This window comes from Falco rusticolus, chromosome 9 (genome assembly GCF_015220075.1).
Source record: "Falco rusticolus isolate bFalRus1 chromosome 9, bFalRus1.pri, whole genome shotgun sequence".
Lineage (NCBI taxonomy): Eukaryota > Metazoa > Chordata > Aves > Falconiformes > Falconidae > Falco > Falco rusticolus.
Window position 1 is genome coordinate 1,227,494 of NC_051195.1, and position 144,179 is coordinate 1,371,672.

At 44.4% G+C, this 144,179-nt stretch overlaps 1 protein-coding gene and 1 long non-coding RNA gene across 2 annotated transcripts; both read left to right on the forward strand.

The window, feature by feature from the left end:
• The first annotated feature begins 1,166 nt into the window (after positions 1-1,166).
• Positions 1,167-10,245, forward strand: LOC119153592. The gene is made up of 3 exons (XR_005106169.1): positions 1,167-2,956; positions 8,716-9,082; positions 9,587-10,245. It is a non-coding gene; the product is annotated as an uncharacterized LOC119153592 (long non-coding RNA).
• Positions 10,246-15,938: 5,693 nt separating this feature from the next.
• TCERG1L (transcription elongation regulator 1 like) lies at positions 15,939-119,055 on the forward strand. The gene is made up of 13 exons (XM_037401048.1): positions 15,939-16,297; positions 17,700-17,843; positions 18,627-18,807; positions 33,700-33,888; positions 77,324-77,449; positions 86,668-86,762; positions 88,857-88,945; positions 92,783-92,937; positions 98,903-98,972; positions 106,589-106,724; positions 111,320-111,409; positions 114,614-114,732; positions 117,080-119,055. The coding sequence occupies exons 1-13, from the start codon at positions 15,989-15,991 to the stop codon at positions 117,234-117,236; spliced, it is 1,860 nt and encodes a 619-aa protein (XP_037256945.1). The 5' UTR covers positions 15,939-15,988; the 3' UTR covers positions 117,237-119,055.
• The last annotated feature ends 25,124 nt before the right edge of the window (positions 119,056-144,179 follow it).

Consider the following 144,179-nt stretch of genomic DNA (forward strand, 5'->3'; position numbering starts at 1 on the left):
TAACATTGATAATATACAGCTGTGGGCTGGCTTGGGGGTGTGGGGGGGTTGGTTGATGTGGATAAGGTGCAGCTGTGGCTAGTTCCTGGTAAGTAGTTAAATAGCTCTAAGGAGCACCAGATAAAGAGAGAGCACTGGATGAAGAGAGATCTGGAAGAAGCAGAGGGAGGAGAGAGCGAGCATGTCCTGAATGTAGGAGAGGCTCTGGGAGAAGCAGAAGGCTCGGAAGAGGAGAGGCTGGCTGGCAGAGGAGCCAGGAGAAGGAAGAATCTGGATACAGCAGAGGCAAGAAGCAGGGTGGGCTGGCCTGGAGAGGATGAAGAAACAGCACGGATAGTAGATGAACTGTTGAAGCCTTGTGGGGGGTTGGTGTCTGTGCTGGAGCAAGGTGTGATAACTACTTACTGAAGTTAACCTGGTGTGGGAAGGTAAAAGCATTGTTGCAGCCAGCTAGTTTGGATAATGTTGCGAAAGTCTAAAGGCCATTAGTATATTGAGATTTCTCTGGAAGACCTCACGAAGAACTGGGGAAGGACTTAAAACTCTGCAAACACATAAAACACTGTGGTGAGTTCAGGGACCTCCCCTCTCCCCCACTTTTATGAGGGGTCATGACAAGAGACACACAGAACTCAATTACCAAGAAGAAATGCTGAGGAAGACGTAATTGCCACCTACCAGCAGGGCCCTCTTGAATTGATTACTTTTTCCCTTTAGGAGCTTGCTTGTCAGTTGAGCTTTGCTTTCATTAAAGTACTACTTCTCTCAATTTTCATCTGCTCAATAAAATCCTAGAAAGAAACTTAAGGGTGCCCCCCGCTCCCTAGTACAGTAGCCCTACCAGCAATTGCTTAGGCTATTTCTAGATCAAACAGGGCGGAGGAATTTTCTAATAAGAAGAGAGGATCTCGGTCATTATTATTCTCCCTTAAAGCCCAAGCCTGAAGCAGACAGTTCTCCCTACCTCTAGCTGGCCTTTTGGAGAAGAGAGGAACAAGCCTGCTGGTGTGCCAGGCGCTGGGTTCTTTTTCTGGGTTGCTTTTTTTTTTTTTTTTTAATGTAAGACTTCTCACTCTTGCCTTAAATTTGCAGTCCTCCAGGTGTCTGGAGAATTGAACTGCTTTACAAGGTCAATCACAAGTCTTTACTGAATAATAATAGCGAATTTATTTTTTTTAATGATCAATACCAAGATGGCTATATGCGTATTCCTTGCAAAAACGTGAGTTAATTGATCTGGTTTTAAAGTTACATAGAAATTTTGCTTTCTGTCCCTCCATCTTCCTGTCTTCTTACAAAAATTTAAGATCATACCCATTTGTACATTAAAAACATCCATTCCTTTTCATACAGGAGAAGAAAGTAATAATTTGGGATTCTGTCTCAATGACTTTTTAAAATGCATTTCTTTAAATCATACTTCACTGTTTTCTAAGAGCTAATCCTATAAAGTTAGGTGTGTCATGGATGGATAAAATAACAAGAACGTTATTACCTGAATGAAAGGAACTGATCTGAATGCAGTAAAGATGATCTTAATGATAAATATTAGCTAGAAATACTTTGGGCCAACAAATTATTTTTCTTAGGCAAGCTGGATGCATTTTTATAATTTACAAGGTATATCTGGCACAACAGAAGTAAACGTTTGGAAGCAAAGTAATAGGCTTCTGTGATGTTGCTATCAAGACTTCAGAGGAAAAAGAAGATGGGCTTCAAGCGAAGGAAGAAGGTTGTTAAAAGACTGTATTGGGTTTTTTTTTCTTTAAGAATGCTGATCAGGTCTGTCAAACCAAGGGGAAAAACATGTATATGATTATATGAAACAGTCAAATACCTTGTCTAATTGTATTAAGAAACAAAGAAAAAATATCCACTTGTAACCATATCTAGTGCAAAACCATTGCTGGTGTATGGCTTTGGGATGAGGACCTATGGTACTATTTTTAGAGCTCTGTAATGGGTCCATTTTTTCCTTGACATGTTAAGACAGATAAGGAGAAACTAATAGAAAGTGTGAGAAATAGAGCAGGTGGCTATCGCAGGAGGTACCGTTAAATAGTGCACTAAGTACCGTGGGTATGTACGGGATGCCAAGGGCGTATGAGAAGGATTCCAGTTGTTCTGGTGATGGTCACCAGCTTGAAGCACCGTGTGACTTGATCCTGTTCAGTTTTGCAACGTCAGATTAAATGGTACCTGAGCTTTGTGCTTTCCCATGGCTGAATTTCAACCACTGTGAGCTGCGTAAAAATGTAATATTGTGAGGTCTTCAAAACGGGTTGTCGATTAGGAGGATTTCTCTGTGGATGATCGCAGAAATACGCTCACATTCAGTTCATCTTGCAATGCTGCATCTCTGGAGTGGTTTTGCTTCTGCACCTGACAGCTGGCTTTGGCATCTGCAATGAATCCTTCTGTAAAAGAAGCCAAGTGAAGAAGGTTCTTGATGTCAGCTCATAGCCCGTAGGAAAACTCATTAAGAGATGAGCCGCTTCACGGATCGTTTTGAAAATAGAAGTTCTCACACAAGGAAGAATATTATTCAACAAAATGACTTCTTCAAGCAGCAAACAAAATACAAATCAGGCTTGTGACATGAATGACATATTGTGAAGGAGCATCACTGGGGAATATTGCCTTAAAACAGTGAGTGCATCCGTCCCAGCTGCGGTAGCATGTGCTTTTTGTGGAGTCGTCCTTCCTCAGAGCACTGCACAGAGAGAAGAAAGCGATCCAAGGGAGTCTCTGGCTGTAATGAAGGGAAGAAGGCGAAAGAGAATGCTTGCCTCTGCCCTCTGATATTTCCCTTTAACACTGGAGGTGTTGTCCTCCTCAGCTGAGCAAAATATAAATAAGTTATGATGCTGGTAATGCTCAACCCAAAGACAGAAATACACAGCTTAAAGAAATCTCTAGAGGGAAGAGAGCATGTGTTTACCTACTGCGGACAAAGGTAATGTATCAGTCCTTGAAGGGTTTTTTTGTTTTGGTTTCTGTGGGGGTTTTTAATTAACCAAAGTGACAGGGAAATAAAGAGGGAAGATTAACTCCAAAAGCTTGCTGAAAAGCAACAGCAACCAACCAACCCGAAAATGTATTTTATGGTTTTGAAATCAGTGGAATCGGCCTTAACCATCTGATGAGGAGGAAAACCAGACCTGAAACCCAAAGGTAAAACCAGCCTGAGCAAACCTCTGAGGCAGGGAAGGGAGAGGGGGGGGATGCCTGGCAGGTGCCCAGAGAGATACGGCAGTACTGACATACGGGGTGATATTCAATGGGCTGATCTTCAGTGATGGGAAATATTTTTTTGTATTTGCTACTCAAAGTCAATGTCATACAATGGGATAATGCACCACTAGAAACTGCAAGCAAAAGTGTACACAAAATGAATTGGTTTTTAATTTACCTATGAAAAATGTTAAAAAAACCCCCAACAACAATAAAACTATTCCACCACTCCTGTAACTTTTCTCCACCTTTCCCTTTGGATTGCATTGAGCAACCACTCTCCCAAACCTGGGGGTTGAAAATTGTGTCCAGCTGCCTGCAGCGCTCTGCAAGCTGGCAGGAGCATCAATGGCACCTTTGAGCTGGAAATTAATGTTTTGCTGTTTTACAAGATTATTTAATAATTTGTGCAGGTTTTAGTATAAGTTCCTTTTAAGCAACAAGTTTCTTATGAAATAAGAAAAATCACAGAATGGTTTGTGTTGGAAGGGACCTTGAAGCCCACCCAGTCCCATCCCCTGCCCTGGGCAGGGCCCCCTCCCCCCAGCCCAGGCTGCTCCCAGCCCCATCCAGCCTGGCCTTGAGCACTGCCAGGGATGGGGCACCCACAGCTGCTCTGGGCAGCCTGGGCCAGCGCCTCGCCACCCTCACGGGGAACAATTTCTGCCTCACAGCTCATCTGCATCTCCCCTCTCTCAGCTTAAAGCCATTCCCCTTGTCCTATCACTGCCTGCTCTTGTGAAAAGTCCCTCTCCAGTTTTCATGGCCTTTGACAGTGCTTTCTGTGCTAACTTTACAGGCTGAAAGCCACAGCTCAATGTTATTCACAAGCTGTGTGGAATGGGGTGATCATTAATTCTCTTATTTCCTTGGAAATGTAAGAAGCTGCTGGTGAATCCTAACGAGTAGCTCCTTGGCATCCTTCATTAGCCTGACCAATTGCTCAGCTTGATCAGCTCTCACTTGCTTTGTGCTGGGCCATATCCTGATGCTGTGGCTGCATCCTGGGCAGGCAGATGGAGTCTTGGGCTCCCTGTAGAGAGGAGGAAGGCACTGCAGCCCCCAGCCCCTATGGCCAGTGGACCGAGCCCTGTTTCTGTGGATGGGTGGGTGAACACCCTGCAGGGATGGATGAGGGTCACCCAGGATGAGGGCTGGTGTGAGGACCTGGCAGCACCGGCCCCTGTGGGGTGGAGGGATGGAGCTAGAAGCAGTTGTCCTTTGCTCTTGGTGCACTGGTGTCCAGCGGCATGCACCACCGCCTGCCTCCCCCCTCCCCCATTCCTGCACCAGGGCTGGGAATAGAATCAGAGAGGCGAGTTGGACCCTCTCCAGCATCTCCTCCTCCTGCTCTCCTGGGGGTCCTCACAGGAGGTGGGGGAAGCTGCAGGCTGTTGCTGCTGTATGTATACTGCATTATCTCTCCAAGCTGCACACCCCAGGTGTTGGGGGGATGCTCTGATCCCTTGAGGTGATGGAGCACAATTCTCTGAGGTGGTGGCTACCCAAGGCAGCAGCACCGAGTTCTACCCCCAAAACCATGCTGGGAGATACAGCTGGTATCTGCTTACCTTGTAACAACTGGGAGCTTAGCGTTTACTGGAGAAGCTTGGACCAGGTTTTGTTCTTGGCCAGAGGACATCCAGGCACCGGAGGTTTCTGGCAGACCACAGACCCTTCTCTTGGCTCGAGTGCCTCCTGTGCACAGCAGCTCTGCCTGCTCAGGAGGGCAACCACATGCACCCAGTTCTAGATGCAGGGATTTTTATGAAGCATTTGGTTTTAGAACGGTTTTGTGTTCTACCTAATTCCTAAGTGAATGGCTGAGCACTTTAATAGGTCTGAAAAACAGGCGTCTCTTCATCCAGCCCTAAGCTGCTTACAGAGGGTGGTGGCTCTGCTGCTGCCAGCCGACCCCTGCCTTGCTCGCCCGCCCGTTTGCGAAGGCAAGGAAAGCTCGGGCACGGGGGGAGGCGAAATGCAGCATGCAGCCCTATTCATAGGCTTGCCAGTCACCGTCCTGAATTGCAGGAGAAGGGACTGGGGGTGGAATAAACATCCTAAGCTAAGAGCTAACTTCAAGGTAAAATCACCCCTGAAATGGGTAATTAGGTGGCAAGCAAAAGTAGCTGCAATAAGGAGAGACCGGGAGAGCTCTGTCCTGAATGTGCTGCAAAATGCTCTTCTGGGAGCGGAGCAGAACCCATTACGGCTGAGTGACTGAAGAATGATACCGGGGGATTTAATGTTGGAGAAATTAAATCTGAAGGTTTCCAGATGGAATAATTAGTCTTGGTACATCTTTTTGTAACTTGACATTGATATTTCCACATTTGGTTCCCCAAACAGTTTTGGAGACAAGTATGTGATCTGGTATGCTGCCTCCACTACTGAATCCAGAATAATAATGTTACTTAAGAGCAATAATCTAGGAAGAGAGATAATTAGGTAACAAAAGTGTATTAGAAGTTACTACAAAGAGGATAAAGCTCATAAAAGTGTAATTTTTTTGGCTGATAAAGTGAAGTTTTAAACTTGCAATGATCTTTGACATAACCGTGTTAACATGGGGAGGTAACCACCTAATTAAGAAGCCAACCCCATGTATTTTTACCTTGGAGTAACACAGAAAAAGTAGAGGTAGTAATGATTTTCCACCTTACGCAGAGACCAAAGTGCCCACGACTCGCCCCCCTTGTGTATTTTAAATAACCTGAGTTCAGTGTAACCAACTGTCTCATAACGCTGCCTTTGCAATAAGCCCTTCTAAGCAATTTGTGAAAATAGCATGTGGGCTGATGATAATTAGGTGCCTCAGGAAAAGTCTGTCCTTGGCATGAAACATTACTGTCTCTTCACCAACTGATTTGGTGCATGTTGTGTACAACAGTATTGTGGTGGGTGGGCGCAGCACCTTTCCAACACTCCCACTTGGCACCCAGACCCTTGCTGTGGGGCATCATGTCCGTACCAGAAGCCTTCTCCTTGTCTGGTGGATGATAGGACCATCCTTCGAGGACCAGGAGTCACTGTGCATGCTGGAAACAGCAACTCCGAGACAGAAAATTGTGTCCTGTGGGCAATTTTGAAGACTTTCTGCAAGGCATGGTGTGATGAATGAGTTTCTAGCCCACCACAAAGCTGACCACACCTTGTGCTGCTCTCGGTGTCAGCTGCATTTCAGAGCTGCTCCTTTGTTCCTGTTATTTCTAAAGTTTGCTGCTGAGTTTGAATAAAGCAGGTTTCGGGAAGGGCCTTGCGACTATGAGATAAGCTGTGGGGCTGTTTTGCTGTCTGATGTCTTATCAGTTAATGCAGTGTTGCTCCCATGTCTTTCCTGGAAAACTGATCTTTTCTAAACTGGAGATTAAGCAATAACAAATGTTTGTTTAGGACTGCAAGAACTGATACAGGGTCTTCTTCCAACTTCCATGCAGACCACAGTGTTATAATGCCGAGTGGTCTACAGCAGCCAGAAGAGGACAGGTTTTTTATCCCTCCAGGATGAAATGGAACTTGTTTTTGAGCGTAAATAACCAAGTTGCTGAGAACGTGACAGACTGTTTTGCTGGACTGTATCTTTTGCCTGCCCTGCAAGTGCTATGGAGCGTGCAGATTTGATTACTGCTCTTCACCTTTTCTTGATAAACTAGCTACTAGTGGGCACCAGAAAAAAAATTGGATCTTTATATTATAAACCCTACTGTTAGTCTTTCTACAAGGGAGTTCATTTGACTATCCATCAAGTATCTCTTTAGAGTAGTAGGTAGATGTGAGATGGCACCATCTGTTGTTTGTTGTTTTGGAATCCACAGCTTTTTGAGCTTGAATCCACAGCTAGATGTTTTGAGCTTATCACATACACATTTTGCTGAAATTCACAAAAATTATGTCTAAGCAAGTTATTGTGAGCGAATTCATTGATCTGACTTTACTGGGAACCTGGAATGCTGAAAATTTCTTCCTTAGCTACCTGAGGTGAAATGCTTATGACGCATGTGCTGATGCTGAGGACCAGATCTCTAGGATTTCAGTGATGGCTGAAGAATGTAAATCAGGAAAGCATTTCTCTTCTGAGAGGTTAAAAGTAAAACACCCCTACTGATTCTCTTCTGTGGTGTACCAGCTGCAAACCAACATCTTCTCTTCAAACCCTCGATACTAAGCGTGTGCCTCAGTATTTTGGAGGACTAAGAAGGTGTAAATCTGATTCTGAGCATGCTATGTTTCTGCAGTGTCTCCTCTGAGACACACAGATTCCTTCCAGACAAGATGTAGGCTCTGAAAAGACAGGAGGGAATAAGGAAATTTGTCTCTTTCTGCCAGTGGTCAGCAATGCCTGCCAGGAAAACCTCCTACAGAAAGCCCCCAGGGCCCTTTGGGACTGTGTGGACCAGCACTGGGTCAACAGAGGAGCATCAGCAGGGTTTGTACTTAAGGGGAGGTGACTTCTGTTCCTTGACATTCCTGAGAAGCTCCCTTACCTTCATATAATGCTTTGCCAAACAAGCAGCTACTACACTTCTAAATGTCACAAACTGATAGGTGGTGCGTGAGGGCAGCACCACTGCCCTGACTGTATTTCATAAATTCCAGGTACATGGGGAGGATTCGTTTTAGCCATCCCCATCCAGCCTGTCTGGGTGTAGAGGGGAAACAGGTTGGTGCATCTATACATTACTCAGTCCCAAATCGAGCGTGGAAACTTTTTTGGAGTCTTTCAAAGGAAGGCCCAGATCAAAGTGAGTTGTGTGTGTTCTCAGCAGTGCTCTGGGACAACAGGCAGGTGGAGGTAGGTGTCTTAATCCTAGAGGTTATTTTATCCTTCTGCTAGTGGGGGGTGGAACTGGGAATGGCTACCGAGGAGGGTTAAAATCAGAGCAGACATGTATTCCAGCTGACTAGTTAGAAAGCAGTTCTTACCTCAAATCACTGTGCTCTTTATTCTTCAATTCAAAAAGAAAATGTTTCCAGCAACTTTAGTCTCTAGCGTGCATATACAAAATATGCCATTTTTTATATTTCTCTTGGTTTGAAGGCCTTTCTGTTTCTTTTCTTAGCTGAATTGATCTTCCTATATGCAAAACTCCGCAGAGCTTTACTCTGGACTATGCATTAGTTGTTCTGTTTTTAAAGAAAAAAAGACTTGTTTGTCTCCTGTATCCAACAGGATTATAATAAATTTAGGATTTTAGTGAACAGGCTTAGCTGTCCCAGCAGTCCTGGCAGAAGATGTTTGGCTCTCCCCCTCTATGCTCCTGCTTTCAGATGACCATACAACTGAAGGGCAGAGGTCTCTCGTTTGTTTTCCTTCCCTAAATAACCAGAGTTTGAGATTTCAGCATCAGTAATTCCACCTTTGTATAAAAATAGTTTGAGAATATTGTATAAGAACTTGGAAAACAAACTGAAGGAAATTCATATTTTATAGCTTATCTTGCCAATTAATCATCTTTGTGCAATCATGTCCTTCTCTGACAGCTGCTCAAACTGCCATGGGGTTAATCCAGCACCCGGGAAGGTGAAGATTAGCCATAATCTCCTGTTGGGGCTCCCGAGAATCCTGAAGGTTGGCAAGTGTGAAGACAGAGTGAAAAAGGAACAAATGACTATCTGGGAGATGTAAATGGTGCTGATGGCAAAGCCGCTCCAGAGATCACCGGCAGCATTACGAGGACACAGTTCATTGATGCCAGCAGAAGGTGTCAGTCCCTGCTGGGGCAGGCTGGGGATTGAGGAACGTTGCTCCATCCATTTCCCCACCCAGAGATGGTTTTTGACACTCTTCATTTGCAAACTGTAAATCAACCGTGCTCCCAGGCTGGCCGGGGGCTGTGCTGACCTACAGGTATGTCCCTGGGGTGGCAGAACCATCTGCAAAGCTTCAGATGCTCTGTCAGGTCTCCAGGCCATGGCCAAATCCTGCTGCTTGCTCCTTTACCTCTTACCTGTTGCTAAACAGGGTGATCCCTTCAGCCTGAAGCCATTTAGGTGATCTGTTGGTAGTTTGCTGAAGTGTCTCCACTTGCTTAAACACTATTCTCTGCTGTTTGGGTTTTTCATTCTCCTTGCCTGTCTCCTGCTGCAGTTTCGAGTGTCTATGTCCTCTAGGTACTCAACAGTGCTGGTCTGACTGTCTGATCCAGTTTTCCGTGGATCACCTCCTGCCAGAGAGATGGGGGGACCTCCTGGGGAGCCAGGTGTCTCAAGGCAATTTTCACCATCCCCAGGGACTGAAAAAGGGGTCCTAGGAAGGCTGAAGTTAGGTATCACAGGTGTTTTCCTGCAGTGATTTTTAGTGCACTGAAGCTACTGTTCATTTGACTGCTATTTCTTTGATTTCTCTTAATAGGTTGAAACTGGGCTCATGGAAATCAATGGAATTTAGCAAAAATCGGATCAGAGATCAGGTATTTCACATTAGGAGAATAGAAACAAAAGGTCATTTTATGGCAGGATTTTTCATTTGATGTGTTTGCCTCAGGGACCCTGTTCGGCAGAGGACTGACTCATGTTTTGAGGAGCAGTGGAATCTGTCCCACCATCCACCATGCACATGTACTGCATAGCTCCTCCTGGGCACAGGCAGTGGCAGCTAAATCCCGTGAGAACCTGACTGGTTTAGGCATCAGGTTTAATCCCTCTATCCAGGTATAGAAGGACTGCTGCTCGGTAGCCACCACTTCCAAAAAGAAGGATTTGTCAAAGCCTCCGATGAGCTACACAGGAGAATAAAAACAGCATCTGTGATTCTGCTAGCTGGAATGAAAGATGGGGGGACAATCAGTTCTTGTGCTACAGACTATAAGCTGATCACTGGACTCAGAAGCTCATTTCCCTTCGTAGCATGGTATTGCACAATTAGGTGCACAGTGGGTTTATTTGATACATTGCTGAAATATCTGCTGTTTACCACTGTTGGAAACAAATGACTAATGCAGCAGATAAGGATTAACCCAAAGGACGGACTATTAGTCTATGTTGCTATGAGGCAACTCAACAGAATAATCACCTTGCCAGGCCATTTGTTTGCCCAGGTATTTTGACAGCTCTGCTTGGGAAGAAATAAGAGCTCCTCAGATGGGGTTCCTGATTGCTGCACTGCTGTGAAGGAGTGCATCAGGTGGGTTAGCGCCACAAAAAAAAAAAAATAATTTAAAAAAAAAATCTGCTTGTGTTCAGCCTTACTTTCTCACACAGCACAAGATACCCAACGATGGCAGAGGAGATTCCCTCTCCTCGCTCCAGCCCCTCTGCACAGTATGAAATGAGCAGTTTAACCTGAGAGGCAGACGCTGGTAAAGATAGCTGCAAACCTCATTCCCTGGGACTCTGAGCTTAGATAGCACACGGAAGCAAGGATGAATTTATTTATTGGGAATTTTCTGAAGCATGGAATTCTGCTGAGATTCTGGTCAGTGCTATCATCTGCAGGCAACTTCAGCATGTTCAAATATACATGGCTACAGATATACCTGTATACAGGGCGATCTACGTAATGCCTTCTGGAACAGGGTGCAGGATACTGTTCTGTTCATATTTACCATGTCAAATTATATTTATCCCTACGGATGGCTACTGTGCTAGAATGGAGAATTACACCACCCATTCTGTAAAATAGCTCGGTGCATTAACAACAGAAAGTTTGGTCATTACCTGATACTGTCTCACACGACAACCTCAGCATGAAGAAAAGTGGTTGATAATGTCCTCAGTAAGAAAAGTCTATCATTTAGATATTAATGAAAGGGATGCCTTTTTTTGAGTCTTTAGACTCATTCTTCAGACTTTAAAATTAGAGATGATGGGTCTAAACCTGTTGTTTCAGCACTAAATTGGCTCTTTGGCTATCTGGAATACTCTTTGCAGTATTCAAGGGCTAACGTGTGCACCAGATGTGAGTCTCAGGTGCCTCCCACCCCTTCCCCCCCCCAAAGCACTTCCAAGTTGAAGTTGCAATAGTCGAAAAAATTTATGCCCCAGCCACCTCTCTTCTTCCACCATGGCCTTCCTATTAACTCTCTCTTTTGTCATGAAAAGTGACAAGAAGTGCTGCTTCTTGTTCTGTCCACCAGGAGCATGAAAAACAGATCAATCCCTTCTTGTCAGCAGTTCTTGCACATATTTACAGGTTATTACCATGTCTCTGCTCCATCCTTTCCTGTCCATTCTTTAGCCCACCCCAGCAGACCTCCAGCATCTCCCCTTCATCAGCATCACTGTCACGAATTTCATCCTGTGCTGAGACTCCTCCAGAGGCAGGTAATACTGCAGCTGGGGTGGCTGCACAGGACCAATGCTGGAATGACAAGTGGGTTGCTGTCCCGTTCTGTCAGCAATACACGCCATTTCAAGCACATGTGGCTGTAAATACCTATTTGGTTCACAGGAATGTATAACAAGCTTGTCAGCAGATGAGGAATACCATTGCCACGGGCACTGGGAGTAAGCTCCATGAGGAGCTGGGAACTACCCAGACCTGTGTTACTCGAATGCGAGGACATCCCTCCAGCCTTTCCTTTACGGAAAACGCAAGGGCTGGGCAGGAGGAAGATGCGTGTTCAGGGCAGCCCCTAACCAGAACAAAGAAACCTACTGCATGTGTGTTGGAGGGGGAATATCAGAATCATAAAATCATTTAGATTGGGAAAGATCATTGAATCTAACCGTCAACCTAACGCTGCCAAGTCCACCAGAAGAAGCAGTTGGTGGTAAGCAGCATTAAAGATGACGCTTCATTCTTTAGGGGCAGCCACCCCATGCTCTGAAGAAGAAGAGGTACAGAGCCTGCGCATACAAGCATGGGGAGCGAGTCCAGAATGTGAAAACTTTATCTGAACCTTTTCACTTTGTACCTTCAGAGCCGGCGAGCACCCAGCCACCACCCAGCGCGGCAGGGTGAGGGGACGCCGTCCAGCCCCCAGCTCCCGAGCTGGGGATCGTCCCGATGATGCCAATCGCTGCGCACTGCGCTGGGCTCCATCTCCGCGCCGGCGCTGGACTCGGCATCACTGCCACTCTCTGGGCTGGCTGGGAAAAGCAGAGCCTTGGCAGTATACATTGCCTGTCTCTGGTGGATGATGCAGCCCCCCGCTCCTGCCGGTACCCCTCGCTCCTGCATCACCCCTTGCTCCTGCTGTCACCCCTCATTCCTGCCCATCACCCCTCACCCCTGCCATCACCCTTTCCCTGCCTGGCCGCAGCCTGGGAGTGCTGAGCTTGGACCACGGTGAGCATCCTGTGTATGGACTTGTCTTAAACTTGCCACACAAATAGCCTGGGAAACACCCAAATACTTCCCCAGCTCTAGGGAGGAAGGCAACAATAACTATGTTGTTATTTTTTGAAGTATAGGTAAAGAAAGCCTAAGCAAAAAAGCAGCTGATGCTTGTGTGTGACCCCCTTCCGCCAGGTGATAACATGTCCTTCAGATGAGAAACTCTCCTCTGACCCCCGCTGACCTGAGCGAGCTGGGACTTTCCGAAGCCACATTACACGTACAGACTTTCCCATCTAACTTAGGAAAGTTTTTAGTAAGCCTACCCACTGCTAAGAAATTATAATTATTTTCATCTTTTAATCAGTGTTTTTGATGGTCTAAATAACAACACTGATTTGTGCTTTAAATAGTTACGCAGATGCTGGATTTAGGCTGGCCTTTGCTGATTTTAATGGGCTGATGTTAGTCATGGTTTCAGCACAGGGAATAAAGTCCTTCAAGAAACAACCTTTCTTCTGGACCTTAAATAGAAGAAGTAGCCTTGTCAGTGTTGTGTACCTTGGGAAAAAGTAGCTGTAAGTATCCCCCGCTACCTGGCAAGGGTGCACAGGCACGGGAGGGGTACGCTGCGGAATGTGGAGGTGGATGGACACAAACAGTTCATAGATTCATAGCATATTTCAGGTTGGAAGGGACCCATATGGATCACTGAGTCCAACTCCCTGCTGCTCGCAGGACTACCTAAAACTAGACTGTATGACCAAGAGTGTTGTCCAGACACTAAAGAAGTTGGTGAACTTCTTCAAAATCTATCCCAACCTTTTTCCTCCCCACAAAAAATCTTCAGCCATAATAAAAAAGAAACTTTGCGGGTATTTTCAGCATTTTACAGGTGAACTATTGCATTTAAACCAGACTACTCAAGGACCACTGCATTTCATAGCAAACAACCATTTTTCTTTTTCTTTTTTTTTTTTGTTGTTGTTGTTGTTGTCATTGTGTGTGTGTTTCTCTGTTCCGTTACAGTTACCAGGAAGTGACTTTGGAGTTTTACAAATAGCTTAGCACTAAAATAGTTAGCAGTGATCTTCTCTTTATCTGATTTCTGTCACTTTCTAGATTACTCAAATCTGTATTTCCCAGTATCAATCTGAGGATAATTATAAGCAATATATTTCCCTGATCTCATGTTTATCCACAGATCCTAATAATTTGATTTCAAACTTCTTGGGAATTGCCTTTACTAAGGTTATTCACTGCCACAGGAGATCCAATTCCTCTGCACACCAAATAAAAGAGAGAGAAGATTAATTTCTGAGACCTTTGACTTTCTTCTGGACAGTTTTGAGAAGCCCCTTGTCTGCCTATGTACAGCTGCATCACCTGCAGTACGTTTTCCTTTGTGCTCTGGCTCTCTGGGACTGTGGGGATTTGCAGACTCAGGACCGGTGCAGCTCGATATTTGCCTTTTCTCACTGCGCAGCACTTGTTGTGCTGCTATGATGGAGAGCTGGAACAGTGCTGTTTGGCAGAGAAACATAAGCAATGATTTTAAGCCATAAAGTTGAAGCATTCGTATGTTCTGTGAACTCAGGCTCAGCCCATTTTAATGTTGTTCATGCCTTTAATTTTTTGCTGGAGATGCTGGAAGCTATGATGCTGTCAGCAGCTAGAAGAGGCTTGCTCAGCTCTCTCCTTTCAGCCGTGGAATGTATTAAGGAGAAGGCAGGAGAAACAAGCCCACAGGTTGCAAGCAAATGAGTTCCTTGCCCTGCCAGCGTGGCTTACCCTACGACTGCCTGAGCTGGGCTGGAGAAGGGACCTGCTCTCGAGCCCAGAGGAGACTACAAAGATTATCAAGGGGCCACAAAGATGATCAGGGAGCTGGAGCACCTCTCCTGTGAAGATGGGCTGAGACAGTTTGGGTTGTTCAGCCTAGGAAGAAGGCTCTGGGGAGACCTTAGAGCAGCTCCCAGCACCTGAAGGGGCCGGCGAGAAGCTGGAGAGGGGCTTTGTACGTGGGCACGTGGTGACAGGCCAAGGGGGAATGGCCTTAAGCTGAGAGAGGGGAGATGCAGATGAGCTATGAGGCAGAAATTGTTCCCCGTGAGGGCGGCGAGGCGCTGGCCCAGGCTGCCCAGAGCAGCTGTGGGTGCCCCATCCCTGGCAGTGCTCAAGGCCAGGCTGGATGGGGCTGGGAGCAGCCTGGGCTGGGGGGAGGGGGCCCTGCCCAGGGCAGGGGGTGGGACTGGGTGGGCTTCAAGGTCCCTTCCAGCCCAAACTATTCTATCATTCTATGCTTTGCAGAAGAGGTCAGTGCTTGTTTTCCCTCGACTCATTACACCAAGTATGATGGCTCACCCCTAACTGCTAGAGGTCACCTGTGACCAAGAGTTAAAGCTTAATTTTTAATGAGGAGCGACCAATGGCTTCTTCCCCCGCCTGGCAGAAGCAGCGGGCAGCAGGACAGCATGTGGCAGAGTTGGTGGCTGTGCCAGGGGCAGCTGGGCTCTTCCCCACTTTCCCAGCAGCAGCAGCAGGAGGTGTGGAGCTCAGTGATGTGCTGGGCTCCCCAAAACACCTTTTTGCGGGCAGCAGTGATGGCAACGGTATTGTTTCCTGCTGGATGCACACAAAGTCGTGTTATTCCTATCGACGACAGGGGAAGGGCCCCATCTGAGGGGCAGCCGTGGGGTGCTTGAGCCCACTGCCGATTCCCCTAGAGAACCTGCCCGCGCTCCCTGCGCAGGGTGGGGGAGGGGGGCAGAGCCCCGTGCCCGTGCCTGCTCCATCGCACCGCGCATCTCCTCAGCGCCTGGTCCCCCGCCACCTCCCCAAAGCTCCCAGACCCCAGGGGGGAGCCGTGACTCACCCACCGGCAGAAGAGCCCTTTCTTCCAGGCGCTGCTGAAAAACCTCGACGCGGTATGACGCCTGAAAGAGCGCCCCCCGCCCCCCCCCTCCCCCCCCCCCCCCCCCCCCCGCCCCCCCCCTCCCCCCCCCCCCCCCCCCCCCGCCCCCCCCCTCCCCCCCTCCCTCCCCCCCTCCCTCCCCCCCCGCCCCCCCTCCCTCCCCCCCCCCCTCCCCCCCCGCCCTTAAGCAGCTCTGCCTCCGGAGGGGGGTGTGCCTGTGGGGCGGGCTGGCCCCGGAGGCCGGCCGGGCCGGTTAACGGGTGCACCCCCCCAAAAGCATCCTTATCTCATTCTTGGAGCCGGCGGGCCCGTTAACGGGTGCACGCCCCCATAAGCATCCTTACCTCATTCGGGGAGCCGGCGGGCCGGTTACCGGGTGCACCCCCACACCAAAGCATCACTACCTCCGGCGGGGGGGGGGCGGCCGGGCCGGTTACGGGGTGCCTCCCCCCCCCCCCCGGGGCGGCCCCAGCGCGGCCCCCGCCCCGCTCCCCGCCCGCTGCCCCCCCCCGGGCGGGCGGAGCTTGCCGGCGGCGCCCCGCCGCGAACTGGAGTTTCACTCGGCGGCGGCGCCGGTGCGGAGCTGGGGCGGCCGGGCTCCGCCGCGCCCCGTGCCATGTAGGATGCTGCCGGCTCCCGCAGCCAAGCGGCCGCCGCCCCTGCTCTGGGCCCCCGCCGAGCCCCCGGCTCCCCCCTGGGCCTGGGTGGTCCCGGCCGCCGCGGGGCTCGTCAGGGTCGGTGCCGCCGCCGCTGCCACCGGGGCTCCCCCCGCTCCGCCGCCGCCGCCTCCGCTGCTGCTGCCGGCGCCACCGCCCGCGCCACCCCCTGCCGCGCTGCTGCGGGCCGCCCCGGGCTGGCGCGTCCCCTGCGAACCGCTCCTGCCGCTGCTCGCCGCCGCCGACCAGCACGGGGCCGCGCTGCTCCACGGGCAGGTACGGGCGGCGCGGGCTGGGCCGGGGGTCTCGGCAGGGCGCGGTGGCGGGCGGGGAGTTCCCCGGTTCCGCGATCCGGAGCCCACCGCCAGCCCCGGGCAGGGAGCCTCCGCGCGGCCCGGCGCTGGTGGGGCTGCGCCCGGGGGAGTGGGTCCGGTGGGACGGGACCCCGCGGGGCCGCGGTTGCACCCCGGTCCGTGCTCCCCCCCGCCCCGGTCCGTGCTCCACGCCCCCTCTCCGGGCCGCCCCCCCTCCCCGGGCTGTGCCCCACCGAGCGCTGCGGGCACGGTGCGCGGCTCCGCTCCCCGCCGGGCAGCCGCCGCAGCGGTACGGCGTGCGGGGGGGGCGCAGCGCTTCCCCCGGCTTCTAACACCGGCCGTGAGGCTTCCCCCGGGGCGGGCAGGGCTGGGAGAGGGTCCCGGGTCCCTCCGGCGAGGCTCTCCCGGCACCCGGCACACGCCGGCGGCAGGATGCGTCTTCTGCAGGGGGAGCCCCGAAACACTCCAGCAGAGCCCGTACAGTCGGGTGGTTTGTTTTTTTTTTCTTTTTTTTTCTTCAATATTCCTAAAGGCTAAAGTTTTAAGTCACGTCAGTTGAACCGATCTGTCTCATCAGAGCTTTTCCTGATGAATATTTCAATTATTAATTGCTGTCGCAAGGCTGCTTGAAACAGTAAAGCGGCTTGCTGGAGTGTTTGTCCAGTCAGAGCGGAGCGATCGGAAGCTGTACTCGTAGTTTTGCCTTGTGTCTGTATTTTTTACTAGACAGAAGTGAAAATAAAACAGAGAGGTGAGCGCTGTAGTATCTGCTCGATTTCATGTGATGATTTCCAGCTTTTTCGAACACGAGCGTCTCTTGTGGTTTGGGAGCAGAGTGAGTGGGAGGGAGAAAATAGGTAGTGCTGGGTCTAATGAAACAGTAACATCAATTATTCTCCAGTGTGAGACCACTTAAATAAACTGCAGAGGTGGTTTTACTGTGGGAACCCATTTGCCAAACGGATTTAAGTTAAGATAAAATAACGTTTCCGACATTTCCTTTGGTTCTCATTTGCCTCGAGACGGATTTTAAAAACACTTTCTAGTGATGTTTTTGTTTTGTATGTGAGATGCTGTCTGAGCAGAGAAAAACCCAAGCTTCCCTGGCGACTAGCAGCCATTAGCCAAGTACTGCTTCACTGCCAGGCTACTGATTCCTGGCTCTCTAAAGCAGTTTATAATGTCAGTGCCACGTGTCGCTCGCTGTATAATGCCTAAAGAAACACAAATGGTCGCTGGACTGAGGATACACATTTGAAATTATCTGTACTTATCTTTTATGTAATTAGGAAATCATGAAGAGCATCAGTTTACTCAGGGTGAAATCCTTCTGTTAACTTTTCTTCCCACTTTCTTCCCCTAAGTGGATATTTGGAGCTCATTCTCCAGTCATAGGATTTTCACCTTCGAACGTGGAATTCGTTCCTGTTTTTCCACCTGTGTACACATCTACAATTCCTCCTCATGCTGGGAAAAACTGGATCGATAAAAGGCTACCGAACTGCAAAGTAAGTCTGGTCTTGGCATGTTTAAGTATTTTTAAGGCTAAAGTATATAAGCTGAAAAATTTTAGGGGTTTGTGAATTGCGAAGGCATGTGAAAGGTCAGTAGCTGGGATGTAAGGGATGGCTGATGGAGGAGGCTACTTCAGCGGTTATGCATCCTCACTTTTCTGAAGTTTTAAAAAGACAAAAATATCTTAATATTAAATCTTTATTACGCTGAGTAGAATGTTTTAATCTTGCTATGGGATGTGATGATAAGATTTTTTCATTTTCCCTTTCTTCTTGGTACTTTCACTGTCCCCCTGCGCGCTGCCATGTCCCTGGTGCCCGGGTGTCACTAGTGGTCCTGTGCCCTCATCCCGCCCACAGTTCCCTACATCTGTATATTCACCTGGCTGCATAATTAAAATGTGGCTTTGTGACTTTATCCCATTTCCCTCCCTCACCCCCATGTCTCCTGTTCAGAAGGTGACCCAGGTCTCTAAATTGCAGATGCTCCAGAGTAGCTGTGTCTGGGACACGATTGTCTTCAGCTGATTCTTTTGGTTTTTTGTGATGCTGCATCAGCTGGTTCGTCATGTTAAAAGCCAGTTCATTTTTAGATGCTCAGCTAAACTCCGTCTATAAGACTGATGGAGCAGAAATCAATCTATTTTTGCATGTTCGTCCCCAACTTGAGACACTGTGTGTGCTATAATATTGAGTTAAAAATACTTTATTTTCACTTTTATTTCTGAATTTTATATCTAAAAACTTAACATTCTTTTATTTATTTGTGTTGGACAGATATACTTGAATAATGCATTTGCTCTGGATTCAGCATGGATACATCCTGAGGAATCAAGGCTTTTCCAGGGAAATGAGAAACCTCTGCTAATGACAAATCAAGTAGCTATGGCTATAGCCAGGCCAGCTGCTGCCTCCAGGCCTCTTCCCACAGTGGTGTTGGCACCTCAGCTGATACCAGGTCAGTAGGACATAAATAATAAGCATTTACCTGATTTTTGTTTTTTGTTGTTGTTGTTTGTTTTTTTTTTTAAATGCATCTCTCAGACATGCGTGAGCCATCCTCTCCTCTAAAGTAAGGGTTTCATTCCATTCAGCTGAAAATCTCTCACTTGATCTGAACCTTGATGGCAAAGTGCATTTCATCCTCTAAATTACTTTTAAAGAAAGAAAAGACCATGTGTAGTTATAGAAGATTGTAACTGATTATTCCATAACTGGTTGTCAACTTCTGGAATGATGGGGCCAGCCACTCCCAGCGTACTTGGTTTGTTTTCAAACAAGAAATTGCTGACACAGTTCATGTATGACTCTCCCAGTGGCTGCTGCTTCCAAGTGTTTGGTGTGGTCTGTGTAGACAGCTGTCAGTAGAGAAGAGCAATTGATCCATCATCTCATTAAGCCTCAGTTATGCGCAGCAGTATTTGTGAAATAAATTCCATTAATCTGCATAACTCAGGTATGTCACAGCTGTTAACAAAAGAGCTAAGCTTTATATTTGGGAAAGAACAGAAAATACATTGCAGTAAAGTGGAATATCTCTATTTTGGTGCTACGATGGTATTTTAAAATAGCAGTTGTTTCATAGAAAAGGTTAAGAAGTAGAATGCTACTGATGTTTAAAACCCTAACATACATTCTTGAGTTCAGAGTTAGGATATCGTTAATGGCTTGCTGTCAGTTGTTTCTTTCTTAGATGGCAATAACGTCCCTTCGATTGACAGCAGAGCCCCTCTTACCTTGCCTTTGCCCTGTAAAGTAGTTCTTATTTTGCAACTGTGTAGCGCACTGGAAGTTTTCTTTCATTTTGCCAGTAATGCGGAGATTCAGTTAGAGTGTGCTGGAAGAGATCTTTACTTTTTGGGTTCATTTGCCAGACTGATTAATTAGCAGTGAATGTTGTTCTGTATTGAAACATGTTGAACCACTCAAATCGGTTCCATATTTTGATGTTTTAGCAAGCCGTTGCAGTAAGCTGCCTTCTCCTCCTGCCAGATTCACCCGATGCTCAACTGAAGTGCTACTCAGCAGCTCTCAGAAACGAGAGTGCCATGGGCAAAACCCCATTACATCGATGCATTCCTCCTGGGGTGCCACGGGGAATAGCCGAGCTGTGCTCCCAGACAGGAGGCACTGTTCCAAGCATATTTTCAAGGACAGGCATAATGATGAAGGAGGTGTTCTGTGCAAGGGAGCAACAGCCCATTGTTTATTTATGTATTTGTGCGAAACGCTGAAATATTTAAAATATTTTTTCAATATTGCAATCTTTAAAAAAATATTTTATAGCACAGATGTAAAGCAAGAGTGTACCTGGCAGTGGGTTAGGGAAGCATGCCTGGCAGAACAAGGGCATTCCCAGCCTGGTGTCACATCTGTGGTCTGTAAGCAGCGCAGAGAAAAGATATTTTCTGCCTCCAGGACAATATATGCCCACACAAGCATGTTGTCTCAGGAGACCTTCAGGTGGATCCAACCCTTCCCCCAGCAGCATTGGCTGCCACCTCTTCAGAACCCCCCTGAGCTCCCCTTTGGGTGGGAGAGGTGCAGGGGAGAGCATGAAGGCCCCCAACCGTCTTTCCAAATCTTCCCATCCCTCTTGAAATCTTATTTCTGACTGATGTGCCCGATGCTGTGATCCAGTAACATCCCAGGCCGTGTGTGAGCTCTAGAGCTGGTGCAGAGAAGGGTGCATGGTGATGGCGTTACTGCAGGGTGGCGACACCGGTGCCCTACAGCCGTAATCGGAAGCGTTACGGTAGTGCTTGAAGTATGTCCTATATAATCTTTACACTTAATATGAAGAGTAATAAAAATACTAAGAGCAAATTGCTTAGTTAAGTGGTTTGAAACTGAGAAGTTAATAAGCTTTTTGCAGGCCACGTGGCTGCATTCATTTTGAAAGCCTGTCTTAATGGCAGGTTTGCCTTCCACAGTTATCAGTAATGATATAATTGTTTTCTCAATGTATCAGCAATGTTACAAAGATAAAGGAATGAGGCACTGGAGTTTGGTGAATGGCAATGCACATAGTTTAACAGCTGTGAGCTCCAGCTACTAGAAGGTGTTATTTTCTGTAAGAAAAGGAACCAGCTATTATTCTCTCGCATATTGTGAAACATGAATTTATGTACTTACCATTTTGTGTACCTAAAGCAAGTAGTGACATTTTATTTTCGCACCTCAGAATGATAGCTTGTTTTATGTCTACTGGATACTGCATTTTTTGTGAGGAAGGCAGCGTCTAGATATTTTTACAGAGAAAGGATTAATATTTTTGTCTCCTGTATTGTACACTCTACTGTGTGGGTGAAGTCAGGGCTGGCTTTGTCCCGGGTCAGGTGTGCCCATATGGCATCTGTGTATTCTACACATCCCTGTGTGGTTGGTGGCTGCTGAGCATGGGGTGAGGGGGCAATGGCAAGACCCCTTGGTGGCACCCATTTGATGAAAGCTGTAGCTGTCTGGTACATGATGTTCTGTGCTTTGACTTTTATTGATGCTGTTTTAAATGTCTGAAGGCATGTTTTTGTGCTTCGGCATTCCTGGCTCTCAAGAGAATTGCTGACAGTGGTTCCTTGCAAAGGGTGTGTTTTTATTGGTATTTTTGAGAAGGTTTTTATAGAATCACAGAATGGTTTGGGTGGGAAGGGACCTTGAAGCCCACCCAGACCCACCCCGTGCCCTGGGCAGGGCCCCCTCCCCCCAGCCCAGGCTGCTCCCAGCCCCATCCAGCCTGGCCTTGAGCACTGCCAGGGATGGGGCACCCACAGCTGCTCTGGGCAGCCTGGGCCAGCGCCTCGCCGCCCTCACGGGGAACAATTTCTGCCTCACAGCTCATCTGCATCTCCCCTCTCTCAGCTTAAGGCCATTCCCCCTTGGCCTGTCACCACGTGCCCACGTACAAAGCCCTTCTCCAGCTTCTTGCTGGCCCTGTAGGTGCTGGGAGATGCTCTAAGGTCTCCCCGGAGCCTTCTCCTCCCCAGGCTGAGCAGCCCCAGCTCTCCCAGCCTGGCTCCATAGCAGAGGGGCTCCACCCCCCGACCATCTTCATGGTCTCCTCTGGAGACATTGCTGGGTCATGTTGAGCTTCTTGTCAACCAACACGCCCAAGTCCTTTCCCCTCAGGGCTGATCTCAATCCATTCTCTTCCCAGCCTGCATTTGTGGTTGGGGTTGCCCTGACTCACATGCAGGACCTTGCACTTGGCCGTGTGGAACTTCATGAGGTTCACACGAGCCCACCTCTCACACCTGTCCAGGTCCCTCTGGATGGCATCCCTTCCCTCCAGCGTGTTGACCCACCACACAGCTTGGTGTCATCGGCAAACTTGCTGAGGGTGCGCTCGATCCCACTATCTCTGTCACCATCAAAGATATTAAACAGTGCCAATCCCAGTACGGAGCCCTGAGGAATGCCACTCATCACCGGTCTGCACTTGGACATTGAGCCGTTGAGACCAACTCTGTGAGTGCCACCATCCAGGCAATTCCTTTTCCACCCAGCGGTCCATCCATCAACCCATGTCTCTCCAGTTTAGAGACGAGGATGTCATGTGGGACAATGTCAAATGCTTTGCACAAGTCCAGGCAGATGACATCAGTCGCTCTTCCTTCACCCACCAGTGCTGATCGTAGAAGGCCACCAGATTTGTCAGGCACGATTTTCTGTTTAGTGAAGCGCTGTTGGCTATCACTAATGACCCCCTTATTTTCCATGTGCCCTAGCACAGTTTCCAGGGGGATCTGCCTCCCTTTCTTGCTGGGCACAGAGGTGAGGCTGACTGGCCTGTAGTTCCCTGGGTCTTTCTTTTATCCCTTTTTAAAAATGGGAGTTGTGTTTCCCCTCTTCCCATCAGTGGGAACTTCACTGGACTGCCATGACTTCTCAGGTGTGATAGTGGCTGAGCCGCTTCATCCATCAGTTCTCAGGAAAAGCTGGAGAACAAGCCTTTCATCCAGCCCTGTGTGAGGGAGGGGGCAGGGGTTACAGACAGAAGTGTTGTCATCTCTTCACGAAGTGAAGCTCTTCAGAAGTGCTTCACAAGCTGCTGAGCAGAGCCCGCAGCAGGCTGCTGCTCCGGCAGTGGCTGGGTGATGAGGGGAGTGAAGGAAGCATCCCCATCAAGGTTAAATATTCATTGGTTCTGTGAAGTTGAGTGAGATGTTGGCTTGCAGGTTATAGCCCCTGAGATCCATGTTTGCCTTCTGCTTGCTGGAGGGTGACTGTGAAATGCAAGGTTAGCGAGTCAATGTCTCCTGAAGTTGTGTGCACAGTCCTGTATCACACAGGCTCCTGCATTGGCAGGGACTGAAAGCTTGCTGGCTCTCCAGGAAACTCCAGTGTGATGCTAAACCGAACAGTCTGTGGGCACTCCGGTAGAACCAGTAATATACTGGTCATCGGTGTGCTTCTTACAGAAGACCGTAATAGTCTGCAGCTCGTTTCAGGGCATCATACTCTGAGCAGATCATCGGCACACAGAGCCAGGCATTCTGCAGGGAGACCCTCAGCCTGCGGTAAGGACTGAACCACACACCTGAGCCAGCTCCCAGCTGCAACCAGTGCTGCGAGTGCCTGGAAGCGAAGGTTGCCTCTGTAAATCTTGCTGATGGCTTACTGAATAAATAACCTCAGGAGCTTCCAGGGGTGAAAGTGGTGGGCAGTTGCTCAGCAGCAGTTTGGAGGCTTGCATAACCTTGACAGTGGAGTGTTTGTAATACAGGATCTTCAGCCGGGTCCTTGCATGAGTCCTTGCATCCTGGATGCTCCCCTCTGCACTTCTACATCCATTTCCATTTCAAAATGTTTGGCAGTCCTCAAATGGGTTATATTTTTTTTAACACCCATTTCAACATAAATTGCATTTTCTTACTGATCTTGAGTGTTGTGTTGGCCCTGGCACTATGGATGTCTTCAGTAACAGCCGCAAAGGTGTATGCAGCAGAATGCGTTACGGCAAACGCATGGCGTTTCCAGAGGGCTCCTTCAGGGAGCCTTGTTGGAGCCGTGAGTGCTGGGAGGAGATGCTGAAGAGGTGAAAGCCTTTTAATGGCTTTCATCTTTAACAGAACACTCAGGGTGTCTTTTCCATTTGTAACCAAGGCAGACTAACTTGGAATGGAGACTTTCAGTGGTTTATGGCGTTCGTTTCCTTGAAGAGAAATAGTCTTCTCTAAATCAGACTTCTTTTTTTTTTTTTCTTTCTTTTTTCTTTCTTTTTCTTTCTTTCTTTTTTTTTTTGAAAGATTTTTCAATAGAAAATACTTTCTGTTAAGTCAAAGCTTTATTGCTGCCTCTACATTTCCACAGTGTCTCTTTGCTCAATAGCAATCCCTTTGCTCTGTCATCCATTGGTGTCGGAATCAGAAATGCCAGAATAAAGAGTTCTTGTATATTCTTTCACCAAATTGCTTTAGAATTAGCAATCTTATGTAGATTAAAATTTTCATCCTTCCTGTTAGTGTCCTTTTCTTTCTTTTAATCCCACTAATCTTTACAGAAGCGAGACAATATTTTTCATAGCAAGTATCAGTATTAGAATGTATATGCATGTACACATATATGTACAGATACAGTTTTGTAGGTAACGCCAGTTTAAACTTCAGGCACTGCAAATCTATCAAGAAATGTGGTTTCTTTGTATTAATTTTGGGTTCCATTTTCTTAGGTTTAAGAGTTTTAAAATACATGACACAGGACCTCCGACTCTGTATTTCCTACACACAGGCTTTTTATTTGAAGCACATGTGTATGTAGAAGTAGTCAGGTTTTGGTCCTCTCAAATTGGATTCTTTAATATTTGATGTGCATGTGCTAGGGCTCCCTTTTTGTAAGACAAGAATAGCACTGCAGGAACCTGAATATCCCTGAAATGCCATGAAAACCATCTATTTGTGGGGAATTCAGGCACTGCAGAGATGAACAGGTTATTAAGTCTGTGGGAATGCTTGACTTTAATTGCAGCCTTTGCTAAGTTTCTGTTTTGCTTATTAATTTTGTGGGTTTTTTGGTGCTTTTTCTGTTACCTGCCCAAATCAAGTGCAAGGTTTAGCCTAGTTAAGATTTCTTTTTTTTCACTGAAGTTTTAGAAATAAAACTACGTGCAGTGTGTTTATGGGAAAGGCTTTTAGTTCTGACCCTGTCATAATATTGTCCTACCTGGCCCCAAGACCTCATTATAAAGAAATCTACCTCTCTCAGTGATTTGCAGAGGCTGTTTGTATTTGTGAAAAGCCAGGTATATTTATTTATTGCATATGAGCAAAAAAGTTAGCTGCTAGTGGTGCTGTTACTGGCAGACCCCTGCAATAGCTGGAGTTTACAAAATGGAAGAGGCAATAAGCTTTTTTTCCTCCCTTTGGGCTACGGAAGATAGGGATATCGATATGTTTTCCTTTGCATTGGGATAAATATGCTATTTAAGTCAATCCATTGCTTCATTTTATTGATTGAGAAATGCTTCGGTTGCTCAGCTGCTGACATTTCAGACCATGTGCAATTTAGGTAGCAGGGCCAGCAGGTTCTTGGTCATCTGCCTTCTGCAAGTATCGGTACTGCTGCTATAAATTAACGTGCTATAGGTCTTCCAAGTATTTGGGCTTGATGAAAAGACAAAGTTCCTTGCAAGAGGCATCAGAAGCTCCTGTTAAAATCATGCTTGATGGCAAGCCCTAAGACATGCATGGGCATTGCACGGGGCAGGGGGCATTGCATGGGAGGGCATTGCATGCAGGCAGGAATAGGAGTTAAATTCCAGGCAGCTGTTGGGCACCGGAGGGAGAGCACCGACACCTTGGTGCAGCTGCTCCACGCAGGAGTGGGCTCGCCCTGGCAGGCTGGGGCACTTAGGAATTGCTGTGCAGTGGGGTTTGGATAGTGTAAGAAGTGTCAGGAGAGGCTTAACCAAGAAGCAACCATCTTCAAAGCTCGAGCCCATCATTTCAAGGATGTGCTTTGCTGAGGGTGAAAGTAGTATTTTTTTCCTGACCTGGAGTGGTGTCCTGAGCCTGGCTAGTGCTGGCCAAGCGAGTCTCCCCCAGTGCCTGGCATTAGCGATATCCTGCATTAGATGCTCAGACAGCATGGTGTTATGTAGGGGCAGGCTCAGTTTAAGTAACGCTTTCAATTTCCTCCTCCTTTTGTAAGCATCTCCGTGAGTTTTTCTGCTGGAGCCAAGTCTCTGGTCATTTATCACTGGTGGAGGCTTGCCAGCTTCCCACCGCAGCACTGCCTAGCCTGGCAAACTGACTGGCCCTCTGGCTTTCGGGTGGGAGGCACCACCAAGCCCACTGAAACAGATGCTGAAAAAAAAAAGAAAAAAAGGTTTCATTGTTTCTGAAAAGGAAACTTATTTTTATTGGTAGTTTGTGTGGGTTTTTTCAGAGATACATTTATTCTATGGAAAGCACCCAACTGAAATGGCATCTCAGCCTGCCAAAGAGGATCGGCCCTATTGACTTGGTGGCGCCAGAAAATAGCTTTTAAATGGCAAAGGGCTGCGTGGAGCAAGCAAGGAGAGTAGCTACTGCTTGATCCCAAGGGCTTGTAGTAAACAGCCTTCTAATCCTGTTGATGAATAAAACAATAATAAAAGTAACTTATCTTCCTAGCTGCTATCCATTTCTGGGTAATTATCTAATAACAGAAAAAAATCAAATCCTAATATTCACCGAATGTCTATAGATATGAAGTTTGCCCCTGACCTTGCCCTTTTTTTAATACCTCTTTCCACTTGGCACCTTGCATCTGATCATCTACCGCTGTGACGGGAGATTTATTCAGAAAGTTGAGAATTCAGCCTTTAAGGTTGAATTAAGCCCCTGCTTGGCTGCTCAGAGGGAGCTGGCAGCAGCCCCCTTGAGATAGGAAAATCCAAATCCAACCAGCATCTCCTTGGATGTACTGCAGCCAGTAAATTTACATGTATCTATATGTAGTATAAATAACTACATTATTAAAATACTCGTGTCTTCAAGTGTAACATTTTTAAAATCTGTAGCCTTTTAACCCTAGCTATCATTTTTTTATGTATGTGATGATTTTTATCAGCTCTAGAAATGATCCAGTGTGTAGGCTTTTCAAAAATGCTAGATCTGTAACTGACAGCTGAAATAAGTTTCAGAAAATGATTTTTCTCTTGGTGTCCTGCCATACCTGGGCCTGGGGTCGCTGTCCCGGGGGGGTTCCCGTGCTGGTTGTGGGCACAGCTCTGCCCAGGCCCCTGCCACTCCAAAGGGGAGGAACAGTTCCTGCAGAAAAGGCTTGTTTTCTTCTGTAAGTTGTCAGGGTTTGCCACATTGTGGGTTTTTTGGTTTTTTTTTTTTTTTTTTGATGTTATTGTTTTGGTTTGGTTTTGGTTGGGTTTTTTGTTTGTTTGTTTGGGGGGTTTTTTTGTTTATTTTTTGTGGGTTTTTTTTAACCTTATGTTTTAATAGATTAGCTGGCCAAGACTGCTTCTCTGAAAAAAAAATAAATTAAATGGGAATTATTGTCTATTATCCCTTATTCCCTTTCCCTTCACCTGCAGAGTCTTTAAGCTAAAGTCTTTTAGATGACAGGTCTTTATTAGGCTGTTATCAGGATTAAAACTGACAGCTGCCTTCTGATGGAGAGGGAAAAAATGAAAGGAGGTAGTTGAAATAGGCTAAAATGACTGTTGCTGCGTAGAATCATGGAACTGTTTGTGTTGGAAAAGGCCTTTGGGATCACCACCGCTGTTGGTCAAGAGAAGGTGGTGAGAGCAGAACCTCCCTCCGTGGAGGCTGGTGGCCACGGAGCCTCCCTGCAGCAGTGGGGCTGGGAGGGCAAGGGAGGTTTAGGCAGAAACCACTGGTCTCTGTCCAGCTCTTGGTATGGTTGTGGTTATGGTATTCCTGCTTGTAATGTTCCTCTTCGAGGAGGAGCAGGCTATCCAGAGGAGCGGTGGAGCCACCATGCCTAGGGGTATATAAAAGACATGCAGATGTGGCGCTCGGGGACGTGGCTTGGTGGTGGGCCTGGCAGTGCTGGGTTAACAGTTGGACTCTGATCTTAAAGGTCTTTTCCAACCTAAACAATTCTATGATTCTAAGCAACAACGGTCATTTTAGCCTACTTCAACTACCTTTTTTTCCCCCCTCTCCATCAGAAGGCAGCTGTCAGTTTTAATCCTGATAACAGCCTAATAAAGACCTGTCATCTAAAAGACTTTAGTTTACAGACTCTACAGGTGAAGGGAAAGGGAATAAGGGATAATAAACAATAATTCCCATTTCAATTTTTTTTCTTTTGGAGCTTTTTCAGATATCATGGAGTTTTTTTCGTAAGTCTTTGGAAACGGCGTTAAGTACTTCCTGACAGCTGTTGCCTTAGAGCTAAGCTGGCTGTGGTGGCTGGGTTGTGATCTCTGTCTCCCCAGGCTGGGGGTGCATACGGGGGTGCAGGTGTGATGGGGCTGCCACAGCAGCTCTTCATTATTGCTCCCTCCTCTCGACCCATCTGGCGGCGATAGCTAATGAGGGAATTTGCTCTGTGAGACGTGTACCCCTTGTCAAGACTTTGGGCTGGTGGGCGGTGCTGCAACCCTGCACCACGCACAGGTCCCACACCAGCCGGGGCATCGGCTGGCTCTGGCTGCATTATCCCGCCAGCCCTCTGTTCCAGGCTGCAGCTGATTTGGGCGGTGTCAGCTGACATTCAGTGAACGTTTCTGAAATGGCTTTGTAATCACAAATGATGGACTTTTAAATTTTTTTTTCATTTTTATTATTTTTTTGGCTAGCAGCTGGGACTGTGCAGTGCTTGGGTGCAGCAAGCTCCGTAACTGTTCCAGTCTGGGAAGACCCAAGCCAGGGAGATTCTTTGTTGTACCCATAGTGAGATTAAGACACAAATGAGGTCAAATGCCACTAACCAAGAAAATTTATTGTGGGCTTGTATAAACAAAACATTCATGTGTTGTGGTAAGAAAACAGTAATAAGAAAGAGAGGGAAAGACAGTTGCGATAGAGTTGCAAGAGGTGGTCACCACCATGGATCCAGTGACGTCCCGTTGGTCCATAGCCTCTGTTTACGTTGTTGTTGGGGGTCTCTGGATTGGCACTTCATGTTTGATGGCACAGTCTTTTATAGGGCGTTCAGGGGGGTGTTTCCCAGACAATGGCATGTACCCCATTCCTCCGTGGCGCACATGCAATTACAGTGGAGGTAGGGGTGATTGCCCATGTCTAGGCACACCCCTCAGAGCGCTGTGATCTTTCCTTGCCCTGGCCAAGAACTGGTGTCAGGCAGATGTTGGCTCTTTATCTGTTCACCAATGTTAAGTCCTGCAGGAGCTCAGCTGATGAGCTTTCAGGCAGTGTGAGATAGGGTCTCTCAAAGTGACCAAGGGGCTGGGCAGCAGCCTGGCTGGCGGAAGAGCAGTGCCTGAGGCCAGGGAGGGCAGCGGGGAAAACCCAGAAGGGCCAGGGATACAGACAGTCAGGGTGTTAGCGATCCCTTGTTTATGGCTAAAAATAAGGAGCTTGCATACCGCTTTAAAAAGAAGCAAGAATGGTATACATCGTTCTGTGGGTGAGGTTTAGGACCTCAGCATTACAGACTTTTATTAACTCTGAGGTCAAAACATTTAACTTCTATTTACTTTAGTTAGTGTTTAATTTTATGTGACTCCCCCAGCACATACATTTAAATTGAAACCCTTCAAAATATTTTTTACTTTAAATATAAATGGAAAAAATTTCTGATCACTTAGAAAGCTGCTCCAAGTTACTTGGTGTGATTTTTTTGCTAGTAGCGTTGGTTTCTGGTGTCCCTTTCCCATGCTAAACTACCCTACGTTAGCATGGGCAACGACGCTGAAACGGGAGGTTTGGTGGCTGGAAAGCTTTGATAGGAATCAAGTGCTGCGCAGTTCCACGTGCTTGGTGCGCGTTCACCTGGATAGAGACAGATCAGCACATTGCAGTGAAAATCCAGTTGTGTTATAACTGTGTCTTTCGGCTACTCCAGGCAAAAAAGAAGAGGCAGCCAGGTCGGTGTCTGTGTTGGGGTCCTTTGGTCCTCACCCGAAGGAGCACCCCCTAATGCAGAAGAGCTCTTACAGGGCCTTTGGGCACTTGCAGTAGCTTGTGGGCTGAAAGGCTAAGCAAAACCCAGTGATTCATTAAAAAAAGTTACAAGGAATATTATACTTCTGTGTATTAATACTTTTTTCTCTGAGAAAGATTAAAGGTTCAAAAGGTCTTTAACCTGCTTGAAATTTTTTCCTCTCTCTCTTTTTTTTTTTTTTTTAATTTTTTTTTAACATGGGTCTTTTGGGAACGATATTTATAACCTTTTGGTAAAAATGTTTTCCTGTAGGCAAAACGGAATACAAAGAGTGAAAGACTATAATAATCAAGTGCAATTTAAAATTCATTACACTGTCTGTACAGTAAGTTTTCACAATACAGATAATTTTTTTTATCTGAAAGGGAAGGTCTGGAATTACTTTTTTTGGGTGAGAGTGGATCTTCCTATCTCATAAGTGTTAGTAGCCTTTACTTTCGTCTTGTTAAAGTAATTTCTGTTCGTTTGGGTGTTTTTTCTTCAAGGAGGAAAATCTTGTGGTTTCAATTTTTAATGTGTTACAGAATGTCAGTCACCAAAAGACAGGTTGTGGTGTGCTGTGTCTGGTGGCAGAGGCCATATGTGAGTGTAGAGAGAGCACTGGCACAGGCTGGGGGGGCAGAGGACTTTGGTGGATTTTAGAAAGGACACTGAGCACGCTCTGTGTGGGACGTGACACGTCTGGTGGGTCTCAGCAGGGTCCAGTTCCCAAAATTTTTGTACATGATGCTGTGCTAGACGAGAAGAGAAGGCACAACAGAAACAGCTCCTCTTCTGCACCTGTTAGACCCTTTTCCACACGGATGTTACCAGGTAGATATTTGGCCATCGCACATCATCCTTTGTGATGGCTTTGCTGCCTTGTCCCAGTGCTTTCACCGCTTTCCCCACCATCAGTGAATTCTCTCGGAATAGTCTCTTCATTGCTTCTTCAGCTGCTCTCTGCTCTTTTAATTGCTTCACATCAAACCATGCTGCCCATCTCGGATGTTTCCCGCTAATCTGTTTGCTTGAGAAGAGCAGAGCTGGAAGGCTGAGGAAGGACACTGAGATGGGGTTTGTTATTTCGGCAGCCAACTATTACCTTTCTCCTCAGGGTGTAGCATGACTTGGCAAAAGCAGATTTGGGGAAACCACCACTGCTAGGAAAAAAATTCAGGATTTTTTTCCCCTGAAGGCTATATTGATGATAGTATTTTACTACTACTTTTAACTCTTGAAATTCATGTAAATGTGGGGTGATTAATGACAATTCTAAGAAACCCTTTAAGAAATTTTTGGAAGTACTTACAGCAAAATCTGATTTGTTTCTGAGAAGAACGCCTCTCCAGCTACACTGAGCGTGGGTGAAAGTCCCCAGCTCTCAAGTCACATCCCAGGCCAGCTTCCAGCTGGGAAATCATATGCTGTGTTAGAGGCTGATAAACTGCTGAGATGATTGTTCAGTTGACTCAAATCAAGAGAATGGGCTTGATGACCCCCAGACACCCTGTCCGTGCTCTCCTCTCAAGTATTAACAGTTATAGGGGTAGTCCTTTCTTCATGGAATTATTTAGTAGGAGAGAGGGAGAAAGAACTTCATCAAAGGTGGGGAAATCACCAAAACTTCTCTTTCGACTGACTGATGAAACTTTAATAAGGGAATTGATGAAACTTTAATAAGGAAGCCCTGCTTCAGGAGCATTACTCATCTGTGCTGGTGGAAGACTTCAGCTATCCAAGCAACTAAGGCTTACATTATTTCGCTGCTTTCCTGGGGTCTTTGGGGAAATTGCATCTTCTCCAAAATAAAAGAATCAAATGAGAAGTAAACAACCTTTCTGCTCATGTACCCTGTAGGAAGCCAGTAGAAAAGTCATTTTTCTAGACAACATTAGTTTTCATAAGTTGCAGAAGATGTGTGGTTTTTTTCCCAACTGCAGACAGCTCAAATCAGGAATGAGTGCAGGCTCTTGGGGACCTGGTGTTTAACCTAACCTAATGGTCTTTCTAGCCCTCGGGTGCATAAACAATAAATTTGTATTAGACAGTTGGATTAGTTGGACACTGATTATTTATTTTTGAATTTTTTTTACTTTCCACCGTGACTCTGGCAGAATGATCTGATTTTCATCTATCCATGGATAAATGATCAACACTTTAATATTTGTGATTTTTTTTTCCCTGTGTGCCTGTTAATTAGTTTATATGCAGGTGTTTTAAGTGAATTCTTCTTGGCATTGATGAATACAGTAGAAATAATAGAAGGGATTTTTTTGTGATGCTTACTGAAAATATTTGACTTATGTTTTGCTAATGCAGAGCTTATTTTGTTGGCAAATAATTGTTTATAAAGAGTCAGGAGCAAAACTGCTGAAAGTTGGTATAGTGTATGCCAAAAGTTGGTATAATGTATAGCCTCAGGAGACCCAATTAGCTGCAACCAATGCAGGGTCCTTTCCAAAAACCAGTGACCCGCTCTTTCCCCAACACTAACCGAGACCAAAACAGCACTTGGCATCTGGAGTCAAAACTTCTCAGGTGTCTGAAGCCAGAGCAGGATAGATAAACCTGAATGAGATGTCTGGGCAATGAAGCTGTGTGGTGGACTAGGATCTTGACTGAGCTTGCTCAGCTGTGGTTGTCTTGTCACCCACCCCATGCCCTCATGGTCATGCTTCCCAAGCGCCGGTCATGGGCTGATTCCCTGTTTTCTTCAGAGATGCACGTATAAAAAGAAATCCTACAAACTCACAGAATGCCTGAAGTGAGGAGTCTGATCAAATAGTGATTTTTTGTATTTTTTTTCTGCAGAGCTACAGTTGGCTTTTAGTGCCTGAAGGATTTCCACATGCACTGAAAACATTTGCTGAACAACATAATAAGCTAATGATTGCTTAATTTTTGAATACATAGCTCAGTGTAGAGGGAGTAACAGCTGGTGTTTGTCAAATTAGGTTTTCTCCTTAAGATTTTTACTACTCATTTTCTTGTTTATTTAACATATTTAGCCAAGATTGAGCTCTGAAGGTCTTCCCCACAAGCTTCTTAGACTTAAAAGGTAAATATTACATAGTATGAAGTGTGTTTGAGCCTTGATTTGGGGAACCTCTGTGTTCCCATGTGAAACCATTGGAAGTTTCCTGCGTGGTGTTTTTTCAAGATGAAGGATACTAGTATGTAAAACTTGTAAAACTCGGGTGTTTGTGTGCATAATACAGGAGAACAGCTGGGCAGGTAACAGTAACATTGGACAGTTAATATAGCAAGTGACAAAAACATTCAGATTTTAAATCAGCCAACTTATATTCAGGAAAATTCAGAATAAGGGCGGTCATGCATCATAACGAAGCTGTGGGAGCTGAAGAAAATGCCAACCAATGTCTTCAAATATTTGACTTTTTTATTGAGTTTTTTTTCATTTAAATTTAATAACTCTGCACAGTTTATATATGACTCACAACTGTCTTGTCCCTCTAGGTTATAATGCTATGTTCACATATATGAGGTTTTAATATCTGAAAATGCACCAACCACAAGCTAGGGCTTTAAGAATAATGATGAGGCAAGGGGCTTTGAGAGTCCTAAGAAAATATATTGTATAATATATTCAAAATCTAGCATCTCGCTAAGGGAGGCATGCAAACAGTGGAGGCCAGGTGGGAAACGTTGCAGGCTTTTGTTCCATCTTGCATTGAAATTCAGAATGCTGAAAGCACCATCTTACGTAAATCTGCTGGTTTCCAATTAAAAATAAAACCTGTTGCATCTCACCTTTCCACAGGTGGTTGCCAGAATAGCCTTAAGCCGGTTGGTGGCAATCAGACCCTGGCACTGGCCGCCGCAGCCACCACCGCGATGGTGGCGGTGGAGCCAGAAGCCCCCCAGGGACCTTCGGTGCCAAGCGTCCAGCCCTGCCACGTGCTGACCTTCTCCCCTATCAAAATTCCGGTTTTGGCTTCACCGTTTCCAGGTAAGGTCTGGTAGCACTAATGAGCAGCTTTTTATGTTTGCTTTGCAACAGAGAGAGGCTTCTGAGCGTGCGTTTTGGCGCTGTTTGGTAAACAGTCAGGGGATACAGGCAGCATTACTGTAAACTGGGAATAAAGTTAATTTTCCTGGTGCAGTGTAGGGGTGTTCTCTGAAGTTGTGTGTTAAAACTGAATTCAAAAGCCCATTTGCTATGTTTATGTCGCTGTGGCATTTACAGGCAGTAGATGAACTGAGCTGCATCCTCTGTCACCTTGGTGATCGCTGTAAATGAACGTGGTCTCAGTTGCACGGGGTTTTTGCAGCAGAACCTCAGGTTGTGATGTTGGCAGTGAAAGGTGTCTGTATGACATGTAGTAACACTTGATTAAGACTTAAGTAGATAGTGTGGCTGTTTATAATTAGAAAATATGCTGGGAAAATGTAGCCACAGTTGTATTTTTTTCTGATCGGTTTAGATGTGGTTGCTTACTGGAAAAAAACGCTATTTTTGTGGCATTACTTTGTGTAACCAGTTTCTGAATACAGCAGCTGGGGAAGTACTATGGCATCCCTGACTCGCTGTGGAAGTCTGATTTAAAGTCTTTAGGGTAATTGTTGAAACTGAATACTTCAGGCTATATGGAAATGCTATGTACCAATTAAGTTAGAAATTTAAATCAGGGTGCATTTTCCATCCTTTTGCTACTTGAAGTGTAACACAGCAAGATACAGTGAGATTGGATTTCGCAGAAGGTATGCAGTTATGATTTTTGGGTTTCAGATGAAATGTTTTTATGAGAAATGTATCTCGGTAATTATTGTTCCTGTTGAGCAGTCATTAGAATCACCCAGATAAATGCTTGCCAAGGGCGTACGGCAGTGTTTTCATGTTTAGGGATCTGATGAGCAAACTGACCCACAGGAATAAAGGCACAAGTCTTTTGGACTTTGTCAAGAAAGGATGTTTCTGAAATAAGGGCAGACAGCAGAGTTAATTGCTGCAATAGGGCAGGGAGTCGGTGGTGCTTCCCACAGGATTCCCCAAAAACCATTTTGCCTGTTTGTAAGTGAGCATCTTAGAGGAGAGTCCGAAGGCAAAAAAAGCCCATTCTTTATCTGTGCTGGGAAGCAGAATTACATGCCAGATGTGTTCTTCCCTGAATAGAGATGCTGGGACAATCTGGGAAGGAGCTTTGCAGGACTTTTGATTTACATCTGCGGAGGTGAGCTCTTTGTGAGGGGTGTTAGACAAGATAGAATATTATAATGCTGGGAAGCTCTACCACTTTGATAACTGGCTCAGCTCTGTGATGATAAACATGTCAAACCATGATAATTGTTGCTTTCCTTTTGAATAACTGTATGATAGGCTATCAAATATCATGCTTTGAGTGCCTGAGCAATCATCCTATTACCAATCATTCACAGTAAACTACACACTTCTGCGTGATTTCTCCTACAGAATATATAGTAGCTTTTTGAGAAAGAAAGCTTGAAAATGCCTGGTCCACGTACAATAAACCTGAGATTCAGCTAACCATTTTTCTCTATTAATCACCATCTCTTGAGGAAAAAGGCTTACATAAAACATTTTTATGAAATTCGTATTTATTGTGCCAGTGGAGAAGAGGATTCATAGGTGCTGGCTTTAGATTATCTTTGTCAACACCAGCTTGATGAGCAACTCACCCAGCTGGCGCTGGGCGGGCTGGGTGGGTGGGATGGAGTGTTGGGATGCCCTTGGGGCAGGGACCGCTCTGCAGCTGGGCTGGCATCCTCTGGCTGGGTCCAGGGCACTATAGCCATAGCTACCTGATAAAACAGGTGTGAGGGTTTCTGTAAGTGCTAACGAGGGAGCCAGGCTTTTGATAGGCATGAGAGAAAACGGAAGAAAAGCACATGCAGGAGCTTTAAACCCAGCGTGTACTCCAGTGCACGTACACCTACATCCTCTGCCGAAACACTGGGCATGTGGGGTGCTGAAGCTGGGTTTAACTTACAGGAAAAAACGGTCAGTTGGCCAAAGGCAGTGCTCTGCTGTCAAAAGTAAGCGTCTCTATTGCCATAGAGGTTAATGGCTGGGAAAATACCAAGAAAGTGTAATCTGATGTGTAGGTAATCCCAAGTGAGGAGCATGCTTTGTAACCATCTCAGCCTCTCAGTTAAAAACACCCATGTGCTGGCATTTATTAAAGATGACTTATTGTTCTCAAAGAGAACTACATCTCGGAGAGAACATAATCTGCGGACCCTGGAGGCAGCTGTGTTTTTCTCGATCCATGTGTGATTTATAAAGTAACATGGTAATTAATGAGCTTCCCGTGTTCTCCTTGTCTAAAACTGATGCAAGGCAATGTTCACATTAACAGGAATGAATTTAGGAAACAAAAGATTAAATTATTTCTAACTTGAATCTACATGTATATTGGTGCCTGTAAGGCACACTGTTAATTGATTATACTGGAGATCAGTATTATAATGCTAGCTGGTGTGGTACTGTGCTTCTAATCACAGCAATTGGTTCAATCAGTAATCTTATAACTGAATATTTATTCTTAAGGAGGTCTTTAAATAAGATTAGTTTTGCAACCGTATTGTTTGGCTGTGTTACTTTCTGCCAGCCTAATTAGTAAACTTGGTGAGTTAGTAAAAAAAAAAGTAAGTTAGCGCAACAAGGCGGGCTGGTGGGGGCACTGGCTGAGCGAGGACCCAGGCTCCGGTGGTTTTCCAGCCTCGCAGAGCAAACATCTGGGAGCTTCCTTGAAGCAAATCACCAAGGTCCAGGAATTAAGGAGAACTGAGAGTACGCAGAATGCGGTAATAATTTTTCCAAGTTCATTTTAATAACATTTATTTTACATTTTGTAAAAGAAAAATGAGAATTAGAGCTGTAATAGAGTACAGGATATTCAGGGAATTTAAAACCTTTTGTGGCCTTTTTCTGTGCGGTATGCTCTGAAGGATCCCTGCTGGGTCTTTGGCCCTGGGGATAAGCAGACAAGGGTGGATGTGCTGGTCAGGAGAGGTTGGCACAGGTTTGCTGTGCCCTTGGCTCTGTGATGGGAGAAACCTCTGTAGTCATCTTTCCTGTTGGGTATTAGTTTGGCACCATGGTGATCCTAGACATTTTTAACAATGAGATAAATGTATGGAAAAGGAGAAACGTAAAATTGCCTATATTTAAGGTTGAGGAATCTATTTGTCTCTACATGAAGTGGTCTGTGATCTTCTGGGTGGCTACAGTTGCATGTTCCAACGTAATGCAAAATGAAAATACAAGCAAGGGACTGACCACCAGTGAACAGTCGCGGGGGGGGGGCGGGGGAAGAGGTAGACACCCACAACTTTTTCTCACCCTCAGAAGTTCATGCTCAAGTATTTATACATCCACCTGGTTTCAGGTCTAGGACTCAGTGCCTCTGTACTGATGTTAAATGCCATCTCAGAGCATGGCATCGTGCCCAGACCAGGCATTATCAAAATCAACCATCCTGGGGGGCAATGGGCTGGAATTGGTTCTGTTTTCTAGCCATAAAACATGTCCTTGGGCCCAAGAGCCCACTGTAGCCACAGTCCTTCCTAGTACAGGACATGAATTTTCTGTTCTTAATGCTTCCAGACTTGACATTTAAATTGTTAATATCCATTAAAATAAAAACCCAATTGAATTTCAGTACAATATAGTCATTTGAATAAATTGATATTACAAAACCTTGCTTTGGGTGCTATGGGGGTTGAAATTGAATACCCATGTCGTTCTCAGTTTGGGTTTGGGTTAGTTTACTGCTCATACAATTCACAACAGTTGTTGCTGATCTATAAAAAGGCTTTCTGCTCTCACCCTGATTTGGAGCCATGTAAATGCATTGTGCAGTTCGTGTGAGAGTTAAGTTGCTGCTGAAGTAGCTTTCTGGAAGTGAGGAGTCAGGGCGATACTGTAAGCAGAAAAGGAGGGAGCAGCGTTGTGTCCCTCCTTTGCCAGCCTCGCCTGCACTTTAAAACATCCTGACTTTGATGAATGTGCCTGGAGACCATGTGTATACTTCCTTTTTAAATTATTTTTATTTGGTAATAATTTCAGATAGAGCAAATCTGTTTTTCATAGCCACCTGAAAGGCACCTTATTCTTCCCTACCCTTCAAAAAACCACGTCAGTGGTCTTAATCCTCGTGGGCTGGAGTGTGAGAAGACCACCAAGCACTGGGTGTCTTGACTCCAGCTCAGTAAAATCTGCGAGGGCTTTGCTGGTGACTTGAATGACCATAGGGATCACATCTACAAATAGTGAGTAGGTATTTGGTAAAACTCAAAAATCTTGAAATCCTTGTATGTGGTATTGCAGATGGATAAAGCCAAATGCAGGCCACAGGTGATGTGGAAAACTAATGGTGCCTGGAAACAGTGAGGCTCCAGGACATAACAGAAAAAGTTGGAGAAAAAAAAAAAAAGTAAAATAGAAAGTAAAATCAGAAGTCTGTTTGAACTATGGCAGCCAGTGGTACTGGCTCCTCTAGCTGTGCCCCGTGGAGATGTAATGGGCACAGAAGACCAAGACCTTCCAACAGCTGGAAGAAAGCGTTATCCTTCTGCTCTCTGCTGTTCTAGTCTGGTTTGGTTTGGTTAGGGATTTGTCATCTGGTTTAAAAAAAAAAAGAAATGGTATGGAAATACCTGGGTAAAATCAGAGAATTTTGTTCCAGAGAGCAACTTGATTGATTTGTGTAGGAGTGTGATACTTGACATTTTTGTGGATGAAAACTGATGCTCCTTAGACTTGATTTCCAGATTTTGTCCTCTTCAGCCATTCTCAGCTCAAAACTGCTGATCTCAAACCATTCAGGACAAGTCCCGTGGCAATCAGCTTTGTAATATAGTTGTGAGGTATTTGTACAATTGCTAGATACGTTATTCTATTTTCTGTTCACCAGAATGTAGGATTCTGTCTTAATTCATTACAGCATTTTCCAAGCAACTCTGAGCATACTGCATTGATGCATTATTATTTTTATTTTTTAGCAAAAGTCTTTTTTCCCTGATATGTTTTTTTTAAAAAGTTAAACATTTCAATTTTTGTTCATTGACAGGATGGTTGATGTGCTTGTTTTCTGTTATTGAGGTTTCAATTGGGTTTAATGTGGTGTCTGGTATGATTCCCTTATGGTGAGCTCTGCTTCTAACACAGTAAAACATGGAGCAGTGGCAGCAACCCCTTGGAGAACTTGGCTAGAGCAGTTTTCCTAGTTTTAAGCTGGTAAGAAGGTCTATGGAGTGCCTTCCACACAGTGCACAGAGCAATGACAGATGATGCGCTGATTTTAGCCACCTTCTAATACTGAAAAATCAGTATTATGGCTAGACTCACTTAACCACTAGAAAGTGGTTAAAGCTGTAATTATTAGAGACTCCTACAATGATAAAATTAATTCTTTGGCACCACTTCCACTTTTTTTTGAACACTGTTGAGCCTCTGGCAGTCAGTTTTGAGGGAGGTTTGTGTTGTGGTCAGCCGGGTTTGACTCTTGGAGAAAAGGATGTTCAAGATGGTCATGAGTAACCTAAAATGCATTACCCTGTGATTATCATCTGGCAGCTTCTGGAGGATAAGATGTAGTTATTTTACCTTACATTTTAGCTATGATGACTTAAGACAAGCCTCAACCAAGCTGGAGATAAAACATCAATCCTGTTGGCTAAACAAATGTGAAAATGTTGGCAGCTGAGTCATTCCTAAGCTGTTCACTGAAACATCTTTGTGTATCTAATGTAGTCACATGAACGTGCTCTAACGGGCTTCAATCCTTAGGGACTGGTGGAAAAAAAAATACCAAATTTTCAAGACTAGGAAATATCCATATCCCTGGGGAGGAAAAAAAATAAATATCATCCTTAAGCAGAGGGAAACCAGCTGGGTGAATCTGACATGGTGACTTGATACACGGCACTGTGCCCTTCAGGATGCAACTTTTGCTTTCTGGAAGTTTTGCATCCCAAAAGGTGTTGGACCTTTTCTGGTTATTTTGTTAAACAATCGTTTTGCTCATCCTTTTTCTAGAGAACCTCATGATTTAAGTTAAATCATTTGCAAGCAAGCAAAAAGTGTGTTATAAGCAATGCTGCTTTGAAAGAAACTCATGTTTCTTTGAATACCTCCAGTCTCCATCAGTTGGGACTAAGAGAGGGTGTGAAAGCTCATAAGCAACAGCAGTAGGAGACTCAAAGCTGAGTGGAGCCTGGAGGTCATTGGTGATGCAGGGATGGACCTGAAGCATGGTCACACATGGAGCATCACCTTCATCCCTTCCCCAGCCCCGAGAAGTGTCACTCGCTGTTCAGTTCTCCCTCAAAATGGGTTTTGTTCCAGTGGTCCATGCTGGGGCCAGCCTTGTCTTGGGGATCGTGAGTTTTATTCTAGTGAATATTCCCACTCAAGTACCTGGGGACGGAGCCGTTCAGAAACACTGTGCAGTGAGAAGGGTCTTAGCACAACATCTCTGTGCTGTCTGCTGAGCATGTCAACTGTTTTCCATCAATGATTTAGAATGGAGAAGGTTCCAGCAATGCTGTTGGAGCTCCATTTTGGGTTATTCGTTCAGGTTTTTTCCTCTCTTCTTTTTTCATCTACTGGTGGTTCTTATACATGTACCAGGCAAAATGTTCCCTTAAATATTTAATGTCATCCTTGCCGTTAACTTAGTTTTTTGTGCCAGCTTTAACATAAAGACTAAATAGGAGCTTGTGGAGATGCAGCTACTCACTGTGCTGCATCTTCATGCTTATGTGCTCTGCTGGTAAAGAGAAAATTTAATTTTCCAGCACTATTAAGGCAAGTCTTTGAAGAGGACTATCTTAAAAAAACCACCTAAATGCAATAAACTTTGGGAATGTAAGCAGTTACATGGAGTAATTCAAGTATGGGATATCTAGTAATCTCTAATACCACTTTTATGGCTACTGTAATAAGAATCGGGGTATTTTTCTTACTTTCACATACAATTTCGTAATTATTTGAGTGAGAAAGGTAAGATATGAATCTGTGGTTATGGACTCCGTAAATTAGCAGTGAGTACAAATATTAAAAAAGGCACCATCTGCCATATAAACCATTTGCCACCTGTTCCCTTGCTTTCAAAATTATTTAATGGTTTAAATTTAATGTTTTAGCTTGCCACAGAACAGCTGGGAAGTGACTAAGTATTTTTCCTATCAGTACCTTAACAGCCAAGCAACTTTATATGTTAAAAACAGCTCTTAATGCCAGTGTTTTTCTACATGCTCTTTCATGTGTCTGTCAGCTTGCTTCATTAGCAAATTCTGCTGATATAAAACACATTTTCATAATAACAGTTACTCAATTATTTTTATGGTGTTGCTTGGAAGAAACAGCTTCTCTTCCACAGCAAACAGAAGTGATGGGTATTTCGGAGTGGTCACAGCACTTAGCTCAGCACACGTCGAGGGAGAGGTGGCATGACGGCGGAGTTACTCCTGTGAAACCCTTAAGCTCAGCCTAACGTCGTCCCTCCCTGGTTTCTTACTGCTGTTGAAGGTGAGATTGAGTGAGGTGAGATAAAATTTGTCTGTAAGAAATATTTTTTTGTCAAGGGAATGGAATTTAAGAAATCAGGGACGAAGGTTAGACATCTCTAGTGCCTTCCAGGTACCTGGGGGTTCGTTCTGCTCATCTCCTCCCAGCACCCAGCTGGTGGGGTTGGGGTGGTCCAGCAAGCTGCGGGGCAGAGGAAGTTTGTCCAGCCTCTGTGGAAACTGCAAATGCTTTTCTTACCTTTTGTAACAAGATTAATTAAAAAATGTAATCCGGTAAGTAAATACTTGCAAAGCTTGTGCGGTTCTGGACATTCAGATTGTTTCTCCCTGCTCTGCCATGCTGGGTGCGCTCCGCAGGGCTCTGTTTCTCCAGGCGCTCCTCCTCATCGTTAAGACAATTCCCTCAGCGGTAATTTTCCTTGTGCATTTGTTATTTAGATAGTCTAGCCATTATGTATACCAGAATTCCTAGATGTTAGGTGGGCCAGAAATAATGATTTTGGAAAATCAAAAGAGCAATTCCAAATATCCCACCCAGAAATGTGATGTTTGTCTACTCAGGAAGCTTTTCTCTCCCCTTCCGGGTGTCCTATGTGTCTTGCAGTAAAACAGGCTTGACTTTGAATACTGAGTACTTCTAACAAGCTTGTTGTAAATGATCTGCCCAGCTTTAATGCTGTGTAACGAAGCAAGCAAATGAATGTTTATAGTTATTAAAGTGATAACTTCCTACTCGAGCTAATATTCAGCATAAAATTACTTTTCTGTTTCATATCTGTGTTGGCACATGGAAGGGAAGGCATGCATGTACAGGGGGTTTCTGAGCTAAAATAATGCCAGAGATCTCATTTAAATGAGTATCAATTTTCTCCTTCCATTGGACAGTAAATCTCTGCTGGAAACTGCAAGTGCTCAGTGGCCCAATTAAGACTCTGAGAAACTGGATGATCATTCCTGGGATGGTTCTTATAGTTTGTGAGAAAATTCAGCCATTTCTTTGGGTTACTAAGGCAAACATGTCGCAGGAGGAGGTGAGGCAGAGTGATATCAGGCAGAACTTTTTGATATTGCAGATTTTTTGCACCATCCTCATTAACGAATAAAGTTAATAACGGAGCATTTATTAATGCAAAGATGTTGATGGGCTAAACTGGCTTTATGGGTCATGATGCAGTTACTCTATACAACTGGACGGTGGTTTCCACAGCAGTGAGATGATGTCTGTGTAAGCCTATCATATGTACCTATAGGAAAGGACATCTCTAATCCTCCTTTTCGTGGAATATCATTGACATGACTAACTAGAAGGGAAGATCTTCTGATGGGATAAATACACATTTGCAGAGGGAACGTACTGCTGTGGTACTTCATCTTATCTCTTGCAAGAACCCTATGGCCAAGCTGGTATTATTAGTCCTGCTTCATTTATGCCATGTTCTTGGGTAAACAGCTATTTAGAGTGAACCAGAAGAAACTTGTTCAGTATCTTGAGTGTAATATCAAGATACTGACAATAGCAAAAACTTAATTAAACATTTGAAGATATAGTTAAAGACAAACAACCCAAATCCTTTCATTCATGCCCAACTTTTTGCTTGATAAATGTCATGAAAGTCAGACTTAATTTACTGTATGTTTAACTGCTTGTTAAAACAAGTAGTGTTTGTTGTGGTGGTTTTTGTTTGGTTTTTTTTTTTCCCCCCGAAAAATGCCAGTGCACTGCTGTAGAGAGTTTAAATCAGATTCCACGTGTTAGTAATAGCATTTATACTGTTAAAATACCTGGAGGGTGGTTTTTCCCCATACAAGAGACAAGTGGTGGAGACCTGGGCAGTTACTGCTGCTGCTACTTGGAAGATTAACACTAATACAGCAGTTAGCAATTTCCCCTGTGGAAAGCGAAGGCACTTTGAGGACCTTTGTCTGAATCGGTCACGTTTTGCTCTTTCCCCAGCAGGATGGGCCTCCTGGGCTGTGGCGGGCCACAGTGCTGCCAGCCCCCCCTTGCTGTGGCATGTGGAGGGTGAGCTAAAAGCACGCTATGTATCACTTTTGCTCCTCCTTCATGCTTTGCAATCATTTGGCCAGCCTCGTAATGTTTTAATCTCTGTCTCAGGTGCTTTGAAATTCTGCCTTGGCAGGGTGTGTATGCTGACTCTCTCGATCTCATGCCTAAGATGAGGGGTTGTAACGGGGGCAGGACTGGTGGGAGCTCTGCAGGTCCTGCCCTCTGCTTTAAGGGCTGAATTCCTTCCACCTTCGGCAGACAGGACCCCTGGGGATCAGGGGGGGAAAGGTCGTCTTTTCCATGCAGCTCATGAGACACTAACCTGCCCAACAATGTTCCTGGAGCGTGATCACTGGGCTGGGGGCCTTTTCGTGTGTCGGGGTGTGTGTTTCACACCCTTGCTCAAACATTTCATTTCAAATCTATTCAGCTCCTTCTCATTAGCTACAAGAGACACCATTTCCCCCCCCAGAAGATTTTTGAATAAGGGATTCTCCTCTTCATGTTTTTTTCTGTTGCAGACTCAAATTCAGTTGAGATTCCTGTAGCTTAAAGCAGAGTCTTAGCTAAACTAGATATATTGTAAATAGAGCAGAAGCCTTAGAATAAAAACCCAAATTGACTGAAACAGACAAATAGGTCTTGTGAGGATAACGGAATAGTTTCAAGAAGAGAGTTGTTAGCTTGACCCTAGCCCTAGGAGAAGATGAACAGACAAGAAGTACTGTTGACAATCATGAGTTTTATAACAGAGCTGAAGGAGCACATTGTTTTGGTGGCTGCTGTTGTTGCTTCCTTAAATTTATTTATGCAATTAAACCATTAGGAACTTAGCATGCGTTGCCAAGGCTTAATACAGTTACGATGTAATGTCGCTGCAATGCAAAATAGTTCAATGTACAATGACGCAAGGCCATCTTTTCTGAACTGCTTATTGGTATCCACCAGAAATATCGTGGAGAATTTGAGAGCACTACAAAGGAGCAAATTTTGCTAAGATGGAAGGATGCAACAGGAGTGATGTTACTTACGTGTGTTTCTCTTGCACTAGAGAAAATTTTAGGTATGTTATCAGTGAGAAGAGAAATGCATGTTTTTTTAAAAATATATTTTTCATAATAGTTCAGCCAACTTTATTTTTCAGATTTTTTTTTTTTGAGGCAGAGTTATTTTGAAATTGTAAAATGAAGCTGTAGTGAGTTTCAACCAACATGTTCTCAATGTTTGACCTGAACCTGTGGCACTGAATCAGGTCTGTATATCGTGTAAACTTAGTGCAAAACCAACGCCTGATGGAGGGAGGAATTCTGTGGTCTCAGTGGACTGAGCTCTTGTGGCTTTTGCATCCACAGAATCTTGTACCTTCTGGTAGAAAATTCTCAATATGATGTGTTAGACAAGGAAATAATTTCACAGCATTCCCTGAAATTGAATGGGTTCTCAAAAGCCTAATAGTTTGTTAATTTTCTCCTTAACAATTTTTCTAACGTAATTGCGAACTGAGTAAGCCCCATGCACGAAAGTGTCCTCCAGATAATTTTAAGAATGCCATTACATTTAATCGTGGAAATTAAAAGGAATATAGAAATAACTGTTTGGAAGTTTACTCTAAAGAAACCTAAATGTAGCAGTTAGGTTTTGTTGCCCGTGAGTGGCTTGGAGCAGATGGGGAGGGCTGCCAGGCTGGGAGCTGGGGGTGGTTTCGTGGCGAGGACCTGCAGGCCCTTCTGCGGGTGGCTTTGGTACTCCAGCCCCAGGGACATGCAGGTGGCTGGCACACCCTGAGGGGGAGTGCAGGGGAGGGGAGGCTTTGTGGTGGTGGCATTGTTATCATTAATCCAGTAAAACCTGGATCAGCCTCTTAGATGGCAGGAAACAAATTTATAGGAATTTTCATGGTATTTTTCACCAGTTATGGTTAGGAGTCAGTGGGTATTTCCTGGTTGACTTCATGTGTTTCTCAGTCAGGCCCCACTATATAAGTGTAAATAAATTTAACAAGGTCAAATAAATTTTAGTTTGTTGGCCAGAATACAAATAAGGAAAATTAATGAAATTCCACAATTTTAAGTGTGCCATAGATGCTTCCCTAGAGGAGCTAAATAGAATTTAATTGATTTTATTGCAAATTTAGTTCTGTTTACTGCATGCAAAAGGCGGCGATGATGTTCCTGCAGGCGAGCAGGCGGTCTGGCAGCCCCCTGGGGCAGGGCTGGTGCTGGCACGGTGCTGAGCCTCACCCTCTGCGGGGGCGTTGGATGAAGGACATGCTCAGATCCACAACCCCCAGCGCCAGTGTGGGGGAGCCTGCAGCTCCTCTGACACCAGCCCTGCAGCAGTGATGCAAGGGGGAGGTAGAGGACATTTGTCACAAAAATTTGGAGTACAACACAAGGGTGAGAACTATTCAGCAAAGGGTTTACTGAGCAGCCACGCTGTTTGGCTTGAGCTGGCAGCAGATAACCCAAAGCAGAGACTCTGTCTGTCTTGGGTTTCTTTTGGAGAGCAGATAAAGCAGTGGAGACAAGTCTGACCCCATGGTTCCAGGAAAGAAACCCCCTCCTGCCAGGCCCTGTATTGTGTCAACTTCCCTTTGTGATTTTAAGAAACATTTGTCTTAAATCTGAGCTCGGACACGGTCATAACAATTGTCAACAGAATCGTGTTTCTGATTTCTGCTTTACTGGTTTCAAAATGCCAAACCTCATTTATAACTCAAATCCTCATAGAAATAAGTATTTGAAGATTTCATTCTGAAATACAAAGGATTAGTTCATGCAGAAAAAATTATTCTGATACAACGGAGAGAGTGTGAAAGTTCTGAAGGTTTGATACCACATAATTGAGTGTATTCTCTCAGAATTACATCCTATTAAAGGAAGAGATTGAAAATTTATGCTGGGATTAGTTTCTGTAATACTGGAAATATATCATAAAGCTTTTGCAAATGGGACCATGTAAAGGAGCAGCAAGAAGTGTTACAGAAGATGAAAGGTGTGAGGTGATCGTCATTGTCCCCTCCCTGTCCCTGGCACAGGAGGTGCTTCCCAGCCCTGCTGCTCCCATGGGCGCAGGATGGGTGCGGGATGGGCACACCGCAGCTGCCCTCCGCCGTTGCTGGTGCATCTCAGCACACCCTCTGCTTGGAGAACCGCCATGCTTACAGCCTTGGAGACTCAGTTACTGGCGAAACATGCTGAGCCACACTTGGCATAAATCACTGCTCATGGGTTTGGGGACCTACATCCTTATTTTCCAATTTTATATGATGGATCGTGTGAATAATTCAAAAGGAGCCTTTCATCTGATACCGGCTGTCACGTTCCTGGGTTCAGGAGGTCCTGCTGCATGGGGAGGTCACCTGGGTTAGGTGCTACTGCACTGAGAAACCTGTGAAAAATCTAATATTAACTCTTCTTTCCATTTGAGGGGACTGTATTATGCTCTGAAATGCAACAGGAGCCAGCAGTGCCTAAAGTGATCTCTGTGGAGTTTTAGACGTGTGTCCCTAGAAACACATATGAACCACTGCTAGAAAAACATGACAGCTCAAATGCTGCTCCTCTCAGCCATTGGTTACATCTCATTTGTGTTTTACTGAAGAGTGAAACAGTGATGCTGCAATCATGCCCTTTATGAAAAGAAATGAGGAAGAAGTAATCTTTGAAATGAGAATCCAGAAAAAATAAATTATCGGTACTTTAATACCAATATTAAGAATTATACTATTTGAAATATCAATAAATAAATCAAATGTTGATAACATTTGGTTTAGTTCTGGGCCTGTAAGACGTAATGGCAAACTAAAGAAGAGTTTAGTGTGTTGCATTTTTACAGATGGGTCCTGGCGTGGGGACCCGGTGCCGAGGAGCCGGTGCCACCCTCCCTCCAGCCCCCCCGGAGCAGGAGAGGCTTTCCAGTGGGAAGGATGGTGACTGCGAGCGTGACGGCGGTGGCATCACGTCTGTGCGATCCGGCAGTCTGTGTCAGTTCCTCCAGCGTCACACAGATGAGATCTGGGATCTTTTGCCCAGCATACATCATCTGGGAAGGCGTGGGGTGACCCCCTGGCTCCACGCCTGCTCCCCTGGCACAGCTGTCCCGGGAAGGGGGGCTGTAAGCAGGGGGTGGTGCACCCACGGGCAGCTGCCTGCACATCCCTCATGCTCAGCACCGCTTGCGAGGGACTCCTGGCTGCAAGGTGACCATGCCATGGCCATCCATCTTCAATAGCTGTAAAGCTTGGGCTGGAGATAGCCCATGGGCCCAGAGCCCTGCAGCCCCCAGCCCTGCCAGGTGCTGATGCTCACTTGTACATTTGGTAAGTCACTTCAGGAGTGACAATCTACAAGGTGACATCTTTTGCTGGCTGGCATAGGTTTTACTAGGTATGAAAATGAAGCACAGAAGAGAAACAGTCTTTTAAAATAAAAGGCTTAACAATTATTTTATTATTTCTTTCCCTAAGTGAGCAGAAGAGCTTGGTTTCACTTCAAGGTTGCTTATTTTGATGGTAGATCTGGAGGATGATTTAATTCCATGGGCTTTGTGAATCACATGTGCTAAGCAGCCAGATTTCATTCACTTTTAACAAATGGTCTGATTTCTGTGCAGTACCGCACAAATCCAGCTCTGGCTTTTGTTATGCCTGGCAGGTGTGCACTGTTTACTGTAGGCAAAGATGATTTTGCTGGGAGGATGGTAGTATTTGAATTTTTTTTCCCCAATTATCGTTTGTTTGCTTTTCAGAGGATCATATTCACCAGGCTGCTGGGGTTTAGAAGGCTGTAGTTGCTTTGGAAAGGATAAAGAGAACTGTCCTTTTGCTGTTTGCTGCAGGAGGACTCGATACTGTTGTGCATGTTTCCTCTGCAAATGTACGATGCTGGCCATGTGTTCCCGAGCTGTGTTACAGGAATTACTTTAATTATTATGTGGTGGTGAGGTTATGCCATTCATGGAAATGAAAATGACTGTCAGGGCTACCAATGGATAGCGTAAGGCAGTGAAGTTCATTTAGTCTTGCTTGGTCCCCACCTGCAGATCGGAGGTGCTGAGATGTCCAGGCTCTTCTCCTGGTTTCTGGTGGCATCTCAGCTCTGACGAGGCACACAGTGGGCTCTGTCCTGCTGAGGAGGTTTTGTCCCTGGTGGGTAGAGCATTTGTCTTTGTATTATTTTCCTCCTTCCTCTCTGTTTGTTGTTGTTGGGTTTTTTTTTGTTTGTTTTCTTTTCTTTTCTTTTCTTTCTTGTGCTTTTTCCCCTCCTGCCTCGCAGCCCAGGTCAGCTAGAAAAGTTTTCAGTATTTTTTGTTTTCATACTGAATCGTGCTGCCTCAAACATCACCATTGTTATCATCTGGATACTGGGATCCAGCTCTTAGGTCGAGAACTGTGCCTCATTTTTTGGCACGATTCTGGCAAGATTTCTTTTTAATTAGTAATACCACCTGTAGAGGAATGAAGCTGGGTTAATTAGGATTGATAATATACAGCTGTGGGCTGGCTTCAGGGGCGGTGGGTTGGCTGATGTAGGTAAGGTACAGCTGTGGCTGGTTCTGTTAAGGGGTTGAGCAGCTAAGGCAGAGAGAGGAGGAAGAAGCAGCAAAGGGAGGAGAGAGAGCACCGTGGAGGAGGAGGGACAAGGAGAAAGCAGCAGAGGGACTGGCCTGAAGGGTGTGAAGAAACAGCATCAACAGTAGATGGACCTTTGAGACCTTGTGGGGGATTGATGGCTGTGCTGGGGCAGGGCGTGCTAACTACTTATTGATGTTATCTCGGCATGTGATGGTAAAAAACCTTGTTGCAGCCGGCTAGTTTTGAGAGTGCTGCAATAACCACCTTGTCAGTGTGATATTTTAAAAATCAGGGGAATATTCAACCAGAATAACATTAATGTCAGAAGAACAGCAGATCCAGGACAGGGTCCCTGTGGTGATAAATGGCACAAGTTTATCCTGGGAAGTGTGGGACACTGTGTGTTCCAGCTGTGCTATTAAAGTAGTGCCATCGCCCAAGCAGTTCAGTAATGCAGAGAAACCTGTCATATTTCAGTATAATCCCAAGAAGCGTGCCTTGCCTTATGGAATTGTTTGTTAGTAGTTTCCAGTATGTTATTTTGGTGACTGTTGCTATCCTGTCCCCCTTCCCACAAAACAAGCTAGAGGACAAGCAGTCCTTGGGGACGCTCTGGTTTTCCCTAGGCACCCAGTGTAGGGAAGGGTCTCATGGTTCAGCTTAAACAATATCAGCACAGGAGAAAAAAAAATAAAAAGGGGATGTGAGTAAAGGTGATTTTTTTTCTGTACTGTACTTCATTGTGTTGATAGTGTGTGTATATGCAGAGCTATATACATGCAGACAGCTGGGCTGGGTGATGGAGGTGCTGCCAGGGTGGTGTTGGGAGCAGGAATCACATGGCTCAAGGCACAGTGAAAACTTGTGGCTAATATTCTTTGTTGACTAGAATTGTGGCAAATACTTGTTTTTCTTTTTAGTAGTTAATTCATGACCAGTGGCATTCTGACATTAATTTTCATGAACAGGCTTACAGGAGTTTTGCTGGGCTGCCTCCTCCTGACTATCAGTATTGCAGAGGTTCAATCTAGTCTGAAAATGTTGGTGCTGAAGTTTAAAGACTTAGGGGGTGCTTTTTGGAAGAGAAGTCCACCCAGGTGACTGGCATAAGATACATGAGATTTCTTTAGTCTCATACTTGGCCTTTTTTTTTTTTTTCCTCCTCCTTTTCTTTTCTATGGAATTCCTCCCTCCTGTATCAAAGTAGGCAGAATTAGGTGGGAAAGTGTACTTGGTTCTAATGCTACTGCTTTTAGAAGGAACACATCTTTGGTTTAATATGGAAAAATGACTTAAGTTGGTGCCAGGGTAGCCCTGGCGATGCTTGAGGGGTTGCAGGGGTTTGTCAGTAAGGATAGCCTTCTGCTGGGGGGAGGAAGAGGAGGAGGAACCCCCCCGAGAAGGGGGAGAACTGGAGCTCAGCCCTGGGTGTCCTACAGTCTGTGAGTACTGAAGTGGCTTCCGGGAGTTAATTAATGAGAGCAAAAGCAGAGAATCTAATTTCACACTTGATGTATGGAGCTCTTAGCTGGCTCACTGTAAACAATGCTGAAGATCTCTGTTAGGAAATATATCAAGATCTTTCCTGGGGTTGAAACCTTGGCGGTGTCCCTCAGTGCCCTTCTGTGGCCACCTGACCTGTAAAACTGCAGGAAAGCTTGCAATGTTGGAGGTGGGGAATTCCACCTTTATGACCTCAGGTGGGGAATCAGCATGTGATGGCTCAGAAGCTGGGTATCTTCTGGGTTGTACTATATGTCTTTAAAAATAAAAAGGGTGAGAAAAACCTTCTGGACAGCTTTTGTATTTTCAGTCTTCTAAATCTTGTGGAATCTGACCCCAAGCAAAATATCTTGAGCATCAGCTTAACAGAAATCCAGACCGCTGAGCAGTTCCACGGGGACGCTGGCTGAGACGCTGGGGATTTGCATCATTTGCTTTTCTAACTGTGGGACTTAAAGTGGCGTTTAATAGTCTTGTTATTTTTGTTATTAAATATGTCATTTTTGATACCATTATTGTGATTCTTTTATGGCTCTTGTGATGAGAAATCTCATTAAAAGTTGGGAAATGGTTTGTGTTAACTTTTGCTGATTGCAGAGCTCTGATTTAAATTTGGACTTTTTTTTTTTCAGTTAAACACCAGTGACAGAGGATAACTGATGTTGTGCAGAAAGATTAATTCCTGCCAGAGATCACAGATGTGAAAAGGCAGTACCAGAGGAGGGGTGGCGCACAGCTGGGTGTGGGCGAGGTGCCTCTCGGGGTGGATGTATGGATTTGAAGAACCGTTTCTCCCCAAAAGGGAAGAAATGAGGATCCTAAAACCCCATCTAAAAATAATTACTCTGAGAAATCTTTTAAATTGAGAAGCTTCAGTTTTCCCAAACGTGGCAATGAGACTTACAAAAAGCAATCAGAGTTGTAACTGCCTGCAATTAATGCCTGTTGAATGAGAAAACCATAGCAGAGAGGGGACCAGGGAGATTTGGCAAGGTTTGTCTTGTGGTGGGATATTTGTTGCCCACTAAAACCAGCTGGTTGGTGGTGCAGGAGCTGGGGCTGCTCCCCCCGTGCGCATCCTCCTTCCCCAGCTGAGATGGGGTGGTGATGGAGAAGGCAGCTGGTGGCTTCTGTCTTTGCTTTCCCCTTCCCGCAGGTCAGGGACAGTTTCTTTGGTTGTTTTTAAACCGATGGTATTTACAAGCATCAATAATACAGTACACAATTGTTAAGAAAGGCAAAACATGGCACTTCATCTGTTAGCTTTAAGGGGATTTGACTAGTTCTGACTTCACTTGGGTCTTGAAGCCACTTTGACTTGTTTCTCTGCTTATCTGCTGGAAATTGCAAAAACCCCCAGGTTATTAAAAGAAAGTGGATAGAAAAATCTTACCCCAACTCAGCTCATTGGTAGAAGATGCTCACTGATGCTAAGTACTTACGCTGCAGATTTAGAGAAATATTTACTGACTTTCTATCTGCACATCTTCGGTTCCCACTCCAATGAGCAATTTACTTCAGCGTTTACTTGTTCCTAAGGTGGTTATGCCAATGCAGATTGAAATGAAATCTTAAAATTATCCTGCAGAAACAAAAGTGCATCTACTGTTTGTGCTGCAGAGGGTGGAAGGAGGGCGTGGGACTCGGGTGTGCTTGGCTTTGTGCCATCAGGGGTCTTGCAGTTGCTGTTGGACATGTGATGGCTTCAGTGTTTCCCACCTTCAGTGGAGCGCAAGGCCAAAGCCACAGAGTTTTTGTAGCAGGAACAAATATGGAGTGAGGCTGTTGGAGCTCAGGTAAAGGAAAAAAAGAAAGGATTGAGAAAGACTGTAGAGCTTGCTGTACTGGGTGTAAATATGGAGGAGGATTGCTATTAGTGGTTTACCTGCAGGGAGGCATGCATGGGAGGTGGTGGGACAGGACCAGATTGCAGCAGATGGTGGTGGAGGACAGAGGGAAACTATTTCACGTGAGGAGCAACATCATGGGGATTTCTGAGGGAAAGGGCTGAAAGCCACCTTTCTTCCACCCTGCAAACAAGAATGGGCTGTAGGAACTTCCTTGTTTGACTCGCAGATGTCCAAATTTACTTTTTGGAGAAAAGTTAGAGTTTTGCAGAATTGTTTGGGCTCTATGTAATTATTTTAAAGTACTGGACTGGGTCAGCTGCCCATGACACTCCCACAGATGTTCCTGCTGCCTTCTGCCTGTGGTTTGCCATCTTTGCTTCTAGGGAGTTTTTTCCAGCTATACAGTTAGTGCATGCGCTTGCATTTTCCCAGGACCATGGCATAGTCAGCCCTTTTTCTTTTTTTTTTTTTTTTTTTTGTGGTCCTGTGTCTTATGAAGTTCCATCCTCACCTTGTTTTCTACAGCAGCTTCTCTGCCAGGCTGCTATGCTGCCAACTCTGTCTGGCCACTTCTGCCACCCGAACCTGTCTCACCAAGGAGAATTTGGCATCTTTGCTCAGATCATGGCTCCTATTAGTCAAGATAATTTTGAGAAGAAACAAAATGTAACTCAGTTTTTTCTTTGATACTGGTATTTACCCAGCTTCTGTTTTCTACTAGGAGCCAAGTAATGGAAATTAAAACCTGGCAGCAGGTAGTGGTGCCCTGGGAGTCCAGCTCGGCTCCTTGGGTGGCTGCGGATTTTTTTGAACACTTACAGCTCCCAGATTTTCTGGCAAATTCATATTAGTTGCATAAATTGACATAAATGGATAGTTGGAAAGTTCAGAAGACTTCCTGATTCAACTTTTCTGAAAATCCAGATGTCCATCCTTGAGATGTCCAGTTACTGCTCTGGGATTTCTGTGGGACTTCTGGCATTTGACTGAATTAGCATCACTTGGCTTTGTGGTTGCTGCTGCGGCCTTGGTTAAGTGTGAAGGACAAGGGTGAAGATGTAGTGGTGAGCCCTGTTAGCACTTTGGAGCTGGCTGTGAGTGTGTGGACTGCATATGGGCCATGAACTGATGCACCTACTCCAGCATGTGTAGTCCCTACTTTTTTCAGTATTTTAAAGTCGACATCAGGTGTATTTGCACTGTGAGTTCTTCCCTGCACTGGCCTTGTTTGAGCTGGAGATTTTTTCAGTGTTCTAAGTAGAGTTTCATAGCTTAGATGCTCAGAGCACTTGGTGTCTGTTGAGGAGAAGCCAAGGACTTGCCCATGGAGCTGGTGTGGTATTGAGTGGCCACAGCTGGAGCCAGGGGAAACCGAGGCATGAATACTGACTCTGTCAATAATAACAATTTCCCCCCACTTTTTTAAAAGGAAAATCACAGCAGCGCATTATGGAGGGTGCCTGTGTATGTATCAGGTGAGTGCACAGTTTTGCTAAGCGCTGCCCCTCTCTTGCTGCGCTCATGTTTTTTGGTGGGTCCTATAAGGCTCAGGGTGACAGGGAATCCAGGCTGAAGAACACCAATAATTTGCTAATGTCTTATCACAAAAGTGAAGTGGCTGATTTTTCTCTCCTTCCCTCAAATTATTATTTTTGCGTGTGTCTGCAATATATACTTGGTATCAATACAGATCATTTTGAAGGTAAAATTTTCTGGGGTAAGCTTTAGTAGAGGCAAAGTAATTTAAAACCATGTCAGTCTAGCACAGATTGTAATCTAATATTTGTAGCCATGTCATCTTTATGATTTGTATCTTGTAAATATCCACTTGCATGAAATGAGATGAAATCATATTTTCTCTTCATCCCTAAAAATCAATTGTCCTGTTCAAATCATAGTGAATGAAAATTATACATTGCAGAGCAGTATCGTAATTTGCAATCATGTAGGGCAGTCTGACCATGGATACAAGGACTGTCATCTCTGTCCTTCTGTTACAGAGGACAGGGATGCAGGATGTAATTAAGGATACGTGGGCATGGCTTTGTATGGCGGCGGGTCTGGGGCGCACCCCCTGCAGCATGGCCCATCCCCAGCTGCCCATGCTGGGTCAGCAGGGACCCAGCGCTTGTTTCCGTAACATACACCAGGGCCAAAATACATCTTCAGAGACAAACTTTGAGCTTTCTGCTACTCAGAACACAGGTCCAGCAGCTGTGTGTGCAATTACCGTTTGTACAAGCTGGCAGTGGAGAACCTGCCACTGAAGTACAGGAAGAATGCAATGCCAAGACTTTGGAAATGGGAATCCAAACTGAGATTCTTGAACTTCTCGTCTCCTGAGCCCTGACATGGCTTCTGTAGAACTCACAAGAGTTCTAAAAGAGGTGTAGGAGGAATAAATGGTACCAAACCCATCTGCACATCAATGCCTGAGGCCTAATAGCATCCCAAGGTGGAAGACTTTGTCTGGGAGTCTCCTGGATGGGAAGGGCTGTTGCTCTGTCCACCTTTGCAAGCTGGGTTGGCCCATGCTGATGTCTTGCATTCAAGGGATTCATCCAGAGGTGCCATGACAATTCTGGCTTTGAGGCCAGGCTGGATGGGGCTTGGAGCAGCCTGGGCTGGTGGGAGGTGTCCCTGCCCATGGCAGGAAGGTGGGATGAGGTGGACTTTGAGGTCTCTTCCAACCCAAACCATTCTGTGACACAGGGCCTTTCGTTACGAAGTAGCGCTGTGAAAGCAGTGGGTTTGCTTTTCCAAAAGCTCTTTAGATAGTCTAAGACCCGAGTTTAAAAGAAGACGGGAAGGAAGATGCAGGAGCAAAGTGCTATATGATCTTGACTGGGGTCTGTAGAAGTAGTTGCCATATATTTGGGATTTGGCTCTGCTCCAGAATATACCTCACTTAATTAGCTGAAACTGGTAGTGACACACAGCTTGCCAATTATTTGGCTTGATAATTAATTTTTTATTTTACCTTTAAGGGAATGAGGGATCATTGCACTTAAAAATACAAACCCCATAAACTCAGATTTTTTTTTTAAAAACTTCATCAGTTTCTCTTAGCACCTTATCATATCGTTTTCTGTTAAGTTTTATGTATTTCTTTCCTGAAGACAACAAACACTGATTCAGATTCGATGTAGCCCAGTGCTTCCTGGACAATGAAAATAGAGCTAGAAGATACTAAAATGCTCCCAGGATTTTCCTTCAAGCAGCTACAGTAGCAGCAGCACTGAGTTGCTTCTTAAGTTCCTAGTGAGCGTTTCACACTTGCACAAGCTACAGTGCTGCAGCTGAACGGTTGCAGGGTCTGATCCTGCCAGCCTTGCTCAGAGGTGCTTTTTAACACCAGTGCCCGCATCAGACTGGCGATACAAAGGAACAGTTTCCTTTTTTTCAGCTTTACGTGAGGGTGGAGAAAAAGGTTGCATTCAGGATGGGGTTTACAAGCCAGAGGGTAGGGCAGGCAGGAGGAGCGGAGGGTGTAGGTGATGGCAATGGTGGGGAGCTGCTGTGGTGTGTCCCGCAGGAGTGGAGAAGAGAGTTCAGGCTGTCGAGCAGTTGTGGTGCATGCCTGCAGGCTGTGCTTTCTGGCTCCCAGAGATTTAAATAACAATCTGTCTCACAATTTAGCTGTAGTAGCACGCGGTTATTTAGCCTTAACTACTTGTATTAGCGGGCAATGTCAATTGTACAAGCACAACGTACAAATCTGCACCTGAAAACTGCAGTTTCCATTCTGTTCGTTTCTGATGCATGGAGCACTGCTCCATGTGCAGTCCTGCCTTTACCGTGAGGATATGTTTGCATTTTGTTTCTCCCTTTGGTTTTGAAAAAAAAAACACCAACAAACAAACCCAAACAACCAAAACCCCAACAGAAAACCAGTATTACTTCTACTTTTGGCCTTAAAGTAATGGAGTGAGTGGCAATTAAATATTCAAGTTGCCAAATCTGTCTGTAAACTGGGTTGTGCACTGATGTCTCTGTTACCAGATCAGTGTTATTGAACCTGTGCACTTCTGGAGACCAGTCTAACGCTCACTGTAGGAGACTTCCAGAGGAAGGAGACCTTAGGCAATGAAATTGTGACCTGGGAAAAAGGCATGAGTGAGTATCCTGAGCTGTGCCCTTTAAACAGGGGAAAGGCAGCTTTCCAGCACTACTAAGCCTCCGTGCCTTTGCGAGAGGATATTCATCAACAATGTTCTCATACTTTGTTTCACTTGATATGAAAATGGAAATATTCTTTGTTTTAATTTATCTTTGCAGTTGTAACTAGCTCATGTTCTGATTTCTGCGCTTAGGCAAACCTGAGAATCACTGAGAAAAAAGGAAGCTGGTGAAAAAACCAACATATGGTACAGATTTGTTTTCTTAGGATCACGAATTTCTCTTTAATGAACTAAAATACTATGCATCATTTTAAACACACATTTTGCATATTTTTAAAATGCATTTTTGCATATGAAAACCGTAGTTGTTGCCCATACCTCCCAGCTGATCTGATTTGGTGAAATGTTCTGGTTCCTTTAAAATTTCATGATTAAAAAAAAATATAAATAAATTCTAGCCCAGAACAGCTATTGTTCGTGTAGCTGGCAGAAAACCAGGCACGTAACACTCCAATAAGTTGGCATTACTATGGATTGGTGTGGCTCAAGAAGGATCCTTTTTTTTTCTTTTTTTTTTTTTTAGAAATCCTTTTTGGCACCTTAGAACGTGCCCTGTTTCATTTGTGTTCTGTTGCTGATTCATTTTTTCAGATAGGTATTTAAGAAGTAATGACTTCAGTCTGAGGAGAGCGGCCGCTGCGCATTAGCGAGGGAGCCAACACATTTCCATTGGCATTGCAAATTAATCAATCTATTCCAAAACCCTGAGATATCTCCAGTATTCCAAATGTGGGGGACAAAAACGTGTTAAGAGCATACCAAAGCTGAGGGCAAAATAATTCAGTGAGAATTCCCACTGTAGAGACTTCTACAGACTTGTCCTGGAGAAGGAATTGGACGAGCAGATGGTTTGCTGCCAGGTGGCCTTGGCAGAGCTCACCTGCCTGCCGGCTCCTACATCTTTCCAGGAGGAGGGTGGCAGCATCCCGTGCTGAGCGGTTGCATGGGGAATGGAGGATGACCACTGAATCCAAACCTGTGTCTGTGTGATGCTCTGGTGACACTGGTGTCAGACGTTCTAGGTGTTCCCTGAGTGCTCGCTCATGTTGGCATTAGGGAGGACGTCAGGGAGGATCCATACAAAACTGTGTGAAGTGGGAAGGAGTTTGGGGGGTTCTGTATCTTAGGTTTTATCTTGCATATAAGCATTGCATCCATGAAGATTTGTGAGAAATTTATACATGAGGATTGGTCATGGTTGATGCAGGTACAGGAACTTGTGTCGAGCCATGTTGTAAGCCAGCCTTTCCCCAAAATAAAGGGTTAGAGGAAAGGGAAGATCAAACACTTGCTTTCTTTGCTGGGTGTGTCAAAAAATGCTACAGATCCTTAAACCTTGGTCCAAGATTTATGTCCAAGGGAGACAGTGTCATGAGAAGCTTTTCCACAGGTGAGATGGAACTGGAATTGATAGTTGTTTCTCAAAATCCCATGAGAAATTAAGTTTTTCAAGGAAGCCTGAGTTAGTGGGTAGATGTAAGAGTTGGAGAGTTGATGATTATTTTTAACCACTGTGGTGCCATGGGTCTGTCAGTTCTGTTTGCGAAGGTAAGATGAGGGTGGGCTGCTTTTTTGTTGTGCTGAAGTACGTCATCTCTATAGAAGTACTGAGAAAGTAACTGGTATGAGATAATTTTCTGATCTCAGGAAGCCTGATGACTTACCCAGAGACCCTGAAAGGTCACAGGTCTCCCTTGGGTGACTGCTGGGCGGTGCTGACCAAAGACCCCCAAAAAAGACTTTCCTTGAAAATCCAAGTGTGAAAAATATTATTGGAATTTCTTGTGGGATGCAGGGAGGAGTCGCAGTGTGTGTTAGAGCTGGTGCCTGGTCGTTGGAACACAGCGGAGGACTTTGGCAGATTCCTGAGTTGAAATGCTGCCACAGTCAGAATGGTGAGTTGACAACTAAACAGAAAGAAATATTGTTTGTTTTGTGAGCCACTGTAGTAAATATACACATTTGTATTCCTCCTAAGTAAGGATATTCTCGTTCAAAACAAACAGATATTTATTTTTCTCTACTTTAACTGTATTTTGAGAGCTGAATCTATCTTCTTAAGCACCTTTTTCAGGCATCACAGCCATTTCCTACGTAGATTATCATGAAAATTCCCCATGTGAGCATTAAGCAGAAGTCAGACCGTGCTGCCTGTGCTGCTGCTCTCCCCTCCCTTGGCGAATGCCTCTCCTGCTGCTCAGGGCCACGGCTGCCGTGTGCGTGATCCCTCAAATCATCTCATTACACGCAAGACTGCTAATAACGTAGAGGGAAATATTTTCCAATAATCTGGTTTTTTATGTGGAATTCGCTTGCCAGCCTGGCATTCACAAATGTAACAGAGGATCATTGTAATGAAATGTAAATATTTTCCAAACACAGGGCCTTTTCTGCTGGGAGCCTGCTGCTGTCTGCAAGGCACGCTGTTCCAGCGGCTGGCTCGGGCGGTGCTGGCTGTTCTCTGTGCTCTGGGGGCTCAGCACCCTCGGCCATCGGCATGGGACCCTGCCAAGGGCCAGGGGGGGCTTGGTGGGGAGGTACCGGGTAGCGCTGCTCACTACTTGCGTTGTGCCTGGGAATTAGATCTGGGCAGCGTCCTTGCAGCTGAAATCACACAGTCCTTAATTTCTCGGTGATCAAGGATCATAAATCAATGCTTTCAAGGCAAGGTAGTTCAGTTGCGGTTGGAGGAGATGACGTGCACTTGATTGCTGAGACGGCGTGTCCGCTGGGCAGTAAGCATGCAAGGAGATGGGCAATTACCTCCTTAAGTAATTCTCTGAGCTAATGAGGGCTAGTTTCCTACGGATTTATACCTCCTGGTATTTAAATAAGTGCAAACTTCAACTGAGCACTTTACTTTCTCATGGATGCTCGGGCACTTACGAAGAAATGAGGTTTTGCCATCATGTTCTTTCAGTCCAAGCGCTTAGAGCATCTCTCTCCTCCTCCCTGCTATGCCGGTCATGAATACGGAGGTATTCATTCAATCTTTGAAAGCCTTTTCAGGTTTGCACAAAAGCTACCACGGGTTTCAAATGTCTTTGTGGAGGAGCACAGTTATGTTTGGGCAAATATCCCCTGTAAAAGGAGATAGGAAGGAAAAACTTCGCTTCAGTAGAAGCTAGGCTGAGGAGCCTGGGGCATCTCCAGGGAGAAGAAAACTCATCCCTAAACAGCTCATTACTGACCTTGCAGAAGTTTAGTGATGAGTGAGGGATGAAGGGCTTTGGGCTGATGCGGTTGGCAGCTGGGTCCTCAGTGTGACTGTCGTATTTCGGTGTCTGCTTTTTATAAAGGTATCTTCAGTCTGGGTTCCTGTTCAAAGCTATATATACTCGTCTATAAAATACCTAAGGACACCGTAAGTCGGACTTGAGGAGGGCTGTCAAAGCCACCAGAGCAGAACAGTTGACTGAGGCACCTTCAGTAGTGCTGTTTCATCAGCATCGCTTCTCACCCGGTCAGCGTGAGGCTGCGAGGGATGCAGGAGGGTGTTTCGCCACGGAAGGGCTTTCTGCCACATTTACCTTCTAAAGCCATTCCAACTCAAACAATTGTAATTAACAAGTAGGATTTTTTATTATTATTATTTCATTAAATTATTATTATTGATACCATTTTTAAGCCCAGGCTGGATGGGGCTTGGAGGAACCTGGTCTGGTGGAAGGTGTCCCTGCCCGTGTCAGGGGGGCTGGAACTAGATGGTCTTCTAAGACCCCTTCCAACCCAAACCAGTGTACAATTCATTCTGTGATTCATTTAACCGAATTCCACTGTAAAGGTGGAAAAATGAGCGTATCGTCTAGAAAAGACTGGTAATAGTTCTCCGTGTTGTCTTTTTGCTGTATAGTTATATATGCGTGCATCTGTGAGTGTGTGTATATATATACATGTAGCTGTACTTACGTGTCTCATGCTATTTTTCATTTAGCCAAAGAATGAAAATCCTTTAATAATTTTCTGATGCCCTTATTGGACAATTTATTAATCTGATGGAATAGTGATGAGGTGACTAAGCTTCTATGCTATCCATTTTTAGTTAAAAATAAAATAAAAAAATTCTGTGTCAAAATTCATAAGCCAGCTAATGCTTTTTCAAGTGTGCTGTGATGCCCTTGAGTCCCCTGTGTCTGTGCCAGGCAGTACTGTAACCTGCTGAGAGCTGTTCCTTCCTAGAAACATGCGTTCGTTTTGGTGTCACCCTTCACCCCTTCCATCTCATTGCCATTCTTCTATTTTCCATCCCTGCTCCTTGAATATATTGTTTTTGCTACTTTGCAGTACAGTAGCAAACCAGATCTTCAATAGCAATTTCCTTTTATTTTTTTTTTATTTAAAAATAGGAAAACTCAAACAAAATAAAACCACAAGAAACCTGAACAAAGAACTGCAAAGCAATCAGGGTAATTCTGCCAAAAGCAATGATGCTGCCAAAATTTAAAGTGTTGTTTCTATTTGGAAATGAAACTATAAAAGCCTTGATTTATAAAACCATCCTCCTTTTTTTCTCCCTGCCTACACAAGTGGTTGGTGGGCTTGGGGGCTGTGGGGGGGTGCATCAGGTGGGGCAGGGCTGGCACTGGGAGTCGGGTACCCCAGGGATGTGCTACTGCCTCTTCCCGCCCTGCGGATGGGGTCACCGCTGACTTGCAAGCCATGCTGATGCTTTGGGGGGTTATTTTGCATAAAGACTAATTTAGGCATCCATATGAAAGATCACAAGAATGGCTGGTTTTATCCTGATCCTCTTGATGAAGGTGAAATGCCGTTTGCTGGGACCTGAGCGGCAGTACCATGGGATGCCTTCAGCACATGCCCACGGTGTGGCTTGTCTCCTCTAAGGAGCGTCGTGGGAACCAGCCCTTCTAAAGACAGATCTGTCTACATTTGCTGCTGAAAAACAAGCCATACTGAGACAGTTTTATGGTCCATGCTCAGAAAGGTCTTTGCTGTGCTAACCAGCTTTCCAGGCATTTCTCCTCACCACCAGCCCTCCCTTTCTGGGTTAATGATGAGCCAGTAGATGTTTGGCTTTGCTTCAGCTTCCAGTTTAGTCCCATTCACAAGCAAAAACTGCTTGGAGATCATCCCCCTTACACTTCTGTTGCATGAAGAGGAAGGGAGAAATGAGGGCAAATCCTGCACCGTTTCACCCAGCGAGTCTGGTTGTGGCTTGCAGAGTCTGGAAAAAACGTGCTTTTAAACTCCTGGTGTAAATGCTGTTTATATATGGCCTGTCCTGTCCTTCATATAAGCAAGCAAACAAATCCTGTTTGCATCTCATTGTGAAGTTTGCTTCAGTTTGTGGTTTCTAACTGAGAAGTTTGGGGGCCATTAGCACGTTTCAGGTGAGGGAGCACTCAGCAGTTGTCCACAGGTATGCACCATAAATCATCATTACTTGGGTAACTACTTTCATAGCAGATACCAGGGAAAATTGTAAGTGGTGATTGCTGTTTCCAGCCCCCTCCAGCTTTTGGCATTTTTCGAGGTGGCTATGCTCAGTGCGCCTTCCTATGTAGCATCACGACATATTGCAGTGTGCTGGAAATTTTCTTTAGTGACCCAGCACTGGAGGCTAGGTTTGCTCTGCCAGATGCAGGTGAAGTTGTGACTGTTTGCTGGTTTAAGTTTTGCTAGACCTTTTAGCAGCTGGGCAGTGTCTGTGCCAGCTGTGCTAAAGTCATTTCTTGCAAGGATTTCACCCAGCAGCACCTTTACAGACCAGTAAGGGCAGCTGCTGCTCAAAACCCACAACACGTTTTGCAATCTGAAGCAGAGGGAAGAAGGTAATCAGATTCAGAAAGTGCTGAATATTTTTAATGAACGTATCTTAGCCTTTCAAAGAAACAGAATAAGGAAAAAGAATTTGGCAAAGGTGGCTTCTAGGCAGCCTCAGGTTTAGCCAAGTGAATATGGCCTTGAGGAACACTGTGGTGTGACCTTGAGGAGGTGGAAGCAGAGTCTGAATGTAGCTGGAAGAATCTGCATGATTTGTAAAAACTGATTATTATTTTTTTTTTTTGTTACTGTTCAATTCCTCCTTTGTTCAAGCAAAGAGAATTCTCTTGTCCTTTGCAAGTAAGCAGCATTGCCCCAAATTACCTAATCATGACGGATGTGGCTTCTAAATGAAGCAGGTCCCTGGGCCCTGATCTTCACTGACTTCTGGGGTCATAAATGATAACAGCAATAATAAAAATAAATTGGTGTGTTTCTCTGTCTGACTCTGTTACTGGCTATTAGACACAGCGACTGAAATTATTAATTTCATTGCTCTCCTCTTTTCAATTGTCAACTACGTGTTTATGTTCCAGGAATTTTTACAAACTAATCCTCCTTGTCACTGGCAACAGTTTGGCTGGAACAAGATGAGCAAAGGGGGATCCTCATGGGGAAGCAGGATGACAAGCGTCTGCATCACCTTGTCCTGGTGCAGCTGGTGGCAATGTCATTTGCCTGGGTGAGTGCCCTTGGGGCTGGGAACAGGCAAATTCCTCCAAAGTAAGAGCTCAATAATGAAATAATTGGACAAGATATGGATTTATTATGTTCTCTTATTACTGAAACGTCTTGCAATGGTCTCTTCTGCCTATGACCTTCCTCGCCAGCAGAAAGACTGCATTTGTTTGCTAGGTTTGTTTATATTGGGCAGTGGGTTCGTGCTGATGGTTCTTGCCCGACCTCCTTAATCCTAGTTATGCAGTTCTTTAGGGCATTGTCTTCATTTTCAAGATTTTTGAACCTTACCCCTGTTTCTTTCAATTCAAGTCCAAATCCCACAGGAGACATTAGAGAGACAACAGAAATGAGTTAAATGTGAAATGCTATCAATGATTTTTTAAGCAAGCTGTGGTTTCTCTGCAGCGTCATGCATTGGATTTTCATTCTCCGTAGTTAGCTCCAAACTACCAAGCTGCCCGCGGCAGCAGCTGGGTATTACATCCATTTCTCACATTGGGCAAGGGCTGTGTGTTGTGCCCACCATCAAATCCTTTTCCGATTTAATGCCTCAAGCTCAGTGCCTCAGACAGCAAGGAGTATTTTCTAAAATTGGGCAACCACCGTAGTGAGAAGGTGATGCTGCATTGGACACAGACGCATTTCCGTCATACCTCTTGTGTTTTCCGTGTTGCAATGGCCATGCCTACATGGCAGGGTAGCATCTTCCAGGTACAGGATGAAGCTGGTCTGTGCCTGCCCTGCAATGTAGACATTCTCATTAGCGGCTGCTGAGAAATTGATTACTGCATGGGTTTACTCATCTGCTCTTCAATTTTCTGTTCCTTCCAGCAGGTTCTGGGAATTTTGGTAAGATTCCTTCACAGTGTAATGCTTTATTTTAAAACTGGTTTTGTCATTTGGCAGTTTTAAAATAGTTTGATTGCATTTGAATGAGCCAGATACCTATATATATATATATATATACACACACACACACATATCTCTATATATCTAATTACGGGTCTTTGTTCCTGCTTGTTGATGGCCCTTCTGCTGTGTGATATTCAGGGCAGGGCCAGAACAGATAAGAGCCTTGTGCCCTTCAGCTGGAACAGGCATGAAGGGTGGGGGAGGATGTGACAGAGGTCTGTGAGGTCATGAGAGATATTGGGAGTATAAATGAGTATTATGCTATCTCTGTGCTTTTTTTCTTACACCTTTTCCCTGTCTATCACTACATCCTTGCTCCATTCCTACAGTCTTCCTGCAGCGTTTGCTGTTAGCTGTTGCTGGGAGCTGGGTGGTGATTATGAAGGACCTTTGCTCTGATGCAGTGTGTCCATCTGACACTTAATGTTCTTACGGATACAATACTGCAACACATTTTTTTTTTTCACGTTTGTGAATTAAGACCATGTTCCAAACCAGGTGTCCCCATGCAATCAACAGGAGCTACCCATTACAAGGGCATGTAGCAATAGGACACAGGGGAATGGCTTTAAGCTGAGAGAGGGGAGATGCAGATGAGCTGTGAGGCAGAAATTGTTCCCCGTGAGGGCGGCGAGGCGCTGGCCCAGGCTGCCCAGAGCAGCTGTGGGTGCCCCATCCCTGGCAGTGCTCAAGGCCAGGCTGGATGGGGCTGGGAGCAGCCTGGGCTGGGGGGAGGGGGCCCTGCCCGGGGCACGGGGTGGGACGGGACAATTGTTAAGGTCCCTTCCAACCCAAACCATTCTGTGATTCTGTGATTTGCAGCACACCTGGTACACTTGTTGCTATTTTTCAGGTAATGCAAGGCTTGTTTCTTTGGTTTGTTATGTTTTCTCTTGATTTGTTGTTATATCCTATTAGATTATTAATAGGTGCTTAACACGTTTTAGTTTGAAAAATCCAGGGAAACTGGAATAAAATTCTGACCCTTGGAAGACAAGGGAGGGTTTGATGTGCTCAGTGTCAGAATTTCTCCCCTCATCTCTGAAATGGGTTTTACAGCACTATGTTTATCCACTCCATGAGTTTTTGTGCATTCAGGATTTTTTTCAGTAAGACATGAAGAACTGATGGCAATTTTGTCAGTAGTGTGCTCTGCTCCCCAAACTGATGCTTTCTGTATGTACTCACTGCAAAATGAAACAGCACCTGTATCTGCTGCTGTGAGGAAAGCTCTTTTGAATGTTTATATTCAATATTAGCAGTTTATTTCATGTTTATATGTCGGCTCCTGCTTTAGGCCCTTTTGGGGTCAGTTGGTTGGGTTTTCTTTGATTATTCCGTGCAAAAGTGGAATTCCTCTAAATGGTATCAAAAAGGCAAAGCCCAAAGCCTGCCTTGCATCAGCATTGCTCTGCAGGTCCCTTTGGAAGTGTTACAGTAAAGCCTTTCCTGAGCAGAGCCAGACCACTGAATATTTAATGCTCTTTGTTAATACTTTCTCATTACATTTCAATTTAGATATAAAAAAAAAGAATCATTGAGGCTCACATTTGACTTAGAAATAAGCAGATCTTGGAGTACCTGCTGGGCTTCTTATTGAGTGTGGGATTTTCAGTTGTTGCATCACTGACTTGAAAGTCAACACAATTACACTGTTAATAGGTTTTCTACTCTTTGGTCACAGGCACACTTTTGAAAATTACATTCTTGAGCTTTACACCACTGAAAACGTTCACTGTCTTTTGAAACCAAAGGTGATTCTGTCTGTACATAGCAGAATGTAATGAATATATATGCGAGCAAGCAAGAATAACTTTTCTGACAAAGCAGAGGAATTAAAACACCAGCGTTGCAGGAACAAAACAGGGTGCCAGAATAAATTAAAGTATTATAGGAAAGGAAGCAAAATTCCCACCTTCCCACGCCTGAGACCAGCTGCACCGGCAGGAAACTGCCATCACCGAGGAAGCTTGTATTTATACGGATTTCAGCCTCTCTGGTGCAGTCAGCTCAGCAGCACTGCACTTTATCCTGTTAAGCAATATAAATTCTCTGGGCCTTTGCTTCAGTCAAAAGATTAAGCTGGGAAACAACAGGAGCGGAGACTTCAGAGTTTTCACGGGAGGGGAGAGTGCTGAGCTCAGAGCTCTGCAGACTGCATGGGATCACCCCGACACCCGAGCAGGCCTGTCCTGAGCTGGGGAGGGGGCGCCTGGTGCTCTGCTGTGCGTGGCCGGTGGCCTGTGGCCATCGCCCGAGCGTCTGGGCTGGCAGCATAGGCAGTGCCTGTGGGAACGTGTTTGAGGGGCGCTGCCATAGTGTAGAGTGTATGCACTCATTAAGTATTTACAAGGGTGCTAAAACATGTTTCCCCATTTGTTGTCTTGCTTCTGAGCTTTTTAAGGTGTGAATAAGCACTGAATATTTCTGTACTCTTTCCATGGCTCTTGGTATCTTTCCGTTGACTCCAGTGGGCTCTGACGAGAGCTTTTCAGTAAGAAGTGACACCTCCGTGTAATCTCCATCTCTCAGCAGCAGAGGCACAGTGATTCTTCTCGTTTTAAGTCAGTGAACTTTATAATGGGTGCTGTTTGGACAGTAGTCTCTAGCAGAAAAATAACTTACCTGATTTGAGACGGTTTTAAAATAACAACTAGGTTAATGGTGCATCTTGATTTTATTAAAATGTCATAGAATTAGTTTGAAATGCACCAAGGCAATGAAACTTTTGTGTTTAAAAGCCATTTTGTGATAAGACCCGAGAGGCACTGGACATCACTGTGGTCTCCTGTGGTGAGATCTCCCAGGTCAGGACCGCTTGCTCACCTGCTCCAGCCCAGTGCTTCTCTCTAGCAAATACTGCACCTGTGACTTTCCTCATTTCTGAGGTTCAGCTGCTGGATTGGTAATGGGGCTGAGGAGAGCAGTACCTGGGAGATTCCCGGAGCTGCCACAGCATTCCCATTCCTCCCCGACTGCCTCCAGCCACGGGGACAGGTTGGTGTGGTGTGGGTTGGGTGCATTCACATGCATCAGTGATGCTGGGGCCGAGTCCCAGCCCATGGCACCCCCTTACCTGAGTCCACTGGGGTTTGCAGCAGAAGGTCTTGCGGAGATTTCTATTTCAAGTGCAAAGTAGCTCTTGCAAGTTGGGCTTTGACATGATTTAGGATTGCCCATGAAATGTGGCTGTGTTTGAGCAGGCTGGGCTGGTCCAGCTGGAAAGGCTGGGAGGGTGAGGATGGCAAAGCTGCCATGCCTGCCCGGGTGGCAACAGGGAGCAGAGCAGGGCTTATCTGCCCTGGGCAAGAAAAGAGATTTAATTCACCCAGTGTGGGCGTTGTGTGGCTTTAAAAATGGGCAGGGGAAATCTTGGAAATAAGCAGGTTGCAAGAGGATAAGAGGGCTCACTGTAAAGCCTTTGTTACAGACTTAAACTACGCTGTAAGCATTGTTCTGAAGAAACATGCTTCATGTTTCAGAAAGTTGTGCTTGGGGTTAGTAACCTATTTGCCTGCAGCTCTGGCAGGTTGATGCCATCCTTGGATTACTGGCTTGGTGGCATTTACTTTGTTTCCCAAGCGTAACAGCTTGCTGTGGTGACAGCGAAGGTGCTGGGTACCTGCAGGGCACCTGCATCTCCAGCCCTGTGAGCGGGGTGGGGTGGTGGTGGTCCTGGCTGCCCCTGTAGAGGCCAGGGCTGCCAAACCTGCTGAGAGCCAGCAAAACTGCTCAGGTGCTCTGCCCCATCTCTGCTCCCCACACAGGTGATGCAACATCCCTCGGAGCCTGCCTCTATGAGCAAGGCAGTGGGTACCAGCAGCGGCACCCTCCTTAGGGGAGGGCACCATTTGTCATCAGTGTCTCACTTCTTTCTCCCCATTTTTCTGCCTACACATGGGAGTGCCGTGCTGGAGAGGCATTTTCTCTCCCCAGTTTGGCGACACTTCCAGAAGGCGCCATTTTCATGCAGTGCTTTCTCTTGGGAATTACCACCTGCACTTGGAGGGTATGGGATGGATGGGAACAGATCCCTGCAGCAGTGAATTGCCTCTGGAACACTTCAGTTCTGCCTGGGAGGGGGCTGCAGGACCCCTCTTACACAGCTCCTTCTCCCAGGCACCTCCTTCCTGTTTTGAATAATTAGTTTGTATTTCTCTTATTTGGTGTGAATTATCGAGGCTGTTTGCTGTCATTTCATCATCATCAAAATAAATACCCTTTATTTTTTTTTCTTTTCTCATACTGGTAAGTCAGAATTTGACAAGCAAATACAAGCAGATGGTTATTAGTGAAATATAACAGGAGGATTAATTCTTTTTATGTAGATTTTTACTGGGAAACAATCTTCTAGAGGGATGCCAGCTAAGGGAAATAGGCTACGGAGAGACTGGGGGGGGAACTGGTGTACCTGAACAGTGCCCACGGCAAGTGGGTCCTGCTCCATGGGAACCTGCCGGGGTTGCTCTGCTGAAATCTAAGTTACTTGGTAGCAAAATCCATCACATGACTTGTAATTGCTAATGCTCAGTAGGGAGCTTGGTTAATTATGACCCCAACAGGTTTTGTATGTAGCATTAATGAAAGTATTGTCTTTACGCGTGTGAGTACATGGTGATGGTGGCCTGGCTCGTCCTGGGTACCCTTTGCTGGGGATGAATGGTCAGTGTTCTGACCCAGGGCGTGGGAGGGATCATGCTTAGGATGAAGCGTGATGGTTCACTTTTATACGTTATTTCCTGTAAGGGATAAGGTGTGCAAACCAGGGGATGGATAGGCAAAATTTGAGTTTGTGATTTATTTATTTTTTTAAAAAAATTATTGCTGGGTGAATTATTTCAGGCAAAACAGGATTAATATTCTCAAAAATGCCTTCGGTCTATGTTCCTTTTTACCCGTCTAATCCCAACGGTACAGAAAGAATGTTTCAGTTGAATGTGGCTTTCATAGTTTTGAAGCAAATACATAACTACAGGCAAATATGAGCTATGTCATAAAAGGTGAGAAAAAGTGAAAAAGGTGAATGGAATAGGGGTGGTATTAGATATATGAAAAACATTAATTTTTTGAAATTAGAACCTTGGCTTTTTTTTTCCACTGCTGAACAGGACGGCGGTGCAGGCTGGGTTGTCGCTGGGCGCTGGAGCATCCTGCCTAGCACCTGGTGTGGTGGCTGGTGTCAAGAGGGGAGCACCACGGCCGTGGCTGCCGTTTGGCTGAACTGACTGGCAGCAACCAGTGGTTGCACTTGGCTGGGCAGGTGGATGGATGTGGCTGTTTCCTGCCCTGGTCCAACCCTTACATCCAGAATTTCCGAGCTCGCTTGCAGTGAAGGTGAAGCCTTTCTGTGGCTGTACATAGTGGTGGGAGCTCTGCAGCCAAGATGTTGCTTGGCTGTGGCCACACGGCATCCACGCAGGTGAGCGCAGGAGTAACTGTCTTTGGTGCACAGCATCGTGGCTGGCAGAGCATTCCCTGCCCTGCACCTCAGTCTGTAAAGCCCAGCATCAGGGGAGCTGGTAACTTCACAAGCAGCCAGAGACCTTCGTGAGCATTTCAGGCAGTGTCGCACTGCAGCACCCAGCCCTTGGCATGGTGGTGGCCCTCCATCCCTTCACTGCAAGAAACATAATTTCCTATTTTATTGTTTGTTTCTCAGTAAATGTTTCAATCGTGTAGTTGAATTTTAGAAATTCTTACAAACGTTTTCCTGATTGATTCCCTCGTAGGCTGAGAGCCTCGCTGTGTTGGCTCTGCCTGCGATGTGCCGCTGCTCTCAGCCAGGCGTATTGTGCTCTTACGGCTGACGCCGTTCGTGAGGCAGTCTTACAAAGCCATTAATAAAAACGAGTCTGAGATATATTTAGCTAAAATAAATATGAATGACAAACTCTGCTGTTCAATAATCCATTAAGAGCTTTTGTCCCATGGCATAAAGAGTAGCTTTGCAAGAGGCAAATGCATTGCAGGAAGAAAAGCTATGGGAGTGTCATTTAGTGCCCATAAAGCTCAACAGAGAGACTTGTAGTGACTTCATTGGGGTTAAGGTTAGGCCCATGCTGTGGATATTTTCAATGTGGATACATAATAAATTATCTGCCCCCTGTTCTTTCGGGTGCAGTGCTGTTAAAGGCTCCTTGAATCACACTGAGGACAGTCAGGCTTAAACCTTTGCCAAACTGTCAACCTAGCTTTAAGATAAATTTGGAAGTGCCGTGGCTTAGTTAGAAAAGGTAAGAACTAAAATGTAACAGCAGGAGCAGGAGACCTCCACTGCTGTAGCCAGCTGTGGTGCGGTCCAGGACCGGTGTCACGTTATTTTGCTGTGGGCAGCATGACTCCCACGAGCGTGGGTTGTTAACATCCGTGTGCTGTGTAACGGAGTGTTGAGTTCTGATGGATCTGCTGAGGCACAGAGTAAACGTTTATAAAGAACAGTTTTGTCCTGAAAATCTGTCCCATCCCATTCAACTGGGCCACAAGCATCAGCAATGTATCTGCTCCCTTTCCTGACGTGTGTTTTGGCCACAAGAAAGTAGAGGAGGGAGCTAGCAACAGTGATCTGTCTGTGTGGTACACGGTAAAAAAAGAAATAATATTTAAATACTGTTTGCTAGAAATAACAAAGGTGGAAAAGTTAATTGTCTGTTTTGGGAAAATTCTAGTAGCTAATTTAATTTAGTTCCTGGTGCACACCTGGGGACAGTTTCTTCTAGAGGTGAAGTACAGTTGGTCAGTTATACAATGGGGAATTGCTCATCTCCTTCTTCAGGTGCTTAAGTGACAGCATAAAAATGCCAATTCAGACATGCTGGGTGATGGGGTTGTCCATTATAACCATTACCAGTTCAGCCAGTGTGGCTGTAACCATTCCCAGTTTGGCCAGAGGGGCCATGGGACCTGGTCACCCTGAGCTGTCCTTGCTTGGGAGTGATGAGAGGAGCCGTTCCCCAGGGCTGAAGCTGATCTTGCCCTGCCAGCCCTGGCTCCAGCTGTTGGCAGGCTGAGCCCCCTGCTCATGATGGGGAGGTTTTTGCTGCAGGAGGGTTTGCTGCCCTGAGGGAGTGACTCCAGTGCAGGAGCTGTGCCCGGTGTGGTCCTCCTGCTCTGCTCCTGGTGATGCACAGCCATTCCTGAGGTAGGGCTTGGCAGCGTGGCTGTGGGGATCAGCAAGCTGGAGGTGGGCATGTGGAGCCCCCAGACCCCCGTGCACAGGGGCAGGGGAGCCCCAGGCACCTCAGCTCTCCCCTCTAGATTACATCATCAGACGTGCAAATCAGCGTCTGCTCATCAGGGATGCATATCAGGGCAGCGTATCACTTGCAAGAGGATCTTCAGATTTCTGAACCTTCTGCTCATCTGCTTTTGTCCTCCTTTGTCCTTGTAAAGTCCTTTTGCAGTTAAATTGAAATGTAGGTTGCTTGTGTTTGTAAGCGACAGTAAAATGCATCTGCGCTGAAATAATCTTAAAAATGGACAGATGTTCTCAAAACGCACGACTTGCTAGTCAGGCCTCCTTGGCTCTAACAGTAATCAGAAACTTCGTAGAAAAGATCACTTTTATCCTCCCCCCCCCCCCCCCCCCCCCCCCAGTATTGTTTTATTGTAAAATTTGCCTAAACCTAATCATAAAATGCCTAGAGAGTGGGTGGGTGGGTGTTAGGTTCTTTATGGGTCTTGTTTAGGTGTTGTTCCAGCTCAGGGTATGTTCAGTTCAGACTGAAAGCTTATATTGCATCATGACATTAAACTCAATCCATAGAGTTTTATTTGTATTCCAAATCCATCTATTGCAAAGACTGTTTCTTATGAGCACAAAGAACTAGAAAGCATAAATATTTATTCCTTAAAGGTTAAGGTTGCCTTAAATCACGTGAGCTTATTTGGTGAGCATCAGATATAATTAAACTAAGCAGTTGAACTTGATCTGCATGTGTGAAATAAAGTATATATGTATATGCTTGATTCCAGTATCGATGGAAGCTGTGAGCTAATTGCTTTCATCACATCAAAAGATGCACTGATAATTTTATTGTTTCTGGATGTGATGATAAATCAACATAAAGAAGCAGTTGAAGTTATATAATGGCAAGTCATGTTTCAACACGCAGCATACACTGTGGTAACAAAATGAGCAGAGCTCATCTCAAACAATATATGTCTAACTACAGGGGGATAATTAAGCACATTATGAAAATTGTTCCAATTTTGGATATAGAGAATTGCTTGTGTACCAGAACTCACCTGCAATGTGAGCTTACATCTGCCTGGTGTCCCTGTAAACCTCAGAATTTGGCTGTGAACCTTCAGGCATCTGCAGGGGCCCGTCTGCGGTTCATACGGTGTGCGGCCAGGGCCACGCTGCCGCAGGCTCCTGCAGGCAGTAGGACTGGTGGCATTTTTGGAGCCAGGTATGATTTTCTCCCCTGCACGATAATGCAGCCCTCGCTAGATGGTGGTGGTGTGAGTTGTGATGCCTGCTCATGCTTGGGGACAGGTTTTGGATCAGCTCAGCGTTTCTCAAAGAGCTTGCTCACAAAGTGTGGAGCTGCCTGAGGACAGCCTGTCCCCTGGGGAGACCTTCAGCAGCCTGAAGGGGATGTGGACCAAGCCTTTTTGGTGGCACAGGTTCTGTAGATGTAGACCTTAAAGCACAAACTGGAGGTTCCCAGTCATGCTCTCTCTAGTATTTTTAGGTTCGTGATCTTTAAGGATGGTCATTTCGGATAAATTCAGAATAGCTGCATAGCCTTTTCCAGGTATATTGTTGTAGGTAGCAAGGTATTCATGTGCAGATACCTCACCGAGACTAGATGATGAAATACCATTTCAGTCTGTCTCTGATCACTCTGATGGGCGAGTGCCAGGAGGATGGGTCCAGGCTCTTCTCAGCGGTGCCCAGCGACAGGACAAGGGGCATCGGGCACAGGCTGCAGCACAGGGGCTTCCATCTGAGCGTGGGGCAGAACTTGTGCGCTGTGAGGGTGAGCACGGGCACAGCTGCCCGGAGAGGCTGTGGGGTTCTCCTGCTCTGCAGACACCCCAACCCGCCTGGACGTGGCTCTGTGCAGCCTGCTCTGGGGGACCCTGCTCTAGCAGGGGGTGGGACGGGGTGGGCTCCAGAGGGCCCTTCCAGCCCCCACCATGCTGCGATTCTGAGAAAGCAATAGGATGAAAGTGTCCTTTTTGTTGGCATTAAAATTAATTTGAAAAGCCAAAGAAAACCAAATAACTTTTGCTCTATAAAATAATATTAATGGAATTAATTATGTAGTGATGTGCATCTAAGTTACAGACATTAATTCTAGCTTAAGAAATGGTCTCCAAGGGTATGGAAATCAGAATTTCAGTCTATTCATGTGTGTGTCCTGCTGGGCATCTCTGTAAAACTGGAGGGGCTGCTGTGAGTTGCTGTTGCATGGGCTGCTCCATATAATCAGAGGCACCTTAGATTTCAGTGTTGGAATTGATGTTTCCTCAGCATTTCTTTATATCCAGAGAGCTCATGAAAGTTAATAGTTTTGCCAGGGGCTTTGAAAGAAGCAGAAAAAAAACCTGTCATTGCCTCAGGTCCGAACATCGTCTCAAGCTGGAAAATGGTTCACTGTCTTGTTTAGAGATGGCCAAGTTACAAGTGCCTCCAGTTACTTTATTGTGCTGTAGGTAGCACAACAAACATCACACTGACCTGTTCCTCTTCTGTAAATGCTTTATTTATCATTCTTTCTTCAAACCAAGTATGCATTTATCATAGTACCTTGCAGGGTAATTTCTTTATCATGCTCATGATTGTGTCTTGCAGGAATTTCTCTTATCCTGCCTTAATGGTGGGGTGAGGGGGAAAAAAAAAAAAAAAAAGAAAGAAAAATAATAAAATGTTTCCTTTTCTGGTGTTTTTCCTGCCACTGCTTGCAATTCATCTTCCCTGTGCCCCCGCAGGTAGCCTGTGCTGCCATTGCAGGGGGCATCGTCAGCAGCCGGTTCTGCTATCATGGGGAGGAGACCACCAGGAGAATGGCACAGGGCTGCTTAGCTGCGACAGTTAGTGGCTCACAGAGCTCTTGTTGTACTGTCTCTCCTCTCCCACCTGCTCCATTGATGTTAACAATCTAGAAGCACCACTTGGTACCCATTTTGCTTTGTTCTAGACTGCCACAGGTCCCTGGAGGGCTCTCACTCACCAGGTCAGATGGGGCATCACGCCTGGCCAAGCACATACACATTACAGCTTAAGAAAATCCATGGTTTGTTTATATATTTTTCTGTGTGCCTTAAGACCATGTCGTCTTCTCCGTTCTCTGTCCTGTACGAACCTCCACTGTGCCCGGAAGGATGAAATAGCATTGGCACTGTCCTTTTGTTCCCTCTTTTCTGCCCCTTCCATTAGCTGGCTGGCATGACAGTGGCTTGCTAATTAATCCTGGGCCTAGGAGGGATGTATGCCAGGTGCAGGTGAAGGGTAGGAAGAAGCCTGTAAAAATACTAAATGTGCTTCTAATGTTCTTGAGATTTTCACAAAATAAAAACGTAGAGATATGATATACTGATGTGCAGTAGCTGTGGGGCTGTGGGTTCTTGCTCTGTGTGTGCGTATACATGCACAGGAAGATGTTCCTGTGTGTATGGTGCAGATGATTGTTTGCAAAATACTCATCAAAGGTGACCTTCCAGTTGTCTTGAGGCCTGACCCTGTGGCCACAAAGCCCAGAGTTCAGGGCTTGCTCTGAACAATGCTGCCAGTTCCAGAAGAGAGGTGTGCTCTGTTCATGCATTGCTCTGAGTTGTTGAGGGTCTGCAGGTCCTCTGAGGGGAGGAGATGAAGAGGAGGTTAATGGGGGAACCCCTCCCCAACTGATTGGCGCTAATCATCCTTTTCCCCTTGTTCCTCTGGAAGTATTGCAGCTGTCCTCCCATTTGTTGCATTCAGCACGTTGGGAAACTTGTTTCTTTTTCCCTGCTGGATGGGGATCATGGTTTTCTGAGGTGTTTGATTTACATTTAAAATTAATAAATCATCCCTTACCAAGTAATGTCGCTAAGATACCCTGGCTCATAACAAGTTGGTATTATGCAGATAGATTATTGAACATTCAATGAACTTGACAATCTGGCCCCAGCTCCTCAAGCTTCACAAACCTACTTTTCCCTAAGATTGTTAGCATAGCTTTACTTTTCCCCGAGTAGTTCTTTAGCTGTGATAACCCTTTATATGAATATGACTTTCTAATTTTATAAAATGTTATCTTTATCATAAGATTTATTACTTTATATCCATTTCTGTTGTTGTAAAAGATCATTAAATAATTGGAAGTTGATGAAAATTATGTACTACGATTTAAACTGCCCTTCACCTGTCATGAGAATGGATCCCACAAAGTCCAGTGATAGCCTGAATTCCAGCCTGCTTCAGGAACACATACTTGATGGTAAGAGAAGTGCATTAAAATGGCAGCTTTGAAAACATGCTGGCTAGGAAAGAAAACAGCCCCACCATCGCTGGAATTGTATTTCTGTAGAGAATGTCACCAGGTCCGGGTAGAAGACGTGGGCTTTCCCGGTTGCAGTAGTAATTGTGGACTTATTGCTTCCCGTTGGGTAAAAGCAGATGTTTATCATCGCTTGGACCACCAAGAAATCCTTTTAAATGGCACTGTTAGCTTCACTGTTAGTTTGCAAGAGAGACCTTTCTATGGTGCAGAAAGCTCTGGGCTTCGGGCCCCAGGGTGAAGTCAGAAATAGATGGATTTGCTGCCGGGCAGTCTCTAAATGGTGTAAACTGGGTTTTCTTTAGGCTTTCTCTAGTCCCAATTTCTACTTCCTTCTTCATTTGAACAATCTACTACAAAATACTCAGATTTGTCTTTTCTTGGAGAGTTTATGGCTTCCACTGCTGTCACCTGGTCACTGGGGTGGAAGTCAAGGGGCTGGAGGAGGGAAGAGGGAAAATCACTGTGAATTTCATGAGGCGCATTTTATTTTACTCATACGGGTAATTCAGATTATAGTCGATAGAATATATGTCTGCCTAACAGCAAAATGCACGCTTCATTAGCATAATTAGCATTATCTTTACTATTGTTGCCAAAATGCCCTCCCTGTGGATGCAGCACGCCTTTGCAGGAGCCGGTAAGCAGGTGCGATGCCCAGGTGTGGTGGGAAGGGGCCGGTGGCCCTGCCTGGCTGACACCCAGCCTGGGCAGCGCGAGAGCACCCGCTCCTGCTGGCGCCAGCCCAGATGGTGCCAAGGCTCCAGTTTCAAAGAAGAGAAAGTGACCTTTTTCATGATAAAATGCCGTTAGAGTTGCATTCAGAAAAGCGACCAGTGCCCCCACGCTGGTGAGAGTTACGTTTCATAATCTGCTTTGGCACCTGGAACCGAACAAAACTTGATGAAAAGGTTTATAGCGTGCTGGTGAGTTTTCAAAACAGAGTGAAGGTTTCAGAAATGATCCATATTACTGCAAAATGCAGGGAAGCTGGGATGAGGGCTGTTTGATAGCACAAGAATAGTGAGCGAAACAAAAGGACAGTGAATTCTGCAGCTTGGATCATGCTTGGGAAATAAGATGTTATTCCCAGAGTCTGCCTTAAACTAGGGATATGTCCCCACTGGCAGCTGGGCTTTGAAATGGTGGTTTGTAAACAGGGTATGGAGACTGCTAATGGGACACCTGAATTTCTGTCTGAAGTGAGATGATGTGGCATAGGTCTTTCAGTTTCTGAAAAAAAAAGGTCGCGCACAGAGTTAGTGGGAAACTAATGCTCAAGGTTTGTTGTCAAATTCGACAACAGCCAGAAATTCTCCAGGATTCTCAAGGTAGCCTGGTTTAATTAATGTAGTTCTAGCAGCAGACCCTGGTTACTAATTTGTCATGAATAACATATATGAGCAATTTAGTGGTTTTCTGTTTTGTGAATCGTCTGAGCAGACTGTGATTCCCTTGGATAAAGCTTCTGGTTTAAATTATCAGCAAAATAATTTCCCATGGATAGGGCGGGACACAAAGAGTTTGTGATAAATAACAGTAGAAACTGGAGGTGTGCTATTTCATCTTAAATAAGAAAACTGATCTTGTTTGTCATCTGTTCTGAAAGCGTTAATGTATCCCTGGGAATTCTTATTTTGGGGGCTACATTTTTAATTTATGTTTTCCTCCAATGCTTATTTGCTGAGAATGAATGGATAATGTGGCCAGACTAGACCAGTAATTCAACTAAACACAAACCCTAGCGTTCTAACCATGCAAAAGGGTAGGTAATAGGGAGAAATGTTTAGTAGTAGGTTAAAAGAGCCTTCTGTGAAATACAGCTGGGAGAAAAGTGAGTTTTTTAAAGGCATTTTTGTTTACTGGCAAAAAAAAAAAAAAAAAAAAGGTTTCTTTATGGTTTGAATCCAGGTTCTGCCTCCAGAGTGGATGCTCATATGGGTCCTTTGATGCCGACACAATTCACCCGGGTAACTGCTGTGGCTGCGCCAGCGGTGACGTTCATGGCAACCAATCTGATGGATCAGACATTAACAGGTGTGTTTATGTTTCTATATACTGATTATATTACTGAAGCACGTGTTGTGTATTTCATTCTGAAGCATGCTTTCCATACAGCATGGAAATGGGAGACCCTTAAAAAACTGGCTCAAGTTTTATGACATTTGCTTTAGCTAATTACGAGTGTATTCAGAGTGTTTCGGATCCTGTTTGCTCGGTCTGGCAGTTGGCAGTAGCTTTGCATTTGATGATACAAAAGGCAAGTTTCTGAAACGTCCTTGGGCTTTTCATGTCCCGTGCCAGTGGTATTCACAAGCATTGCAGTGATAATGTGGTTATCTTTTGGATAGTTGCTCCATGAAGCCTCGTTGGCTGAAGCCTCCGAGGATGCTTTACGCTGTACTGCGCGATAAAACTGGTTTATTTACTGTCATGTAAATGTGTGTGTGGTGTTGTGAGAGAAGGGGTGATGCTGTTCCCAAAGACTGAAGGAAGTCTTGCAGCTTTGTTCAGATTCATATATCCACGTTGCAAACCACAATAAAAAATGATTGGGTTTTGATAGGAAATTGGGAATGCCTTTCCTCTTAGCAGCACTGTCATTATGAAGTCAGGAGCTCTGTTAATGGAGGTGAGATGCTGTGATGGGGCTGGACAAGTTGTTCCTCTGCCTGACTTGGGTGCCTGCAGCCATGGAGGGGGGTGCCAGCAAGCCCCCCCTAGCTGTGCGGCACTGCGGGGCCCTCAACAAATATTGCCAGCCCTGTTCCATGGCAAGAACTGGTGTTTATCAGGAATTACTATGTATCAGTTCAGGCTTAATTTATCTGATCCTCACACCTGGGAATTAGGATGGTTGTGGAGGTGCCAAAGAGTTAGAAAGGAACATCCTTGTAACTGTTGAGGGTGCCCCATCCCTGGCAGTGCACAAGGCCAGGCTGGATGGGGCTGGGAGCAGCCTGGGCTGGGGGGAGGGGGCCCTGCCCGGGGCACGGGGTGGGACTGGGGGGGCTTTAAGGTCCCTTCCAGCCCAAATCATGCTGTGATTCTGTGTACGGATTTTCAGTGTAGAAGCTCTCACTTGTCCAGCTAAGCCATTTCTTTTGTGGGTACTTCAGGCTCACCAGATTTACCCTCAGCTAAGATAAAAATTTCATAAAATACTTTGTGGTCAGCTGTGCTAGGCAAATCTATAAGCGGGGCTGGAGGCTCCCTTTGAAGCAGGTCTGCCTGCTGCCATACCTGTCTTCAATAAGATGCTCTGACTGAATTTGTGTTACTGAGTATTCCAGTCTGGAAAATGCTGAAAATTTTATGACAGAGACACCTTAAACTCAAAGGGAAGTTCATACAGATCTTTTTTGACATACTTCAGTTTCTAGTTTCTTGTCTGGTTTTGTTTGCATTTGGTAAGTAACTGCTTCTTTTATCATCTGTACAGTTATAGTGCTTGAAGACCTGCATACTCCTCCTTAAAGTCACCAAGAATTGTATTGACTTGCTTCCTTGTCAGAAGCAGGGAGGAAATACTGAAACTGTTCAAAGTGTGCAGGGACAGAAAGATGAAGATTTGTGCAGGGGTCATGCTGATCTGCAGCTTGTTGCTTGTTGAAAGCTGAAACTGTGGTTTCTAATATATTTTATATCAAGTATATTTCATAATCTTCTTACTGGCAGACTTGAAAACACAAACACTCCTGATTTTATCCATCATGCTGAACAAGGATTTACCTGTATAAAGCCTTCTGATGACTAGGTGGCTTTCGACGATGAGGCCAGCACGACGTTTGGTCAGTGGGATGTCTAAATCAAGTGGCTATGCAGTTGGGAGGCAGTCACTTTGAAAGAGCGATTGTTGCATTTTTATATGCATACAAGTAATGTAAATAAGTTTTACATTATATTTTTGTTTCCTGCTTTCTCTTGAAAGGAGAGAGCTTTTCCTCCTTTTGTCGTCTTTGATTTGCTGCCAATTACATTTAAGGGAGAAATGGTAATTCCATTCAAGTACAGTATGGATTTTTCTTTGATGTTTTTGAGGAGATTGCACTCTTTTCTATAGATTGCTACAAACTATCGTTATCTCTAGTGGAAAAAGCAATCAAAGCAGGAATCATAATTAAGAGCAGATGACAGTAATAAAGGTGTTTTTACCCGTCAACCTCAAAGTGCTACAGAAAAGCCAATGTGCTCTTTAGGAAGCTGTTAGACACTGGGATGGGATGAAGTCCTGCGGGTGTCCTGGCCCTGAGACAGTGGTCGGTGGTGGGCCGGGTTGCGGGGAGAGGTGGGGGTCCTGGTGCTAAGACCCTCTCGTGCCTGGGTACCAAATTCAAGCACACCAGCCTGCTGAGTCACCAGTGCTGGCCAGGTGGACAATTATAGTGGAGAGGTGGTTTAAGAAGATACTGTCCTCCAAGTTTTCTGTGGTGTTTTGCTTGGTTTGGTTTTTTTTTTTCGTTTGGTTGGGGGTTTTTGGTGGGTTTGTTTGTTTGGTTTTGGTTTAAGTTATTTAAAAGCCCTGGACTTTTAAAAATTCACTGAGTGTCTCCAGCTCAGGAGCACTGAAGCACAGGGGTAGTTGTTTCTAAGAAAGAACTGGGGTGGACAGCTGGAATACTAACATGTTAAGCTGTGCATCTTACATCTAGTATGAGGAGTGCTTTAACCTATACATACAGACCTGTGCCTCCATGTTTTGCTGCCAGTACTATACAGTGGCAGGATTATGCTTTGTATAGCATTACAGGCATGCTTTCATTTTGCAATATAGATAAGCCTTTCCTTGACTTGGTTTCTAAACAAAAAATTGGGTATTCAGCGAGGCTTGGCGCAGATGGATTTTGCTCATGACAACACAAAATCTGTCTTTCTCTGAAGAAAAAATTAATAACATTTTCTGTATTTCTGGAGCCAGAGGAGAGAAAAAAAAAACCAAAAACCCCATGGTCCTGGCTTCTAGTAAGCATTTATTTTTGTATGGGAAGCTGGAAATGTCCAGTATTAACTACAGCTCTGACTTTTTTGCATTACTGTAGTACAAGAGGGGTGGAGCTGTAACTACTACCCTCACAGAGCTCTGCATCGCTTCGTAGATACGCAGAGCTCGGCCCATTAAGTGCCTTGAAGATCAAGGCCAAGATCTTGAACTTGATATTTAAAAAGAATCAGATGGGAAGAGCAGGGGAAGGAAGGTCAGCAAGAGTCAGTGAAGGTTTTTGACTCAGATCCTGGCTTGGCCTGGGCCAGCCTCAGAGAGATGCAGAAACAGCTGGAGAGAGAGGCTGAGGAATGGTACCAAGGCTTAAATGAGGGGGAAATGCAAAACCAGATCGAAATACCCTTCTGATGAGCATGTGGCAGCAGCTGCCTTGAGCTCGGGGAGGGAGGAGGCGAATGAAGGCAGGCGCTGTGCTGTGCCTGGCTTGGTGGGAGCTGGTGCTGCTCTGTGGGCAGCGGTGCTCATAGCAATGCTCCTGCTTCTGTCAGTCTAGGGGAAACGAATGCACAGAGCCAGTCTGGGAGGTGGGGATGGCACGCTGCCTGCACTGCATGGTACCTGAGGGAATATGCCTGTAGGTTTTTTTCACCTTTTCCTTCTTTAACAAAGAAAGTGTTCTCAGGTTAGTGGCAAATAACATCTGTTGGGCAGTGTTAGCTGCGTGTCTGAAAAGTCCTACGACGGAATGAGTTTGTCATTGAACTCTGCACCCAGGCATACAGCCCACGGTACGGCACAGGAGACAAGGCATTTGTCCTTGTTATTCTACTGATCCCGTTACAAATCTCCAGGAAAATAAAAGGGTGAGTGGGAAGAGATTGCTGCAGAAGAAAAAAAGCACTGCTCAAGGAAGCTTGTGCTAAGAGAGGAGACAGAGCGTTTGGCAGGGTACGGTGAAACTGCTCAAAGCAGAAAATGGACACTAATTAAAGGTTGAAATACAGTGTGTGGGCCAGAGGAGGATCTGTTTCCCTGGAGCAGTGCTGATGGGCTGAAGGCGGGATCCCTGCCTGCAGGAGCGGGGCATGGACCTGGCTGACGTAGCTAGCACTGAAATCCCACACTTGGCTCGAGCAAGAAGCAACAGGGGAGGAACTGTGAATCACTTGGATACAGTCTTCAGGCTAACCGGGAAACCAAATGCATTAAGGTTGTGGGGAGAGACAGAACCGACCTGCAGAGATACTGTTGGGATAATAAAAAACTCAGTGTTTACATGTGTGCACTTGAGGTAAATCCAATTCTTGGAAACATTTAGAATCAAAATTTTAAACTTCTTTTGAGATTAATGGAGATTTGGCCTCTAAATACCTTTGCAGAACAAATTTTTATTATCTCTTGTCCATAGTTTCTCGTGGCATGAATCAATCTTCCCTCTTTCTCTCCCCATTTCTCTCTCTAATATTACTTTTAATAAGATGTTTATGATCATACATCTACATCCTCTGTGACATACCCAAGATACTTTTGCTACTTCACCTTTGCTTTTCATACTGTGAATTATTCATGTGTCTCTACCTGCTGTGGAGCCTCAGAGAAGTCTCTTTAATCAGACATCTTTATCCTCCCATCTCCAGCGCATCCTTCGGCAGCGTTACAGCAAGTGCAAGAGCACATCGTTAGGAATTACACTGCTAAGTTTAGGGGCAAAAAATGGTGCGTGATTATGTTGGAAATACATTTTGGCAGCTTAATTGTCAGGCTGCAGTTTATTTGATGCACTTAAGTTTAAAAGTGGGGGGAAAAGTTAATGAGAAAAGAGTAAACCTGAGCAAAGACGTGCGCCAGCTGCCAATGGAGGGTAAACATGCATCTTGCTGGCTGTCCTTTCCCAGCGTGTGCAGAGGAGAAGAAATATTTAATATTCTAAGAAGTCCTAACGTGGTCTGCTTGGAAACTCTTCCTTCCTTGGAAAGCAGAGCGGGTCTGTGGGTCAGCAGCACGGGCTCCCCACAGCCCTCCACCCACCTCTGCCCTCACAGCTCCACCACCTTGCTTTTGGGGAGCTGGCCTCCTGAGCACGGCGAGCTGCAGCCCGGGGAGTGCTCCCTGCCCCGAGAACACCTGGGCACCCCTGAGCTCCATGGGGAAAGCACAAGCTTGAATTATTTTTCTCTTGATATACTTAGAGAAAACAGTCGCAGTGTTCAACTACAGATATAAAAATAAATGACTCCTGATGTGCACAATGACTTTCAGGGCTTTCTTTTCTTATTTTACTTTAATTTTTGATATTTCCATCTTATTTTATGTATGCTGACTGTCCAAAATTTTGTGGAAGTATATTTCTCATGTGAATGGCTAATGAACTGCATGCTGCAGAAGTTCACCTACGTGTGCTGTGCTGGTGATGCTGTATTTTGAGCAAAAGCAACAGCACCCAAGTCCCTCCCTGGAGCTTCACCTTTCCTGTTCAGATGCTGTGAGGGAGCTTTTCAAAGGAGGGGAAAAAAGATGTTGCCTCAGGCATTTGCAGCGCAGAGTGTCTCCACTCCAAAGATGTGTAAAGTTCAAACAGGACTGAGAACAGCTGCCCCCGCGTTAGAGCCTCCCCACACCAGTACGTCCACGCTCTGTACTTCAAGCCAATCTCCAGGTATTAAAAAGCAGGGTAAGAGCAGCAGTGACAAAAGCAATGATGACATATGTCATACCTTCCTTTGCATCGAAATGGAGCTCCTGGAGCTGTGCGAGTGTGGTTTAGGTTCTCTCTCCTATTTCATTTCTTCAGCGTCAGCTGTGGGGAAATCCTCTGCTGAATTTTGCATGTCCAACAGTGTGTTTAAATCTGCCAGCTGGCATTTATATATCTGTATTAATGGTTGTAAAACTAAGGAAATATGTTTTCTTGTTCCTCATGCGTGTATGGATATGCATATACATGAACGAAAGGCCTTGGCACCTTTTTGAAACAATGTGATAATGAAGACTATAAAAGAATCAAAATTCTAATAATAATAAAAGACTTTTTTACTCAGAGTAGGTAAATAGTTAGAAAGAGAAAGCAGCAGAGCTGGAAGAGGGATAGATGTGATTTCCCTACAAATCATAAGAACAAGATCAGTCCCAGGTCTGTTAAGCATCGTTTCCCAAGTGTGCTACTCCATGTCCAGCTACTCCAAGTTTGAGTGACAGAATCTGAACAGCAATTTCTTTGTGGCTGTTTTATCAGCAGCTAATTGGCCTTCCCGACTTGTTGCTTCAGGGATTATATCATGGCAAGATCAGAAGAGTCGAGAGCTGGAAGCGCTGAGACGTACCGCGCCGCTCCACAGTGTTGCCCTCCAAGGCTCCCAGCACGCCGTGGTGCCTGTGCCCAGCACTGGTGCCGGCTGTGTGCCTGCAAAAGCCACCCCAAACCCAGGCTCTCCCAGTTGCCTTTAAACTGCTGCAAAATCAATGACTTGCAAAGGAACATTTGCTGCAGAGGGGGATGTCTCAAGGTTCCTTTCATCCCCTACAACGATATTTCCAGAAAGCAGGCTAATGTTTTGGTTTACAAACCCCATCAGAAAGGAGGCAGGCTGTATGGGACACACGGCGCCTGCTGTGCCGCAGGGCAGTGCCTGAGGGCTGGCTCGTAGCACGCCACGGGAGCACAGAGCAAGCCACCAAGGATATTCCTGGGGGAAAGCAGTGGGAGAGTCGGAGTGATGAGAAAATGCAGGGCAAGATAATGAAATATCTTATGAAAAAGGTTAGAAACTGCATGTTGTCTGTCTTCTGCCATGTTTTAGAGCTGGAGAGTTTATTAGCAGAATTTAATTTAAGCGAGGTGCCCTAATTCTGCCTGCAGACCTCAGAGCAGTGAGTACGAGAAGCATCCACGGCTGTGGGGTGCCCTTTCTCTGTGTTTGCTTTCCTCACACGGGGCTGCCTTGTGGCGGGTACCACCACTGACCAGTGCCAGTGGCCACCTCTGGCCTTTCTAGGTGCTCGCATATGGCACTGCTGCTCACGGCGCTGGTCCCAGCAGGGTCATATTGTATCTTAGAATCACAGAATGGTTTGGGTGGGAAGGGACCTTAAAGACCATCTTGTTCCACTCCCCTGCCATGGCCAGGGACACCTTCCACCAGCCCAGGTTGCTCCAAGTCCCATCCAGCCTGGTCGTCAACAGTTCCAGGGGCCATGCTTCATCCCTCCAGTGTCCCTGGCCTTCCTGAGCAGGCTGCTGGGACTGCCTTCACCTTTCCAGAAGCCCAGCAGGAGAAGGCAGAGGCGAGTGCTCACAGGCAGGCTGAAGCCAGGTGTGGCTTTACTGCATTTAAAGACTAGCGTGCTTGTTGATGCTTTGATTCCGGGTTACCAGATGTCTAGCGAAGAAAGACAGAGACACCCTTTTTGATATGTATTAGCTGCTCCCTCCTCCTAGCTCCTTTAATGTGGAAATTAATTGCTATGGTTTGTAAATCTTCTTTTTTGCTACCCATAAAAATAGAGTAAGTCATCTTCTGTGAAAAATAACAGGTATTTAAATTTTTCTTATTGTGATGTATTCCACAGTGAAGCAGAGTCAAATGGCTGAGACTCTGCCTTTTCCTCAGTGTAGCTCCTGTTACGTGTGTGTCTATTCTATAGTCTGAGTAATTTTAAAATTAACTGAATAGTATTTTGACATGTGAATCTACTAAATAATACGCAGTCCTCAAAAAGCAGTGCTTGCAAATATTTTCTTGAGGCTACTCTACCACAGTTTTAGTCTGTTTAGCAGACAGAAAGTGCTCCATGACTCTTGAGATGGTTAAGGGGTAACGTGTGTCATGGCTTGCCCTCCTTACGGCACTCTAAATACTGGTGGTACCAGTCCGGATCTGCAGTGTATGATGCACTTGAGCTCTCCAAGGAGCCTGTGACGGCCGTGCACAGTGCTGGGTGTAGGGTGGGTGCCTCCCTGCAAAACCAGGGCAGGGGGCTATGGGTGCAGGGCCGTGCATGTTGACAGGGATGGATTGCTGTGGTCCCCATTTCCAAGTGGTTTGAGCCTCGTTTGGCAATTTAACTGCTGTGCTGGAACTCTACAGGCACAGGACTGCTGAGTTACGATCATACATTGCTTGTGGGGTTTTTATCATAAACAGGTTGAAATATGACCAGTATTTGTTGTTTAACTCTGTCTTAAAGTTTTACAGGCGGGTAGAAATTTTGCAGGTGGAAAGTGGTGTGTAGACTTTCATTCTAGGAGGAACACACCAGATCACGTAGCCTGGGCAGCTGCGTGTCACTGGCCGTACCTGCTCCCCACCGGAGCCGTTGCTGTCACTGCTTTGTTCTGCCTGAGCAGAGCAATGGCTGTGGTTGGGAAGAATGAGGCAGGGGTGGGTGGGGGTGGGGGCGGCGGCTACATCCACTTTCCCTGGGACTGGTTATTTTACAAAGAATATATGTACCTTGTCCTCCCTGCTGCAGGCAGGCTGGGTCAGGTGACTAGAGAGTACATTTGCTCAAACTGCTAAATACATGTTTTAAGAGGACAAGAGAAAAAAAAAGAAGTCTGTCTTAATATTTCTTACTGTGAAACCGACTTTTTTCTGATTGTTGGGTCTGTGTCTCATACCTGCTGTCTTTTTGTCTTTCCTCACTGTCCCTTATGGCCCCTCTGTTATCAAGACTTACACATTTTGTAGCCAGCGGAAACACTTTCTAGTGCTTAGCGTTTCAGGATGAAGCTCTTTGTAAAGGAGGGGAATGTGTTTTTACCACTGCTTCCAGTGGAAGTGCAATTAAACACTGGTCGGTGGCTCCTGTGGAGCTTAACCCAGAGCACACCAGCGTCTCCTGCCTGGGAGGAGAATGGGCTGGCCAGCCCTGTGCCCCTTGGGTGGGGGCTGCTGCTCCAAGGGGCAGCTGTGCCCTGGGGCATACAGGATCATAGCATGGTTTGGGTTGGAAGGGACCTTAAAAATCACCCAGTTCTACTCCCCTGCCCTGGGCAGGGACCCCACCCACCAGCCCAGGCTGCTCCAAGCCCTGTCCAACCTGGCCTTGATGTTCCATGAAAAAAAGCACTTTTGGGTTCAGGGAAAGCAGGAGAAAACACTCAGTGTGATTAAAGCCTCACGCTAAAGTATATGAATGTGTCCTATTACAATACAGCATTATATTTAGTAAGGAGATTAGCTTTATTTATTTATTTACACATATGTGTGTAAATAAAGGAGTGAGTGACTAGGAAGAGGTGAAGAGAGGCGTCTAAGAGCCACATCAGGAATGTGTTTATTGCACATTAAAATGAAATCCTTTCCCCTCACAGATAATGACAAAGAATCGAGTAGATCCTCCTGCCCACAGACCTTGATTTTACACACGGAGAGGAAGAGTACCCCTGTGGACAGCGACGGTGATAAGGTCTGCGATGGACTTTCTTCTTTTAAAAACCTCTTTAAACTATTGAACTGCATGAATCAGTCAGGATAAAGGACTGTCCTCTGGCTAGAGCTGCGCTAGTGATACGGCGATTGTTTCCTGCAGTCAATTTTAAAGAGCTATCTATTTAATTTATCTTGGTGCTTTATAGGAGCTCTGTCACTGTAGTGTCAGTATCAGAGGAGGGATGCTTTTGGCTGGTTTTCTGCCCATGCTGGAGGAGAAGCAAGTCTATGGGGGGGTGGGGTGTGTGCGCAAATGTGGAGGTGCAACACAGCCCAGGAAAAAAAATTAATGCACTGAAAAGTTGGAAGTGCAGAAACAGAGCATCTGTGACTCTCCCTGTCTCGCTGTGGTGGCAGGGACCTGTGGAGCTGGGTCAGCTGCTCAGGGCAGGATCCCCTGGCTGGATGTTGTGCTGCTTATCGCAACACCAGCCCCAGGTGCAAGAAAGATGGCAAGAAAATGGCCCCCACCTTTTTGGTGTTACTAATTTAAAATGCTGTGTGCTTCTGTAGCCCTCCTTTACAGATCATTGCATGGTCCTTAAATAAAACTGTCAGGTGAACATAAATGGGTAGCAAATAGTATGTGCCACTTGCAGATGGGTAATACTATATGTGTGTGACTTCATTAGGTTTTTTATAAAAAAAGGCTAGATTATAAAGGAAAAGGACCAAAATTGTACTCCTGGCTTCTGTGAAATCAATGGAAATATTTGCTTTCTGCACTGCTCATGCAGAGATTGTGAAAATGGCTAAAGCTAAAGAGGGAAACCTTTATCTGAGTACGGGGGTGTGGAGGAGCATCACAGGCTCAGAAAGCAGCAGTGCGGAAGGTGCTTGAAGCCACCTTGGAGCAGATGTGGTCTGTTCCCCTGCGTTTCTGCTTTATGCACACATGCTTTCTGCAGCAGGAGCTCTGTCCTGCAGGAGGAGGACCTGTGAACTGAGCTACTGTTCCGTTTATTTTCATTTGGCACATTCCTATCACGCTGCTCTCTTCAGGCTCTCTGAAAGCAAACCTCCCCTGCCTACCAGGCGCTGCAGGTGTTCCCCACATTTGCAGCTGCATCGGTACTCAGGCACATTCCGTAGGGCTTTAAGTTATGAAATACTTTCAAGATGAAGACCTCTGAACATATGCTTTATTATTTTTTAATTAAGTACGTGCTTCTCATGTTTTGATACCGCATTGAGCTAGATCACTGCCTTCCTCCCCACACCTCCCCCTCGCAGTTCATTTCCGTAAGCTTCTACAATAAATAGCTGTTCTTCAGCTGGTAAAACACCGCCTGTGCTTGTCAGCGGTACCATACAGCCCTGCCGCCTTGTCTGCTGCTCCAGCCGTACAGGCAGCCTTACACAGAGCAACCCAGCCCTGTTGCAGGGGGGTTTGATGGAGGCAGCTGGTTCCCCTCCATCTCAGCAGGTTACTGCTGTCTGAAACCAGGGACGTTTGCTTTTGCCAGTGTTATTATGTCTTTGGGAAGTCCTAGAACTGCTGCGAAGTAAGCAGCTGGTGATGGCAGCACAGGTGCTGAGCTCTATGGAGCAGCATGTGCTCCCTGGGCTCGCTCAGCTGCTCCCATGCAAGTGATTCCCTTTGGTTCTTGCACTGCCTTATGCACTAGAGCTGGTACAAGTGCTTTGTTGCCATGTGTGCTACTCACCCACGCATGGCCTTCCCTGGGCAGTTCCCCACCATCCCCTGCACGCGCGGCTGCTTTGTGCGCAGGGCCTGAGGCACGCCGTAGTGGGAGCACCCTCCTGCCCACCCCTCGTTAGGATGGGCATCGCTCCCCACGCATCATTTCTGATGAGCCGGCTCTCCTCGTTATTGCAGTGCAGAGTTAGACCCGCTCTCCCAAGTGAGCTGTTGGTGTAAGTGGGTTGACATTTTTATTATTTCCTGTTTATCTGAGCTGTTCTCAAGGTATCTGGTTGTTCATAAAACCATGCGTGGAATAATGGCAGTAAGGGTGATCCACTTCCAGTTAAAGGGAGTGAGCAATTTGTATAACAATAACATCTACATCAGCTGTATTTGTTGACTAATCTCTATCTGTCTTTCAAGGATCATTCTTTCAAACTAGTAGATGAGGCTGTCAGCACATCCAATGGCAACAAGCCCGTGGCATCCACTCCAGTGCCAGGATCACCATGGTAAGCAAATGCAATCAGACCTGCTAGAAGCCATTCATCAGTGCCATTTCCCTGGCCAAACACGCATTACTGCTCTGGTACGTGGGGAAAATACACTACCCTGGGTGTTAAGTAGCAATGCTGGGTTCCTGTTCCAGCTTCCACTGGAGCTGTCCCTCATTAATCATGTACTTAAGGAAAATGTGGGGGGGTAGGTATAAACACAGCGTGAACCAGCTCCCTGGGGTCTGCAGGTAAGGGCTGTCTGCTGCGGAGCTCTGGCTCAGCTGGGGATCGGGTCTGGCAGGAGGCAACCAATGGTTTCCCCATCTGGTTTTGTGGGCGCGCATGATGCTTGGATGGATCAGAGAGGAACTACAAGATCCCTAAGAAACGTTCTTGCTTTGTAGGCCCAGATCCTATTTATCTCCTAGTTATTTCAGTGGCAGTGGGTGACTTGCTGGCTTGCAAGAATGGTGTTGATTTCAGGTTGTATCGCTGAAAATAGGTTGTGTCTCATAATCCAGTTTCCTGACCACGTTCCTGTCCAGGTAACTACATGCTGGGTAACTAAAGCTCATGTCATTTTTAAATGGATAAAAACTTTCTGTCCCAAACAGTTGACTAGAAGGAATTTTTACCTCCTTTACCCATATAATAATTAGTTTATACTTAATGGCTGACATCTACGGGATCTTTGGCTAAGGCACTCCACATAGGTATCAGCCATTATTTGTCATTATCATATTGTGCCATTTTGCAAGCCCGTGTTATAAGCACAGTCCGATGTCCTACTTAATTTCAACATCATAAATACACAATGTATATCAGTCGTCTTCTTGACAGTTGCTACTCCGTGGCGTAGTGCAGAGGAAGCATTTGAGTTCAGTGGTGTCATTAGCAGGTTGTGGTTTAATCTGTTCCTACAGAAAAGAGCCCTAGCCAGTGGTACCCCCAGAGGGATCTCACGGCACCCCCTCTTCTCCAGCAGCAATGGCTGAGTGGTCAATGGGCATCTGATACCTCCACTCTCAGACCCAGACTTGTGATGTTTTAATCCATAAGGAGAAACCTTACACTTCTGGGTTTCCAGAAGTTGAACAGAGGACTGTTTAGTGACCCAGTTGGTACTTCAGGTGTGAGAAAAGGCATCCAGATCTCTTCCTTGGGACCAGAGGGAGAGGGGCATAGTGCTCATACTGACAGTTCTCCTGTGTTCTGAGTTGACAACATCTTGTTGTCTGTCCCATGGATTTTGATGGAAAATGGGGCATATCTGTAGGGTGCTTCAAGCAGTTTATGAATTTTTCTGATAGGTTGAAACTACATATACAACACAAGTCCAAAAAACCATGAATTTACTTCAACCCATAGGGTGGCTTACTCCTGCTGGACCCACGGTTGATGTGACATCACCAAGCACATGTCAGAGTAGGTAGACTATGCTTCTTAATGGCAGAGAAATATTCAGGAAAGTTATCAGACCTTATCTATGTTATGAAATAAAAAAACCCTACCAACCTAATATCATCACCTTGTGCCCTTACTCATTTTTAAGTTAAAATTTTCTAAAGGGAAACATGAAAAATATCTGCATTTCCAGTTTATGCTCTGTGACTGAAACAAAATACCATGCGTCCCCTGTGGATAATTGAAACCGTTACTGTACCAGAGGAACAGGTGACATGTTACTCGGGGAAAGGGACATTAATTTTAAATTAAATGTCAAATTATATTAGTCATGGAAAAGTGAAGAGGTGTCACAAGGGATCCCAGAGTTTCTAACCTGTGGTGATAACACGCAAGACCTAGCGATACTCAGTGATTAATGAGCACCATCAACATCTGTGCGCATGGCTGGAGGAGCAGTGAGCACAGCAGCGTACCAACAGAGACAAACCACACATTTCCAAACCCACTGGTTGCAATGTCTTCAACAGTCCTGTGTGCATGGGGTAGCACTGCAGATCCCGAATGAGGTGCTGGTTTCACGTTTACCATCATTTGATACTCATTCCCCAAGTGGTTCAAATTCTGTGGTGTGCTTACTTGCCAAGGAAAGAAATTACGGCAAGGGGCACTTCGAAGCAGCTGTTTACTCCTGGGCAGGGTTGAGCCTGTGTCCTGACTGTAATTTGAGTATTTAATTAAAACGTAACAATAACCCATTTGTATTAATCAGCTAAGTGTGTTGTCTTCACATAAATGCCTGGATTTTTTTTCCCCCCTTCCTTCTGGGACAGCTGTGCTCTTGGTTTGGGAGAGCTCCTGTAGAAGTCCCTCTTGGTGTGTTCTGTAGAAGAGGCCCAGAGCTGGTGGGTCCATGTTTCTGGGAGAACAGAGGTTCCTGTAGCTCCAAGGTACAAAGTGAGAAGTCACAACTATACCTAACTGTTGCCAAACAGGATTAGAGCATCTGATTTGCGAGGCGGTTTTGTGATCCAAAATATTTGTGCATTAAAGTAAACAAAATTTATCACAACTGTGTCACTGAATCCAGGGTGCCAAAACTTCCATAGGGTCTAAGTAGGACTGAAGTCCACAGCTGGGTTTGTACAACCAGTTTTGGGCTCCTGTTCATAGGGAGAACATTTAACTCTACTGAACATACTTACTGTGATGTCCAGGCTCAGTAACACACACCGAGCTGCTCCTGGCACCCTGCAGCTCCCTCCATGGTTTCATACAGAGGTTGCTTGGTTTTCATTGCATGGTTGGGCAAGATCAATGGTCATGACTTACCAGCGGTGCACAGGGTATGTCGATTATCTTATTATAGTACGCTGTAGTGATGGAGCGTTTTTCGTATTTGCAGTCTTTTACCCAGACCAAACCCTTTTTTAACCAGTTTTATTCCCTGCTTTTAAAAACAATCATCAAAGCTTCTAATGATAAGATTTGTTCCTTCCAGGTATTTATGCTTCAGAGGCACCAACATTTTCCCATTATAAGTGTATGTGTGTGTGAGGGAGTTGGAGTAGGTGCTTGATGTTTGTTAGTTTTCATTACGATTCAGGAAGGGCGGGCTTGAGACAAATATTCTGTTTGTTTATTTACACATAGATTTAGGGAAGTACAACTTGAGGTTTTTGAATGTCTGTTAAGGATGGTGTGATACTTATTTTCATATTATTTTAGCTGTTTTAAAATGAATGTCAGGATAAAATGTTAAGCTGCAGTCATGCATATTTTAACTGACCAAGTCATGAGGCTGTGATTTCCATGGCATCACTTGGTCGTGTTTTTTTAAATTTGAATCAAATCTCATAAAAATCAGCCTAAAGTTTTGTGGCAGGCTTCTGCGGTGGCCAGTTGTACCTATCCAGTGCAGAGCACAGTGGGAGCCGGCTGGGATGCCCTGGGGATGCTGTAGGGATGCCCCTGGGATGCTGTGGTTACATCTCCTCCTACCAGCAGAGCTGGGTAAGGCTCCCGTGGCTGCCTGCCAGCAGCAGGCACAGCCCTGGCCTGTGGGCATCGAGGCTGTGGCCACATAGCCCCGCTGCCCAGGCTTCTGCTGCTTGCTGCCTCAGCCACGGCTTTACAACGTGACGTATATTTTCCTGTGGCTCCTTTTGCCGTGAGCACCACAGTGTTCCTCTTCTCCTGGTTCTTTTTCCCTTCCGTGATAGAACATTTCACCTGCTGCTATTCTGGGGGTTGTTTAGACCATTCCTATGACATTTTATTGATAAGGGAAGAGCCACTCCAGCCAAGGTGACTGGTGTGGGCTGGCAGGGTCTGGCCAAGGGGAGCCTCACCCACACATGGTAGAGATGCAATGAGCCAGCTGTGGGTTACTTTCTTGTTCGTGGGTGTATCTGATATTATCTAAGCATAGTTTATCACTTGGAATAGGTGTGTAGTCTGGACTGGAGATGACCGGGTCTTCTTCTTCAACCCTACAATGCAGCTGTCAGTCTGGGAGAAGCCGGTGGACCTGAAGCACCGCGGCGACATAAACCGGATCATCGAGGATCCTCCTCACAAGCGCAAGCTGGAAGCTGCAGCAAGTAACTAAAGCCCTGTGATTATTTGCCTCTATTTAAACTCAAATATGGAATGAAACTTGGTCGCTAAATACTTTCAGTGAAAGTTTGATAACCGTAATTAGAGTGAGTTTTCTTTTGAGATTTCATATAAAATATTGTGTTAGAATTGACGTTTATTGCAAAATCCTTATTTTCACTGAAATGCTTAGCTGGGGGATAGAGCGTTCTCATTAATAGCAATGAAGAAACAGGTGGCTTCTTATACTGGATGAATCTCTGATGTATAAAATACATCTCGGAAGATGCTGTCTTTATTATTACACTTATTTCCAAGATGTACATTAGGAATGCATTACCAATGCGTTATTCAGCTGTTACACAAAAGCAGATACTCCGTAGCTAATGATTACCCAATCAAATTGTAGAGGCAGGGGAAAAGTCCTGGTAGTAAAACTCTTAATGAGTGCTAAAAGGTTTGGTGGAAACATGGGTGCTTCCATCTAAACATGACCCTGCCACCTTCTAAACACTGTGATTCCTGAAGAGGAAAGTTGTGCCTAAAGAACACACTGATCTGCAGGAATACAATTTGAGTGGTTCAAAATATAGTTTAAAAGACACCCCTTGGCTTGTCAAGTGATCCAAGGTGCTTGCTACCTGGTCCTCCCCAAGATGGCTGGTTCATGGAGGCAGTTCTCCCAGCCAGACTTTTCCATCCCATGCCCCTCACCATGCCTTCTTTTTTCCTGCCACACGTACCTTAGTTGTTCAGTCCACATTTGGTCTGTGCTGGTGACCAGTCCAGGAGCAGCCCAGCCTGTCAGCCTGTGCTTGCCAGTGCGGTAATGGCCTCCATAGTTTGTTCCACACATTTTTCTCCAAAGTTTATGTTTCACCAGTTTTTGTGGACTCCCTGTTACATGCCATGTCGATGCTCCTTTTATTTCCTGATGCTTTATGTTGGCTTTCACATGGGAACGGTGTCGGTAAGACCTGGTGTTACCGGGAGGACGTGTGGACGCGTGGCACTCATTCAAAATGCTGCTTGTGTTGATGAGCTGCTTGTAATTCTTGAATATTCTGCTTTGCAGCTGTTTCAGTGAGTGGAGAGCTCCTTCGGCTGGTGCTTGTTCTTTAGTGGTGAGGTCTAAAAAAATGGAGGGGGAAACAAAATGGAGACTTTTGTCATTCTTTTAAAGTGTAGTATTTTATAACTAAAAGTAAGGTAGCCCTGCCAGTTTAGTGAGGTGACCTGCCTTTTTTCACCCAGGTCATGGGGGACTGTAACATATGCTTTCATCCATGGGCACCGCTCCTAATTAACTGCTGCAGAACAGGAGCTGTGAACGTGCATTTGTGGACTTGAGACACTAGGTCTGCAGGTAGATGAAAATGAGTGATAATCAGGATTTATGTTGTCAGTATTAGCAAAAGTTGGCTGAAAAAAAGCCACAGGAATGTTTTCTATTAGTGTAGTCCTTATTGACATACAATGCCATTACATTTTTCAATATACATTGCAATTGTCAGATGCTTGTGTGTGTATATACATAAATATATACACAAATTTTGTATATGGCTTGAATAACTTCAGCTGTATATCTAATAATGCCAAAGTGTATCTGCTGAAGTTCATTCTACAGGAGAGAAATATAGTATATGTTTTCTATTACAGGATATATTGAAATATCAACTAATTAATGACAAGGGGGAATGATGGCCAAAACCAAAACTGAGGGTTGTTGTTCATGGTCTATAATTAATTAACGAGAAGACTCTAAAGTCATTGTTAAAATGTGCCACTTCAAAAATCCATTTTTTGCTGTGTGTTCCATCCTTTTTATTTATTATCTGTATGTACCATGAAGATTTGATTCATGCACCAGTTTCTTTATGACCATGGTTTTCATTGTTGCTAATAGTCTTAATCTTCCTTGATATAATTGGGACCTGCAGTTGCTCAGTATTTGAGACAGTCAGGTTATAATTAGTATATATTAGCTGCTAAGGTGAAAGGAATTATTTGTTACCATTTCTCTTAGCTTGGAATCTCGAGTAAATAAATAACACAAATGAGCTGTGTGTTTGCAGCAATGGCTGCCAAATTTATTTAGCTTAGTTGCTGCTGCTGAGTTTTAATTAGGATTTTTAAATCAAAGGCACAAAAAAAGTTGGCAAGCATAGTTATTCATGGGGCCCTACAGGTTATCTGTGCATCACTCAACTGAAAGATCAAGTGCATTTATAACTTAGGCATAAATGATAAATTACTCATTTATCAATTCCTCCTCCTCCACAAAGTATAAGTTCTTAGGGAGATTGATGAAGGTGCCGTGGCTCTTCACTAATGGGTTCCCATCAGGCCATCCTGTGGAGTTGGAGAGGAGAGGCAGCTCCTCCTGTGCCTCCGGAGTGGCTGCACGGTGCGGGGTCCAGAGCAGCTCTTGGCCAGCACCACCGAGCCCCTCCGACAGGGACCTCACCGGGGCAGGGTGACCGCTGGGCAGAGCAGGCGAGGCCAGGGCAGCGGGGGCATTTCTGGGGCTTTCACACCTCCATCGTCCATGTTGCCTGGCGGCAGCGTGTGCCATCTGGTGACAGCTCTCTCTTCTTGTCCCTGACTGTTGTTACTCCTCTGCCTCCGTATGCTCACAGACTGACCATAATAACCCTATTTCCACTCAAAGATTCCTTGAAATCCTTGTCTTATTGCAATGGAGAAAACCATTTTTATCTATTCCTATTCCTTCACCAGCTCAAATGGTTTGTCTGGTTGTTTAGGCTGAGGAAGTTATTTTTTCAGTTAATTAAAAGAAAACTGACATTCTGGCTACAGAAAATGGCATGTCGATTCATAGCTGGTATGTTCCCTATTCAAAACCAGTTACAATTTGGTTTATTCTCTTCTCACAAATATTTTGGACCCCTTAACATTCAGACAAAACCATGAAGCATGGTCTCTAGAAATAAGGTAAAGCTTATTATATATATATATTATATATTTTATATATATATATAAAATGTATACTTTGTCTATTATTTATTATTATTTTAAATCTTAGAGTAAACTCCTGGCTTACGTGTGACGCATACTCTTTACAAGTCTGCAGATCAGATTTTTGTGTGTGGCCGATGGATTGATAGTGCTTTACCTCACCTGCTAAATGCCGGTGTTCCCTCTTTGTTCTGGAAAATGAACTGGAATTCATGACATGGCTGGGATTAGCTGAATGATTTCATTAATCAGCACTAAGCCTGATAGACCATCAGATTGGGGCAGTGCTCCGCTTCATGATTTCATGGAAAGATTACTGTCAAGTGATATTCTTCCTGAAAGCTTTAAATCAATTATTAGATTTTGCGCTTGGCTGCCTGTCTTCCCTTTCAAAGTCAGTTCATAATCCTACCAAAGGTCCAGCGGTGTGATGTGATTCAGTAGGCTCCTGAGTGAGAGTACAGATACCATTTGTCATGTTTTACTGAGTTTTCCATTGCACAGAAATTCTAAGTGATGATGCTGACTCTGATCTTGTCCCATTTATCCAAGTCAGTAGACCCACAGCAGTCATTCCTGCAGGCAAAGCGAGAAGGATGTGGTGTCCCTCCCTCAGGGGGCTGTCACTGCTGTCTGGGAGAACCTGAGGTGTCTCAGGAACCGGTGGATGGAAGTAAACCCTGAAATCAGGGTGTATTGCATGAGTTCTTTTACCTGAAGGCTGTATGGTAGCTAACGTTTGGTTTTATAAATGCCCGGTTCAAATTTTTTTCACAGAAAAACTTAGAAGTTATATATCCTTTTCAGAATTCTGTGAAAGGCCTTGTTGTAAGATGACTTCAAATTTGAGTGTTGTTGTAGAAGCACAGACCTATGGAATGGTTTGGGTTGGAAGGGACCTTAATAGTCATTTCGTTCCACTCCCCTGCCAGGGGCAGGGCCCCCTCCCCCCAGCCCAGGCTCTCCCAGCCCCATCCAGCCTGGCCTTGAGCACTGCCAGGGATGGGGCACCCGCAACTTCATCATCACCACCGTCATCATCACCAGTGAGTTTGCTCTTGTCCTGTGGAAATGTCAAAGAGGAAAGGCTCGTTGCCTTGGCCAGACTTCTCACCGCTTGCTTGCTTTAGTAAAAGAACGTCCCATCAGGCTTCGTAACGTCTGAGCATATCACGACATACGTCCTTTAGCCAGCTCTGGAAAGGCTGTCTGTGGCGTGTGGCAAACGCAGGAGGTGCCCCACCAGGCATGGCTTTTCCTTTTCTTTAATAGAGGTGAATTTGGTAGGAACAGGTTTATGCTTGCCCAGCCACCTTTAACTTCATTGCTCTGGGAAAACACCACCGATTACTCTTGCAATTACATATTATTACCTTCAGATTTCATTAAAATTAAGACCACTGCTGCCTCCACAGGTTGTTCAACTCCTGATTAGTAGCTTTATAATATATCTGTTGAATTACTTCCACCTTCTGAGTTTACATGTCATTTTTCCTATTTCTTTGTATTTTTAATGGGGTATCCCAAAGAAGAATTTACCAAGAAGAGGTAATGCCTACAGTGAAGTTTTGTTTATTTAAAACATTATTAAATTAATTTCTGTATTCATAACGATCATGTATTGTCAGGAATGTTGAGCTCGAACTGTTCTTATTTTGGACTGCCATTAATTTTTCCTTATTCTCATTTAAAGTTCTAGTTAGTAAAGCGTTCATTTGCACCTGCTTTGTGTTTCCTCCTCATGTGGTCTCTGTTCCTGGTCTTCCAATGCTGCAACGTTACAGCTGCTGTTTGTTTCTTATTGTTCTTTTTGCAGTGATTTAGTGTGCACTTTGTTCAAGCACTTAGTACAAATAAAAGGTAACATTTGCTGAAAGCATACTGATAAACATGTAATTTCCCTAAAATAAGGAAACAAAATGATCTAAGAACAAGATTCTTAAATTGAAACTCGAAGTAAATGGCCAAATTTCTTTTAACTTCAGTGATACTAAGATTGGACCCATTTTCTGGCATATGTCATGGAGTTTCATCTGATTTCAGTGAGATCAGATCTCATCATATCAAGTTATTCAAACCTTTTATCTTCATAACCTAAGTTCAATTTTATATTTTTTTAATTTATTTTTTCATAGTTTCATCAATAGCAAGATATGTCTTCACCAGTCTAGTACAAAGAGGCAGAGGTTTGGTGTTTCTGATATTCCCAACAATTATGAACCACATACTATTTAATAATTATATTTCTCAGCGAATTCCTGCTGAACTACTGAAGCGTCCCCAACACAGACCAAACACTGGATGGACATGACTTCTGGTGGTCTGTTCATTTGAATTTTGAAAAAAATTGCAGTTTGTATATGTGAAAAACAAATAATTTTCAAAATTAAATATCTGTTCCATATGCTTCATATTCTGACAATGCAACCTCAGAGTCCTTCAAGGGTAGGTGTCTAGGTGAAACCAGGAGTGTAACGTTGCCTTGGAGCTATTCCGCAACATCAGGAGTGTGGAGGTTGTTGGTATCTCCATAGCCTTGTTATACTTGTGGTTGCTTTTCTGGTAAATCAGCATTATATTTGCTTATTTAGAAAGATGATTGGGCTAAGGAGGCAAGTTCTGGTGTGAGTTAGCACTACCGAATCCTTCTGAAATAATTTTGCAGGGATCTCTTTGTAGTTGCATTTTTAAGGGAAGGGAGGAGGGAGTATCAGATGAAGCAGTAAGAAGGTTTAAAACAATTATGTCATAAATGAACAATGTGTAATTTTTCAGAATGAAAATGTTTGGTTTTATTGCTATCACTTTTGTTTGGATGAAGGCAGTTCTGAGGATCTGATGAAATATGTGTTATTTTTAAAAGACTCTGTGGAGAGTGAATAATAGTACATACCTGAGCAGCGGCCAAAGACAAGAAATGAAAGATTAATTTGAGGAATATGTATTCCCATTTATCTAGTTCAAATCTAATAACTATTTATTTCTTTTTAGCAGAAAAATGTGTTAGTTCTTGTCCAGGGGATGAAAATGATGATCTTAGCATCAAAACTAAGAGAAATAAGTAAGTTCTAAAGTTTACTTATCTATATGTAATGTTGGGAAGCTAACATCTGGTACAAATAAGTGCAAAGAGAAATACAATTCTCTTCTGTGTGGGTAACTACACCAGTAAATTATGAGAGTCATTCCTGAGGTGTCCAATCTTCATAAAACTCCATGATTCTCTGTAATCTGTTTGCCATGAATGTCATCCATTTTTGTCTAAGTAACTCTTACTTACTTTTAAATGGTTAAAACCAGACTGTAACAATATGCATTTATTTCAAAGACATTGCATAAAAGCTTTATCTTTATGGAAGTGAAGAGGATTATTTATTATTTTTTTGTCACTGGTGTCAGGGTTTCCAAGCTACCGGCTCAGAAATGTAAGCAGGCATTTCTGTCATGGTGCTTTTATTTGACCTTTATCACCACGTGTGTTTCAAATTTTCAAGAAGCAATAGCCAAAACCCCACGTGCCAAATAAGCAACTCCTTCACCCTTTGCCAAAACAGCAAAAAAATGAAGCAAACAGTTCTGTCGTAAAGAGTGCCTTAAGAAACATTTCATTCCATTTAACCTTTGGCCAGGAACCGCAGATAACATTAGCGGTTCATGCAGGCTGGCTATGATTAAGATACTAGTTAGGACCATTGAAAAAGTAAATCTGTAGAATAAATCTGCATAGACAGTGTGTTATATTTCTGAAGGCATTGTGACGAGCATGCTAAATTTTTGTATTTTCCAACTGAATACATTGAAGATAATTTTTTTCTCTCTTCTATCGCCATTCTTCTTATCCTATGACATTGGATGGTTCTTTTGACCTTGTTAAGAATTTCTGTAGATTTGTTTTATTATGAAGGAAGGATAAGATACTGCCGAGTTTAATACTCAGGCTATTTGAACATTTACTGTTTGATATAAAGAGTATATTTACACTTTATATATACTAACGATGTACTTTTACTATTTATGTAATATTTAGTAAATATTACTTAAACAGTGTAAAAATGTATATTTAGTATAAAATGTTTAGGACCGCTTTAATTGACGTCAGTGGGTCTGACAATAATGGGACAGTATTATGACCTGTGCGTAGAAGGGGATATTTTCCCTGTGCTATTAAGGCAATCGCCTTTGGTGGTTGGTTGAGAAAATATGAAAACGTCTTTCCATTAATGTACATAAATACAGTTCTAAACCTCCAGAAGCTTGTTCATAGAACTTGCACATTTGCCAAGATTGCTGTATCAGAGTATTCTGGGGCATGCTCTGCCATGTGTTGGAAGGTCAGGGAGTGCCTTTTTCACTGTCTATTGTGAGCAAGGAATCTTGTCTCATCTTCATTGGGTTCCCATGACTGACTTGAAAGTGGTTTCCATGACTTATCCACTTGAAAGACTAACTTTGGGGGTTTTAGTCTCGTATCTTCTTTACACTCAAAAGGACATTGTCAACATTCTAAGCCCCAAATATGGACCGTCTTTTTATATATTTGCAAAATTTATCTTTTATTATTTTAATTTACTTGCAGAAATACATTTTTTGTATGCATATTTACACACACATCCCTCCTCCAAAGCAGATAGGTAAATACAGTTCAAGCTGGGCAATCTCAGCCCATCGCTGAGCTGCTGCATGCCTCTCCTGCCTTAATGCATTTTAGCATCTTTCTTGTGGTATATATTTATAGATACATAGGTACATGTATATACATATAGAAGTGTAAATCACACAGCCATCCAGCTAAAAGAGCAATCCTGTCAGAAATCCCGCAGCATGGTGGCAGGTACCTCTGATTTCCAGCAGTGTTTGCTGCGGTATGGGCAGCAAAGCAGTGCTGCAGTGTCCACTGATGCTGCCAAGGTATCTCGCATGGAAAAGAGCATTTGTGGGATGGGAAGGCATCCTTTGGGTCTTGAAAAGGTCGTTTGAGTGATAGGCAGCACAAACTACTCTCAGCTGTGACTTTATGCCACAAAAGTTAAATAGCATGTTATAATGAATGTACATCACCTGCTGTTTATGTTACATTTGTCTTTATATTATGCTACATTTATGTATGGCATAACAAATAATACAGCTTTTATCATACTTGAGATATGTGGCAAGATATTAGTTGAGAGGATGTTTAAAGCTCTGAGAGCCCTATCATAAGTTCTATTTAAAAAAATAAATCTTTAGATCAGTAGGAACTAATTCTTATTTGTGAAGTATTTGGTCAATTGCTCCTCTGAAAGTCGAGGGCAGCATTCACATAACAAACAAGTGAGCTTTGGCTGGCAACACAGCATTTTCTCAAACTTCTTTGTGACAATCCCAATTCCCCAGAAGTTTGACCTGTCACCGAAAAGCCATAAAATGTTTATTTTTTCTGTCAGCAGAACATACATCTGCAAATTACTGTGTGATTTCTACCGCCACTTTGAATTTTAAATTATCTTCTAGAACATGTGAAGATCTGATGTTCTGCTTTTTTACCCTGAAACAGTGGCAGAATATAGAGGTTCATTGAGGGACCTTAAACTACTGACATTTTACTAAAGAAATGCAGTCTAAATGCTTGTTTAAATGTATTTATATTAGACTGTAGCTAACAGTTCATGACATAAAGAAGTAAAATATCATAGGGTTTTAATTTCAAACTAGAATTTAGTTATCCTCAGGATGAAAATACTGTATAAACTCATTTGCTATATTAAGATTGTTTTATGAATGTGATTGAGGCATCCCAATGGAGATTGCATGGTACTGTCCCAGCTGGGTGTCCACTGCAGTGGGCAACCTTCCATCACCGCAGCTGAGCCCTGGGGATGGTTCTTTGCACAGCAGCTAAAATCACTGCCACCATCAGTGTTTGGAACTGATATTATGGTTTCTAAGTGCGATGGGTCTCAGTTGCATACATCTGTGTGTGTCTGGATTAGTCAGCCAAAAGTGGGACTGATTTTAAAAGTGTGGCCCGTAATTTGCTGTAAGAAATGCAGCCGAGTTACTCGGTGCCATAGGCAGCAAAAGGTGAATTCTCAAAATGTATAGCATACTAAAGTGCTGGTTAAGCTCCGAGTTTGGGATAAAAGGATACACATCACCAGCTTTTCATCTTCCAAATTGCACATACAAGGTCCAAATATGACTTTCTGTTTCCTCTGCTTTGTTTTACTTGGAATGGACAAAGTGCTGCTCACTCCAGACTGAGTCCAGAGGTGGTGAAAAATTTCTTTTTACAGAAACCTAAACGCATTTTCATTTTGGTGCTGGATGGACAGAAAAATTATTTATATTGCTGTCATATCCACATTAATAATTGAATATGAAAACAGTGACTGTTTTCCTACATCTAACACAGAATACCCCTGCACAGCCATTATCCACTTATTTTTGTGATATCAACATTATTTTTTTTTGGTTATGTATATCTTAAAAAGGAGGCATTACATGCTTTCAGGGTTTCTTTTAAAATACGCTGTTTTCTATATTCTCTATTATTTAAGTAAAGTAACTTAGTAAATCAGTGTTCCTTTGACACACAGTAAATCATCTGCTATACAGAAAGCGCTGTGCTAAGGGTAAGGTCCTGTTCCATCAAGGTTCCAGTACAATTCCTTATAACTGACCTAGCGGGTCATCTCACAGAGGTTCGCATTGGATCACCAACTCACATTGGTAAGAACATATCTGCTATTTCGCTTGCTCTACCCTTTCTTTGGTGACAGAGCTAGCAGGGGACCTGGCCAAGGCTGGCTGCAGAAGACAGCAGGGCTCCCTTCTTTCTCTCGTGGAGGTCTGCACAACCTCCCTCCAGTGCTTCCAGCCAGAATCTGCATCTGCAGGTTTGGGAGCTCTGGGCTCCACAAGCTGCTGTCACATTTCTGTTTATACTTTGTTGGGGTATAATGAAACCGCTTAAAAATACTGAAGTCAAATTCTTGCTCAGTCAATGCTCTGACTGTACTCTTTACAACAGAAAAAAAAGAGAGAAAGTTTAGCTTTTCTTCAGAGAAACTTCAGGTTTTCTGGGTTTTCTTCACAGAATGACAGAAGGGGGGGGGGGGGGGGGCTCTGTCCCCCCTGGTCCCAGCAGGTCCCTCAGGGATGTTTCCACGTGGGTTCGAGCATCTTCAAGGATGGAGCCCCACAGCCTCCCTGGGCAGCCTACTGCTGTGTCTGACCACCCTCACAGCAAGAAAGTGCTTTCTTATGCTATAGGTGGATTTCCCTGTGTTTCAGTTTGTGTCCATTGCTGCTTCTTTCAGTGGGTGCCACAGTTATACGTCTCACCACCCTAAGCATTTTTTGATTTGCAGGCTTCCCAGGTCATCCTAGTAGGCTGCCCATATATGTCCATCTGAGTAGGAAGTCACATGCTTTGTTGTGCAGATTATTGTATTATTTGCCTTAAAAATTGCATTCTTCATTGTCGTTTTTGGCTTGAGAACAAGTTCTGTGTGGTTTGCAGCATCGTTTTCCATTGTGTAAGGAGGACTGAAGGGAAGAATGGCTTTTCTGGTGCTCGCCTGCTGGAGCAGTGCACTGTATTCCTTTCAGTTTTGGCTTGCTTTGCACTTTGTGTGTGCTAGAAATTGGATTGGCCTCTCATGGATCCTGTCGCAATAAAATTCACTATTACGATATAAAAGTAACTGTCATTCTGTGAAGAACACTGATTTGGTATCTCTCAAATCGCCAGTAATACAGCCTACATTGTAGGACAATGTAAGTGTAATGTAATTATTTGTAGAAGGAAGATAATACGCTAGAGCTCACATTACATACTGATCTAATTCATTTGCTTGGAAATAAAAAAAAGTGTTTTCCTGCTGAAATTTCAAACTAAGTATTACTCTGCAGTGGTGAAAATTGCATTAGTAGAAAATGCTGTCATGCCTAGTAGGAGCTTAAAAATCAAATGGCCTGATATTTATTATACTCCATTGAACCCTGTGATCATTTTAAGACCCCTGAACTTTCCAAAAGGTGGCCTTAATTTGCACTGAGCTCCTTCATAGACTCACAGAACGGTTTGGACTGGAAGGGACCTTTAAAGCCCACCCAGTCCCACCCCGTGCCCCGGGCAGGGCCCCCTCCCCCCAGCCCAGGCTGCTCCCAGCCCCATCCAGCCTGGCCTTGAGCACTGCCAGGGATGGGGCACCCACAGCTGCTCTGGGCAGCCTGGGCCAGCGCCTCGCCGCCCTCACGGGGAACAATTTCTGCCTCACAGCTCATCTGCATCTCCCCTCTCTCAGCTTAAGGCCATTCCCCCTTGGCCTGTCACCACGTGCCCACGTACAAAGCCCCTCTCCAGCTTCTTGCCGGCCCCTGTAGGTGCTGGGAGCTGCTCTAAGGTCTCCCCGGAGCCTTCTCCTCCCCAGGCTGAGCAGCCCCAGCTCTCCCAGCCCGGCGCCATAGCAGAGGGGCTCCAGCCCCCTGACCACCTCCGTGGCCTCCTCTGGGCTCGCTCCAACAGGTCCGTGTCCTTCTCATGCTGGGGGCCCCAGAGCTGGTCGCAGCGCTGCAGGGGGGTCTCACGGGAGCGGAGCAGAGGGGCAGAATCCCCTCCCCCACCCTGCTGGCCACGCTGCTGGGGATGCAGCCCAGGGCACAGGGGCCTCTCTGGGCTGCGAGTGCACATTGCCAGGTCATTTTGGGCTTCTTTTCAACCAACACCCCCAAGTCCTTTCCCCTCAGGGCTGATCTCAATCCATTCTCTTCCCAGCCTGCATTTGTGCTTGGGGTTGCCCTGACCCACATGCAGGACCTTGCACTTGGCCATGTGGAACTTCATGAGGTTCACACGGGCCGGCTTCTCACACCTGTCCAGGTCCCTCTGGATGGCATCCCTTCCCTCCAGCGTGTTGACCCACCACACAGCTTGGTGTCATCGGCAAACTTGCTGAGGGTGCGCTCGATCCCACTATCTCTGTCACCATCAAAGATATTAAACAGTGCCAATCCCAGTACGGAGCCCTGAGGAATGCCACTCATCACCGGTCTGCACTTGGACATTGAGCCGTTGAGATCAACTCTGTGAGTGCCACCATCCAGGCAATTCCTTTTCCACCCAGCGGTCCATCCATCAACCCATGTCTCTCCAGTTTAGAGACGAGGATGTCATGTGGGACAATGTCAAATGCTTTGCACAAGTCCAGGCAGATGACATCAGTCGCTCTTCCTTCACCCACCAGTGCTGATCGTAGAAGGCCACCAGATTTGTCAGGCACGATTTTCTGTTTAGTGAAGCGCTGTTGGCTATCACTAATGACCCCCTTATTTTCCATGTGCCCTAGCACAGTTTCCAGGGGGATCTGCCTCCCTTTCTTGCTGGGCACAGAGGTGAGGCTGACTGGCCTGTAGTTCCCTGGGTCTTTCTTTTATCCCTTTTTAAAAATGGGAGTTGTGTTTCCCCTCTTCCCATCAGTGGGAACTTCACTGGACTGCCATGACTTCTCAGGTGTGATAGTGGCTGAGCCGCTTCATCCACCAGTTTCCTCAGGACCTGTGGATGCATTCGTTGCTCAGAGTATTAAGGAACAGCAGGATGGACCCAGGGCACAAGTCTGATTTTGACGCTTGAATTGGCCAACTTCTCTGAAGTCAGGAGGTTTGAGTGCCCACCTCAAATCCCATCACCCTCCCTGAGCAGACTCCTTCCTACCTCTGATTCCCAACTAATTAACCTCTCATTGCAGATGCTGAGGGCCCGCAGGGGCAAATCTTCAGCTCTCTGAACAGTGGGGAAATAGGTGTTCACTTCCAGTGCTGTGAGAGTGCAGCGTTAGTGGTCTCTAACTCTGAGAAAATTATGTAGCTATTTATCTGGTGTGAAACTGTTCAGCTCTAGCAATGACACCAGTTAGGTAGGATTGCACCTGAAGAGAGCATCGCTCTTAATGGTGCTGCTGCTTTATGGTTGAAACTTTCTGTAAAGTGTCCTTTTCTGAAATGAGCACAGTGGTGCTATGTACGTGCTTTTATTCCATGGGTCTTGTAGGCAGAGGGACTCAGGCAATATGTAGGAAGTATTTTCTCATAAATGCCTATTTATTCTAATCAGATGCAATCTTGGAAAAAGGCTGTCAGGATAAATATAGACCTGGCACCGACAAAGGGCAGGTTCTTTGTTGATGCTTTATTGGCAGGTTTGTGCAGGCGATGCATTGCTGGATTACTTCCCTTAGGAGTGAGCTTGCGGGGTGCATGGGAGCATAAAATAAAGATTAGTGTTGTCGTTCAAGTTTGGGGGCACAGAAACAGAGAAAAGAAAAATAAACCAAGATGAGTCTCTTCAGTCACTCCTTTAAAGTCTCCACTCCTTGACAAATTTTATATAAAGCTGTCACTTTTCTGTGGCTTGAAATATAGCATAGTATGTCACTGCTGAGTTCCCCTTTGATCACGCCGATAGACCATCCTTCCACATAACGAGCTGCTGGAGGTCCCCTGGCAGGGCTCGCGAGCCCTGTGGTTTAATAACGAGCCGCAGGTCTGGGTAACTTCTCAGCTGTCAGCGCCTGCTCCCGGGCTGCTCTGAGCGCACCAAGAAGTCCTGCGTCCTGGAGGATTTTCTAGAGAGGGTAAAAAATCCCCTCCCAAGTTGACAATTACTGAACTATTTTCTATCTTACCTTGTTAAAGAACAGAAGATTCCCAGGCTGCTGGCCGGGGGAGGAATGAAGCAGAGGAGAAAAATGAGGAAACATCAGCACCTCAGATCACGCCTCCCCTAGAAGAGCGCATCACTCATTTCCGAGACATGCTTCTGGAGAGAGGGGTAAGAAATACACTTGCTTTCCTTGACATGTCCCATTTATGAAAATAGGGGATTATGTGGGACAACTACAGGAGTCATTTCATAACTATGACTTAGCAGTCAAATGAAGAATTATTGAGAGGGGGTTTTCTATTAGCCATGCTGGTTTTGTCATACTTTACTGTGACTTTTCTTCTGATGCCATGCAGCCAAACGTGGCTGTGCAGAACTGAGAGCCCTTTGCAAGTCTGCTTCCAATTAAATTCCTACAGACAGACCCAAGGATACCCAAAGATAGGTGGTACCTCTTCCAGCACAGACCAACGTCTCAGCAGGGTGTGGGGCTTGTATCCACATGCCATCCCAGAGGTCCCATGTGAACCCCAGAAATGAGGAATGAAGAACAAAAGATGTGTCACGTACATCACCTGAAGGACAGCCCCAGGCTCAGGAATAGCTCTGGCAAGCTCGTTGCTTTTTTTAGCACGGGAGAGGTTTCATCACCACCAACTCTGATGACCCCAGCCATAGGAAATCAAATGTAGTTACTGGCCATCCAAAATCCACCCAGTCTGTTACAAAAGATTGTTCTGGAATCTCAGGAGGGTTAAGAAAGCCTTCCCTTTTCCCTGGACCTCAGTGACTATCCTTGGACTTTTCTGGGGAGATGTGTGGTTCCAGCTGAGGCTGAGGTGCGGGAGTGTGGGATGCTCAGGGCTTTGGGCTGAACGGGGATCAGAAGAGATGGCCCCTCCGCAGCCAACCAGACAAGAGTACCTGGAGCATCCTTCTCTTCTGCATCGAGGCCAGCGCAGACCCGGTGGCTGTGGAGCTGTTACAGGTTGCAGGAGGGAGTTATTGCAGCCATTTTACCATGACCTAATCAAGATCATGAGTCGATAGATGGAGCATAAATTCAGTTTGCAGACAGAACCCATCAGCGTTGTGAGCCTCATGACCAATGGTGAAATATGGATTACAGATAGCGTAACAGCATCCAGTGACTGATTTTGTAAAGAGCTTTGGCCTGATTTTTGTTTTCTGTGGTAGTGCTTACAAACCTGTGATGAACTGCCCATGTAAAGATTACCGTCAATATGAGGAATTGTGGGTACTGTTTTTTCTAACATCACCTCCGCAAAAGTTCATCTCACAGTGTCCCTTCTTCCAGAGAACTGATGATTTTGAGCATGAATGGAATTAATAAGCCTGATAGCTTTAGGTCTTAATCCTGCAAACATAAATGGGTGTGTAATAGAGTAGTGTATGTAGATTTTATACCTCCCTCCAACACTCTGAAAATATGTATTCTATAGAAGTTAATGTAATTTCTACAAAGAAAAAAAATCCAAGGTATTTGTTGCTAGGCAATAAAGCCTATAAAATTTAACATTAGTAATCAGCAGACTTTAAAGGTAGATAATCAGAGCTTCAGAAGCTCAACAGTAAATTATCTCCACCCCAACACTTCTTTATTAATACATTTTGTTATTTATGCTTAAAAAATGTAGAAGTACTGTAAATGGATACTTGTTGAAGAATTCTGCCGGCACATTTTAAGTCAGTGGGCAATAAGTCAAAATTTGGAAGTATTAGGGATGTTTTATAATAGGATTTCTCAAGTGTTTCCTGTATAAGAGTCAGACTTCCTCATAAAAATAAGAAATTCAGGAAATTTACTGTTTTGTTTTGCTATTATTCATAAATGTACACTAATAGGCAATTTTTCTGTCACCCCAAGCATTTTTTTTAAATATCCAGATAAGCTGCTGGTTAGCACCAGCTGGTTGGCATTGCTTGAGATGCAGTGAGGCCATCAGCGTTATTTTAAATGGGTTATTTAATGAATGTCTCCTGCTATTTTCTCGTAAAGTTTTTATTTCTTAAGAAGTTCCTTAATGGCATTACAAAGAGCTTGAACTAGATGGAGTTCTTCAGTGTAGTTCTGACTCTTCCTATATGAATTATATCAACAGAAGAATATTTATTGTAACATTTTAAAAAAAAACAAACACGTGATTTTCAGTGTAGCTCCAAGACAATTGCTCTATTCTTGATTCTGTGGCAAGTTTTCCATGGTAAAGATGTAATCTTTGATATCCTCCTGGAAATTTAAAAGTTTCCACAAAATCCTGAGGGGAAGCGGAAAGTTCAAGCCTCTCCCAGGCTCCCTCACAACCACGGCATCAAAATATCCGTGTTCTACAGTCTGTATTTCTAGGAAAGTCTTCTCTTTGCTGGGATTCTGTCAGTGAAACAAGACTTTTCTAAAGGATTCCAAATGGTATTTTTTTCTCCAGATTTTACTTTCCTAATTCTGGGGAGAAAAAAAAGGGGTTCGGGGGGGTCCTGACCCCAACCTTCCCATCTCAAAACAATTCTGGCAGCCTCAGCATTATCCTAAAGAAAAAAAAAAATATTAAAAATCCAAATAAACAGGGTTTTTCTGGATTTTTCCCCTATGGCCTGTTTTTCAGACAGACCCAAAAAGCCCCTTTATAGAAGGAAAAGCCACTGAATCCCATTTATTAATATCTTTTAATGGAGGTGGTTTGTTGGTTTGGGACGCTGGGCACATTTGGTGCCAGCAGCAGGTGATGATGTGGGCAGGGGTCTCCCAGCTCAGGCACAGGGTGGTCCTTGCCACTACTGACCCCGCTGCCTCCCCTCAGCCCTTTGCCACACCATCCTTCTTGCTTTTCTGCATGTCTTGGTAGCTTGTGCCCAGGGTGGACATGGTTCACTACCAGAACAGCATATCCTGAAAGATGGGAATCCTTTGCTAATGAAGCAAATATCAGGCTCTTCACCTTTCTGTTCCTAGGTGTTTTTTAGTCAAAGCCAAAATCTCAACCTGTCATTGTTTCTGGGCTTCCAGAGTAAATTAAAAATAAAACCATCTATTCAGATAGATGTTCTTTCACTTCTAAGCATACTGCTCAAACTCAATACGTTGAATTCTTGTGAGTTTTTTTCCCTGTACTTTGCACTCTGGTTAAGAGCAGGGGTTGAGAACTGGAAACCCATGACAAGCTCAGACCTCTTTTCTCCTTTTCGTATCTCTCTTCTCCTTTTCATCTGTGGTGATACTAGGACACAGAAGTCATCACTTATTCTAGGAAGAGATGCCACCCCCACCATGCCCAGTGCATGTGTTTGCTGGTTGAGTGTCCCATAGTAAGGAAGAACAGCACAATACAATAGGCGTTGGGAGATTAGTCAGAACATTAATATTTTATATGCATTTGCAGGATATGAGTATCCTGAACAGCGTGTGATGTGTAGCTAGAATTAAACTATAGATATTAGTAGCCAACATTTATTTTAGCTGTGTCTGTAGCATGTGAAATGTAATCATTACTAAAAAAAAAATCATAAACAGGGATGATTACCTGATAAATTAGCCTGAGCTTAACTAGCTTTGAGTTCAAACTGGCTTTTGTACTGGGAAAAAAACCTGATATCCGAGAGAGTGTAAGAGACACCCTGAAGGCAAGGATTCCTGCTGATGATCCTTCTGAAGGGGAAAAAAACCCAGACCTCAGGACTTCGCCACGTGTGCAGGTGTGGAGTGCAAACCCCAAGCTGTGAGAAGATGATGAACTTTGATTTTTCCAATTTCTAACCACTCTAACAGGAAAACCAGTCCATTTAAACCTTCTTTGCTTCATCAGAGCATTCCTGTTTGGGTGTTAATTACTCTATTTTAATTATACCTCACATACTTAATTTTTTTATTGAATTTACTCTTTGTAATTAGATGGAGTGATTAGAATATTTAATGTTACTCGGGAGTATTCTGCAACAATCTAATTAACAGTGGTGTTGTACAAGGTAGCAGATTCAGGCTGGGGAATTCAGTCCTACGCTCCCAGATTGTCATTTTGTGAAAGTCCTGGGTAAAGGGGACTGGGCAAGTGAGGCACCTGCTTGGATCCGTGGTGGTCCTTACAGCCCACTCACCGTAAAGAGGTTTTGGAGAAGGTGGAAGAACCTCTGTAGGAGCATGATGTTCTCATCCTCTGGCTGCAGGACCGTGAGTGATGCATGGGCAGTGGGTGGATGCCCAGGTCCCACTCCAGAGAGCTGGATTCAGGGGAGAAGCCCCGAAATGGAGGAGATGTGACAGCCATGCTGCTGGAGGGAAGCGGCACATTTACTATAGAAGCATGGTGATACAGCGCCTTGAAGATGTTCCCTGCTATTTCTTCAGCGTGTGCATGCATTGATGGCCTCATTTGGGTTACAATTTTAGTTTTGGAGAGGAAAGGAGTTAAAGCTGAGATAATTGCTTAAATGGAAATTGATGCTCCTGTTGTACAAAGGGGATAATAAAATGGCATTTTCCTTTCTGCTACAGATTCTTTCCATAAAAAATGTGGAATAAGCATCTCCCAGATACTCAGAGATGTCCTAGAGCAAATCAATACTAATGGTGTGGGGGCGACCAGAGCATTGCCAGAAACAGATTAAAATTCAACTTCCAACCGCTCTGAGGAATCCTTTAGAGGGTTCATTAGCTTTCTGAACTACTCTTTTGGTTCACCTTGGAACATTTTCTTCTTTCACGTCCTTATTAAAATTCCTTAATGTGACTGTGTTTGTCTACTTCACAGGTTTCAGCATTTTCTACATGGGAAAAGGAGTTACACAAAATAGTATTTGATCCACGTTACCTTCTGCTAAATTCAGAAGAACGTAAACAGGTGAGCATTACCTCCAGCATAGCTTCTGATTAGCAGCAAACATCTCCCAAATTAACTGTAATAACAGAGTAATTATCTTGGTAGGAGAAAAAGAATTGCATGAAATTAAAATTTCTTTTTTGAGTTTTTCAGTGAGACTCATAATTTAAACTTCCACTCATAAGAAAGTCCTGCCTTTGAAAAGCAAGTGGTAACGAGTGAGTTTGCACACAGAGATGAGCTATGGTCTCTTGGGTTATACGAACAACTCCCACTGAGGCTGGGAAACCGGGCTGTAGGAAGGGGAATGGCCAACAGGTAATGTTTCCACTCTGAATTATTTAAATATGGTAGAGAGACTACTTAATTTTTATTACTTAGAATATTTTCTAGGAGTTTGGCAGTATTTACTGCTATATTTGGCAATAACTAAACTTGCTAGACATAAATCGATAGAGCACTGTGGCTATGCTGGTATCTGTCTGAAAGAGTTTAGTATTCCTGGCAAGCTGCAAAGGGAAGCGGACCCTTTGCTGCCTTGTTTATTTGGGCATTAATTATCACTAGGGATCTAAAAACCCAAGGGCTGCAGATTAGTGTAAAAAAATTAGGAGATATGCAAGGATGTTGCAAAGAAGGTGAACACTTCTATTATGCGGTTATTTCTCTTCCTTACCAGTCTTTTGTCATCCTGGAGAAGGAAGAATTTTGAAAATGGAATTTTCCATTTTTTAAGTAAACACGATTAAAAATGTACTTATTCCTGTTCCATTGCTCTGGGGCCTGTATCGTCTTGTAATTCTCCAGAGGTCTTCCTGTAGGCACTGAGGGACTGGGCACATACATTTTCATTTACGCCCTTTCCAATGTTTTCTCTCCTAAGAAAGGAAGTGAAATAAAATAATAAGGAAATATGGGAATGAAAACATAAGAGGAACTGCTACAATGGAGAATACTGCTAGGCAAGAGACCAGGCAGGCGGTTTAGTATTTGTTTCAGGGAATCAGCAAGGACAAAATCTAGACCTTGATGAGTCAATCAAGATACATTACTACTTGCATTTTATCAGCCTTGGAGATGATGTAATAAAAATATGTCATGAATACACATAATATAATGTGCTTGAAGCACTGCTGAGGGGGACCTCATTTGTGGGGCATATTCAATATTCAAGGAAAAGGTTATGAGAAGCTGGTAGCTGGCAGTCCTGTAGGTAGAAACCTATAGTCATGTAGGTAGAAACCCATGGTCAGGCAAAGGTTGGCTCTGGGAGTGACAGTAATTCCGGCTCAGAGCTAAGGTAGAAGAGGGTGATCATTGATTGCTCTTCTGCAAAACAGTGTTAACAACACAGTAACCTTGTGAGCACATGCCAGGTGTAATATATTTCAGGTACTAAGCTTGAAGTTAAGATTTCTAGACGTTCATTATGATTAGTGCCATTTAATTAGACCCCATTTTCCTCCAAGAGGTAGTTTAAGAAGAAAGTTAGGCTCAGGCAAGAGTAGCTGCCTGATTTAATGAAAGTACTTCTTGAGGTGCAGCTCAAATTAGTAGAAGCCATTATTTAGGTTTATGGAGACATTTACCTTCACGGATGCTGACTGATGTGGCCTGAATAGTGAGCGTCTGAGTACTTTATAAGTTAAGCAAATGAATTTGTATTGGAGGGGGCTAGAGGTGAAAAGTGGCTCACAATGAAGGTGAGGAATGAAGGAAGGGAGGGAGGGAGGGAAAAAACAATGCTGGAGCGTGGCTGGCTGTACTGCGGTTTCGTTCTTTCCATGGCCAGGCAGATAGGTCGGAAAGGGCAAGGAATGTGTTTTGGCCACGATCTGCCAGTGTCTGAGGGAACTTTGTCTTGACTTGAATTTGGGCTGAGGTGGGTTTGACTTCCAGGAGTCAAGCCCTGCTGTCAGTGGGTGTCCTTACGCAGCCTGCGGAACGTAACGATCTGTTACTGAACAGCTGAAGGTTGCTTTACATACTTACCAATGTTTTTCAAGGGGTTATTAATAGTTGAAAGATGCTACTATGTTTAAGCAAGGAACTGCGAAGGGTAAAGGAACAACTGCATTAAAATAATGACCTATCTGTTAATTTTGATTTATTACCTTCATAATAGCTTCACTGATACCAGAAAGGCAAGCAGTAACAGAGTCACCTGCTTTATTTGTTCCATTTTTTCCATCTTCTCTTACACTCAATGTACATAATTGCATATAGTATCATATATTTAGATTTACTAGGGTTTTTTTCATGGCCATTTTTCGATGTTTACTTTCCCAGTGCTATTTCTTCCCTTTTCCACATACCATACTAAATACCATTTGTAATTTGGTTGCTTTAGCTTCCATAAAATGTAGATTTGCACCTGTGCATCGTCATGCCTGATGAGAAAGCAACTGTGGTAGTATCTGTAGTAATCACATTTAATGTATGTAATTTGTGGGGAAAAGGATGGTGAATATGGAAAGCTTATATCATTTTGAGGAGCAGCTCCTTTTATTTAACAACTTAATGTGCCACACATTTTAGAGCATGAAACAAGCGCGGTCAGATTTTTGGTATTAAAAATGTAATTAAATCAGTTGGCAGAATTTTGTGACATAGTGAACTCCTTAACTCCTTTTCAAGACACCAATAGTCCTGATGCTGATTGCCCTGCTTGCATATTTAGCTGCCAAATACAGGTCGAGGAAGTTTGTCAGCCATTCCACACACATTAAAGCTTTCAGGTGTATGTGTACCAAGGAAGGGTCATGTACTTTTTGATAACTGATTTGAAAGGTCTTCAGGCTTTTGTGGGGGTAACCTACGGAATACTGATGTTTCATATTATAGATATGTTCTGGAATTCCAGCAAGTTGGGAAAGAGGCAAGATCCAAACTAAATAACTGCAGTCCAGATGAACAAAAAAAAAAAAAAAAGCTTATAGGCATGAAAATGCAAGCAAAACACTGAAATCAGGAAATGTTGATTTATGTTGCACTTGCTGTTTGAATGAAGATGTTATCTGTCCAAATTATACCTCTTTCCAGCTACTTATTTTGTGAGAACACACGATCAGTGCTGCACAAAGCAGGTTCAGCTGCATGTGAGTCAGCCAATACTCAGGGCAGATAAGAACTGTAGTTCTTGAGATTGACAGCCCTTTGATCAAGCATAAATACCATAAAGGCTTTGATAATAAATACTGTGTCGTGTTTCCCTTTCTCGGAAAGATATTTGAACAGTTTGTCAAGACCAGGATCAGAGAAGAGTACAAAGAAAAGAAAAATAAATTGTTGCTAGCCAAAGAAGAATTTAAAAAGCTCCTTGAAGAATCCAAGTTATCACCAAGGTATGGCATTGCCTTATGAAGATTTGTTAAGATAAGCTTTCTTATTTAGCCCTTGCTTATCAGCCCCAGAATTCTGTAACACTGAACATACTCCTTATAGCAAGCTTGTACATCCATTGTTGCAATGCTGTGCTGACATGTCTTCCCTAATATTTTACACTATTTTGTTGTATCAGTAGGAGAAGGAACATTCCCTCTCCCTTTCTGTTCCTTTCTCTCTCTCTCTCTCTCTGTCATTCAGAATGTGAGATATTTTGCATAACACATTCATTTTATATGCATGCTATATTTATAGATATTTATATATTTTTTATATATATAAATATATATATTATTTATAGAACACATGCACAGAGAAATACTAGTTACATAAAATCAGTACCTGAATGTTTAATCTCATTTGTATTAGGCATACAGGTGTAACTAGGGAAAAACTGTATTTACGTTTGTTTCTTGATGAAAGAGAAATATAATTTAACAAAGCTAGTTATTAATGCCACATCACTAAATTAAAATAAAGCGTGCAATGCAGTAATTTATTTTTCTACATTGCTTTTTGAGTAATGAATCCAAAACTGCCCAATAGCAAATGCAGTTCTTAGGACAGTACTTTCTCATTTGTAAATTATATGAAAATAAAGGTTTATATATTATAAATCTCATTAAATTGTTAGAACTAAGGAAGTGTAGTTTTCTCTACTAAAGTACACAGGTAGTAGACACAAACAACACGTGAGAATCTACAGAAGCAATAATTACGGGAATTTTTTTGCATCAAAACTGACAATATTCTGGGCTAATGTAAGAGCTAACCACTGGTTCCAGCAACGATCTTTTCAGTCTGCAAGGGTGATATTGGCCTGGCCTACAGGACAGAGAACATTTTACCCGTTACTGGTTTTGCTGAGCTGAGTGCGAGACTGCATCAAAGAAGCTCATCTACCCGCCGTAGTCTTTGGCTTGATTTTGATACGCAGTGAGAGAAAGAAATCAAAAATACTTCCAATAAGAAGAAAACAGGTCTTCCCCCACGTGGCTGTTACAAATCTGCGCATTAATTAGAGCCCTGATTTAGCCAACAGTAATTATTGCAAAATGGGGGGCAGAGCCCAGTAACTGAACAAAGTCATTGCTGGGGCGAGCGAGGCAGTGGTGCGGTGCAGAGACACACGATGCACAGCATCCCCAGCACCGGCAACAGCTGGAGCATGAAGCAGCCAGGCTTGGCATTGCCAAAGGAAAACTGATAGACTCGGAGCACCTCCAGTGTCCTCCCCGTGTGCTTCTCTAGGTTGACAGGAATAATCATCTCATATTTTAAATACAGGCAGGGTCAGACCAGCTTGCTCAGGACCTTACTGCAGGATGGGGCTGTGCTGCCTGCCCATCTTCTCCGGGTCCATGACTCCTCCTGCCATCACGGCAGTCCCACGGGGCAGGCGGGCTGCCCGGGCACAGCCTGGGGGTCGCTGCCCTTCCTGTGGTCATTGTTTTTCTCCTCTCCTTCATGAACTCCAGTTTTCCATCATTTCTCATGGTGCTGTGAATGCAGCCTAAAAGGAAGTTCAGCTAGAAAACACTGCTAGAAGAATGTACACCTCGGAAATACAAAAACTACAGGAGTTTAAATAAAAAACCCTTCTTGTTGGTCTGTGAATTATGGTGCCGGTTCTTTATAGTGCCTGCCATGCTGCTCCCAGACCTGGACCTGTGGGCCTGTACCGGGATTAGCAAAGGCATCCAGGTAAAACACCAGTGAATGTTCTCAGACACTGTGTTTCCATTGGAAAAGGCAGGACCTGACAATGAAATCCTCAGGCAGTGCTCCCTGTGGGTTTTGTGCCCATCACTCAGAGTTACAATTAATTTTTTGCTTTTTTGACAGGAAAGATCATACTAGCGTGGTATTTCATCAGGTATGGTGTAGTACTGGCAGTCAAAGTGCATTTGTTTGCAATTAGCCACAGGTGTAGTTTTCTGCTTGGTTATAGGCTAATTACTGAAATACTGGCCATAAATACTGGCCCGCATAGTTGAAGCCGCAATACCCTGTGCTGTAGCAAATACTTTAATGATTCAAAATTGTCCTGTCAGCTATCACCCAGATTTTTCTAAATCAAAAAATGGAATTTAAGTGTTGCAGGCTGATCCATGGGTCCAAAGCCCGGGCAGTTCTGGCATGGCCCTGCCTCTCTTGTCCTAGGTTTACCATCATGTTCCTGTCAAATATTCTCCAGAACACCCCTCATTTTTACTGTATGTGTGAAAAGTTAAGTGAGATCCAGGTCAAAGCGTCGGAGCGTGGACTGACAAAGTAGCAGCTGTAAAATGTCTCTCTTTTCTGCAGAACAACATTTAAAGAATTTGCAGAGAAATATGGAAGAGATCAGCGGTTTCGGCTTGTTCAGAAGAAGAAGGACCAAGAGCATTTTTTCAATCAGTTCATACTTATCCTTAAAAAGAGGGACAAAGAAAACAGGATAAGACTACGGAAAATGAGATAAAACCTCCTGAAACTGGCAATAAATACAAAAGTCCATGCTGTGACTGCAGTAAGAAATTAAAATGAAGGCTAAAAGCATTCGGGGTTAAACTTGCAACAGCTTGACGAGGAAGTGAATATCCCTGAGAAAAACTTTCTCTAAACAGTTTATTGAACATGTACTGAATTTGTGAAGGCTGTTCTGCAGGAATCTGAAAGGTATTTTGTTCTCAAAGAATTAATGTTTCATATTGAAGCTCTCTTTTGTACAACATTCAGAGTTTGATGCATTTCTAATTGCCATGATATGTCAATCCCGTAATTGTTTTAATTATGCAAATTACTTGTAATATACACAAATTATGAATCCAATGCAGATTTATAATTAAGCAGAAGCAGATGCCATCCATAACAATCTCAAGATATTTTCATCATTTAGGGGAATTATCTAAAGCAATCTTTTGGCAACTTTATGCTTTAACATAAAGTGTTTAGAGGTACGGTGGTATGCAGGAATTAATTACCCGGTGTTCATACGTCTCTGTCCAGTTCTCTGAGTAGTAGTAATAAGATATTAATTGTTAATCTTAGTGAAGAGTGTGGAAATCTTGGCATATGTTCCATAGGAAAACTAAGTTTCAGAACTAGCTTTCTACTTACCATGAGTCGTGCTGTCAGGCACACAGGCGATAGCAACACTTCTCCATCAAAGTTCCTAAAAGAAGTTATTTTGTAAAACCATCACAATATGATTTGAATTATGTTACTGTATGTGAAAAGTCTGCATGAGATTTTTCTCATCATATTTGTATGAATAAATATTTAACTTTTTTAATTAATAAATATTTTAAGCCAATTTTCAGGGGGGTTTAAGTTTCTAAACTTTCTGAAATATTGGATAAAATAATGCAGGTTGTGTGGTTTTTACTTGAGAAAGAGAAAATCAGAGAGTTCCAACTGCTCTTGATTTGTATGGAAATTCCACTAATGTCAGTTGGAATTCTGAGCATATTTGGAGCAAAACAGGCACTCTGACTGCGAAGGCAGGATATCGTGGCTAGAGTAAATCAGCACAGCTCTGCTGAACATCAGTATATCCCCTTCTTTATGCTGCAGGAAAGAGACACTCTCCTCTGTGATCATAATAATTTTCTCAGTTGACCTAATTTTTAAGTTAATAGATTTATAGATTTCTATTTGCTAGGAGTGATGTTGACATTTTCTCCAACAAATGGTAATTGTTCTTTAGATGTGTGCTGTATATTTTTTATAATCAAGGAAATAAAGGGTATTTTCTAATGCTTTGGAAAAATGAACTCAGAATAATTCAAAGAAGAGTACTTAACATAAGATGTGTTTCAGAAAGCATGTAGAGTTGCAAGTTTCTACAGGAAAAAAATTGTCATTTATTTCTGTGAGAGCAGGACCTGGCCCCAAGTTGCTGTTGGTGTGAGTGAGAGGCATGTTGCTGTGTTGGCATTATCACGTTAAACAGATGCTGCCAGTTTTTCCTCACTTTTGCAAGTGAGGGTGATACTTCAGGACTGAGCGAGCTGGAGTGCAAATTGGTCAAGGACATTTGAATTTACATGGCTTGCAAGACTTCTGGTAGCCACTCACAACTTGATCTAACAATTATTTTTACATCACTGGAAGAGCCCGGTGTGTTGCAGGAATCCTGCATGAATTATGCAGAGACAAATGCTGTTCGCTTGTAAGCATGGTAGGGCTAGGCAGCAGTGACCCAGAAAAAAGACATAGGTCTTTCAGTAGACATGAAGGCAGACTTCACACTGGTTTTCATAAGGTTTTGCAATTTTCCATGTTAAAAAAAAAAAAAAAAAGATACAGAAAACTGATGAGATCTGGCTTTTATGACTGAGAGCTTTTCTGTTTCAGTGGTTTGTACCCTTGCTGTTGTTTCCTGATTTAAATGTATGTGCATATCTAGACCCTATACTGCCATCCCCTATTTCAAATATAAATAAAATGGGGTATTAATATTTTGGGGATTCTCCTTGATTTTAGCATTTCCTTACAATGTCATAAATCCCTGTCACAATGCAAGTGTGATGGCAAGTGAATAATCTCTTTGATTTTCTTGGGAAATTCTGCGAAACACAAGAAGTGCTCAGTGCTGGTGGTGATCTGTATTTGTTAGAAAGCCTCCAAGTTTGGCTCTGTTTTCTTCTGTTTAAAATGGAAGAATATTAAAATTAACACAACTGGCCTTGTGATGCAACAGAAGGAAATGTGTATATGAAGGCATATTATAGTGCAAAATGCTGATAGTTGATGAAATGAAATACCTTCAGAGAAGTGCTTCAAGTTTGTGGGAGCATATGATCTCATCCCAAAATAGTATTTTTATAACCTATTCCTTTCACAGTACCCTTAACAAATCCTAGTCTCATTGCAGGTGCCTCGAATTAAAACATTCTCTTCTCTTCTTATTGGTATTTAAGAAAAATGGTTTTGTTGGGAGTGACTGCTTTTTGTTGCTCATCAGGAGTCTCCTCAGATGATGGCAGAGCCCATCCACCACATTACCTTCTCCTCTGCTTATATAGAAATAGAATATTTCTTTGCCGAGCTGAAATAGAAACATGGATAACAATAAGAAACACCAAAATATTTGTAGGTTTTACCTTAAATAACCGAGCACCTTGTTAGGGATGGGTATTTATTCCATTTGCCTATGGGTGGTAGTGGAGACGGTTCTCCTCTTCTGGGTTTGATTCCTTCCCCGCCTGGTGAGTGGATGCAGCAGGGCTGGTCCTGGGGTGGGTGCAACTGAGACACCTCTGTGCTGATGGGGATGCATTGCTGCCGAAAGCGTGAGCACCTGTTCTCGGAGCCAGGGCTTGAAAAATCAAACAGCTTTTGTGTATCCTGTATATAATGCAAAAACTCCATGAAGTCGAGGGGAACCCCTTTATTTATTTATATACCACTTTTGCCAAAATACACCCTTTAGCATTGTGAATATAAATGAATTAGTATTCATGTCTAATATGTCAAAGAAAGACCTTCTGTCACAACTTTTTAGTACAGTCTGAGATGAATATAGGTGCTTTTTGCTTTACTACATTATCCTTTGGATTGGTATAGTATATAGGACATAATAGCCCTTCATATTCTAATTGTGATTATTATTGTTTATAATACTGTTTTAATAAAATACAACTGCTGTACAATCAGGAAGGCCTTGAAGGTTGCAGATGCCTTTGATGGGTCCAAAAGCTTGGCTCCAGGTTTGCCCATTTGTCCTGCAGATGGTCAGATGAGGCTGGTTTTGTTGACGTTAGAGATGAGGTTGGTCTGGCCTCCAGGCATTGAAAACCAAGGCTATTCCTAATGCCAAATTCAACAAATCTGAAGAGAAAAAGGAGGCCTGGTGTTTGTTTTGGTTGTGTTTTGTCAAGGAAGACCTGCGTGGTGTGACCCAGGAGGTGGAGGAGCACACTGCACCATTTCATTATGTCAAGGCAGTAACTTTGTGGCTGCTGTGGAAGTTGCACAAGAATGATGGCCACAAATGTGTGACCGTTATACATTAACAGCACTTAGTGGGTGCAGGAAGTCCTAGCTGTGTAAGTCAAGAGATGGATCACCTATGGAGTCGTACATAATACCCCAGTGTGACTGCAGAGTGCTGTCTGTGTGTTGGGTGCGGCTTTGGAGGAAGCATCCGTCCACACAGCTCACTTACAAAGCACACACACAGAGCTTTGAGCTTCTTCAGGAAACTTTGAAAAAGTGCTAGGCTCCATTAAATGGTCAGAAGCAGTTATTTTTCTCAGGAAATATAGTTTTTCCAGAATTAGTTATTTCTTTTCTGCACTATATCTAAATTTTCATAGGCTGGGATGCACGCTTCAAAGTGTCTTGGCCAAGGTACAGTAAGGACAGGCAAATGGGCCAGCCTGCTATAGCATCATCGGCATGACCACATCAAAATAGTTTTGAATAGAGCCCACCTGTGCAAGGTGATGTGGCCACAGCTGGACCAGGGGAGTGCAGCCCCCATCACTAGAGGACACCAAGGAGAAGAGGAATTGCTCACATAAGGGAAGACTTAAAAAAAAACAAGAAACCCAAACCAAAAGCCTGACTTTGGCCAGTGCAGTAAGTCTAGAAAGGGACATCATTATTCCGCATGATCATGCTATGAGGGGATAGCACAGCAGGAGAGGATGTTTACCAAACCTGAACAACCGCACAAGAACAAGATGATTTTCATGAGTTAGGAGTTAATTTTCAAGACTCTCTTTTTACCATCTAAAATGGGGGCACTCTTCCTTTTATCTAGGTCATGAAGGCATTGGAATGGTTAATGAGCTTAGCAACAAGACAGGGAAGCTTCACACACAGAGGTTATATGTGACACCATAAACACTATAGATTTGGAAAGCTACTGTATCTGAAGAAGCTCTGAACATTATGTATGTTCAGAGGAAAGAGGAAAATCTAATTCATCCTGAGTTGAGTAATCACTGATATTTTTTCTGGAGGGGTTTCAAGAGAGTAGCACTCTGGGTAGATTGAGACTAGGTTGTTCAAGTTATTGTTACAAATTTTGTTCATTTTCAGTTCTCCAGGAATCCTGTGTTTCTTAATACCCATTACACTAAAATGAGTGTAATCCATCTTTTAATTTCTGGGCTCAACAGGATCACCTGGCATGAATGAATTAACAAGGGGGTTTAATTTATCCCCAGTCACTTCCCCAGTGCAGGGGTGGGAGACTCTTGGGGGTCATGCTTCCTCCAACCCTGGTCTATTTACAATAGCCTGGTCACTTAGGAGTCCCTCTACCAAGGATTCTCCAACTCATGCATGGGGATTTTTTTACTCCAGTAGCAAGAAACATTCAAACTAATCACTCGGCCTTTCACATCTATGTGCATCTGTTGTCGGACAGGAGGTAGGCACCGAGCCTGATCCCATGGAGGCTGACGCTGACCTGCGCCCAGTTCTCAGCTTGTGTGCTCAGGTGGGTCCAGCCTGCCCCGGTCACAGCCCCAGCTAGGGGTCACCGGGGCCAGGGCTGGGCAGGAGGACATGGCTTGGGGTTTCTGGTGTGGTTCTGCTGCAGCTGTTTCTCCTGAGCCTCTGATGAGCAGTGACGGTCTGGCTGTTGAAGGCAGAAAAAGGTCAAAGTATACCGGATTTCTGAAAATGAAAAAAAAAAAAAAAGAAAGAAAGAAAGGGTGGTGGTGCGTGTTTGAGAGGTTTTCATCTTTTTTTTTTTTTTTTTTTTTTTGGTAAAGTGGAAAACAAAAATTCTGAATGACCTTGAGTGGTCCTAAAGGAGCCAATAAAACTGTGTGACAGCATCAAATTTGCTATTTCTACAGAGGGGGGAAATGGAAAAATAACTAAAACAGAATCTCCAACAAGATTTTTAATAACTATAGTCTTTCTTTGTCATAAGAGGAAGAAGACTTTTGCTGTGTTTTAAAGTACTAAGAAAATGAAATGGAATCAGCAGCAGAGTCCAAGCCTGCTGTAGCACCAAGGGACAGAACTAAAAATGAGTTTGAGAATGCAGGCAGCAAAAACGAACCGACACACCTTCAGAAAGAAGCTGCTAGCGCTGATGAAGCTTTTAGCATATTGGATTTCTTAGGACCAGAAAATCCTTTATCAAAATGAAAAGATTTTGATCCTATAGCATTTGTTCAACACTGCTGTATTTCAGTAAACCGGATCCTGGTCTGCTTTGTTGAAAGAATTATAGAAATTAAACTTGGAATATTTGGGTGGGAAAAAAAACCCAAACAGACCACCACCTTGTTCCTCTAAGCTATTCCCTGTGTCTAGCGGCCCGAGCTGTGTATAATCCCTCCTGACAGGTGTTGGGCTATTTTGGTTCTCCAAACCTGCAGAAACGAGGATCTGAGAGATCCCCGGGTAATTCATTCCCCAGTCTAACTGCTCTTGGCAGGAAAGGTTTTCCCCTTCCACTGTGAACTTCTCTTGCTTTAATTTAAGTCCATTGTGGCTTGACCCACATGGACATGGAAAGTGATGTATACACTTTTTATATATAAATGTATTTTATATATTTATATTTTTATTTATTTAGGTACTACTTATTATAAGCAGACTTCCAGTACCTAAAGGGGCCGGCAAGAAGCTGGAGAGGGGCTTTGTACGTGGGCACGTGGTGACAGGCCAAGGGGGAATGGCCTTAAGCTGAGAGAGGGGAGATGCAGATGAGCTGTGAGGCAGAAATTGTTCCCCGTGAGGGCGGCGAGGCGCTGGCCCAGGCTGCCCAGAGCAGCTGTGGGTGCCCCATCCCTGGCAGTGCTCAAGGCCAGGCTGGATGGGGCTGGGAGCAGCCTGGGCTGGGGGGAGGGGGCCCTGCCCACAGCAGCGGGGGTGGGACTGGGTGATTGTTAAGGTCCCTTCCTACCTGAACATTCTGATGTTGGATTTTGCCTGGAAATTTATATATTTGAAACAATTGGTTATTTTGTCTGAGCAATACCCAGTCTTGGCATGGGACAAGGAATCAGGGTAGATCATACCGTGGAGCTGCTCTCACCCCTGCCCAGCTGCATGTGCTGGACAAGCACAACACCTGCTGTCTGCTCACATGGCCATGTTTATCTAGGTAATTGCTTCCTTGCTCCTCGTTGGGGTCTCCTGTTGCTCTGTCTCTTCCTTTGGGTGCTCCAGGATTTCATGTCTGTGATGGACTTGGTTTTCTTTTGCTCGGGTAAGTGACTTGGGGGTTTCAGATATCTGCGCTTCCTCAATTTTCAAGTTAGAAAAAAAAAATATTACAAAGTATGTAATGGTTTTCAGTTTAACCAACAGTATAGAGAGAACAGCCCTGAATACTCAAAAACAAACAAACAAACAAAAACAAACCAAAAAAACAACCCCAGAACAGGACATGTATATCAGATTTATTTATAAGTTGGTTGGGACGTTGGGAAACTGCTTCAGGAAAAAGAATGAATTTAAGCTGACCACAGGGTACATATCCAGATGGAGCTCTGTTTTTGCTTCCCCTATGAACAAGGTGCTAAAAATTAAGGAAGCTGTAATTCAAAACTAAGTTGAGGTGGAATGGACTGCCAAAGGCTCCAGCTTGTTGCATATTAGCTTTACGTGCTGATAAAATACTAATAATCACTTAGCTTGAGTAATGCTTTTTCAAGAGTAATTTGTTTGTATACATCTTTAGTGGGATTATATTTGGCTAAAAATAAATAGGAGGAGAAAACAAAGGTGATAATCTTACGGGTTTTTTTCTTTAGGAAAAATGAAAAAAACCATGGCAAATAAATTCTGAACAACATGGGCAATGTGAAAATATGCAAAAGACTGTTGATAGTTTTTTATGAATTTTGGCTTTTTTTTTTTTCTCTGCTTCCTGGCCTTCTAACAAGGCTACAGACTTTTGGGTAGACGTTTAGTTGTTCAGCAGCAGTTACAGTAATTTTGTTTCCCTTTCCCAAGTAGTTTGTGGCTCTGTTTTGTTTTAAACTTAGTTCTTCCTATTTTGATTTCCTCACTTGGGTTTACTTTGGTAAATATTACTTTCATGCCATTCCTCTGGGAAAACGTTTTTATATTGCTGTGATTATTGTTGGGAGAGCTAATCTCTAGCATAAATGAAGAGAAGTCAAAGAAATGAAAACAAATGATGGCAGTGTTCCCAAGAGACTACAAATTTACTTTTCTAGATTCACAGCAAGATGCTTTGGGTTTGCTTCTGTGAGCAATTTAACTTGATTTATCCTTCCAACCATCAATGAAATATCTATATATTGTATTTCCTCAGCAGTGGCTGTGACATCCAGAATTGTTGCCTCTCCACATGCTTTTCATAATGAATACACTTCTGGCAAGTTTGCTTGTATCGGAGCTGCATCGTATCCAGACAGTTTTTCCTGGTTTTCTTCCATTTACTTGTCTTGAAGTTGCTATATTTGATAATGTCTTCACACCAGGAAGGAAAACAGGGTAGTGACTACAAATGCAGAAAAAAAATGCTTCCTCTCGGAAAGGGGACCAATTTTTGCACATTGCTACAGAAAGAAAGATCTGAACCTGATTTAGAGTATTTAGCTTTTGAAGAGTTTGTGAAAAGTTACCTTGAGATAGTAAACTGGGTACTCCTGTTTACCTGTAAATGGTCTATCCCTGACTAAATGCTTTCTAGTTTGTCAAAACTGCTTTAAATTGAACTTTTTTCCTCAAGCATCCTATACTGGGTGGGGGAGGCAGGGGGAGGATATTAATGCAAAACTCTGCAGATGTCTATCTGTAGTTTTGGTGTGTGTTAACCTGGTTTCTCAAGAAATGAGGTAAAATATGTAGCAGTATAAATGAAATAGGTGGGTGTATGAAAATATGTTAGGAACCCACCTTCCAAGTGTTAGCACATGGGACACTGCAGTTGCTGGCTTGGCTGAATGTACATGACATTGATAACAGTAGGTTTAAATTTTCTAAGCATCCAAATTTCCTAATAACTAACTGATAACCTTAAATTAATGCATAGATAAAGGGGTTTGTTGAAGTTCCTGCTGACATCGGCAAAGATAGGCTTCACCTCTTGGGTCACGAATGCTTAAATTTGGAAAATAGCAAAGAGAGCAGGGACTTTGGTCTACACTTCTCTGCTCTTCCCTTTGCTCCTACATCCCTGCAGAGGTGCCTGATGCCTTACCAGACTTTAGTCCTTTCATGATGACAGTATTATTTTTTATCTTATTTCCAGTCCAAATGCAAACATAGAAAACATGTTACAATTGTTCTTTCCCTCCTTTTGTGGTCATTTGCCTAATGTATTGATAGAAAGTTCCCCTACCCTTCCATCAGCCACCCAGAGTAAGGCAGATTTCTTCCTGCCTCTCAGGTTAGGCACTCATTCTGCAATTGTCTCTCAGCTTTAATTTGTACCTACGACATTTATTTATGGAGTTTTTTTCAGTGGTCATAGCAAATGATCATTAGATGCAGTTACCATACAGATATAAAGCAAATGCAAGTCTTTCATGTTTCTGCTTGATGATTGCCTTTGTTTTAGAGTCATGGAATCATTTAGGGTGGAAAAGACCTTTGAGATCATCAAGTCCAACCATTAACCTGGCACTGCTAGGCCCACCGCTAACCCACGTCCCTAAGTGCCACATCCACACGTCTCTTAAATACCCGCCGGGATGGTGACCCCACTGCTTCCCTGGGCAGCCTGATTTGATGCTTGACAACCCTTTGGGTGAAGAAATTTTTCCTAATATCCAACCTAATTTTAGCATAAATTAATCCCTAGGTACCTGTTCTCACATTTTTTATTGTTAAGCATTTCCCATTGCTACTCATCCTACCTGTCGGGTGATTAAACAGTTTCTGCTGTGTTAAGCCTCCTAAGTTTGAGTCGGATCCATCAGCACATCGGTGGTGAACACACGGTGGAGGTCATGTGAAGCCTTGAAGCCGATGCCGTGCAGCCCCAGAGTTTTTCCTGCAGCAGGATTGCGTTTGCCTGCAAATTGCCGAAAAGTCAGCGCTCTGCCCCGCTGCGAGTGGCTCCTCTCCATTTATATTTCAGCCTCCTTCAGCCTCTTGTGTTTCCTGGTGTTTCTCCCCATCAAAGATGTTTGGGCTCTGATCTTATCAGAGATGTTTGTATTTGCTTACAACTCGTTTCTGATCCATTGTAGTTCTATACCCAGGTGTTCAGCAGGGCTTATCTTTGGGGAGGAAAATGAAGGAATTTTTCTGTTTTTTTAAAACTAGTTATAGCTGTTCCTGTCATCTTCATGGAAGACCACAGCATATTCCCCTTTTCTTCTTTTTCTAATTTTATATCTGAATAATTTGTCAGTATTTAACTCTGAAAATAATTTTCAAAATATATATCACAATGTCTTCTGTAGCTGATATTTTTGGAGCTACCTTCTGATAGAAAAAAAGGTACAGCTTGCTTTGCCCGTTCATCCTTTTGTTATTATTATTTGCAGGCTCTGAAAACTCCTACTTCTCTGAGAGCTTGTTATTTATCTAGAGATAAAAAAAGCCTGTCCTTGTAAGTTCTTTTCTTGCATGAAAGTGAAATTTCAGGCACCTTTTCAATTGAGTTTAAGGGTTTCTAGTTTTACTCTACATACGATTTGCTGTGCTATAAGGACTAGTCTATATTCTTCTAAATTATTTTTTCCACATTTGTCTGTTGGTAACTATTTTTCTTTAGCCATCATTGACTTTGAACCAAACCACTTGGGGATTAACCAATCAAAATCCTTTGGGTTTTTTTCCTTATATACAACCAGCTCCTTTGTGCAATTCCCAGCTTTTGTAAAACATGTTCTTAACATAGCATCACCTTTTGTTAGTAATTTTTATATTATATATCCAGCTACAGCAGCTGTCCAGTTAAATCCTCTACCTTGTGGCTTTCATGGCAATGTGGTGAGGTTTAAATTCCAATATTGTCCTTCTTGATGCGAGAACCTCCACTGCCTCTTCCTCAAACTTCTGCAGCATCTCCTCTTCAAATACATGAAACAAAAGAAAACCACTTCAAGGGGTGCTTGTTAGAACCTATGTTCTTTACCACCTTCCCCCAACTTTGGGAGCAGCATCAACTCCTGCTGATACTAAATCAAGCCTTATCTGCCCAAAAAGCAGCTGGGCAACTTGACAAGGAGAGACGAGTGTTAGGAAATCCCAGGCAGCCCAGCACCGTGCCGGAGTGCAGCGGTCTGGAAGGCAAGCTGCAAGCATTGCGTTGCCATGTTCTTAGATCAGGCTGTACCTGATGAAACAAGATGTCTTTTTAATATATTTCTCCTTTTCTTACTTTGAAGGGAAAAGCTTTTCCCTGGCATTGCAGGGAAGCAGTGTTCCTGCTTGGAACAAGCACTGCATGAAAAACAGGAATATATTTAACTTTTGAAAGCATTTTTAATGAAGACCTCCTGCATCTGAAAAGGCTGTGATTTTAGGCACGGTAGGCTAAGAATTTCCAGCCCTGTGTTTTGTTTGTATTAAAAATAATTTTCCATAAGCTGTGATATTTTTCCTCCTCAAAGAATAAGATATTGATTTAATAATTCAAATGTAGTCAACTGGAGGTTGATAAGTCTAACCTGCATAGATCTTCTTGCAAATTGCAACAGTGTATTTTTATTTTTAAACAAAAGCTGCTAATATTTTCTCAAGAGTATTCAGAGTAGCTGTAGTGTTACAAAGTGGGGAAAATCCTCTTCCCTGCAGCAGCTGATCACGCTTTTCAGAGTGAGGAGTGTGCTCAGAGTGGGGCAGCAGGACCAAAGAGACTGAAGGGGCAGAGCCAAGAGTTGTCCGTGGCTAAAGGAAATGTATTGGGATGTTTTGCCTGGGAATGTCACAAAATAGCAAAAATAGAAACTTTAGAAGCACCCGAGCAATGCTAATGAGCTGGGTTTGGCGGTACAACGTGTGACGTTTCTTCTTTCCACTCTGCTGCCGTTTAATCCTAAAGGAGATTAAAGGCATTTAATTCATTCATAAGTTTTTGTAAGTGGCCTAAGGTGGAATTCAGGCCTTAATTAAAATGTATTATTTACAGACCACTGGAGAGCTCTCTCTTCTCTTCCGTTTCCTCATTTAATACCTTCTAGAGGGAGTATCTGTTTGATTTCAGTCCTGGTCCCGCTCAGTCTCAAGCAGCAGCACAGCATGTGATGCGGCCACGCACACCACAGCTAAAACCAGTGAGAAGTGGTGATGGGCAGTAACCAGGAGGAAGGCATCTCTGTTCTTGAATTATGTGAGACTGTTTGCTGGAGGGGAGCAGTGCTGAACTGGTGTTACTGCATTAAGGAAGGGACACTCAGTGCTGGTGGCCATCCAGGCTGTGTCTGCAGCCCAGGAAATCCCTCCTGCCCACCACCTCCAGCAAACAGCCTTCATGGGCAGGATGACTTGCTCTGAGAGGTCCCTTCTGTCCTCCTTGGACCATGGAGAAGCCAAAAGGTAGATTGGCTACCTGAACTGCTTCTGTTAGATTTTTTTTTTTTTTTTTAGTGTATTACTGCATCTGAAACCTGGCCATCCCTTCATCCCCACACTGAGAAGCCATAGAGGGGTGTCGTGGTTTAACCCCATCCGGCAACTGAGCCCCACGCAGCCGCTCGCTCACTGCCCCTCACCCAGAGGGATAGGGAGGAGGATCTGAAAGGAATGTGAAACTCAAGGATTGAGATAAGAAACATTTAATAGGTAAAGCAAAACCGCACACCCAAGCAAAAGCAAACCCAGGAATTCATCCCCCACTGCCCACGGGCAGGCGGGGGTTCGTCCATCCCCAGGGCAGCCCGGCTCCATCACACGTAACGGCTACTCGGGAAGACAAATGCCACAATGCCAAATGTCCCCCCTTCCTTCTTCTTGCCCCAGTTTATATACTCAGCATGATGCCATATGGTATGGAATGTCCCTTTGGCCAGTTCGGGTCACCTGTCCCGGCTGTGTCCCCTCCCAGCTTCCCGTGCCCCTCCAGCCCTCCCGCTGGCAGGGCCCAGGAAACCGAAAAGTCCTTGATTTAGTGGAAACATCACCCAGCAACAACTAACATCAGTGTGCTATCAGTGTTGTTCTCACATCAGAGCCAAAACACAGCACTCTACTTGCCACCAAGAACAAAACCAACTCTATCCCAGCTGACACCAGGGCAATGGGGAAAAATAATCCTGAAAAAATATATTCCCGTGTTGGTTTTCTTTGTGTTTAATTAACTTGAAGTGAGTAGTGGGGGCAGTTATTGCTTGTCATCTGCAGCACCTATCTCCTGGGACAGGGTCCTGTCTTATGAGAGATCCTTATAGTCTTTAATTCTTGCAAGTTATAAGTTCTTCTCTTTTCTTTATCAGAAAAGACATGGGTTTAATGGATATTTGGCCTCCTTACAGAAATGATTAAATAATTTTCATTATTTCTCATTCTGCAAGACCAAATATATAATCACCTGGTAACTGCAAACATGCACAGCTGAATACAGCACACATAAAAGAGATGATGTAGTCAGTCTGTATTTATCCTAGAGATTTGTTTTGGAGACCATACCCCTCAGGCTGTCTGCATGCTTCATGCTGAGTAGGGGAACAGCCCAAAAGCAGCCTTGAAAGCCTTTATATGACATCAGGGGGCAATGGTGGGGCTGGCACTCTGCTTCTTTGGGTTGCTGAGTATCTGCATAGTGTCTGCAAAAATGGTACAAAGCAAACCCTCACCCTCTGCTGCTTTTCAATGGTGAGGTTTAGATTAGATATTAGAAAAAAAAACACCAAAAACCCACCAACACCAAAACCACTGAAAGGGCTGTCAAGCACTGGAACAGGCTGCCCGGGGCAGTGATGGGGTCACCACCTCTGGGGGTATTTAAAATGTGTGTTGTAGATGTGTAGAGGAATTGTAGAGGAATGAGAGAGAGAGAGAGAGAGAGAGTGTTCCCTGGATGGAGGAGAGACAAGGAGAAGGATGCGGCAGAGGCAAGAAGCCAGGTGGACTGGCCTGAAGAGTGTGAAGAAAGAGCACGAACAGTAGATGAACTGTTGAAACCTTGTGGGGGACATTCCAGAGCAAGGTACGGGGACTACTTATTGAAGTTAACCTGGAATGTGATGGTAAAAGCCTTGTTGCAGCGGGCTAGTTTTGAGAGTGCCGCAAAATAGATGTGGTGCTTAGGGACGCGGGTTGGTGATGGGCTTGGCAGTGCTGGGCTAACGGCTAGACTTGATGATATTAGAGGTTTTTTCCAACCAAAACGGTTCTCTGATTCTAAGCAAATGTTGTTTCAGCCCTCGCAATCTCAATGCATTATTCTGGCCCTAAAGCAGTCATTTACAAGGGATGCTGTAACGTTTTGCCCCAAGATAACTTTCCATCCATGCAGTTGTCCTGATGACCTTCAGGGAAAGTGGTGGCTCAGGGCTGTGGGCTGTGTGGGAGAAGGTGGCTTTGCATTTTCCTTTGCAAGGACACGTGGCTGCTCAGCACATCTAAATTCACTGCTGAGCCTTTCTGCTGACTGTCTGGTGGCCCTGGAGCAGGATCTGTGTACGCGGGGCATGCCTCCATGGTCTGAGCTGCAAAATGCTCTGCAGCCCATGGGTGGTGGAAGGTCACGTTTTGAGCCTCTCGCACAGGCACGGGTCTGGCTGCTGGCTCCTACAGCTACCGCCATGCTGCTCTTGCTTATACCCTGCAGCTGCTGAATGCTGCTGTACCTGAAAATACAGGTAGTTTCTTGGTATCACAATCACTTAGGTGAGTATTGGTTGAGTGAGTAATAAGTTGCCGTTGTTGATGAGCAAGGAAAGGTCTCAGTAAAGCAGAACTGATCATCTCTGTGCTCCTGACACTTAGAGCAGACAAGCACAGATGAAGCACTGGCAGGGCCTTTGGCTTTTCACAGAGGAGAATTATGGGTGGCAGATGCGCTCTACAGATAATACTTTTGTCAGTGCCAATTTGCGCAAACATTGGCCAATTAAAAATTATTAAATCTTTCAAGTCTCTGCCATCACTTTATGTTGCTAAAGTCCCTGCAGTTGCTATGAACAAAGAGAGTTTGTTAGCATGTCAACTTTTGAAATTGTTACACAAAAATCTCTATTGCCTGAGGATGCTTTGGAAAAAGCGGATCAGTGTGCTGCTTTAAAATTAAAGTATTTGCTTTAGGCAATTATATAAAAAAATCTGGTTTGACTTTTAATATTTTTTCTAAAGTGCAAACTACAAATTTCCATACTGAAATGAAAAGCATGAATATTCTGCTCACTGTTTCCATGGACTACATGAGTAACTTTTTCAATTCTTGTTTTTTCTAAAAAAAAAAAATAATCAGTAAAAACTCGAAAATATAGTACAATAAATAAACCACAAACTGACTGAATTATAGCCCAATGAAGGGTCTTCCTCATCCCTTTTACTGGGGAGTTGCTGCTGATGCTGGCATGGCTACATGGGGCTCTGGTAAAATGGCAGAGGAAGGAGGGGCAAGCAATACCGGCCAGCTGGCTAAGGGTGGCTTCCATGGGGAATTTCTGTGTCACTAAAAAAAACAAAAAGAGTTAAAAATCAGAGCTTATGCTTTTCCATTGTGATTTTAAAATTTCATTTTGGCAATGCCATCAGGTAATTTAATGAATCCCCTGTTTCCATTATCTTCTGCCTGTCAAATCACCTGGATAACTGGCATCTTCCTCTCCTGGCAGAGTGGGATTCACTCTTTGCTAAGCTGTGGGGTGCAGGGGACCAGCTGAGCTCCCCAGGCTGCTCCTCTCTATTCCTGACCCCTTGGAAGTTTGGTGCTGGCACGCCTGCCTCTGCTAAGGTGGTTGGTGATACCGTGGTTTTTTTGGGGGATCTGCTCCAAGGCACTTCAGCCCGGTTTCAGTGCCTCCCAACAGTCAATGATCACCACATATCTCCTTGCGTAGGTAAATAACACTTGGGCAAGCAGCTTTTGGGTGGGATTAGTTTGCAACAGTCCTGCAGAAGGACTAGCTCAGCAATGCTGGAGGTAAAGGCACAGGCACTACTTGACTCACACCCCATAGCCATGTGCACAGAGGTAGTGGGACTGCCCCCGTGATGTGATGTACAAGTAATTCACATGCACGTGCCTGTGGCTCAATGTACACAATGCAGGTAAGGACATGCTCTGGCTGGGGGCGAAGCTATCATGTCATGGTGTCAATACAGAAATAAGATTTTTAACTGCTGAGGATCTCAGAGTTGGTGCTGGGATTGGGTGTCATTCATACATCTCATCTACAGCAGCACGTTTATTGAATTGTGAGTAGGAAAATGTGAAAAGTGAGGACCTGCGCCACTCCCTTGAGCTTGTAGACTTCATGGGTTTCACATTGTGACACCAAAGCCAAGTAGTGACAGAGCAACTCTTCTGGGCACCCATGTTATCCAGTAGCATGGCCTCAGCTCTTTCCAAAAATACCCGTTCCTCAGACAGTTTTCAGAGCCTGCCCCTTAGGCTATCCAGTATGGAATATTTCCTTAAAAGAAAGAGTTGCTCTTTACAGCAAGGGTCTGCAGCCTTAGCTTGCCCTACGGCGCTCATCGTGGGGTTCCCCTGCACTGTGACCATGGAGTTTTCTGTGTGGTGTTCTCCGAAGTGAAGACTGGGAGGAGAAAAAGCAACTTTTTCCCCTCTGCTTTGCTGATCTCTTTAAGTATTCTGCATTTGTCTGTTAGGAGTAAAGTTTTGCCACAGGAGAGATACTAGGGAAAAACAAAACAAAAAAGCCGTAAGATTGTTTACTTCATATGCTGGGAATTATAATACAAATTATGCAGAATGCCATTAAGTAAGCTGAAATGCATTCAGAAGAAGGAATTGTGGGTTTACATCCCAGCGCTGATTTATTCATCCCAGCACCAGTGGCTGCCGTCACCGCCAGCCATCACACATCCAGATTGTTCCGCTGAGGCAGGATCCCACCGCTCCTCCTGAAGCCAGTCACACTCCTCTTCCTCAGGGCTTTGGGCATGAAAAACATGTTTCTAGACTTCTGCCCATGTTTCTGGATGTCTTTAATCTCTGTTGTTAGGCTTTAACTATGAGAAGAAAGAATTTTATTACACTCAGTGGAGTTGTCAGCTATTTCTTGGCCTGTATAAGTAACTTGTGATTATCTTTCCATGATAAAAACTTCATGGTGATAAAATAATCGTGTTTTTCAACAGGTATTTGGTAGTATTGGACAGAATAAAGAGGAAGTGGGGGTTTTGATACTTTCTTTAACATAGTTATTTTGAAGCAGCAGACAGGCTGGTATGTTTTTCTTCACCAGTCTGTCCGTAATACTCCTGCAGAGAAGACATTATATATTGAATCTCACTTATTTTCTCTCACTGGCTCTTCAAATATGTATTTAGCATGCTGTCTCCCAGTGGGCAGGCAGGCAGTGGGGCATCAAGGGCCCCACTCCCATATCGGCATCCCCGAGGGCTGCCAGGGGAACCAGCTGCAGGAAGCCCAGCAAAAAACTGATTTTGGTCCAAGGGAATCAGAAACACTGTTTGTTTTTTAGTCCAGCCAGCTCCAGACTGATTCCCAATTAAATGAAAAAAAAGCCCAGCAAAGAAAAAAAACAACTGGAGAATGTACTGTGGCTGACACTCTTGGTAATTTCAATTGCACCGATGCAAACCCATGGTAAAGCTGATGGTTCAGTGGCTGGTAGTAACTCAGTTCCTTCTGACAGTTATGTCAGAAGCAGATGGTTTTGCACATGGGTTTTATTTCTATTTCTATAAACAAACATTTATTCTGACTGCTATGCTAAATATATATACTTTATTAAATGGTCTTAGCTGCTACTGTGAGTAACGGTAATTACCCAACCCATGTCAGCTAGAGTCTGACACCTACTTTACAGCAAATGAATATATGATATATATATATCATATATGAATATAGTGACATCACTCCAAAGTTTTAAAAAAAACAATAAATTGAGCCACCCTTAGTTGATGTTCCACAACCAGAATACTTCCTGAAGCAATCTTCATGGCTGTCTTGAATGCTGCTAAGGATAGTCTAATATGAAATATGCAATAGCTGTAGTTCTTCCTTGTACTTCTGACATGATGCTTTTAATAAGATAATATACAGTATACCTTAGCACTGCATCCCTGCATCTTCCCAGCAATTGAAGGACATGTTCCCAGATTTTCATTAAACAAGGTGCTCTTCTCTTCCACCTAGCCACAGAAAATCAGCTAGTCAGGGACTGGGAGGGAGAAGAATCACTCGAATGTGTGTTGAGCCTGAAGGACAGGCAGAAGTGCTGCTGACAGTATAACCTCAGCTACACTGCATTAGGAGTGCCTGAAAAACAAGAAAAAACCCAGTAATGGATGGCTTCCTTTGGCTTATGTTGTGGGATTGTGTATCCCCCCCAGCCACCAGCTCAAGGCTTACGCTGTTAATGAGAACAAGTGGGCTTGGTCCTGGCTTCACTGCCCCCCACAGCAGGTGAAAACGTGGAGCAGGGAGCATACACTGCCCGAGCTGCCTCTTTGCTAAGCAAGGGGCTGGAGGCAGTTATGAATTTCCAAAGTCTTTAAGAAATAACCTGTTTCCCTGTGCTGCTGCTTTTCCCTCTCTGGAGGCCAAGGCTGTGGTTCAGTTTGCAGAGGGGCTGGAGTCTCTGGGCACGCTGCCTGTTGAGCTCTTGGAAGTAGAGACCCTCCATTTTTCAACGTGGCCATTGGGCTGCACACCAGTATTTTGCCTGGGCATGCCTGAGTTTTCTACTCTTCTCTGGGCTGACTTTTTTTTTTGTCTTTAAGCAAATTATTTTGCAAACCAGCATGTCATTTAGCAGCAGTAGTATTAGCAGAGGACCCTGTAACACAAGTGCAGCTCCAGGTGACGAGCTGGCTGAGCCCTGCCCATGGAAGTGCACATCCCATATGAACCTGGGGTGCTGGAAGGCCCTAAATTGGTTCATCTCCCCATACCATGATAGCAGCAGAGCTGCACACCCTTGCTGTTGGAAAAACCATGTGCTGGGGCTCTGTACCTTCCCCCAAGCGCTTGCTGGCACAGCTGCTGCAATGAAACACATACAGCCAAATGCCAAAGCTCCTGTCTTCCAAAACAGCAAATATAAAAACAATCTAGCTCGTGGCCCAGTCCCCTGCTGAGCTCAGGCCGGTGAAAAACCATTTTGCAATCCAGCACGAGCTCCACCTGCAATGCATTAGCTTGTGGGTACAGCCTTGTCGAAGCAATACACTTGAAAATGAATGCTACAAATTGGAAATCATACTGCTTTATGTAGACTAGCAGAAAAATTGATATTACCTCTACCGTCTCCTCTGCTTCCTTCTCCACTCAGAAGGCTCCTAGACTAGCTGCAGCAGTGCATTAAAAATAGCAGAAGCAACGCGGGGAAACAAGAGCGTGTGCCCTGCTGCTGTGAACCCATGGCAGGAATGGGGGGTCCAGTTACATCTTCTTGGTGGTGTGTTTTGGTCCCCATTTCCGATATTGCTGTGAATGCTACAAAGCCTAAGTACCCCCAGTAAATGTATAATTCAATTTAAAGACTGGAGCTGAAATCTGTGTTGGTGTTGGACAAACTGTTGGCAGGTGGCTGGAAGCTGGTGGGTCCCTGTGTCTGCTCAGGGCAGGTTCCCGCTATACAAGAGCATCTGGTCAGTCCATCATAACCCACCGCAAGTTCCCGCTCTTCCACAGCTCATCTAAAACCCGTCATCATGCAGGAAAGAGTGACAGCATTTATCAACGAGCCAAAATAGCAGTAAGATGTAAATAGGCCCAAGCAGAGTGTTTGTAGTCAGAGAACAGCACTTTGCACAAATCCTGCTGGGATCGGATTATCCTTGACTTGACTTTCCTGATCTTTTGGTATGCTGCTCGATAGACGTCCTTCTAAACTGCATCTCCTATTTTTTCACTTTAATTCCTGGACTCGATTATCCACTCTCCCCTGTGTTTAAGCCAGTTTTGGTTCACTCACTTCACACTTATCTTTTTCAAAAAGTGTCCGTGTTTACAGTTTAGCTCATTTAACTTCTGTTTTCCTCTCTCTCTCTCCCTGCAATTGTGTTATAACTGATAATTTATGCTTGGGGAATAAAAATAGGGATACTTTGTTCGCAAACTGCCTAGCTATTTAGCAAAGCCAACTCCTTCCAAAGTGCTCTCCACCACTAGTAAATCTCTTGGAAATCCTGCTGATGTCCCTTGGCTGTGTTGGTATTTGCAGCCCAGATACGGGGCATCCTTTCTTATAAAAGGAATGATATTTTATAATATAAAATATATAATTCCATATATCGATATGGAATTATATCTGGGCTTGATTTAGGAGCCCTACTGTGTTGACAGTGGTGCAAAGGGACGCCCAAGCCTGCAGCTTTGTCTCCATTGCTGCACTCTACTTAGAGATGCAAATTATTGACACTAACACAAAGGAGCTACTTTTCCTGCTCCCTTCCCTGTCCCTTGAAGTTAGTCCTCCATCCCAAATATCACTCCTTATTGCAGCATGTGTGCTTTGGTTTCCATACTTAATTTTCAAAAACATAGGCAGTGAATTGCCTTTGCAATCAAAATATTTTTAGCAAGAAAAGAGTCCAGTGTCGTTTTTTAAAGAAATGCAGTGCGGGGCGTGAGGACTTTCCTTGGAGTGAGACACACTTTTAGCTAATTTCTATTCCATGATGCACTGGAAAAATATTTTCCTTCAGTAGTTCAAGGCAAGATTTCCTCTGGGAGGCTGGAGCAGGGCAGGGTGCCAGTGTGCTGGTAGGGTTTGTGCTGGCTCAGCGGGCACCCGTTGTGCCCACGTTGCCTTCTCTGCACATAGGCTGCCCTGGCTAAGCTTGCATTTCATCGGCCATGCCATGACTGTCCTATGGATGTCTTCAGTAGCTCTCAAAGCTGCAATTACTCAGACTTTGGATTTGGTTTCCCTCTCTTGGTTATTGCAAGGGGAGCTGAGCAGCCGTCACATGTTACAGAGCTGCTGCTGCTTGTAAAGGAAAGCACGTTTTTGATGGCAGTCCTTGTGTAAATGACCTTAAAATCTCTTTTCTAGCAATATTACACATTTGGAACTTTTGGATTTTTTTTTGAACAATTGTATAGATGAATTCACACAAATTCTCGGAGCAAATAAAACAGGGAAGGGATGTGGTCAGAGCACAAATACTTCTGAACACTATGGGTGTACTTGCCAAATGTTTGTATTTTTCTCATTCAGTCCCTGGTGATGTTTTCTACATATGGCTGCTTAGAGATGGAGAGAAAGTGAGCTCCCTATTGCATAGGTTCATATATACCATAAGGCCACAAGTATCAAACCTCAGCCATGGAGAAATGTCCCAGCCACATCAGTGTGGGGTATCCTGCTGTTGCCCTATGCTCTTGGCTCGCAGCAGTTGGCGCTGCCCTGCTGTCTGTCACCTGTGTAGACACAGGCACACTGGGATGCGTGTTTGCATGGTGCTGGGTGTTCTCAAACTGCAGCCACCACAAGTAGCTCATTTCATGCATAAGGCCCTTTGCAAAGGGAACTGTGGAAAGTCCCCAGAAAACAGGGATAACGAAACAGATGATTGGTTTAGGGTAAATATAAATTTCTCATCTACCAGAGTTGTTAAGCAACCCCGTGTACTTATACATGTGTATAATCAACCATTTCCAACAACTCCTCATTTCTTTTATCTCCTGATAAAAAGGGAAGCATTCAATTAGCAAGCAGAGGCTTTAAAAGGATGATTAAACAGAGCTCAGGAAATAATAAACCCATTTAATGAGCAAGGTCTTTCTACACTTGCCATTTAAGCTACTTTTGTTCTTTGAGAGAAAGAGCTCTAGCCAAGAAACTGCTCACCATTGTGTTAATAGGGGAAGTCTGCATTACCCACATGCATGCCAGGTGCCCTCGCAGGGCCCTTCCAAGGTTTTGGCCACCCAGCCCTATACTGTTTCTCCTGGATGATATGCTGCTGCCCTGGGAGAGCTTCTGCAGGGCATCATCCCCTCCGCCACGATGCTGAGGTTGTTCTACCACAATCTGCCATGTAGAGGAGGGATTTGCCATCTCCTGTGTTATTGCCTGAGCATGTCTCTCATATTGCTCTAGTTGACATACGCTTGAAGAACCTTGGAAATGGTGTGCTGAGAACAATTAATTACATTTGCAAACATAACTGGCAAAGATTTCCCATCTCTGGCAAACAAGGGAGAATTGATTGTTCAGAAGGCAAGGACTGAATGTGGCATCGGGGCATTCCCCTCTGCCCTTTCTTGTGTGAGTGCTCTGAGGAGCAACGCTCACTGATAAAAACCTGCCACCTCACCCGCAGCACATACCCAGCACCTCTGGGACATTTGCAGTCACCACCTCTGGTGGGCTTTTGGGCTGCCTGGCTTGGAAATAGTCAAATGTCAAACCAAAATGTGCTTGGGGAAAAGTTTACAGCTGTTTGAGGAGGACAGTGGAGGCACAAGCCAAATTAAGTTTAGCCTTTAGACTCCATTCCCATAGCCCTTTCAGAGCTGTTTTTTTCTGGCTGATGCTGGGAGGGTGAGCATGCAGCTGCTCTCATAGCACTGTCCCAGAAAAGTGACACCTCATTTATTCCAGGCAAGAAATAGCCACTGTTACAACCAATTAACCAGGGAGGTAAAAAGGAGACCGATGGAGATGTACTGATTCCTACAGCTGTTGCCTGTGCTCCTCTCCACACTCTCCCAGGGTGGGCGAGTGTCAGCCTCCAAGGAAAAAAAGCCCTGGTTTTAAGATGCTGGTTCTCATTTCGGTTGGACTGTGGTTTCCAGTTGGAAATTTCAGTTCCCTTGTTCCTGACATAGCGAAGGGGTGAGCTGAGACCCTGCTCTCCATGCACACAGCAATTGCCTGTTATCCTCTCTCACCTACCTGAATTATTATTTTTTTGTTCTTTCTATCTTAGCATACATAGAAAGTCTCCTTGGTGCAGGTTCACCTCCTGGCTTCCCCTGGAGGTTGGTACTATGAAATCCTGCAGAACCAGGTCGGGGAAGCATCCCCATGGATCAGGAAAGGGTTTTTCAACACTTTGGCTGTTAAAATTTGTATTGCTCTCCTATAATGCCCATTATTATTGGCATCGTGTCACTTAGTGAAGCTAAAACTCCATTACCATCTGCATCGCTCCTATCCAATGCGATCCCTCCCAGCTAAGCTGGCTCCCCAGAGTCTTTTACTCCTGCTATAATTTTGTGAAATAGAAGTTTCCATCCTTCTGCAATACTTGTAATCATATATTAAGTGAAGCAGTTTGCCCTGCATCACTCCTCCATAACCTTTTGTCGAAAATCTTGAGATTCCTCCTAATGTGCTTTTAATTTGCCTTTAACACTGGCAATGTCTCAACCAGAGGCATGCCCTGTGCTGGATGGGGCCAGCAGCATCACTGCTCCTTCCCTCTTGGCTTTTCAGGTTCAGGCTGCTCTTCGGTGCCTGGTGTCCCTCTTTTTTTCCTTGATCAACTATGCTGCAATAATTTAAAAACATCAAACCCCAATAGCAGAGGTGTTTGAAGCCATGCAATTCTGGTTAAAATGGGAGGTTGCACCAAAGGCGAGGCAAAGCGGCTCTGCAAAACCCCCTCGGTGCTTCTCTCTCCAACTAAAAATCCCCCTATAGGACACAACATTTTATGGCAGGCTTTGGAGCCCCACCAAACCGAAGCCTACATTCAGACATTTCCAGGTGTGAATGAAAGGTATGTTCAAAATCTATATTTTGACTGGTGGCAGCCCTGACCCCCTCCTTCCTGGGGGCTCCTGCTGCCTTTCTGCATGTGTCCTTCTGTGGCAGTGACAGGGATGATGCGGGATGCAGCTGCTGTGGCTGGGCTGGCAGATGCTGCTCTCCTGGTGAGCATCGGTGCGAGCAGGCAGGTTATTCGGATAACACTTTTGTAAATGACATTTTACATTAAAACTGAATTAACAGTGAGTTTGCTGTTTAGGAATAGAAGAAATATTATTACATTATTATTCATCTACATAATATACATAACAAACTATGTATATAGAAAATGTATAATTATCCAGTCCCCAATTAACCTGGGTACTAATTCAACAAGTTTGTGCACTGGCATTAATCTTTCTAATAACCTTCAGAAAAAATATTTAATCTTTGGTTTGTTTTCTCTCCTGCTCCAGTTCTGGCCCTTGCCCTGTGAAAGCCATAACGTGAGGGCAGCAGTGGTGGCTGCTCAGCTCCTGGGCAGTGGCTGATGCCGAGGGGCAGACCTGGGTGAAAAGTAGTGGCTTGGAGAAGGCTTTTGGTATATCTTGTACACACGGGGTTAAAGGAGGAAAGCACAATCTGGTTTGAGGTCACCTGAAAGCTTCTCCAGGTAGATTTCTTGCTCTTTCAGTCAAATCAGTGACATTTCAGTCAGATTGAAATTTGTTTCAGGCCAGAAAAATTGTTTTTCTCTGTAGCTGGTTATGAAGTGTAGAGTTTGTGATCTAATGCATGCTCAGCACGGTGGAGTCTGATGCGATGTGAGTAGAAAGAGGTATCCCAGGATGCTGGGAGAGGGACTCCTCTTCCACCTTGCCACAGAAACCAGAAGGCAGGGTTTGAGCTGACCCTGGGCTTGGTTTGACAAGTGGTTTACAACATCCAGCCTGTAGTCACTGCCCTGGAGAAGCCAGGTCTAAGAAAGCTGGATTTTGTTATTGCTAAACATTTTTATTTTTTGCCAAGAAGTGTCACTGTAAAATATTATATTTTTTTTTTAGTAGGAGGAAATGTTCTTCCCTGATTAACTGTGTGGCTAAGACAAGTCTGGAAAGGGTAACAGATTATGCTTTATGGAAGTAATTTCTTTAATCTTGTGGACTGCTTGAAGGCTTTAATCTCAGTTGTGAGAATCACAGAAAGATGTTTTATTACTGCTGGTATTGCTGATCTGGGTAGGCTTATAGACTTCTTAATAGAAAACCTGTATGCCCTTTTCCTGAAGATCCCATCTTCCTTATTAATCTTTTAGTGTGGTTCAATGAGAAAAAAGAACAGGGCTAGGTTAGTTTTGTACCAGAATACTGGTGTGTATTTGGGAGTAATTTGGTTGCCCTTGCCATTTACTGGCCAGCAAAGTCCTTTAGAGCATCGCCTGAGTGCAGACAGATGCACCTGGGCTCCTTCCTCTGCTCCGTTTCTCCTTTGAGACCCACAGAGCCCCATCAGTTTTTCAGGATACTTAATTATGAAAAAAAACCCACAATTTCAGTTCCCAGCAGTGCCAGAGGGCTCCCTTTACATCCCAGTTTCCATCTCCTGTGCCAGAAGCAGTGCTTGATGCTGTGCAGCAGTGGGACCAGGTCCACCTGTTTGATTGTGATGTTGTATATTTTGGTTCAATAGAAGTGAACATTTGTGAAAAAGCCCTCGATCACCTTCCAATTCCTGTGGGAAATGAAAAATTAAAAGACAACCCTTCCCCTTAGACAACAACAAAAAAAAGCTCTTCGCCGAAGTCTAGGTGCATCTGCAATGAAAAGACAGTCAGGAGATGAAGGACTCCCAGGGGACAGAGAGCTGTCCCCCCACGGGGTCAGAGCTCGGTCCATCCCGGAGGAGCACATTGCGAGGATTCAAAGCTTGCAGATAGCAGCTCATCCCGTACCTTCAGCAAAGCAGCAGAAAAGGGCCAAATGGAGATAATAAATCTTTGTGTCTCCTATAACTAATCTATACTGAATACTTAAATTAACAAAGTGTTTTGCTGCTATGGTTGTGAACACACAGATACCTGATATTTGAGCACACACAGCCCCTAAAATTGATTTCTGATTGCAACATCTTACATCCAGATATCTCTGTTTCTAAAATGATGTAGTCATAAAAAAAAAGTGAATAAGCAAGCAAACATTAAACAGATTTACAGAAAACCCACATTTCTAAGTAAAATATATATATACCTGAAGAGCCTGCAAGCAGTTTGGCAATGAGAAAAGACTAGCTTAGAGCAGTAAATGACTGACAGCAAGGTCTTTCAACAGTTCAGCAGATTGTTTAATTGATCACACAAATGATTGATCTAAACAGGCAAGAACTGTGCCTTTTCCACTTCTCCGCGGACAGAGGGTGGTTTCAGGGAATGTGCTCACACCCTGCGCTGCACCCCTGCCCCATCCAGCAGTTCCTATGGGCTTCACTCACCCTCACACTGGTAAGTAGAGGGAAAGTGCACAAAATTCCTGCCTAGGCTCCCATATTAAGCAGGGAGGCATTAGAGGTATTCACAGCAGAATGAAATATTTTTTAATGTGATTGGTGAGCTCTGAAATACGGCACCACTTGATCCGCTCCTTGGGGAGACAGCTAAATATGCCTTGAAAGGATTAGCTTCTCCATACCAAATCTGCTTTCATTTAACCTGAAAAAAGCTCCGTGAAAATATTCGATGTCGGGATTTTATTTCTCCTGTCACGGAAGCTGGCATATAATAACATCGCCTGCAAACACTGGAGCAGGGAGGGAAAAGGAAAATGCAGAGAGGCAGATGAAGCAAGGGTTGGGATAGCTTAAGGATTGTGAAAAGTTTAAAAAGATATTTTAAAAGGCTCTTTTGCATGCATGCATGTGGCTGTACATGCCACAGTTATATATATGGCATAACACGTTTTTAATGTAACAAGAAACATTGCAAAGGGGTAAAGCTCTTTCATTAGAGTTCTGCCTTGTTGATGTGATGCTGATCTGGAATGGTTCGAGAAATCCTCATGCAATGAGGCTCCCAGGCACTATGCTGTGGTGGACAACACAGACAGAATCAAGAATCGCAGCATGGTGGGGGCTGGAGGGGCCCTCTGGAGCCCACCCCGTCCCACCCCCTGCTAGAGCAGGGTCCCCCAGAGCAGGCTGCACAGAGCCGCGTCCAGGCGGGTTGGGGTGTCTGCAGAGCAGGAGAACGCCACAGCCTCTCCGGGCAGCTGTGCCCGTGCTCACCCTCACAGCGCACAAGTTCTGCCCCACGCTCAGATGGAAGCCCCTGTGCTGCAGCCTGTGCCCGATGCCCCTTGTCCTGTCGCTGGGCACCGCTGAGAAGAGCCTGGACCCATCCTCCTGGCACTCGCCCTTAAGATCTTTGTAGGCACTGGTGAGATGCCCTCTCCCTCTCCCTCTTCTCTTCTCCAGGCTGAACATGCCCAGCTCTCTCAGCCTTTCCCCATAAGGCAGATGCTCTGGTCCCCTCATCACCTTGGTACTGGCTCCTCTCCAGTAGCTCCCTGTCTCTTTTGAACTGGGGAGCACAAAGCTGGACACAGCACTCGAGATGTGGCTTCATCATCACACAGCACAGCAGAGACCAGCTGAGGCTGGAGGGATGTTAAAGCACGTCCCCAGTGGATGCACAGAGCTGAGGATTATCCCAGCAGAGTGCT

Excerpts from the sequence above, each read along its gene's own strand:
- TCERG1L (XM_037401048.1), top strand. The coding sequence starts at position 15,989 with ATGCTGCCGGCTCCCGCAGCCAAGCGGCCGCCGCCCCTGCTCTGGGCC. Across the intron at positions 17,844-18,626 it reads AAAGGCTACCGAACTGCAAA|ATATACTTGAATAATGCATT; the intron begins GTAAGTCTGGTC and ends TGTGTTGGACAG. Across the intron at positions 18,808-33,699 it reads GGCACCTCAGCTGATACCAG|GTGGTTGCCAGAATAGCCTT; the intron begins GTCAGTAGGACA and ends ACCTTTCCACAG.